We start from the raw sequence: 113,876 nt of genomic DNA on the forward strand, positions 1-113,876 counted from the left end.
GTTTTACCTACATTTGGGATGCACCTTCTCAAAAAGGAATATCGTCGACTTAAACAAAAGAATCACATTCAGATGAACTTCTGCACAGTGCACAGCATAAGAAAAATAGTACATCTCATAATTCCAGCTTTTCTGCCCAAGTATTCTGGAGGAATTAAAAAATTATTAATTGTGGTGCTTTTTGTTATTAGTTTAAACATGGCATGTCAATTTTTAATATACTTTATCAAATAGTTTAGTAGAAAATCAATACTAGGAGTAAAGACCTGGCTAAATCAAAGAGCACTCTCACATTCAAGAGTGTTATTCTTTGCATCATTATGATATCATGGTGAATCTCCACAATGCTTTACCAGAATCATGAGTTAAAGAAAAAGAACAAAAACATTCCTGCCAACATCTACAAAGTGTCCTGGACCAATGTCCATTAACCCTGAAACAGTTCCAGTAGAATTGTATGCCAAGAAATAAGAACAAAAGAAAGGACTGCAACAAGAGTGCCCGACATTTTCCCCTGTTGGAAATGAAATAAAAAGTTAGATTAGCAAACAAAACACCGAGGTATCTGGCAGCTTGTCAGGGTAGCGGCTCTGCCATCTGCACCAAGGCCATGTGTCACTGTCATCCCTGAGGAGCAGGTCTCTTGGAAGAACAGAAGATGGCTATGCAGGACCAAGGAGGACACTGGCATGATTTCCTGTGGAGCTTGAAGATGTTCCTGACAGCTTGCACACACTGACTGGAGGGTGTGTGCCTTGCCAGCCGATGGCACCGACTGAGGCAGCAAGGAGCAAAACCAGGCTCTGTGTGGCAGGTCCTCCTCGATGGTCAGAGAGAAGCTGGTTTGTGAACAAGGAGTGTCTGTGTGCTGAAGCAGTCACAGGGAACAGCAGCTGGACAGTGACCCTTGTATGGTCTCATAAACTTTGCATTTGTCAGTGGAGAGGAGGAACATTTTGATAACATCACCTGTGAAAACCTAAATCTTACAAAATTACTGTGTGATTGGGTGTCCCAAGTAGCTTGTTCTGCTTGATTTTAGCTGATTTTGATAAGTTCAATGCCCTCAATGGAAACCAGTGGCTGCCAAACCCTCTCATGTCACAGACACAGTTGTTCATAACAATGTGCAGATGCAAAGCAAGATCTTGTTTAGGTCTTGTTTTCGCAGTGGACTGAGGTTTTGTAGATAAAGTGATTTTTTTTTTTGCTCTCTTTCAAGCAGTGGAGTTCTTTAAAAGCTTTAACTGTGCCAAATCTGTAACCAACCTGCATAGCACTCCAGCAGCATTATACATCTCAGGTGGCAGATGTGCCTGTAAACCAGCAGTGCTGTGCTGCAAGGTCTGAGAGAGATACAGAACATGAATCCTTTCTTTTACTCAGACCAGATGTTGTACACAGCAGGTACCAAAATAGGTGTTTAGTAGTTTGACAGTCAGGCTTCAGGTTTATCTCCTAATCATTACTCCTGAAAGGGATCATCTCTTTTGCCTGCAAGGGACTGTTTTAAACTAGTGATTTGCCTTATAAGCTGATATGACCAATTGTTCCATTGAAGTGAACATTGAAGTGTTATAAGATGAAACCTTCACTTGCATTTGTCAAAATATTACATGCACTGGCTCATTTTTCCTTACTTTCATTCAGATAGTGCTTAGAAATTAGATTTGCAGCACACTAAGGGATGGCCAAAGCAGGCAGGCTGCTCAGACATTATGAATTTACCAGCTGTAGAGGTTAGAAGTTCTCTGTCCACAGCAGTGGTGAAACATGGAGAGCATGAACAGAGTTTTTGGGCTTCTGGAATGTCTCCAGCCATGTTCAGCAAGATCAGCTCTGCAGAGAAAAGCTCAACGGATCTTGCAAACCTCAGCACGTACTCTGAGACAGAAAACAGAAGAAGCTGTCAGGGCAGTGATGGTTTCCTTAAAAAGAAAAGATAGAATATCATCCCACCAACTCTCCTGTTGGTACCATGGGTTATCAAAATGGAAATGGGAGGTTCCATGACCTACAATCAGCCTCTTTTGAGTTACTACATTTACCTGCTAAATCTGGTGTTAGCAACCACTTTCTCTTGGCCTAACAGATCAGATGAGCAGCTAGACAGTGTTGCTGGCCAGCTTGTTACTGAGACATTTGGCAAAGAGATTCTGCAGGAAGAGATGAGTAACTCTCCCCTCTCAGAACACTGAACAAATAACTCAGAGGGGTGCTAAGACTTCGTATGCATGAGAGGAGTTCCTCCTCTGTCACTGGAACTGTAAAATGAAGTCTGTCCTCACTGCTAAATATTCATTTTTTCCAGGAGGTCCTCTTATAAATCTACTAAAATTTGGCAGTTCCTTTATATTTGCTTTATCTACATTTAGATACTTTTGCTCACAGTTACTTACATATTTTTTTAAAATTTGCCTTGAGAAACTGGGGCAAAAAATTAAAGACCGATCATGAATAAAGGTAAGGAGCTGGACTGTTGTAGCTGTGCCATCCAAGTTAGTATGTAGCTCAGGCAGTGGTTTGGGTCCTAGCAAACCTTATATTCTTTTTCCAGTGATAACTCTGTTTCAGTGACAAGCAAACTTATGTGGAAGAAGTGCTGGTTGGTTTGTAGCTCCCTAAGTAAATTCTCATGCTTGTCTGTGTCGTTAAAATTTGGAGTATGAGAACCAATCTAGAACTGAAATTACATGAGAGGTATTTTCATGCAATTGCTATGGCTTTGGTGAAATAAATGGTTGTGCAAATTTTGTCATTACCAAAGCCTTGGCTATCTCTGTAGGACATGGGGATTCTCATTTCATACACTTTCAAAAAAATAGTGATTCCCAATTATTCCAGGGGTAAGACCACATCTGGGTCAGAGGATGTGGCATAACTGTGGAAAACCTGTACTGTTTGTACTGCTATAGGGAGTGAGGTGAGCAAAGTGCAGCTCAGATGTGCAGGAGACCACAGAGCTGCCCATAAAACCTCTTAACCTCCCTTCAGGACACACACACATGCCTGCAGGGCTGTAGCCAGCGGCTCTGGGTACGCTCAGTTCCAAGCTGTGTGGCACATCCCCCGCAGAGCCTGTGGCCACAGTGGCTCACAAAGAGGCTGGAAGAGGCTGTGGTTGCAGGTGGTGCTGTTCATGCAGCTACTCCTGACCCTCCTGGCAGGATAGCAGGAGCAGAAGCCACTGTGGCTGTGATCACACCCATCTCCTCTTGTCTGCAGAGAGGAGCCCCAGTGGCTCTCACCCTGCTCTTGCTACGACATGCCTATGTGGGAGTAACGAGTGCTTTGGGCTGCAAATATACTTAGCTAATAACCATTACACAAACAAGGAGTAATTATCTCATTAAATGTACTGGCAGCACATGGACTCCTCTGCTGTAAGACCGCACTCCCTCTTCTCTGGAGGGAGAAGCCTTTCCTTCTGAAGGAGATAACAGGTCAAAATAATTTGTCAAAGATACATTTTAAAGAGTTCTTCTGCTTCTCATTTCTGATGGTTTATGAAAGTTCCTTCCCCTGAGCAACTCTTGCATGTTTCTGTCTCGGAACTCCCAGGCCTGCCTCCCCAGCTCAATCTTTGAAGCACCATCAAATGAAAATACGCTGTTTGTTGAAAAGAAGTGGCTTGGTAGGGATAGGGTGAAGCTGCATGGGCTTCTGCTCTGCTCACTTTTGAAAACAAGTTCAGTTTTAACTTCTGTTGGTAAGAGTGTGGTGGGCACATGGAATGGAAGTGAAATGCTCTGGTGCTTGAGTCTCAATGCATGTGTCAGCTTTAGAAAGATTGGGATCAAAAAGAGAAGAGGCAAAATTAGGGCCAGAAATAGTTCCATAGTTATTTTAAATGCACCTTTCAGCATTTAATTTGGAACAATTTTTGTTATTTTTGTTGGTGCAATATTGAGTTGTTCTGTCAGAAATTTTACACTGCAAAAGATTATTGTAATTGGAATAATGATCTCCTTTTCCTCATGTAGGAATCCCAAAGCAGATACTTGTAGTGTATTGGTATTTACTGGTATACAAAATTATATAACAAAAATTTTAAGGCTGAGGAACACAGTTGTGTGTTTCACTACAGTTCATTCTCAACCTTTGCAAAATTAAATAGCTGCTATGATATTTGAAGATGGATCTTCAAAATGCCATAAAAAACCATTATTTTCTTTCTTTGTAAGAAAGAAATCTTAGTAAGATTATGATGGTTTCTATACTGTGTCACAATTATGAGTGACTATACTACTTTTTACTACTAGCTATTCCTAATCTGTTTTTTTTTTTGCTTTTTCACTAGTGCTGACCCTTGTTGTTTGAGTACAATTGAGGGTACAGTGTGCTGGGACTCCTGATGGGAAGGAGTCCTAGAGGGGGACAGGAAATGCCTTAAGGCTTGATATACTAAAAACACAGTGAGTAAAAATACAGTCTGAATTAGGATGTAATTTCTTTTGTTCTCACAAGCACTTCCCATTAGAAATTTGGGGTTTCTCAAGTTGTGTTAACAATTCATTATTGTTATCAAGTCTGATGTGCACTTCTGCTTAGTCACTGCCTGAACTCTCCATCATTCTGTGAGTTTTCCTGCTGTGAAATCCTTCCTGTGAAAACTTTGTAAGGTCCAAGTGCAATAATTCAGCTTTAATCACAAAAAAATTTCCATCCCACATGACTCAATTCATGTTTAGAACAGTGGTGTGATGTGGTTGGTGCCAGCCTTGGAATGGAACAGCCTGGAGACACCAGGAGATCCCCATGGGCCTTTTCTTGCAGCCCTGCCTTGGGACAGGCACACCCACGTGTCATGAGCACAAGAGCATTCAACATGTAGAGGGCTCTACCCATGGGTTCCTCAGGCCTGGAACAAAATCTAATCTTATTAACTCTGAAAGAGCTTCTAAAAGTCAAACCTAATTTTGACTTTTGATTTTGTTCGCTCTGCCGCTTTCTCCTTTTGTTTTATTTGGGGCAGGTGTTACTGTGTCGGGGATCTGTGGGCTCCTGGTGGGAATATTTAAAATTTTAGCAAAGCTGTATCTGTGTTTTCTTTTAATACCTGAAGGCAGTTTTATTAATATTGGGAGTTTAAAGCCTTGTAAAAATGTTTTTCTTTATACAAACAGTAGAAAAATAGCTACTTATTAAATGAAGTTACATTTTAGAATATTTATTTATACTTGCATAATTTAGTTTATGAGATAATACAACTTTTAAATAGTTAGTTGGTTTTGTCACATTTTGTCATCTGCCAAATAACTTGACAAATTTGCCATAAACTCCCTGACATTTTTGCTCAAAAGAGTTAGTTTTCTTCTTTCTTTGCTGCCAGACAGGTCATGTATCTTTTCAGGCCTGAAGAATTTCTATCAGCTATTTAAATGCAAGGCCACAAAGAGAAAGCCAGACTCAGGCTGCAGCAGGCTGAACCAGGGTGATTCAGGACCAAAGGAGCTGCAGCACATAATTAAACAGTAACTGCACCCTGCTCCAGGCTTTATATGTGGTGCTGTAAACTGGCTGCTTTTCCCGTCAGAAAGGGAAACGTGCGCGGTTTCCAGAGACAGTGCGTGAACACGGATGACGAAAATGGTTATTGAGTGGCACTCAAAAAGTTGTTCTTTTTTTCCTCTACTACTTAGGCAGGGAATTTGACTAAAGATGGCTGCTGCCAGTTCCCTGCTGCCGAGGGAAGAGGATGCATCCCAGCTTCCCAGCTCTCGGTGCCGGCAGGAAAAGAAAGGGCAGAGCTGGGCATCGCTCTCCCCTTGGCGCTAATGGCAGCCGCCTTTGCTTTTACTCCCTGCAGCTGGGCTCGGAGCCAAGGGAATTATATACAGCCATGGCTGTGTGCTGAAAGGAGGAGGAGGATGTAGGGTAATCTTTCCCAAGCCTTCTTGCACCTCTCTCTGATGTTGCCCTCGGCAGCAAGTTTCTCTTCACCTGTAAGACAGCTCACAGTACTAAAACGGGGCTAGAGAGATGCTATGAGCTTGTTTTTAGGGCACCAAAAGAAATCTGGCACAAAGCAGGCATATCGTTGTGTTGGCCCTTAGACAAGGAGGTGACACATCCCCACCCCGTGCAGCTGAGCAGCACAAGCAGGGAAAGCCTCCGAGTTGGAGCCGCTGCTGGCTTGTGGGTTTGTAGCTGAGCACGGGCTGATCTCACAGGCCCTGCTAGCAGGTTTTGCATTGTGGTGTCAGCAGCCTTACAGCAGTTTTTAAACAAGGCTGTGTTGAAACTTGATGGGAGAAGAAATATTATTTAAAAATCTATTGACAACAAGTGGTTTTTTTGATGGTTTTCAGAGAAGTACCTCAAAGCAGCAGGCTGTGTGACTGTGATGCTTCCTAGGCACAAGTGTGACGATGGATGAGGAAGATGCACACAGGGACGTGCTTGTATTGATGAAGGCAGCACTGCAGCATGCTCCTGCTGTGTATATGTGGGGAGGGGAATAGCCTGGAGCTGCCACAGCACTGCCTGAAAACAACAAGCACACAAAGCAACAGTACCTGGAGTCTTGTGGCAGGGCCTGGAAATCAGCTCTGAAGGGTTCTCAGCACACCCTCCTGAGGTTCTGCACAGGTGGCATTGTCCTTTTGTTTACCTGGCACTGGAGGGGGTGTGTACAGAGGAATATGCACAAGTTGATGCAAGTACCGGGGTTTAAAAAGCATTTTTTTTTCCTGCAGGATGTAGTTGGCTGAGACTACTGACTTATTTGTCTATTAGCGTCTAGTGCTGAAATGAAGTCATACTAACTTTTATCTCGTATAAACCAGATGGGCAGCTTTCCCAAGACACTGGGCTTCTGCTTTCCCTTCAAGTGTGCTGCTGTGACGGGCTTTTGCTGGCTGGCAGACTACTGCCAGTGCTGTGTAGGTAGCCTGGTGTCTGCTGGGGGGGCTTATGGAAAGGAACCTGGACTGGTTTCCATGTCTTCGAAGGTGTTTCTGGCTCTGGCAGTTTGCTGACAGCGAGGCCTGTTTCCCTTTATTTCTTGTGCATCTCTTCATTCAGTGGGGTTGTTTGCTATCGTAACTTGCAGACTTGCCTTGCAGCTTTCCTATCTATCCCTTCTTTTACTTGCTTTGACCACAGGGAGCTCTCTGAGCATAAACTCATTTCTGCCCATGTTCATGCCCTTGAAAAATAATCTTATGAGGGAGGTCAGTTTATTGTAGCAATACCCAGGGATTTAAGCAAACTGAAGAACTCATATTTCATACTTTGTCCAAGGAAACACATAAGAAGGTGTAACTTTTGCCCTGAAGACCTGTAACAGTATATTCTGCCGAGGCTGATGCATCCTCTGAAGTCACCAAGGGATGTAAGCTATAGCTTCCAGGAAAAACAGCGGATTCAAATCAGTGTAATGCTGTAGGTAACTCATCTGACTGGTGGGAATGAACTGAAAAACAGGGAGGAACAGAAGTGGCTGCATTTGCACTGTGGGTTGACAAAGGTTTGAGCAGCTTGGTGGCTGCTGACTCGCTACACTGGGGTTGTGCCAGTGAGGAAAAGATCTCAGTAGTGCCTGGGACTCCACCAGTGGGACTGGGCTTCACAGAGCTCCGTTTGATCCCTGATTTAACCAAAATTCACATGAATGATTTTATACCGATTAAGATTTCTTCCAAAACCAGAGGGAATACTCGAGACCATAAGCTTTTGCCAGACTAAGACTTGGAAACTAGTGCAATTTCTGTGTTTTACTTGATTTTTCTTTTTTAATGTATCATGTGAATGGGGACAGAATATCCCAAGGACCTTTGTTTTGTGCACAGAAGTGTTTCAGCCTCTGTAGATTAAAAGAAAAAAAAACACAAAAAAACAACAACAACAAAACAAAACCAAAAAATGAAACTAGAAAGCAACAGTTTGAAAACAAGAAAGGTTTTTCTTGCTAAATATTTTCAGATCAAATGTATTTTAATAGAAATGTTAAAGATCACCATCTGTTGAATGCTGGCACTTTATTTAGATATATCTGTTGCAAGTTTATATTTTAGGCATAGACAAACTAATGAACGGTTTTTTGTTTTTGTTTTTTTTTTCAGAGAGTTGGATTGAGCGATGTCTCAATGAAAGTGAAAACAAACGTTATTCCAGTCACACCTCTCTGGGGAATGTTTCTAACGATGAAAGTAAGTAACTTGTCATTCATTTAAAGTGAGTGTGAACATGTCCAAGTGCTCATTTCCTGCTGTATAAGTTGCTACAGCTCAAGTAAATTTTTAGTACTGTGCATTTTAAAGAGTTAACTCACTTGACACGCTCAGTAGTGTTATTAATTTTTCTTTTCTGGAATATTTTAATGTGTAAAAAGGAAATAATACTGTTTATTGGTTAAAACAATCAGAACAATTTGTGTGTCACTGAATAAAGGTTGGATGACCACTAAAATGTGCAGTTAGAATCACCTTAGGAGAATAAACACCTGTTTTGTTTTTCACTGGTGAACACCATGTGATCAAAATACAGGAAAATATGTGCTGTTTTCCAATGCTATTATATCAAAACATCAATAAAAAAACCCTTCCCATTAAGAATTAACAACCATGAGATTAAAAAAATCACTTACTAAAACATGATATTGCTTTCTTTTTAGTCAGAGGGAGAAAACCATAATCAATCTAGCTGATTTTAAAAGATTTATTTTTTCTTTTTTAGTGATAATAATTTTAAGTCTTGATTTTTAACAATAGCAGGTAATCAAAATTACTTCAAAGTAGTTTAAAGTAACCAAAATGTTTATTTTAAAATTGTAAGACAGTTTCTAGCTTACCATTTAGTTTTCCCTGTCTATGAAATTTCTATTCTGCTTAATTTGGCTAAAGCAAAATACTCTTCATGGTACTTTTCTTTTCAGGACTTCATATATTCACATTACAAGATATTAATGCAGATTGAATTCTTTAATTCAATAACTAGTAATTTACATTTCATAAATATGTGTTTAGAAAATATATGTTATATAACTTCATTGCTGCAATTCCCTTTTACATTTTTTTTTGCATTTTAGGAGAATTATTTATCTTGACGTCATGGTAAAATTACATGCCTTGTAGCACAATGTTGTAACAGATCATGAAATTTTCTGTATTGGGAGTCTTACTCTCATTTGTCTAGGGATATCTTTTGAGGGAATATTTCTGAAGAAGAAGGAAGATATTAGTAGAAAAATGGTAGTTATTCATGACTCCCAAGATAAGAACAGTGGACAAGAATCTTTCAAGATAGTGAAACAGAGAGAGGTTTGGGGTTTTCTGTTTTTAAAAATTAAGGAACAGAAATTAGTTTGTCTTTAAAAAATTCTAGTGGATTATAATGAAAATACAAACAGCAGCTTGTTTTGAATTTTATGAGAACCTTTGAGATATACAAAGTTCATTTCACTCTGATGCTACTGAGAAAGTGATGGAAGAAATCTGTAATGAACGAGATGTGTCTTCAGACTCTTAATAAGGTCAGAATACAGGATTGTTAAATGTGCTTTATATTTGAGCATGAGAAACTTCCACAGAGCTGGGGCTAGTAAAACGAGGACCTGTGTGGTTAACAAGAGCAGGTTTATTCCCACAGTGGCACTGAGAAGATGGGATGGTGGCTCATTCTGTTTTCTGGTTCTGGAACTGAGGGGCAAGCAATGATAATGAAAGGCAGTGAATTTAGAACTGATAAAACAAATACATAAATGAATTTGTTCCACTATTTGTGTGCAGAAGACATTGTCACAGCGTATAATGGAAACCCAAATGAGAGGCAGAGTTGATTTTATCTAGCTTCCTTCTTAATAGCCAGTTCTTCCAGATGCTTCCTTTGCACAGATTACCAGCATTTCTGCAGTGCAGATAAGAGAATTAATCCACCTGAAAAGTCATCCTTGTTTTGAGGGGGAGGTGAGGGAGGAGAGAAGGTGAAGAGGAACAAGTAGAAAAGCAAAATAAACCACAGCAATAACCTGTGAAATCCAGAACAAACTAGAAGTTTCACCATAGAAATCATTGTTCTATGTACTCCTTTCTAGCCCTCAAGCTCTAACATTTTTCTAATGCTGCCCAAACACCAGCCAAGACATTTCCAAACCATTGTGTCATCCTTTGTCCAGCTTCTCTCACATATTTACAAACAAATTACAGGAAAAATGTTTTGAGAAAACTCACATAACCCTATTTGAATTCTTCAAAATGGTGGTCAAATTGCTGTTGTCAGTGTAGGTCCAGTTTTCATCTGTGAGAAAAGAAAGCCTAATCCACCTTTGTCTTGCCTAGTTTTTTGTCTCTACATACATGAGGTAGCTGTTGGCTGGACTACTGGAGAAAATGTGGGTTTGATTTTCAGTTCAGGTGGGTGGGTTTTTTTGGGCCTTGGCTGCACTGAAGATCGTGTGAACTTGTGCTGTGAACCCATAATGTTCTTACTGGGCATAATGCTTGCTCTTATGACTGGTTTTTTTCCTGGATGATTTTAGAGTTCATAGGATTTTAGGACAGGAATAATAGTTTTGCTGGTCTCCTTTTCTACAGTTGAAGTATGCTACAGAACCATACTTCAGGCCACAGGGGTCCTTTGCAATCTTCCATTCTTATCCAGAGACCTCCAGGCCTCTTGAACTTGCATTACACTGGGAAAAGAAGCAATGACTCGTGGATTCACATAATCTCTGTGCTTCCTGCAGTGCTTTTTACCCTTTTGGAACATTTAATGACCTCTTCTAAAGCACACTTCTTTACATTCTAATATAAAAATTATCACTACATTTTATTTCACTTTCCAACTTTTAAAACATTTTTCCTGTTGCCACTTCCACATTCCATGTTAGTCAAAAGACTCACAGGAAAAGGGAATGGTACAACCTTGTAGCCAATAATTAAAAAACAAAAACCAAAAAACAACTCCATAATACTTTCTGTGTACTGTGCATTAAATCAGATTATCCAAATTGAAACAGAGATCTGGAAGAACACAAATAAAGGCGTATGAAAGTTTCAACTTGAGTTCCATGGAGAAGGAATCATGATGTTTCTTGATTAAGTAGAAAGGTTGCTTGTCCAAATTTTCTTCCTTATTTGAAAATGTGAATGTGTAGACTTCCTATGAGATAAAAGAAAATATTCAGACTACTTTTTGTACTTCAAAAGTGGTGTTCAAAATCCATGTTCATACTAGCTGTAATGGACTTATCCAGCAGCTGTGTTTTTTGTTTGAATTGAACCTCTCATTCATCCATTTAAAAAAAAATGTTTAAAAAATAGCTACTTATTTTCACTGAAATTTTCCTTGGAGAAAATTCTTTCTTTTTCAGTCATAATTGCTCAGTGAGAACTATGCCCCCGTGTTTCTCAGAGGATTTGAAAAGATCCTACTGTTCTAAAAGCATGAAATACATGTTAATAAGCCTGAATCTCTTATGGCTACATGTAAGTAAGAGACAAGATAGTTTAATATTAATAATATTATAATTTAATTAGATTATTATATTTTATATTAAGATTGTAATTTAATAATAATTTAATAATAATTTAATTTTGGCTAAGGCCAAATCACTTCTGAAAACAGTCAGAATCTGGCCTGCAGGGGACACAGAGGAAGAAGATGTTTCTCTTAAATATGTGCAGTTACCTGAACAAAGGGAAGGATTTTATCTCGATAAGATACTACCAGCATGTTAGCTCCTTAGTGGTTTTGAGACACATGTGTGCAGCACTGAACAGTACAGGGCTTTCCAAATACCTCCACAGTGGAAAGAAGGACTTGGCTCCATTTTAGTTGTGATAAACTAGCATCAACACTTTACAAAAATGGTGTGTCTTTGATTTTGGTTGTTCCACTCTCTGAGTTTAAGGCAACAGGCTCAAAGCTGCTGAGTACAGCTCCTGTTGTCTCCATGTCTTGCACCAAGAAGTAAGAAATCCCTTGGGCTGTACCTAGAATCAGACAGCAAAAGTTAGAGGATACCACTGAGAGCTCTGGGAAAGCCACAAAGATACAAACATGCACAAGATACAAACAGGACTCTACTTGGGTGGCTTTGAAACAGAATTTTTGGAAGTAAAATGGAGCAGTTAGCAAAGAATCTTCCATGGAGTTTGGGACAAAAGGGTTCTTTGATATCTCTGGGAGCCAACAGATACTGTTTTTCTAGGACATCCGTGATTCCTGGATTTATTAGTTTGAAGGCCCCTTCTTTGCTGAGAGTTTTAATTGCAATTATCTAAGCTATTATCTGCATTCAGTTTGGGATGAGTACCAGGTTTTCCACCTAGTCAGGTACCTTGAAGGCACCTTTCCTTGGGATGCTGGTAGTCCTCCTACTGGCAGTGGAATGAGCACACTAGATGGGTTTCTCCCTGACGTGCTGCTACTGTGTATTGAACAAGATTTTCCCTCGTGACTTTGAGCCCTTTTGGATTTGTCACAGAAGAATTGTCATGTCTCTTCTTTGACAGTGCCTCGAAGCAGGACTTCTTTTCAGTGACTTTATTTCCTTTTCCTACAAAATAGATTGGATTTTAAAAGTATTGAATTTTAAAAGGTATGGCTTTATTTTGATCTACAGTGTTGTTTTGATGTGAATTGATAAAATGACAGGCCAAAAAGTAAAAAATGCTGTTTTCCCTTCCCTCCTTCATGCTAGACAAAGTGATCTGGTATCAGACCTGAGTCAAGAGTTAAACATTCTCTACTAGATATGGATACCATTATGTGCCCTGCTGCCAGCTAAAATATAAAGTATAGGGATATTTATTATTTTCTGCTAGTCAATTATCTGATGAGATTATGTTGTTAAACTAGACAAGGTAGAATTAGGAGCTTGTATATGTAATACAGAAAGTTTGTATATCTAGGTCCCATCTATTCCTGTGCCATCTGCAATCCTTTCCATCTTTTTAATAAAAAAGTGAAAGTTTGGCTGGTCCATTGGCAGAAAACAAAGTTGCACTATTTTCTTGTACAGAGAATTGATTTTGGGGTGACAAGAACTAACTCCGTGAAAAACTTGGCTTTGTTGAAATTGCAGTTGTTCAATGAAAATTAAAGCTTAAAGAAATTTTCTGAGTTCCGGTTGAAGTCCATCATTCTCCTTCTGGGTTTTAAGGGACAGTTAGGGACGGATGCTGAGGAGTCTTGAAGAAGAATCCCCAGGAAGCAAACATACCTGAGGAAGGAGCCATAAATTGCAGTTTATACCATGATTGTTAGTCTGTGGTGTTAAAACAAATCCTTACGTGGGAGGAGCTGAGTATGGCTGGCTGAAGTGTGTGAGGGCAGGTTAGGTAAAGCACCTGCTCACAGGAGCTCACTCTTAATGTGAGTGAAACACAGGGGGAATGGAAAGGGTATAGAGATGTTGTGTAACTGAGATATTGACTTGATGTTTGATGCCTGCCACATGCCCAGAGGGGAATTCAGCCACGTTAGCACAGGTGGAAGCCATCCCATGGCAGGTCCTTGGGCGTGCGGGGCGGCAGCCACGGGCACTCGGCCCGGCTTTGCTGCACGCCGAGCGCCCGCCCGGGAAAAACAAACGAAACCCACAATTTAAAAGTGATTTGAGATGTGTATGTTGGTCCTGTGCGCTGAATAAAAGCGGGCCCTGAAAGGCAGGGAGGGAGTGTGCGGTCCAATAATTAGGGGCCCATTGTCATGCAGATGCAGGAGGGGGCTGCGCTGGGGGTCCGCTGCAGAACGGGATCTCCGGCGCTCGGGGGAGCGGCCGCGGGTGAAGGATGTTCGGCCGGCACAGCTTCTTCCCCTGGCTAAGGAAACAAATCCTGGCGGATTTCTCGGCACACAGAGCCCTCCAAGCCGGGCTGCGTTGTTTGTTATGTATTTGTGTGCCTGGTCTCCCGGGACGGCACAAAAGGCCCCCCAAGAGGGTCTGATGTGCAGGGAGATAGCCCGGCTCCCGTAAGGTCCAGCACCCTAAAGGCTCACTAAAATAACTTCTAAAAGTTCATTACGTGAGGAAATGTAGCTTGTAGTGTGGTGTACAGGTTTCTCTCATGGTTTAGGTATCAAAGCCGTCTATGCTGAATGCTTTCATCAAAGCTGTTAAAAATCTCAAAATGTGTTTGATACAACACTTGTTTCCCAAATACCCTTCTGGAGCTGCTCATTGTGCTCCACTCAGCTTCCACCCAGGAATGTTTTATAGGTTTAACAAAACACAATTAATTGGAATTATTATATACATATTTCTAAATTGTTTCAAACGAGAAAATGCAAATTAGGAAGAATCCAATATTTGAAGTTTTCTCTTAATTACCTTTTTCTTTATTCATCTTTTATCCAAAATTTTGAAAAGTCAGCAAATCAGAGTTGCCTCGGAAACAGTTAATGGGAAAAATTATCCGAGAAATCGCCTGAAAAGGAATAAAGTCTATTACAGAATATACATTTCTTCTCATTCACAATTAATCTCTGTAAATTTATAAACATCTAATATTTACCTTATGTTAGGATCAAACAATGGGTGTACCCCATTAGTTTAAATGCCTTATCTAATATAAAATTTGTATAAGGCAACAGTTCCGTTCTAGCAAGTGAAACTGTTTACATGTTCTAACATGCTGGTAGAGACCTAAGAGTTGCTTTTTTTTCCATATAAATTTATCCTTTTCAATGTCAATACTCCTAGGCACCACTCTGCTGCTGTTATCAGTGATATTTGCAGCGTTTACTGCCTTAAGCAGTATCTACAGATGGTCGTTTAGGGATCACCATTGTTTATATTTCCAAAATTTAGCCAAAATTTTGAGAAGGCTTTGGCACTTGAGAACATTTTAAATTTTGTTTTAAATATTTTAATTAGTTTTAAAAAAATTCTTACCATTCAAATTTTTTTCCTTTTAAAAAAGAGTTCATGAATTCCCAGGAAATTCCTGTTGAAATGACATAGATTTTTCTGTTTGTTTCTTAACAGATGAGGAAAAAGAAAATAATAGAGCATCAAAACCGCATTCAACTCCAGCTACACTGCAATGGTAAGATGCCTTTTAAAAAAATAAAGAAAATCTATTAGTGTTTTTTCTTATGTGTTTTCCAGATGAAGGAATAGAGCTCTTGTCCATCTTAGAGTTCTAAAGATACTTTCACTGTAAGTGTTTAATGTGCCTGTTTGTAGCCCGTACAGCATTTCTCAACAAATGTCTTACAGGATTTGTTTGAACAGAGTAAACTTCTGATACAGTTTAGAAAATCTACTTAGCTTATTTGCCACCTTGCCAGCTGATTATTTGTGGTTTGTCATCATTGTTACATTTATTACAAAAAGAAAACTAGTACTAAGGGTTTTTTTCAAGAATCACATTTGTTTCAGTGTCTGATGAAGCCCACCCTTAACAACTGTTTTACTGACATGAGACCTCTGTAATTTAATGTAGAAGACAACAAAAGGAAAGAATTTGAGGTTTGATTAATTTCTCAAAAGCCCCTTGCAAAGTTAGTGAGGAGAAAAAAAGGAAGGGCAATTAGGAAGAGAGAGAGAGAGAGGATAGTTTGTTAGTCTACCGTGCTATAAAAAATAAACAAGTGCTGTTCCCTGTGATTTACAGCAGTATTTTGGTCTGCATGTTCTGTAATGTGTACCTGTAATTCTGACATCCCTTGCTATAGGTCATCTCTTATACTTTGTTGACTTTTGCCTCAATTTAGGTTTTGAATTCTTGTTTAGATTTCTTAATATTGTAAGTGATCAAGTATCTTTCGAGAGGTTCCCTGTATCTGGCAGAACAGAGCTCTGTTGCAGAGAAGCCTCTGAGAATGCTTATATGAAATCCCATAGCCTTTAGCTTGATTTAAACCTTTTTAAAGAAAGGTCTTTACTTTATCCATAAGTATCTGAAGTACTTACTGTACTTTCTGGATGAAAAGATAAGATTATTGGTAAAAAATGTTAGCAAAGTTCTTTCTGTACTTCTGTCAGTCTCTTTGGAGATTTCACTGAAAAAAACCAGCAAAGAATAATTCATTCAGTGTATTTTACTCCATTTTTCTGCCTGTGAAATTGTATGATTCTGTAAAATATGTATAAAGATGATTTGGATTATTTCTTCTATATTTGCTTTTTAAAGTTGATTGGTGAGGTTTTTAGACTAAAAAACCTCAAGACCCATGGGTTGATTTTGAATAGGTTGCTGCCAGTATTCAGAAACTTACAGATATTTTCAGTGCAAATAATGAGATGGGCAAATGTAAATAAAGACATTTAGTTTGTAGCTATTGTTTCTTTGTACCTATTTGTATCACTAAAGTCCTGTTTTTCAGAAGTTCAAGAAAAGTGAGCAACTTTTCTTTAACAAACTCTCAAGGAAGGGAGTAACTACAGACAGAGAGAAAATGATTAAAATAATAATGAAACGTCATAGTGGTATTTTATTATTTTTCATTATTCATTCCCACAGCTTTAACACAGTCAAAGAGGATAATAAAGAACTATCTAGCTAAAATACAATAGCAAGCAGGTCCTACCAGTCCCAGATTCTGAGCAGTGTTTATTTTGCAGTGAAGTCAGTTAAGAGCCTTTTCCACAGGAGCAAATAATGTTGTAGCCAAGAAGCTGGCATTAATTAGAACATCCAACGATACAGTTCCCAACAGAAAACATGCAAATACTGTAAACAGTCTTTTTTGCCAAATACTTTCAAGCTTCATCAGTCATAAAGGTTAGTAAATCCCTAAACTCCTGGGATATTGAGCCCTGCTGGAATACAGTGTACACACTAATGCTCATTCAGCAGTGTTTGCAGTAGAATCCTAGAATTCTGGTTCTGAAAAGGCTGCTTGCAACTTCTTCTCTCTAGCTATTGGCTTACTACCTGTTTGTTGTATTATGTTTCTTACATGTCAAGGTAGGTCAAATATTCTCCCCTTTGAGTCTTCTGGAGCATCTGCAATTTCCTCCATTCAAAAATCACCTTCCACCCAAAATTCCATGAGTTAACAGAAAGCAAGGACGTTTCATGTCGAAAATCTTTAGCTGCTGTCAAACTGAATTATACAATTGGCTGAATTTATTAACAGACATGTAGGTAAAAAGTTTCCCAGTTTCCCAGCCATACCTACAGAACAGTTTTCTGGTAGTTTCCATATGTTTTTCAACATATGTGCTGCAGCTTTGAATTGGTATTTCCTGGAGAAATTGATATTCTAGATAAAATGAGAAGCTCAAAAGTTAGGGTCAAACTGCTAAAGTAGCAAGCTTATTTTGAATGAAGATGTGCAGTTTCCACTGTTCTGAAAAGTCAGACACATTGGTATTGGGTTATTTGTGCTGCAGTAGCACCCAGCAACCCGTGGGCTGGTGAACTGTTGTGATCAGCACTGTAGAATTGCTGCACAGAGCACTTCCTGGAGGTGTAGCTTTACATGTTGGACAGTTTTTTTCGCTCTGGTATGGTGGTTAAACCTCAGCCAACAAGTGAGTACTCACTCTCTCCTTCTTCTTCCCTGCTCTCACTGGGATGGGGAGGAGAGTTGGAAAAAGGTAAAACCCATAGGCTGAGATAAGCACAGATGAATAATTAAAGTAAAATAAGATAATAATAATACTAGTAGTGTTAATGAAAATGAAAAAGCATAATGAAACACAAGAGAAAAACAAGCAATGCACAATGCAGTTGCTGACCAAGGCCCAGCCCATCTCTGAGCAGTGATGGGCACCTCACAGCCAGCTTCCCCCTGATTATTTGCTGGGTATGATGGTCTATGGTATGGAATATTCCTTTGGCCTGTTCAGGTCAGCTGTTCTCATTGTGAGCACCCCCAGCTTCTTGTGCAGCTCCTCTCTGGCACAATGTGGGAGACTGGAGAGTAAGCATAACTTAATAACATGTGAAAGTGTTATCAACATTATTCTCATGCTAATCCTAAAACACAGCACAGTACCAGCCACTGGGAAAACCAAAATAACCCTTTCCCAGCCAAAAGAAGAACATCAGGCCTCACACCAAATATTTGCACACTCACGGAAGACTAAAAAATGTATCTGAGTGTTCCTTCAGCAAGCATGTGTCCTGTCTTCTAACAACTACCTCTCAGCTGGATTCAAGAGGTGGAATTGGTGGGGCAAATCATTGACCAGTTTTCAGGATACAGTACCAAACTGCCCTTGTCCTGGCAAATGGAAACCTCACAATTGTCTGTAGCATCTGGTGTCTGCCAAGTTAAAACTGGTCATGTTTTACTGTTAGACGCTACTACCATGAGAGCTACTGAGGGGGACAAAGTGTCAAAAACCAGAAACTGAGTAAATGTCAAGTGGAACAAAAAAGAAGAGGAAGAAAGCAGTAGGGAAAACATAGTAAAGACATAAGGAAAATATGTACATTTTGTCACATATTGCCATCAGCTTTATTAGTTCTTCCTTGTCTGGAATCTTGCTGTAAAGAGCAAATTATATCAGTCCCATGGGGAGATATCCTTAATGTTTGTGCCTCTCCAAAGGTAAAATATGTTGAACATTTTAAATGTGGAGGATGAAGAAGAGCTGAAGAAGCCAAGAATCGTGTCTGGATGACTGTCAGCCTGGCTAAATAGCCTTTTCCTGGAAACAGGAATGATGCTTTTGTTTTGCGTTGTTGATGACACAAAATGAAGTGAAAGGCCTGGTAAATGTAGCATTACTGCCAAATACATCATAATTGAGGAAACTGCCAAATACATCATAATCTGGGAAACTACACAAGTTTGAATTTAACTGTTAAGGCATGAATATAGCAATACCTGGTATTCTGTGCTTATCCCATGTTCCTGTGCTCGTTATCATCTGTAAAGCTGCAGCTTGGCTCTAAAATGTTCATGTTTATTTCAGTAGTGAACTGGTTGACCAAGGTGTAAGAGTAAAACTTCATTTTACTTCATTTTTGGTGTGTGTGTGTGTGTGTTTGCTTCCCCAAACAGAATTATTCAAAGTACAGACAGCCTAATCCTATGCAGTTTGCTGGCTTACAGTGTAGGTACTGTGAATAATAACAGTATTGTGAAGATAAAGTCAACAAAACTATTCTGTTTTCTGCAACATACATAAAATGAATTTTAAAAGAGCAAGGTGAAACACAGGTAATGGATTCTCCCCAGATTCATACTTCCTTATATGTTGTTACACTCCATCAAAATTAACCAGTTCTACATAATACAGAATCTTCTACATGATTAACAGTGGTTAACATCACAGTGGTTCAGTGGTCTTGAGATAAAAATGAATCTGCAACAACACTACAGATGTGACTCTGATATAGAATAATCTCTTTTAATCTAGAACTATGTAGGTGTATAGGAGGGAAGCAGTAATAGGGACAGATAAAATTGTCATTCCTGTGGAAGGATTAAGGGCTTTATTCCTACACTGCAGTGGTACAAAAGGTCTCATTGTGAACTGCTGGATTTCACGTGGCTTTATTACAACACTATATAAAATGTTTATATATTTATATAGGTATATTTTATAACTGGTAATGATTTGTTAGGTAGGAGATTGCATTCATTATTTTTCTACAATACTGTAGAATGAAGCTGGATTCAAAATACGATAAAGTTGTTAAATAAAAGACAGGAAAATAAAAGAAGTGGAGCAAGATGGGTTTTTGATCATTAAAAAAAAAGTTCAGGTATAATGGGGCATTGTTCAGTGTCAGACTAATGACTCTCTGTGAAAGAGAGGAGAAAAAGAGAAAAATTCATCAGATATGAAGAGAAATAATTAACTGCTTTTCTTTCTGTCCTGTCTTGGTCACGGAAGCTGACATTCCAATTAGCAGCTATAGTATACAAACGAACTCTCCAGGTTTTGAAAGGAGGTTTTGTTAGAGCACTATGAAATTGAGGAAAGATGCCATGATGATATTTCTGTAGAAACCAGGGAAGAATAGATGTTGCCCATACAAACTGATTCCATTCATCCAGCCGGATATCTTATTAAAATAGTTTGCAGTCACAAATTATCACTATAACTGAAATGGAAGGTAGGTAGGTCCTGAAAAAGGCAATGAAGGAGAGAAAGAAGATATTTGGAAGGTGTTCTACAGCTATCAAATGGCGGGGGATTATTTGATGTAAAACTGGAATTTTTTGAGAACATATATTTATTTTTTAATGCAATGAAGAGGAAGTTACACCTAACTTCTTCCCTTACCCAGCGAGGCAGACAAGCACACATGTGACTGTAGATGCCTATGACTGACACCATCAATGACAAGATTAATTATGGCTTAATGTTAAGTATGTATGTAACTGTATCTCTTGAACATTTTTGGGTCAGCAATCATAAAAGTGGCATTTCAAAGGAAAGTTTCTTCTAATCTATAGATTTGTCATGAGACCAGATTCAAGCTTTAGCTTGCTCATATATTTGACATATAATTAAAAATTTTATAGTTGTATATTTGCATGTATGAAAAAATAAGGATAGTTTCTAAAAGGTAGAAGAGGATGTTATTTCACTGGGTTTTTTTCAGCATTGTATTCAATGTGGTTTCTTGTGGTTTCTTTTTGGTTTTTTGCTTTGCCCATAAACAATAGCTAGAAAATATTACACAATAAGATTTTGTGGACACTGTTGAGTATTAGCAAATTATTTGCTTTAGCCACACCTGCTTCCTCAAGGTAAGCAATTTTGCAGCTGGACAGGAGTGAAAAGAGTGTCACGAACCAAAGGTGATGTATTCTGTAAAGAAGGAGAGAATGTTTCCCCTCAGTGAGTATTTATTGTTTCATAGTTATACATATGTTTGTTTACTGCAGGATGCTCTTAGGGTATAACAGATTGTTGGGAACTCACAGCCTGTGCTTTTGATAGCATGTGTGAACCAAATGAAGCAAGTAAGTATTATGGGAATGAATTGGAAGGAGCACTTAGGAACAAAGCAGACAAAATTTAGTAGACAAGAGAAAGTCAGAATGTTTGGTTTTAAGAGGTGAAGCTTTGTATACTGTTTACTATACAGGACATCCAACATACTTGCAGTTCTCTCTGTTTGATATTTGCTTTTTAAGGCTGGAGGAGAACTATGAGATTGCAGAAGGTGTTTGCATTCCTCGAAGTGCTCTCTACATGCATTACCTGGACTTCTGTGAGAAAAACGACACGCAACCTGTTAATGCTGCCAGCTTTGGGAAGGTAAGTCTAAACTGCAGTATGGCACCTAAAAATCTCACCTGGTTCAGGTGAATCTGTATTATTGAAAAGAATGAAATATTTTACTGTTAGAAACAGAGGTATATGAATGCAATCTCTTGTGTGTATTCAAGTTATTGGATGAAGGCTAAGATTATAAGTATTTTGATGGTTGGAATAATTTCTAACCATGGCTAGGCTCCAGAGTATGTCAGCCCCCAGCCTAGCTGATGGTGATCTGTGACAAAAAATTGGCAGTTAAAATTGAACTGGAAGTTGAATAAAAGCCAGTGTAAACACATCTGCATTACGACCTGCACTGCTTAAACGAGTATATAATTTTTTAAAAACAGAAGGGTAAAATTGAATTCTGGAGCATGTCTGTGCTGTTCTTGTAAACATGATATGGTTATCCCCAAATTAATGATATAGAATGTTGTGGTTATTTCACATGGTGGAATACAATGCCTCCAGATGTGAAAGTCCAGAAAGCGACTAGCTGCCTTTGTGTGCACTGCAGGCACAGGCTGCAAAGCTATCCAAGTTATCTTTTCACTGTGATTCCTCATGCTTCCCTTTCCAATCCTGCTCTAGTAAGAGCCACTCTGGTTAACTCCAGATTCACAGTGGAGATGCACTCCTAGCACAGACATAGCTGTGCCTCATCTGGGTGTGAGCAGTAAAGCTCTACACTGGTAGCAGATGTTAGTAGCTGGCTAGAAGGTTATATAAAGTATTTTGGATTTGCTGGTCAGGTGATATTTTTCTCTCAGTGAAAAACAGCATGATATGTAAAACTGAAATTCTACCACAGAATGTATCTCACGCCTTTAAAACCTGTGGGCTGTGAAAAAAGTGTGGAGTTTGCCACCATTTTTGAAATGCTTGCAAGCATGAATCTGAAGCCCATTGTCCCACAGGCTGTTCTCTTTTAGTCTTTGCAACATTTGTTCTATAGAAGTTCTGGGTATTCAAAGAAGGAAAAATGTTTCTAGGGTAAGTGCTTGTGTAAAGAGTAGGTGAAGGATGTATTTAATGAGGTGATTTTCTATAGTGCATCTTTAGACAGGCAGTTTGGCAAGGAAAATAAAGTGTACTGTGTTGTAATGTTACTGTATTTGTTGTGTCTTGAAGACCTGCATAACTCAGTAGATTCTGTGTCAGGTTTCTGTTTAAATACTTAGGAGAATTGTGAATGAAGTTGTTCATTGTACATATTATTGCTACCAAGTGATAAGTATAGTGGCAACATGTAATTTAGGAACAGTGAAAATAAGAAACAGATTTCATGCAGGCTCACACATTTGGAACATAGAACAAATTTGCACAATGCTACTTCTGCTGCTGCTAGAAACTTCTGTAAATTGTAAGGTGTAAATATTCCAGAATTATTCCATCAGAACATAAATTTTCCAGGGATTTCACCATTTATCAGTATGTGGCAGTTTTGTCACACTGTTTAATACTTCATCCCCTTTCTCTCCTGCCTCTCATACATAGACCTGTTCATTGGTAGGAGTATTTTGACCTAGCAGGACAGGTACTACGATTTTCATCCAAAAATCATGGCATTCCAATGTGTTTTCCATGTGCTGTAGTCCAAGTGTTTTCCCCTCTGTTGTAAAAGAGTTCTGAAGCAGTGTTGCATGAAATTTTTTACCTTTTTTATGGAGAGGAAGGAATCCCTACACAATCACCATGGTACTGTTTCACACTAGTGCTTTGGGTGGCCATAACTTCTGCATCTGGGAACTGGCACTTCTGCACTGGTATGTCCAGGAACTCCAGGCAACAGAGGGGTAAATATTGGAGTGAAACCAGCTTCTCCATTTGCAGAACCTGAGCAAACCCCACTGATTCTTTCCAGCCTGCTACTGCTAACAAAATGTACTGCACAGGTATAGAGATCTGCAAGGCACATCTGCATTCTCTCAAGAGCTTGCAGTCAGCTTCTCCTTTGGAGCACGTACATGTATGAAGTTGTAGCCAACATCTGTTATCATATGACTTAAATATCACATTGGCAAGATGAGTTGCACAAATGCCTTGGAGGCAGTTGAAGCAGTGCAGTGAAATAGGTGTTATCTAAGGCATTCTGCACTCAGCTGCTGCAACAGAAACCCTGGACACGTTTGTCTTCATTGGGAAACATCAGGAGCCCTACAGCTGTCTCTCCTCCAGAGAAAGGAGCTAGTTGTTCCCTGAAATTGTAGACAGTTCGCCTTTCTGTAGACCACATTGAATTTATAATTCATCTCTGAACTTCAGCTCTGTGGGCAATGTGAAATATTAAGGCTTTTTCTTCAACAAACTGGCAGTTTTTAAAAAGAGACGTGGAGTTCAGCACATTAAAACAAACTCCAATAAGTAACAGCGGTTTCTGTCAAACTTCTAGGGCATGGACTGGACCTCAGATACTTGGTAATATTGCATTAATGAAACCAAAATTGGTTTGGGGAGTAGAGAGATTAACAGAGAGACAATAGTACAAACTTTTCTGAGGAAACTGAGCTAATAGCAATTAAAGGAACAAGAAGAGCAAAGAACAGAAATACTGTATAAATAAACATCTTTTAAAAAGCAATCCATTCTCCTAAGCCACATAAAGAATATACAAAATCAGGAATACTCTAATATGGTTATTAATGGGATATTAATATCATATTTCTCATATGGCAAAAGGAGTTGTAACTTTGTTAGTCAAGATTTTAGTGTTTTACTTATTTAATATGCAAAAATTACAGACAGTAATCTATACCAGCATTTGCCGATCTGCTATGCTACCTACTCTGTCATTACAGTACTTTTTATTGTCTGTGAAGGACAGGACCCAGCATTCTTTTATATATCTTGAATAAATAGTAATTAGGGAGAGCCCTGTAATTTGGTGGTTACAGCTCAGCATCAAGTGCAGAGTCCAGCATTAAACTCTTACTGTAGACAGCCAAACATATTGTATTTTGATTTTGTGCAAAAGTGAGGCAGAAGAAGCAAAAATGTTCCACAGAACCAGTGAGAAGACAGGGAGGTACAGTGGGGCAGGGCAGGTGTGTCACCAAGTTATTAACAATTAAATGTTGAATATGAGAAAAAGCTCTCTCCCAGTGAACGTGTTTGGACTGTGAATTAGTCTGCAGGCAGAAGGAGTGAAAGCCCTGCTGCTGAGGTCACTTCAAAGGACGGCAGCCCTGTGCCCCTCAGCCCTGTGCTGCGAATGCCTTGGGCTCTGCTCTGGGACCCTGGGGCTCTGCACAGCACTTGGAGGTGTTTCCAGCTGAAAGTTCTGCCAGATGCTGGGAAACTTGTGCAGAGGTGTGTTTGTTTTGGGTTTTATCTGAGCAACATGTTAACACAAAATGCTGGTGATTCTTAACACACTGTGCTAAGAACTATGGTGGATGATGACTGACTTCTCATTCTTTCTGGGTTTAATTGCAAAAACAAAATCATTTTTAATAAGGCCTTCATTGAATAAAAAAAAAATAAATAAAAAAGCAGGAATGTTTTGGGTATTTCCAAAGCCCTCAGTAGCTATTGTGTAGGGTAGAGTGCCATAAGGCTCTCCTGGATTTTTGAGTTTCTCTTTCCTTTTCTTTTATTTCCAACACTGATTTTTTTTCTTGCTTCTTTCGTGATCCTGTATTTACACTGTTTTCTTAGACAGGACCCTCGGAGATAAATCTTCCTTATCTGCAGCGATCTCTCCCATCCTCCGTGTCCTCGGGTGGTTTCTTTAACTTTACTGGGCAGTGCTAATTCCCCTGCCGTGCCCTGCCATAGCTCTCCCCGGGAACACTGAGAGAAACTGAGTGAAATCCCTTTGCAGCCTCACGAACCTGAGCTCTTCCCAACTCCCATGTGCCCCCTGGAGGATAAATACTTTCCTCTTCTGGTTTTGTTTTTTTGGTTTTCTTTTCTTTTCTTCTTCTTCTTTTTTTTTTTTTTTTTTTTTTTTTTTTTTTTTTGTGTGTTTTTTTTTTTTTTCCTTTTATTTTGGAGCTTTTCTGACATGTCTTTCGACAAGCAATAACAAATTAATATTTGAAAAGGAAAACGCAGGAGGTTGGTGACACTTGTTAGGGTGGTTCTCCCTCAGTCTGAGGTCCCTTTACATTATTTTGGCTTCTTAAAGAGGTTTAACATGGATGCAGGCTCACACAAGTTTTGTTGCCCCCTGACTGGCTTCGCAGTAAGTGAAAATTACATTCCAAGGAATGCATTTCACTAGATAAAGGGCAAACTCCACAATAGACTTGTAATACTGGTTAGGAAAGAACCCTTTTTTCCCAATAGTTTACTTTGCTCCAGGGAGGTACAAGCTGTACCAGCCAGATTCCTTTTTCATCATGATGCACTGTCTCCATGCCCAGAAGTTTTGCTTGCAAGACTGTTCCTCCAAACATGACCAGGATAAATAAGATTTACAGTTTCTTGCTGTCATACGATATGATTTTAAAATTTGAAAAGGACAGAAAGGACCTTTATTGAAACCTCTTTGATAATGATGTTGTGATGTGATTGCATTCTGATTTGTCTTTGTATTGAAATGCACTTGTCAGGAAATTGCCTGCTGTTATTCATAAGGAGACACTTCTGCTGAAGATGTGTTTTTTATTTCTTTACTCTCAATTTGCTCTTAAGTAGCTCAATAGTAACTGGTATAGCAAAGCCAAATTTACTTAGTGCTCTCTTCTGATAGTTTAAAACAGCACTTGCTTTATTATGAGCAATTTTTACAACATTGAATGCAAAAATAGAACTGGGGAAAAATCAATGTAAATGTGAGGATGTGGTTTCTCTTATTACACCCAATCAGTCTGTCAGTGCTATCTGAGCAGTCCCTGCTTTTCCTTCATCCCTTTTGAATAGCTGGGATTCCTGACTGAAGAAGTTATCACCAGTATGAGTTTTCTTCCCAATTCTGAATCTTCTAGGCCAAGCTCCTCTGATGAGACCATAATAACACAAGTCCTCTAGAAGCAAGCACTTGTGCTGGTGTGGGGAATGGTGATCCTGCAGTGTAGCTGGAAAGGGTTTTGCTCCCTTGGCTCTACTTTGCTGATCCTTGTATCATTACAGGTTGCTGATCACTGCCCTTTCCTTGAGCTTGGGGGGGGTAAGAAAACCACTGAGGACACCTCAGTTTCTCTGGAGTGACTTTCCTTTCTCAATGCCCTACAGCAATGGGATTTTTAGTGTCTGCCACTTCAAGCATCTGGCTTCCAGTTAGGCCTTAAGCACAGAGTGGCCCCAGGGCTGCTTTACCTCATGCCTCGTCAACACGTCCCAGAGGCTGTGCTTACAGCACAGGGTCTGCCAGAGTGCAGGGATCCTGGCGCCCAGCCTTTTCCCACAGATAGGCTGGGTGATGGCAGGCAGTGTGCTGGCACCAGTACAGAGCAGGGCGAGCTGTGCAGGGGTTTAGTTCTGCTTGGCTTCAGCAAGTCAGCACCAAAAGTGGCTGCAGCTCAGCTAAGGATCTGAGGCAGAGCACTCAGCGTTTGCAGCTTTGTTGGGATGCACTAATCTGTTTGATCATGCCTTAGGCTGAATTCTATCTGGCCAGAGGAACTGCTGAAGGAGGATGTTGTTTTCCATTGATGAATTTGATGAGAGGTCACACAAGCTTCATTGCAGTGTCCAGTTCAGTTGGAGTTCCTCACAGAATCTAATCTCCATAGCAGGTAGAGTTGGGCATGGACATTGAGAAAAGGCCAGCAGGTTTTCCTGCCTTGCTTTGCAGGATGAGTTGAGCTGTATCAGTGCTAGAAACAAGTTCTTATCCTACAGCTAGACGACTTCAAAACTTAGGAAAGTAAGTGGAGAGAAATGGGAAGGTTATTGAATCTTAACAGGCAGCAGATCTGGGGTCAAGAGTACTGAGCCTCTACTCTGCAGCCTTCCCTCCTGGCCATGCAAGTAAAGAAGCAAGGGGTAGAGAATGTATAGACACAGTCATGCCTCTACTCCTTTTGTTTACATAGCTTGGTGGATTTGAGAGACAGAAATGATGTTTTGGACTACTTTGATGATGCTCTTTCCTATCAATAGACATTTCTCAGAACAAATTTTCTTGACCATTTCCTCAAAATGATGTGATGTTGAATTATCCCCAAACCATTTTGAGCTGAATGGAACCTCTTAACACAGGTGTTACTAAAAACACCTGTCTCAGAGCAGGATTCTGAAATGCACAGATGGGGAAATCCTGGAATGATCCAGCTGGAGCAGTATTGGGTCAAAGACAAATGAGCCAAAAACCTTTTCACTTATAAGATTGAGGACATCAGTATTTCTTGAGTTTCACAGCAATGAGAATAAGGAAAGCATAGCTCTAGGAGAGTACAACTATATTTGGTATCACTGACTTCTTTGCTGCTGCCGTGGCAAAAAATGTTAAGACTTGAACGCCATAATAGAAGTTGGTAAATAAACACACATCTTCTATACCTGACTTCATAAAAAATCCCCATGCTGTCTAGATATGGGACCTGAAACCTGAATTGAGAGATACAGAACCAGGCCCTGTTATGAAGAATTGTTATGGGAGGAAAGAGAATTTATTCCATGGTATGTAGAACCTCTCTAGAATCTCATAGCACTAGGGAGTGCAGAGCTTGGAATCCATTTCTCATTCTGGCAGTGTGCAATTGCTGGGTTGCAACTTAATTTGATCTTATTTCTCTACTTTGTGAAGTTCTAGAAGCAAGGCTAGAATTATGTTAAAATCAAAGGAACATGAGTAATGAAGAATAATATCTTTCTAGATCAGGTGTACTAACAAAATTATCATGTCTTTTGAAAAGCAGAAATCTAAATTATTCTAGCAAAAAACTTCTAAAAGTCATCCTCTGCCTGTTGCCCCAGAGTAAAATTTAATATTTTCACAAAGGAGGGAGGAAAAAAGTTAATTCAGAAGTTTCCAGACATCTCTAGTTTCTTCCATCCTTATTTGTTTTGCATGAAGACAGATGCATAAGATGCTTTATAAGATTTGTTTTCCCTGATTTGTTTTGACATATCATAGATGATTTTAGATGAAATAAATGGGAAGCACAGAGCTCACAGTTTGATAGTGAATGCAATGAGGAGTGATGGGTCACAGCATAGTGGTGAAAGCAGAATGTCCATGCCTATGGCAGAGTGTTTGGACCAAGATGATCTTTAAGGTCCCTCCCAGCTCCAGCCATTCTGTGAATCCTCATTTTAACGCCAAGCCTGGGTCTGCTTGTGTTGTAATGTTACAGTACTGGAGATGTGGGGAGAGAGGCAGTGGCAGAAATGACAGCTGGCAGTAATCAGGTTGAAGGAATGCACCCTTGCAGCCATTTGTGGGTAACAACAGCTCCTGCAGTTAGCAGTGCCTAAGGTTAACAGATTGTGCAGACTCCAGTACAGACCCTTACAGAGGAATTTTTCTAGTTGCTCATAAAATTCTCTGTTTTACACAGATGCTCAAGTAACCCATTTAATTTTTATTGCCTTAAGAATGACCAAAAATACAAGTAGCTAAATATTTAATTCAAGTTAATTCAGACACCTCTGCTAGGTTTAAAAAGCTGAAGTGGGATAAAAATCCAGTTATCTCCCCATGCAATCTACCTGCACAGACATTCCAAAAACCATTTGCCAGGATTGTCTGCAACAATGTTAAACAAATGCTGGCCTGGATATACTAGTCCCCTGAAAAAGTGTAAGCTATATATATGATGTTTTATAATGAAATTACTTCTATCTTCATTTTATGTATGCAGTAGGCACTCACCAGAAGATAAAACAGTTCTTAATATAATTGTTTTTAATCAAGAAAGGCATAGAAGATCTTCTGTAGGCAGAAGGCAAGATCATGCCTTAGCAGAGTAAACAGAAAAAAGAGAGACAACACATTGAAGTTCATTGAAGAAAGAAATTGCAGGAACTTTTTTTTTTCTGAGGCTAATGTAGCAGAGACAGAAGCTATTTTCCTGTGAAGTTCCTAGTCTACAACTGTTTTAAAACCAAAAAAACCCAGGTAGCCTAAAATAATGCCCAACAGTCAAAACTGCCAAGTAACTTAGGTGAAATTTTACTTGGAAAATGTAAAACTTGTACCTTTTTACTCAGCAGATCTTAAACGGCAGCTGGAATTATGGTCATTTTGGAGAAGTGCAAGACAAAATTTTAGCTCCACTGAAGGACAATGGTAAAAGATCTGTTCACTCCAAAATTCTTTTGGATATCTCTTATGAGACCTTTTAACCACTGTTTCTGTTGAGAAGCCAGAACTGCTGTGAGAACAGGGACTTCCCATTCAGAAAGCGGCTCAAACTGCGTGGTCTGGTCTGGATTCATTTGCTTGTGCAAACCTCACTGCAGTGATGGGAGGAAAATGATCCAACTTGGTTTTCAGATCCAAACCTAGCTTTTTATGTCTGACAATTAGAATCCGCTTCCCTCCCCCCACAACTGTAAAAGTAACACATTCTGTCTATAGGTATTTAAAAGTTAATAAACATTAAACCAACAATGACATATTTGTGCAGTGATTTTTCAGGTTGACAATGATTTAAATTTTTAAAAAAACACATATTTGGTTCTCTGCTTTTTCCACTGATTTCAGCCCACAGTGAACTCCACTTTGTCCTGCCTGATCTGACTTCCTCTCCCCTTTCAGGGTAATCTTCCTGCCTTTACCAGTATCATTGCACAGAGATTTGTATAAGCATAGCTGAGTAGAAACATTATATGAACAGAGAGTTCTTTTAGTACTTGACATGTTTTATTTTAAACACATTCAGATATTAATATACATATGTGTACAGGCACTTAGGTGTAAATATACCATGTTATATTTTACAAATGCAGCATTAGATAATAAAGTCCTGACTTTTTTCCCAAGGCTTTGCTCGGTTATTATTTTTTATTTTATTTTATTTGTTTGTTTTGTTTTGTAAATTACTGGGAATTAGTGTTTTAAGTGATGCATACTTTTAAGATACATTCTGAGAGGTGTATCTCATTTCAAATGTGTTGGATTTGAAAAAGAAACAAAGAAAAGAAAAAGGGATCATCAGATCAACCGCTTCATTATTATTCTCTTTTCCTGATCACCTCTGCCCTGGTATGTAGAAATTGGCTGATTTATTTAAATCCCAGTAACTCCCACGGCATATGGTTCATAAAGTAGCATTTACAGTGTTCATTGTAACACTTCACTGCTACTAGAAAGATTTGAAAGTAATTTGGTTTGATGCTGTTCCAAAAGGAAAAATAGAGTAAAAGTATCTCTACTATTAAGTCAACTGCTGTAAGAGCAGCTTTTGGAGAGGGATAGTATTTTCTGAATGACAACTGACACAAAAACTCCCCCCAAAAAAACTAACACAACCAACCTTAAAAAAATCCCCTAGTCCAAAAAAACTATCCTCAGAAAGTAGTTCTTCAACACTGCCTTTTTTCCCACAGCCTTGTGGAGCCCCCAACCCTGTCTGCAGAAAATGAAAGAGAGAGGGGTGGGATTAATGTGTAATTAAAGGGAATTTGGAAGGCTGAGATGTTGCGGAATGTTAGATCAGTAGCTGGAACAGCATGTGGTGTTCTTTAGGCAGGCTTCATTGAATCCATACAAAAAAAGAAAGAAGGGCTGCTTGCCTGTCTGCTCATTTATCAAACAGCTAGGCTGAACTTTCACAGCTCCACAAAAGTGTTTTACTGTTTGCTGAAGTTTTGCTCCAGAAATTAAAGCTGAACAACCTAGCGACTCTGAGTCTTTGCTGCATTTTTGACATCAGCCACCTTGTGCAAAGCTCTTGGAAACCAACACAGGTCAATTTCTACATGATACTAAGGGAAGATGGTTGTACCTTTGCTAAAACGTTAGAAGAAATGGTCAAATATGTGACATTGTAATGTCTTTATTTATATAGCACCTTTTGATCTAAATACATGTTCCAAAGCTTTCAGTCATCAATCAGGATTAAATATTTATCATGGTGGCAAAATGGCTAATGGAGAAAAAAAAATCCATATTATTTAATCAATTTAAATTGACTTTGTTCCTAGTTGAACAGTTATATTCCATCTTGTAGGCTTATTTCCCTTTGCTATTAGTTGGTGTTACCCCCCAAAGAGGAAGCATTTAGCAATTTATGTAAAAAAACCACAATTAAAATGGATTACAAATTTTAAAAGGGAGTATCTCCTTCACAAGTAAGTCTTCAAGGCTTACTGCAGTTTTTATTGCATGAGTGTTCTTACAGAAACTTTTCCTCCTCCTGCACACCCCAGTGAGAGTCTGGTTCACTCCTGTGAGGTGCTGAGAGTCTCCTTTCTAGCAACAACAGTAAAGCTTTTTCATCAGGATTAGCCTGGTTGATAGAGGCTCTGATGACTTACGGCAGAGTCTAAATTCATTGATTTATTTCCTGTAATGCAACTGGCAGTGAAAAAGTTTTGGGTTGTGGTAGCAATGTTCTTTTAATGTCTGCTGACACACTAGAGTTTGTATTCTTGATGAATAGACTGCTGTTTCTGAGATCTACTTGTTTTCCATAGAGGATAAAGTGGTTGTGCGGTATCTTTACAAATGCCTGATGAGTTTTCCTTGGTAGAAATGATACCCCTATCAAATACCAAAATCTTTTCAGAGAATCATCTTTTAAAATAAGAAGTGTTTATTTCATGGCTGGTTTGTGAAGGTCTGTAAAGAACTTTGTTGATCCTGCGAAGTGATATAAGTAGTAGGCCAATTCTAATTACAGTGCACCTTAGTTTAGAGGCAGAGCTGTTCTTAGATTTTTAAGGAAATATGTTCTATTCCAGTAACTTCTGAAAGTATTTAAATTAATGGTAGCTAATGAAATAATAGTGAAGTTTAAAGTCTCTTTCGCCCTTTCAGAAATGGAAAAAATCAAGAGCTTTATTTCGGCTTTCTTCTACCATGTGTTTTGTAGACATCACAGTACAGTTTTTCTTCTTTTTTTTGGTCTTTAAAGTTCATATTAAATTAAGTTTCCATTTGTCTTAATATCAGTTCTGTTTATTTGCAGATAATAAGACAACAGTTTCCACAACTAACGACAAGAAGACTTGGAACCAGAGGCCAATCAAAGTAAGCAGTACGGTATTATTGTCATCTTACAGGGCCCCATGTGGCTCTGGCTTTACTGAATGGGGAATGAGAACAGGAAATTATTTGTGCAGTTGGGGCTTTAAAACCAACTTTGATGGAGGTTCTGTTGTAGTCTTTACATTATCTTATAGATTCAGCAGTGATCCTGCAAAGGTGGTTGAATGGAGCCCTTTTACTGATTTGATTAGCAATATTTTCCACATTGTTTTTTCATCTCAACTCCCTTTGCACAACATAAACTACATTCACACTCAGGAGTAATGGAACTACTGTTGGAGGCTGAGAAATATCAGCTGGTTAGCATCATGTTTCAGGCTAGAGAACAAGTGTCAGAACGCTATTTAGAATTTAGGTAGAAACATACATTGACCTAAACTGAAATTGTCCACAAACCAGAATTTAACCACCATTTTTCCCATGTAATAAAATCCAACCTACCTTTAGGTGATTAAAGATTTAGCTTACTGCCTTAACCAAAAGATGATATTTTCTGAAAATAGTTCATCTTAATTCCAGAATGAGAAACTGGTTCAGAATTAAGAATGCACTTCCTGGGATATTTGGCTTTTTCTAATTGTTGATAAGGTGTGATTCTACCAATTAATTTAGAGGATACAGTGATGTTCTTACGCTTTTTTTCTGCTTGTAGACTCCAATAAATTTTTCCAGGGAGCTTTGAATCTTTTTGTGGCAAGCATAAGGCCCCTCACATAATAAAACCTGCTTTTCTTGATTAGCTTTCACAGAATCCTACAGAGTAGCAGAAGTAGAGTGTCTATAGATCACAAGTGAAAAACTGTGGGAGAGAAAATGAAAATGTGAGATGGTGTGCTTGCAGAATTTTGTTGGTAAAAGTTCTCTTTCAAAATAAAGCCTGAAAAACATAATATGGCTAAATGCTGAGAATTAAATATGCTGTTAGGATTGAGTCTACATACTAAAGCTAGAAGGACCTGCTCTTTAAGGAAAAAAATAGACTAAGATACTAAAAGAAATGCCATTAAAGAAAGATTTACTGTGCTCTTCTAATGGGTGATCCATGCTAGGCAGTGTTTCTTTGATGGGACAAAATATTCTTCCCTCCAGCTTGATATTTTCTTAGTTTTTATAGCTAAGCTTTATTTTCCTAGAGCAGACGTATTTAAACAGCCAGTTGAAGATTTGATTTTGGGAATGGTCCCAAATGCAGAATGAGTGTTGCCATAACATCACTGACCAAAGCCACCAGAAATCTCTCAGGTGGAAATTCTGAGCTAGCCCAACAGCATACCAGGAAAGCATGATAGGACCATAGTCAGAGAGTCAGGATTTAGCACTGAATATAAGCTTTGTGGAGGCTCATAAAGATGGAGTGAAAGTGTGTACAAGTTGCTTTGTGGACACATTCATATGAGTAGCCCTTATTGGCCATCAAATCATTCTGGCATCAGCTTTTTTTACTTGTCCTTCCATTTAGAGAAAGGAGAGAGCACTGCTTTATTTCCAAACCGGAGCTCCTCCACTGCTCCAGGAGTCTCTCAGAGGGCAAGACACACTTGATCTGCTGACTAGGAGTGTCTTGCACCTCCAAAAGCTGTCTCTTTACTCTCACTGAGACTTAATATTTGTTGCACAATTTCCCCCTAACCTGCCTGCCTGTCAGAGCAGCTTTCAGGTCACACACTCCTTTCATGCCACTCACAATGGTTCTGCTTCCAACCTAGCAAATAAGGGGTTTCTGTCATACACAGAGAGAATACCTGCATGCTATACTTTAAGATAAATGCTCTCCTTGGTAGACCCAGCACAGCTGTAACTGAGCTCTGGTTTTGTTTTCAGAAACATCTGACTGCATTCCAGTTGAGCGTTACATAAAGAAATTACTTTAGACATTAACACTTCAGTCCCTTTATCACCAACTGTGCTGACCGATTGCCGCCAGTATTATTTTCATTCCACTTCCCTGCCAGTGCCAAAGGAAATTCAGCCGTAGAAGTGGTTAAGATTATCTGACTTCACACTGTTCTGCCTTCAGTCTTTTTTATAGCATGGCTGCCTTGTAACATTACAAAGTTCAGAGCTACAATGGTGCTGTACTCTTGCTCATCAGTTGTGAGCTTTCTGTTTTGCAGCTGGTTTATTGATGTGAGCGTGCAGCTGCTCTCTGTTGCACTGAGCTTAAAAACAGTTCCACCACAGGTGAGCTGTGAGAAGGCAGCTGAACATAAAAGCCAATTTCTTTCTGTACTGTAGTCTGAAACTCTTCAATTTGGTACACAAGATGTGAGTTAAACCAGTGGAAGTTACCTGGTGTGAAGGGAATTTTTCTTCTTTCTTTAAAGGAGTGCTGTATATAACAGATCAATCAGGGTAAAAAGTATTTCACTTTAACACAAAAAAGATTTTGTTGTCTGCATGTAATTCTTCTACATATCAAACTTTCAACTAAGTTGATTTTTTTTTTTCTGATAGAAATACAAAAAAGTAATTGGAAAAGAATCTGTATAAACTACTTCAGTGAGCTTTTGCCCTTTGGGATAGTAAAATTACTGAAAGTAGAACTATGTAGAAAAATTTTGGAGTTAATTTTGCTACTGTTGTCTACATGATCTTGAAACTACACGGAAACCTCTTTTATTTCACCTCTTTAAGTGAAATATACCAGGAATTAAACACCGTGCAGTAAAATTCTACTACATTTTCCAGGCTTGTTTTTTTTTCCTTCTCTGATTTAAGACAAAACTTGATACAAGACTGACGCCTGTGTAAAGGATACAAGCCTTTCAGTTTTGCTCTTTTTCCCCTCTTCCCACCCTTCCCTGAGCAATTTGTGCTGCTGGCTCCCCACAGCATTTCCTTTTGGGTTCCCCTACCCCAGATGGAGCACACAGGCCATGTGTGAGTTTTATGGCTCTTATATGCAATGTTCATCTGGCTGCTGCCAGAAACCAAACTGGGCACTTAAACCAAGAGCTGGAGGTGTTACCATTCAAGCTAAAAAAAAAAAAAAAAGCCAAACTTCTACAGCTGGTGTTGTAACCCCTCGTCATTAGTTACCTGTAACAGGTTAGGAACAGTCTGGAGGCTGGTTTCTTGTATAGAATGCATGTTTTGACCGAAGTTCTGATGGAAATATTTGGAGCCAATGCTGTTGCTTTTTCAGGAAACTCCATAATGTTTTAAGATATGTCACTTGGATTATTCAATGTTGAGTTCAAGATAGCTTTTATTTTTAATGGAAAATATGGAATGTGCTTGGTGGGTGTGGCCAGGAACCACATACTAGAAATTTGCTACAACAGCCCAGGCCTCCTCTCAGCTCTCAGGTGTGCTGATAGAAAAGTTTGGGTGTCCAGCACTTTGCCACTATTTTCTGCTGGGGATTATGATATGCACTGATCTGTGGGTGAATGACTGCGAGGGGAAAAAGGAAAGTCACTGATTAGCTTAAGCTACCATCATTTACATGCTACTCTTCAATTAATTTCATTGCTGACCCTTGTAGAACTGCCTCAAGGGAATTTGTGTATATTTGAATGAACAGATGTGGTGGCAGCACTCTGAATAGTAACTGACTTGAAGAGTCAAAGAAGCTTTCAGAGATAGAAAATTCTTGTGCCATCACAGTGGGGTCCAGAGGACAGAATCTCATGATGATCTTACAGGTTATAAGGAGAGAAGAGGAGGATTATTGGAAAGTCTGTATAGGATTTGGCTGAAGCAGAAGTATACCAGCAATGCAATCTTGTGATGCCTTTTGTAATCACTCCTAATTTAGCTGATGTGTTGGATGCCTGCAGCTGAGAAACTGAAATAAAAGTTAGGAAATTACAGAAGGACTAAGAGAAAATCTCTGCTGCTTTGATGCAAGAGCTGTGCTTGATAACTGGTGCTTCCACCAGCACCTACAATAAAGCTGAGTGGTAGCACAAACTTGTGCCATAAGATCAAGCACAGTAATTCCCAGTGTGGCCTCACAGAGAGTTACTGCTGTGTCCTGTCCCTTGCTGACCAAAGCCCAGTGCTGATGCTAGGGTGTGAAGTAAATAATTGGAATTGTACATTTCCTTCCATTCATTGCTTTCCAGCATAAGCCTTCCCCACCCCTCCCCCCCTTTTTGTTAAAATGTTTTCATTTTCTGGAACATTTCTGGTTAACTTGTTTGCAATAAAGACTTGTGCTTTTCAGGGACCAAACCAGCCCTCAACAACCTGAGAATCAGGGAGCTGAAATAGCAGCAGAAGAGCTGGTCCAGAGGGTCTGTACCTCTGCTTATTGCTGAACTAAAGGAGCAGCTGCACAGCAGAGCTCTGCCAACCAGTAGCTGTAGGATGTTTTTCCTTGTCACTAAGAAGTTAAAAAATGGAAGAACATATTTTTCCTGCCCTACAACAGAGTCACCTTACTTTTACCGCAAGGAATGAAAATTGGAAGCTCAATATATTACCACAGTATTCTGCTGCTGAATCAATGCCTGTTAATAATGTATAAACTATTGCTCATAGCTCTATTTTGCTGCAGAAATCATTTGCTGTAGAAAACATTTGCATTATCAGTTTCCCTTGCCTCCATATATTTTTCTTTAATTTTCAAACAATCTGCTTTATAAAATACATATCTCTATGTATCAGGTACCATTATTATGGAATTGCAGTGAAAGAAAACTCCCAGTATTATGATGTGATGTATTCTAAAAAAGGAGCAGCTTGGGTCAACGAAACAGGAAAAAAAGAAGTAACCAAACAGACAGTGGCGTATTCACCACGATCCAAACTGGGAACATTGCTGCCAGAGTTTCCAAATGTCAAAGATCTAAATCTGCCAGCCAGCCTGCCAGAGGAGAAGGTAACACTTTGGAAATCTTTTCTCAGCTTGTCTTGGTTTCTTTTTTCTCCCTGCTCTGGATGAAAGCTTTGTCTAATATAAAAGACTTTAAACCAGAGTAAGTTTAATAATGCTATGACTTGATTTATGGGGGGCTGAATTACTTCATCTAATAAGAAGAAATAACTTTCCTTAAAAAGGGGAGCTGACACTATCAGTTGTACAATATTTCTAACGCCTGTGCATGTTTTTTTAAAAGTTACATTACATATAGCAGGGAAACTTTATGTGATGTTTGAGGGCAACTTTTAAAATGTTACATCCCTCTAATCTGTGAACACACTTCACTTGATGGCAAACTGACAAACAGTTCTAATGCTTTCTTGAGTAGAGAGGGACTTAGTGCATTTCTTATTCTTCTAGAGTAGAAATTCAGAGAATCCTAAATGCACATATGACAAAAATGCTCTGGCTCCTCTTGGCTGAGCTTGCTAGGTTTCTGGTTCTATTCACATGTGTAGTATCAATGTGAAGTGGACAAAAGAATAGGGTTTTTTAGTTCTTTATGTCCTAATTAGGGCCACATTCTCGTCTTTGATCTCACTGAGGCTTTTTGCTCCTCTTACATTTGAAGAATCCTATTGACAGAAAAATCCATGAATTCAAAGGGAGAATTTACTTTTAAGGAAACTCATCTTACAGCTAATCTAAATACACTTTAACTGATTTCATTATTTTTGTGGCTGCACATAGATAAGGAAAAAACTTGCTTCTTCTATGTTCTATGTTGGATTTCTTAAAGCAGAATGATCTTTTGTGTCTCTCTCATTCTTTTTCAGGTTTCTACCTTTATTATGATGTATAGGACTCACTGTCAGAGGATACTAGACACTGTAATAAGAGCAAACTTTGATGAGGTATGGTTAGAAAGTGCAGCTGCAGTTAATGATACATAAGGTATCCGTGGATTTGAGACCTTATTTTGTATGTTATATTACAGACGTGGGGGTTTGTATTACTCAGTGCTTTTCAGGAACAATATCTGTACTTGAGCATCCAATATGTGACTGATAGCACTAAATCTCACTTACAGTGCTGGGTGAGTTGGAGGAACAAAAACAATGAGAATGTTTTTGCTCTCTGCTGTCCAGCAGGATTAAGGGAGCAATATCCCCTTACAAGATGTTGGGCAATCCAGTACTTACAACTCGAGAAGTGTGTCTACCACAACTTTCTGAAGCTTTTTGTTGGGACTGAGCTGTCTGAAGGAATTCCTCTGAGTGCTTAGCAGAGCCAGAGCAGGTGTCACAGCAACAACAGTGGGCTCTGCTGGTTTGTTCACAATGATGCAGAGTGGTGGGGGGATTACAGCCTCCCAAATATCCCAGAGAGCCATAGCTGGAGTCTCCAGTTGCTCAGCTGTACTGCAGCGCAGCTAGGAACACACACACACACACTGCTCAGCAGTTAATACCATCTCTTAGAGATGGATAAGGCCTGGACCTGTTCATATCTGACTGAATCTGAGAGGTTTCTGGCAGTGCACAAGACAGCTCTGTAATCAGAGCTGAAAAATAAAACTGAAATGCAAGCAGGTTTATATTAATGGCTTCTTATCTAGGATAACAAATCTGGCAATAGAGATACTGAGGACATGATCCAAATATGATATTTGGATCCTGGGGGAAAAAAAAAAATCAAAGGAAATGGGTCTTTTGACTCTGTCTTCTGAACAATGGGGAAAAATCCTTGCTTTTCTTCTTACTGTTTAATTCTTACACTCTTCTGGTTTAAAGCTGGTTTTGCACCATTGTACTGAGCCTAGAAGTTTCCAAGTATGAAAAATACATGACACATTCAGGAAATTTAGCTGGGCAAGTCTCAGAACAGTTTCTTAAGAGCAAGACACTGTATTTTATTAGGTTTATCAGGATCTACGGTAAGGAAGGGGCTGAGCAAAAGCAATATCTAAACGGCAAATACTCTTTGCTACATGTGGTACAGTTGCTTAGTTCACTACAGATTACATGAAGAAAGTTATTGTACATGAGTGTTGGTGTTCTGACCCATGTGGAACTGATCATGTCATTCTCTGAGTAACATCTTTATTTCCTACATTAGAATTTTCGGAGGTATATTTTGCCGTGTCTGAAATCTCTCCCCTATTTTCCATTTTTTTTTTTTTTCCTTGCCTTTTGTCACTTTTTCTCCACTTTCCTTCATAGTGGAGGAAAGATAAAATCCAAAAGTGTAGTGTTTCTTTCCAAAGCAAAGGCAGAAAATGGTATATTGACCCATGTAAGCAATTTACTATCCTCCTCTCCTTCCCTCCCTCCCTCCCTCCCTTCCTCCACCAAAGCCTAGATTGCATTCCTTTGTACACTGAGACAGAGCGCAAAGAGAGATAAAAAGGTTTGACATGTGGAAACCAAAGAGTTAAACTCATCAGCCACTGATGGAAGGTAAAAATACCTTGATTCCCATGGGTGTTTCTTCTGCAGTGACACAAAGACTCCTTGTCACCAGCCCCGAGTGTCTCCTCACCCTTTGGATTATTATCCTGTTGTGTGCTGCATTACAGTATGAGCCTGTCCAGTTGAGGAGCGTGCCCTGCCTGTGTTGCCCAGCTCTGGGACTAAAACAAATGCTGTATAAGCAGGGTCACTTAAAGAGAATTTGTGGCCTTTGATTATTTTAATTTTAACATTCCTGCTTCTTCTCATGATTGCAGGTTCAAAGTTTTCTTCTGCACTTTTGGCAAGGGATGCCTCCTCACATGCTGCCCGTACTGGGCTCTTCAACTGTAGTGAATATAGTGGGAGTTTGTGACTCAATTCTGTACAAGGCGATTTCTGGAGTTTTGATGCCAACAGTGCTACAGGCCTTACCTGACAGGTAACTGACCCCTTCTAGCTCAGCAGTCTTTGTTGCATTTCTTTTCTTCAAGAATGACACCATTTCTGGGAGAGCTGCTTGCTGAAACCCATTTTCTGACTTAAATCACAGTGTCATTTGAAAGGAGTTGAAGAGCTTACATGCTCCTGGAAAGATGTTCTGATTTTAACAAGACTTGTATTATGAAAAACTTGGAGAGTTAGGGGTTTTTATGTGATGAAGGATACCACCTTCTTCTTGTTTTCTTAATGTTCAGCTAAACCCAAACTAAATTCACTATTCCAATTCATGTGGTAGATTTCAGCTGGTCTCTTCCTACCTGGCATTCATGTGAATCCAAGAATTCTTGTTCACAGAGGCAAAGCAGGACAGAGAGCAACAGTCCACAGCAAAAAGTGTAATCACTGAGTGCAGCCAACATGTTTTCCTCTCTATTTACTTGTATGCACATCAGTAAGCCATGTTTTTCTAAATAGTCCTGTACACTTTTAATATTATTTGACTGATGTGCTCTTGACATTGAGTAATTTGGTAAGAATTAAGAAGAAACTGTAGGAGTTTTTTATTGGAACTGTGTGTTTAGTCCTTAAGATTTTAAAGTGTCTCTAATCAAGGAAAATGTTTTCATGATGTTGTCCTGCTCTCCTATGTGCATTTCAAGACTGCTAAAGTGAACGTATTTTACACAAGAAATCTGCTATAATCATGGGCTGTTCTTGATAAAACATGTACATTTTTACAGGCTTTGCCCCTCACCCCCCCAAATCTATTTCATTGGAAGGATTAAACAGAACAGCAGTCCTTTTCTCAAGCTGCTTAGTTCTTTCATAGGAAATAAGGAGAGACTTGAGTGTGAATATAGACTTTTGTAATGCATATAAAGGGCCAGATTGTGGCTATTAAGCCATAGCCTGCACTGGAGGGGGTGAAGAAGGGTCTCATTGCAATGGAAGCTCCCGAAGGAAATCTTGCTGACTCAGCCAGAATCCTCTGAGATACTTCCTGGGAACAAATTCTGGCTATCCAGAAAAGGCACTTTTTAGTGAGCCCAGCAGTTGTCATCCATCCCTGCTCTCTTTGGGTGTTTTTGTGGAGCAGAGCAGGTCGATGGCCATGTTTATTTTACCACCTCTGTTGTCCATGCAGCGCGCTAGGAGTACAAATAGAAACCTTTCCTGGGTTGACAGGGGGAAGTTCCTTGTATCTTTTCTCTCTCATTTGTGCATTTCTAGCATTGCTACGGGCTGTGCAGCTTTGTCTGTCAGAACCAACTCTTAGGATCCTCTGCACAGCACTCCACAACTGTTCCTGGGAACTGACATTTTTTACTGAGGATTCCAACAAGAAGGGCAGAATGAGCTGCCTTCCAAGTTTAACAGGAAATGATGGAACCAGCAGGAAAGGGTAGCAAGAAAGAAGAGAGAAATTTCACTTCTCTGGGAAAGTTCCAGTCCTCTGCAGGGCTAAGCAGGCAGGTCCTGCTCCACCTCCAGTTCCCCACCTGTGTGGCTTGGCCTGAAAATTCCTCCCCCCATCATCATCACTCACTAACTGGCTCTGGCCTGCAGCAGAGTTGGTTGTTGCTCCACTTGAATATGCCCCTGGACATCTGTATAAATGTGGGCACAATCAAGCTGAAATCTGAAGCTTGGGTTATTGTCATCTTTAAACAGTTGTGATTTCATATTTGTAGAGAGTGGGAATGATTTTATTTACAGTAAAAATACTATTTGTAAGTATCAAAGCAATGCTGTACAGAGATGGGAGGTTTTGAACATGGTGATAAATTTTGCTTTTCTTGCAAAAGTTGTCAAAAGTTTTTCCTCATGCCTACAAACCAAAATATGTTAGCAACTCTGCATAATAATGAGTTGTAAATAAATGACTCATGGTCTTCACACCTTCACAGCTTTTACAGTACAATGCACAGAGTAAACATGATGTGATGTTGTGATTCCCTTTTTCAGTTTGACGCAGGTGATCCGAAAGTTTGCAAAGCAACTGGATGAGTGGCTGAAAGTAGCTCTCCATGATTTGCCAGAAAACCTACGAAATATCAAATTTGAGTGTATGTATTGCCCAATCTCTCTCCTGTTAAACTGGGACAGACAATGTTTATTGATTACAAATTAATTGGAAGTGAGACTAGTGTTCTTTGGGAATTAAAACCTGTCATCATTATAAATCTTGCATTCACTTAGAATCTCCACTTGCCAATGAGAACCAATCTCATTTAGTGATATAAGGCACTGCTCAAAATGAGAATTTCTTTTTCTTTCTTGTTGATTCTGATAAGAAATTAATTTTGTTGATAGTAAGCAAACACTAAGGGTGATATTAGGCAAAGAAAATTATTAAACAAACCTTTAAGCTAGCAGAATTTGAATACAGCTTGAGGCCCTTACTCAAAAAAGTGCCAGAGTTAGAAATGAAGGAGATCAAATTACCCTGTCACCACAGGAAAGGGCACTAGTCCTTTTCAGACGTGCTTTGTAGATGCCTGCAGTGCACATCACCTATTGATAAAGCCTGCTTTATTTCACAGCTCTCAATTCTTTGCCTTTCATGAGCACTAAATTCCACACCACAAAGTTAAAGGGGAAAAAAAAAACTAATTTAGGAGAAGGATTAACTATTTTGATCAGCGTGGAAAATTAGGTGTATATGTTACTGAGAACAGTCAGGATGGAAGTTGGAACAACTAATTTCAGGGCGGGTTTGAATTGTTTGCTAATTTATTTTAAAAATTAAACAAAGTCAGAACTGAGAATATGCTTTACCACACCTTTTTCTGTTCAAAAATATTGGGAATCTTCAACAGCAAAATCTTTGCCAATCTTACAGGCAGACAGAGATGGACAGTGCACTCTCTAGGCATTCTCAAGCTATAGTTTTTAAGTGCTTTTATGTACAGCATGGAGGGAAAGCTCGCTCTGTGGCCACATCAAACATGTCTTTGGATAGATCTGCAAACCTGGTCCTTTTGATATAAGGAAAATATTGTGTGCACCCTGCCTTTTACATGAGCCTTTGTTGCTTCTGCAACTATTTTCCCCTCATCAGAATTTGTGATAGGGTACACAGCCAGTGGAAGTACTGACAGGAGGAACTGCAAGATTTTCATCATTTTTGTAGTTCCCAAGTTGCTGATTTCAGACAAAAAAAAAAAAAAAGCTAAATGTAATGTTTTAAAAGCTCATTTTCCAAGAATAGAAAATATCTTCATACAAGCTCTTGCAAAGAGCTGAACTGGGAACAGAGGACTAGCAACTATCTCCTGGACCATTTCAGCGCACAATGTATTAGTATGTCATGCAATTGCTTTCAGAAACTTTGATCAAATTCCACCTGAAACTGGATCAGAATTTAGCCCCTACTAGTCAAGTTAGAAGACTCCTCCAAAACTTGATTGCACAAAGATTTAGCAACCTCTTCTCATCTGCACACATAATGGAAATAGTTTTGTTATTTTATGTGCACTTATTCTTGCACCAACATTTTTCTTTCTATTAAATAGTTTTTTCTGTTCTCCAGTTCCTTTGTGTAGCAAGAGAAAATTTGCTATGCTGAGCAAGAAAAGCTTTCCATTGTCCTCTGTTTCTCTTGTCATCTCATTATTCACAGCATCTATAAATAATTGCTTGTAATATGCCTCTGTAAAATTGATTGAGCATCCAGATTTAAGGGTTTAGGTCAAGGTTTAAATTAAGTTAAAACTGGGCTAGTTGAGCACATTTTATGTAGCCACAATTTTGTATAGGATACTGGATATATTTTTTTGGTTGTTCTTGTTTAATTTAATACTTTCTGAAGTAATTATCCTTATTTAGCACAGTATATTAATATGTATTTCTTCTTTCCTGCAGTGTCCAGAAGATTCTCACAAATATTACGGCGACAGACGTCCCTAAATCATCTCTGCCAAGTAAGTATTTCACTTACCCAAGTTTAATTAATGCCAGTTTTACTGAGTTTTCAAATAATTTTATGAATTGACTGGTTGGATTTTATTCAGAGAAGGAGATCACATTAGCAGTTTGTCTCCAATATTTCTTGTGGCCACCTCTACAAAATCAAAAAGTAATCATTGAAAAAAGTCTTTCTAGATAACTGGCAGCCCCTGATCATTAAATTCGGCAGGGTGCTTTTATGAAAGTTATATTATTTGATTTGAAGAAATGGTTCATTTTCAGGAAATATATGAGACATTCAATTTATTTAATAATAAATGCAGTTTATATTAGGCCAGTTGCAAAGCAAGAAAAATTTCTACATGCCCAACAATACATTCCAAGTATAATTGTATATTATAAATCAAATGCAAATTCGTAAAAGGGAAAACAGCTGAACTGGGTTTTAAATAGACATGTTCCTGTAACCATAGCAAGCGAATATAGAAGCTGCTCCAAAATTTTTGGTGTTCATCAGTTTACATCCAAATTACCTGAAAAAAGTAATGAAGCCAAATTCTGTGTAGTATAAAAAGGGAGAGAATGCATTAAATTAATTACTGTTTCATCCATGTATTGGAGGGGATAGTTTTTTTCCCTGTCACCTGAAAGCTGCACTTTTGGGAGGTGTATCCAAAACTCCAAGTTAGCCTTCTGTGGGTGAAACGCACAGAAAGAAGCTCTAGGGAAATAAAAAACCCCTGCAAGGAATTTTTGGTAGGTTTCTGCCACCATTTTTTTAGTGATGGAGACAGAGATACTCGTGCTGCCTTCCCCCAAGTACCATAGATCATCACTGAAGTCTGGAGGTCCATAGCAATTCAGAGGATACAAAGATAAAGAAATCAAACCTTCTGCATCTAACCTGGGATCAAATCTCCTAGAAGAAGGAATCTTCAAGTGCATCACTCCCTTGGGAAAGCTGATAACCTTGGGGTGTGTTATCATCTCTGCTTAACTTAGAGAGATCTGTGTACATGACCATGGCCTTGTGTCACTTCCTTTACTCTCAGTCCATCCTCCCCATTACCAACAGCACGTCCCTGTCTCAACCAGCCTAGACACGGATCTGATGAGGAGGCCAAGGAGCTTTAACCTTTTCATGTGGCTGAGGGAAGAATGAGAGTCTTCACAGACTGGGAGAGGGGAGGGTGCAAACCTGAGTGGGGTTTGTTTGTTTGGTATTGGTTTGATTTTTCTTGTTGCTTTTTTTGTTCTGAACCGAGGTTTGAAATGAAAACCAGTAGAGCTGTTAGAGATTGAGGGGTCTAGCAAAGTCTAGCAATCAGACTAGTGCTGCTCATTAGGGTTTGTGGTGAATGCAGTCAAAATACTTGCAGCTGATTAAAGTAGGCAAATGTTAGAGGGCCCTGTAATGTCCATAAGACATCAAGCTGGTGGGTGGGGGTCCATGAGGAGAAACAACTTAGTGAGCCCAGCTAAGGAAGCGTAAAAGGGGATAAAGCCTATTTTTTAACCTAATAAAGCATGAACTAATGAATAGATTGGATTGGATTACAGGCATCAAGAACAGTGATCCACAGTGCAGACATCACATTTCAAATGCTGGAGGACTGGAGGAATGTGGATCTGAATAGCATTACCAAACAAACCCTCTATACTATGGAGGACTCACGGGAGGAACACAGAAAGCTCATCATACAATGTAAGAGCAGAATCTTCAAATAAAGCCAGGTGAACTTGGCTTCCTGCTGCAAACAAAGCTCAGAGAAAGTAGTGCTGGTTTTGCAGCCATTGGTTTGCTTGGAGGCTTAAGATAAATATAGACATTTACCAAAACGTAAGGCAAAGCCCTGTCGAGGTCTTATGTTTTGGGGCATAGATCTGGCCACTGCTCCTTGATGCTTTCCTTTCTAGTACCCAGAACAGCCAATGGCACAAAACTAACACCCAAATTCAGCAGGATTTTTAACATGAACCTGAGCAAAGTAGATTTGTGAGTTAACCATTGAATATGTGGAAGTCCAATCTTTCCTGCTGTAGAACTGCTGGAGAATTGTCTTTTGAATGGCTTTGACACTTAAGTAATTGTGTATTTGAGTCCCTTGTAAACTTGTTTATAAAGAGCTCCTTTTTACACAGTGTTTTCATAACCAAGAGCATTTGATGGATAAGTTTTTGCCCTGAACTTCTATGACTAAATAGAAGTCCCATATCGGACAAGCTCATTGGTTAATTTAGCTTCTGTCTAGTACAGTGAAGGGTACGGGCTTGAAATTGACTTTAGAGGTCTTGGCAACTGGTTTTAAAATTCAAGATCTTTTGCAAATACAAAATATTCCTTCCATCATCCAAAAGTGTTGCATAGTTATAAGCTCAGGTGTAACCTGAAGCACACTGAGTTTTGTTGTTTTGAGGCAACAGAACTTTAACATCCTTCACATAACCTCACTTTCTGTGAACCCACCTGTTGTATTCCCATCACCCTCCTGAGGGGGACCAGCCATCTTTTACCCAGAATCTGCCTGAACAGGGCACAACCCAGGCAGCCACTCATGGGAGCCCAGGAAGGGTAGGTTTGCTAGTGAGGCAAGTTTTTCACGGAATGGCTGGGAAGACAAGGGGTGACACCTTCACATGTACCCTGGACTCCACAAGGTTGACTTTGGAAGTCATCCCACCGTGTTAACACTTCAATTCTTCTCCTCGGTTCAGGGATGGGCCTTGCATTCTCTGCTAGTTCTGTTTTCCAGGGAGAAGTTCTTATTCTTTCCTCTCTTTCTTAACCCTTGATTTATCTCATGGCCCTCTTCCCTTTTGAGGAGATAGGAATTCGACATGGCAGCAAAGGAGGTAGCATACAGTGACACCGAAATCCAAAACCTGAGTGAATCCTTCTGTCGTCTTGTTTTATGTTTATGTCGTATGTTTTCAAGACCTATCCAACATCCTACTGCTGGTCAAAAAAGAGTTTTCAAAGTTATACTCACCAGTAGCAGCAACATTTTTGGCTGCCATTCAGAACATCCTTAATGTTTAAGGAATATTCTTGTGTATGTAGTATTAGTGTAATGAAATCAAACTGAATTTTCCTGAATGCTGTTGGATTTGTGCAAGTTTTTTTCACGTTTTAGACCTATATAGTCCAATAAGAAGTTAGTCAGAATAGTAAGCTAATAGCTGCAGGAGATAGGATGCCGATGAGGTGTTCAGATATGTATAGAGAATATTCTAGAACTTAGATTTTTTTCCCCATCTTTGATGTTTATTCTACTTGACCGAAGATTTTTTCACTATGCCTTGTATGACTTATATGGCATCAATTAAAGGCCTGTTTTCAAACTTTTGTTACTAATAATCAAGGAAGTACAATTTCAGCTACTATAATTAAATAAAACCCCCCATGTTTATAAGCCTGTAAACAGAGAGAAACAGAGAAAAATCACTGGGTATGAGAGAACCTCTTTCCTGTTCTGCTGGACTACATATCTCTGACACGATTTCTGCTTTATTCCCTCATTCTCAGATCCTGTTGAGGTATTTTTGACAATCGCTCAAGGCTAAACATCTGATTTTCTCAAATAGGTTGTTGTACACAGTTGCATTGCTCCAGCAGCAAAGCAGGCAACTGATTTGTTTTTCTGCTCTTGCTCCCCTCTTTGCACAGCATATGAATTACTTCATCTGTTGTATCAGGCAGTTTTTGTCCAGCCAAATACTCAGGTAAGGAGAACATTTAGATTTCTCTGTAATCCTGTTCTGAATAAAGGGAAGTTTCCCATTCAGTAAAAGAATGAAAGAAGATAAGGGTGGTCCAAACATCATTTCCCTTCTTCCTCAACTAATGTTTCTGGTAACTCAGCCTTTCCAAGTCTCAGTTAAATAAAGTTGTAGTCAGGTGTCTAGCGAATGCATTCCTGCTCATCCTCCTGATCCAAGAGGATCAGAGAGGTTGTTCTTTGCATTATTTTTGGATATCCTCTCTGTCTCATTTCCCTAGCTATCATCTCTACGCTTTGCCTCCTCCACTCTTTTCACTGTCTTGCCTGTGGAGAGAAATTCCTTCCTCCTGTTATTTATAATTAGTTGTAAATGGAATTGCTTAGCACATTGAAATCATCCTGTAACACAGCAGGCAGAAGGTGTCTTTCTTCTTGACCTACTGAGCCACATATCTTAGCCGAGTTGAAGAATAGTTTGTTGAGGTGTCAAAGCACATGATTCTTTGTCTTCCAGACATTGGTTCTCATATATAAATGAGACTTGAAGTTCTAAGGACTGCAGCTGAGTGACTTCTTTTAACTTTTTGTATTAAAATATTAATATGTGTACTTGGAAAAAATCAAAAAGTACACAGGTTGCTATTTGCGAAATCTTCTTGATAATGAGTATTTCTGCACTGATAGTAATTTATTTTGAAGAAGGAGAAGTTTATGGACATTCTTTGTGTGTGTGTGTGTCTGGCATTGCAAATAGATGATTTGCAGCAGTTAAATCATGATTTTGCAACTAAAGCATTATACAGATGAGCGCCCTATCAACAATACTCATTCACTCGGTGCCTTGAAGATTCTTTATGCATTTCTAAATCAATTTCATGCATGACATTTTTTCATCACTGGGGTCAAGGCCTAGTTTCTCACTCTTCATAGAGAACACCATAAACATTTCACTTCTGGGCACAGCAGACAACATAAATAAAACCACTAATTTTAAAAAACAGCTTCTGATTGGCTCACATTAAAATAACACTTTCAATGACTGCATCAATTTCAGTATAAACAAGATAAGAGACCCAGCAAAGTTTTTGGGTCAGCAGCAAGAAAGATGCATTTGTTTCAGTTAAGCAATCTATTATAAAAAATACACCATAAACTCGTGATTCTTTTGGTAGCCTTTTGTGATTTGTTTTTCTTTTGTTTGAAACAGAATCCAAGTTCTAAGGTGGGCTTTTTTTTTGTTTTGTTTTGCATGCCAGTGTATCAGGAGTTTGATCACCTTTTGGAGGAGCAGTCCCCCATTGAGTCGTACATCGAGTGGCTGGATTCCATGGTGGACAGATGTGTTGTAAAGGTTGGTAAGGAGGAGTGAGTCACTGATGTTCATTATGAGCTCTATTCAGGTAATACATTTTCAGAAAAAAGTAAAAATAATTTAAAAAAAAAAAAAAGGAGTTGGTAATGAGCAGGATTAAAGCAGTAGTGGGAAAAATCTCACCGGTTTTCCTGGAGAATTGCTCACATTCAGGATTTGGCTTTATTCTGCTCTTATTTATTTTATTCCAAAAGATGGTATTCAAAAGTGAATGGGGTTGAGGTTTCCAATCAAGTCAGTATTTCAGGGATATGGAGAGATGAATTCAGTCTTCCTAATGGTACAGTGCAAAGAAAAACGTAACTTGGCCTTTTAAGGTTTTAATGAAAAGGATATTTAAGCTAGCTAATTTATATACAGTCAAATGTAAGGATGAAAGTCTACATTACCATTCAGTAAAGGACACGTTTATGTTCTTTTTGACCTGATATGGAATACCAAGGACTTGTATTTTATTTTAATTAAAGTGCATGCAGAAACCTACTAACAAAACTTTAAAACGTACTTTCAAAAGTGATCTGGCATCACCATATTTCTACACAGAGCATGAAAATACATAAATTACTATTTTAACTTCTTTTACTTTTTAGTAGTAGGATGTTCTGATAGAATTCTTCGTTCCAGTTGTTAGAACTCAAAAGTAAAACCAAAACAAATCAAAATATGCTGCCTCTCTGTCTGCTGCAAAATAGCCATACAGAAAACAGATAATTCTCCAGATTACTTTAAATACTTTGATTGTTTTGAGGAACTTAGTCAGTAGAATGCAATTTGAAATTCAGGCCAGAGTTGTTAATTTTAATGAAGAACTTGACATGAATTTTAATAAATTAATTTTAACAGTTGATTGGGTAACTCACATATGGCTATAATAAATACATTTTTGAAGAGTTAATGCCTAAATTGTGATTTCTGGAAAGTATTTTTCCTAGTAAAATGACTAAGTGAATTCACAAAAATAAAAACGAGAAAGAACAAAAAACTTCATATTCAATATTAAACCTCATTTGAAATAATAATATAAATTTATAGTGTAGATCAAACGTTATTGATTAGAAATTGCTTTCTTGAGTAGGAGGCAAGAAGGAACATGCTAGTAATTAGGCTAAGATGAAGATCAGATCAAATTTCTTTGCAGTCCTTTTATCATGTATAAAGGAGATCCAGTCTTGAATAATACTTTACTGTTTCCTCTTTCTGAAGGTTGTCCACGGTTTTAAGGTGGATTTCTGTCTAAGGCCATTTTGAGTTTGGGCTTTTTAATTTGTAGTGTATATTTTAATGTGGAGGTGGTGGTAAGTAGTTTTTCAGTATAAAAAGAGAAGATGGATATATGCATCATTCAGCTGTCTTGCTGGTAGAAATAAAAGTGTCTCCATGTCAGACACATCTCTCTTCTTGCAGGTAGCTGCCAAGAGACAAGGCTCTTTGAAGAAAGTAGCTCAGCAGTTTCTCCTGATGTGGTCCTGTTTTGGCACTCGAGTGATTCGGGACATGACTTTGCACAGCGCACCCAGCTTTGGTACTTGGATTTTGTTCTAATAATTGCATGCCACAGTCCAAAAAACAAAAAAAATAATCTGTATCCTAGCTGGTGATGTACATCTTAAGGGAAAACATAACCAGTTTTCAGGTGTCCAGTGCTCTATTAAGAAATAGGTTGGGCTTTTGACATTTGGAAATAATGCTCAGACAGATGTCTGTCTGCAGACAGGGGAGATGAAAATGTTGCTGCTTCCTTGTGTTTGCTGTCAGGAGCTGCAGGGATCAGTCACAGGGCAGTTGGGGGAGCCCACTACAGGAGCATTCCCTAATGCACTTCAGTGCAAAGTGAGCCTGCTTACCCAAACCACTCTGGCCACGAGTTGAGCCAAGAAAGATGACTTTGTGCTGAAGTGGATGAAAAGCTCTCCAGTGAAGCACTTTGCCAGCTCTCCTCTTAAAGGACATAGCATTTGAAACCGGTCTTTGCAAAGTGAGTGTGCTTCTGTCACCTGGAAAGTCTCTTCCATTTCTTAAGAAGTCAGTCAGGATTAAAAAATAGATTTTTATTTTTTAAATGAAAAATCATGTTGCTTTTCTACACTGTTTGAAAGGGGGCTTTGTCCACTGATACAAACTGTTCAGATTAAAATCAGCTGAAAGCAAGAATGACTCGACTGGTGTGCCATGAGTGTGAACTTTCAGGCACTTGGGACCAGACTGTGCTTGAGAGATGCTTTTTATAAATGCACATTCATTTGAATATGTTTCTATAAAGATCAATAAAGAATGATTTTATATGGGTATTACATTAAATACCCATATAAATAAATAAATTACTCATTTTTATGGGTATTGCATTGCATAAATATATAATTGTATTATATGGGTATTGAACAACTGCAAGGTTTTCTGCAGGCTGAGCCTTGATGTCCTTTATGCTTTTAGAACCATCTAATAGCATAAATTTGAATACTGTCATTGAGATAAGATATTTTTAATATGTTTTATATATTTATAATACATATAATATTTATTTCTAAAATATGTTTCTATTTTAATCTGAAGTTACTTTTATTTCCATTTTAAAATGGAATCAGGATAGTGAGCATGATCACCCCAAGGTGATTACAATTCTCAGCAAAATACACAAACCTGTTCAGGTGCAATGCTTGTGGAAGCAGGAGGAGCCCTGAAGTTTTGAATATCAGAAGTGTAATAAACTCTATTTAGCCACAGACACAAATTTATAATAATCTACATTAACCATGCTATTCTTTCACTGCAAAGCCACTTGACATATTGTTCATGAATTAGAGTTGTACAAGATCCAAAAGAATAACCCCTGAATGTAAAAAGCTCAGAGCTAGATGGCAGAAACTTTTTTGCTCTTAATTTATACAATTCTTTCTAGCTTTTCAGACTTATATATCAGTTAAGTGAGTTCTATGGAGAGAAACAATGAGTGATTTACTCTTCTAAATATTTACATATATATACACTTTTGTTCTTAACTTAGATAAAATGTTTTGCATTTTTACTGCATTGGGAACTGTTTCAGTGGACTGATTGTTAATTATTTTTTCCACCTCAAACAATATATAGACTCAGATGCTCACAGCGTAATTTTTTTTAAGTGAAATAATGTGTTAGCTAGTGGGATCTTTACTATGTACAGGAAAATATATTTTTACCTTTGAAATAGATGATTCCAAAATCTGATTGAAGGAAGTGGTAGTACCTGGCACTGGAGTGACTGGCACAAAGATTTGATCTGCAGAGCTTTTAAGCATGGTGACACAGGCAGGTTGAAACAATCTCTGGCAGAAAAAAAACCAAAAAACCTGCTTTCTTTCTTGCTCCCTCTCTTTTTCTCTCTGCCTGCCTCCCTCCCTCCCTGCCTCTCTCTTTCCTGCTTATGCATATCAAAGGCACAGTTGGTGGCTATGTTTGGGTAATGCACCCAGTGTATAAAGTAGCTAATTAGTAATAGAAACTCCATGATTTTCTCCAGATCTGGAAATCTCACTGTTGTTTTGCTACTTACACATGATTGCTGTATCTCTTAATAGATGCTGATACTTACTGTGTCTTAGCTAGGCATTGCCATGATTTCCGTTAACCCCTGAAAATTAGAGCCAAATGCTATTTTTTGTTGTAACTACAGTCTCTTGAATGACTTCTTACCTCTTTCTAAAGAAGTGATTGATTTTCTGGCTACAACTGGATCCACATCTGTACTTAAATATAGACTTGAAAAACCCAACCATTTTATGCGAGAAACAGTAGCTTGCAAACACAGAATTAATTATGGTACATTGTGCTGAATTGCCATTCTCTGTGAGGCTGAAATGCATGCCCTGATATCAGTTTCACTCTATAGCTCACATTTCATTTGACTTATTTAAAAATGTAAGAATATTGCATTCATTGCATTCAGTACCAAAACTTTGTTTCTCTGGTGTCTTTCACGCAAATTCTGGGCTCAAAAACTCTATGCAGAGCTTAAAAATACACAGTGGGAGAAATAATAGGAGAGGAAGAGAGAAATTCAAAAGAGTGACAAGGGCACTGGAGTGTTTTTAAATGCTGCATTCAGTATTGCCAACCCCAAGTATTCAAAATAAAGTATTAGACCCCCCAAAAACAAAGACATTTTTAAAAATAGCAGATCTTGGGTTCTTGTTTTTTTGCTTGTTAGCATTTAGTGTTTAGAGTTCACACTTCCAAATATTTTTATGAAACTACAAGCAACTTCACTTTTTTTTTTTTAAATGAGGGCTGAATAAGGAGTTTGATGGAAAATAGTAAATACCCTGAGCTTTATACCACTACATGAAGTTTGCCAGCATTTTAGCCTGTTTTTCTTACCTTGAAGTTACTTATTAGTAGTAAGTACATTAGAGTCAATAGGAATTTTGCACTGAAAACCTGTAGTCAGGAGAAGAGTGAGCATTTTGTGGAGATTCTTGAAAATCTAAGTTTCCACTGGGGAAATCCTAGGTGAGTAACAAGCTGCTCAGCCATGTCTTCTGTCTATTGCACTGTTAAATCAAATAGGACTTTATTTAACAAGACTTTGAGCACAAAGGGTTTTTAAAAACAAGTTCTCTGCCCTAGTTAAGTGAACATCCCCACTTTTTTACCCTTGAAAGTCTGGGGGAACCTGTTACCATTTTGATCTGCTTAGTCACATGAAACAAATGAAGAACTGGACACTTCAGGTTCACCATCAGCCAGAGATTTCCTCCTCATAGCAAAGGTGTTGCAGTCAGGTGTGTCCTGTTTCTGTGCTGCCTTGCCCAAGAGCACAGGGGCACATCTTCACCTCCCAGGGTGTGCACCCAGCTCATATCAGTAACAACAAAACCATGCAAGCGTGGAGGGAGAGAATGAAACACAAAGACCATCGGGGTCACAAAGAAAAGAATGTGCTCAGAGTCATCCTGAAAGCTGAACTGCCAGCTAGAATTGAATAAGAGTATTGGGTCTTTCAAACCACTTCTGCCCTACAGCAGCGTGTTTGAGTACAGAAGTTGGAGTAGGGGTAGTTATGCTTCATTGTGATAAAAGTTAATACATCAAGATAAACCTAACTTTCCTGTGAAGAAACCAGTCATTATGAAATTCGATGGAATTTGAAACTTTTTTGATCTTTTTCCCATGAAAGTATTTCTCCTCAAATGCAATAATGGAATTTCCAATGGAATACCTCCACATGATGTGTTTTTGGGGGGGCTTTTGTCTGGCAGTAGTTGGTCTCTATCTCCAATGCTGGCTTTTCTCTTTAAGCTAGCTGCTGGATGAGCTATTATTTTAACCTCGCAGTACCTGTACTTGTCAGAATTACTTAGTGACTTAAATGAGCATGTGTTAAATACTCTATGCACATCTAAGTGAACAAAAGGGCTTTAAAAAGTCAAACTCATGGTATGGGTCCTGTCTGGAACTATAACAGGTGTTTGATGTCATGGGGTCTATTGCATAAATTGAACAAAATAATCCATCTTGATACTTATCAGTGTTCTCCTGCAGATGGGGGTTTGTTCTTTCAGGAGGGCACTGCAAAATGTCCCATCTCTGATGTTTTTCTCCTCTTACTTTCCCCCCTCCCCCAAAATGCATCTGTGGTCTCTTCTTACACACCTTTCTTTTTTCTTGTGATTTGTGATCTAGGGCAAACATTTCTTCACCATCCCTGATAGGTATTCTTTATAAATCACGGGAAGCAACTCCCTTTCTGTGCAGGCAGTTCAGAAAATTCAAAACAGGATGTGTCACTAAGGCAGCCACTTTGAGTTTCTACTTCTGACAGAAAATGATATGTCTTTTAGACAATAGGGAACAATTCTACTGTAGTGCAGCTGCCCAAACTAACATTCAGTGCTAATATAGGAGGAGAGGAATCCTTCAAGTTCCAGCTCTCAGTTAGGTAGTCTTCTTGCACTCTAAACCACAACTGGTCATAGAAGCCTGTATAAATCCAGGAATGAACAGTTTGCTACTCCCTGGTTTTACTCTGACCTCTCTTACCTTGAGTAGGAGAGATATTTCAGTACATGGAGGCAGCCTTATTCAGGGCTGTTTGTGTGGGTGCCGTAATGATTGGTTTAATGGGTGTATTGAGACAGTCAATGGCTTTTTTGTTTGTTCACTTTATTACCAGGGTCTTTTCACCTTATTCACTTGATGTTCGATGACTACGTATTGTATCTGCTAGAATCACTCCATTGTCAGGAGAAAGCTAATGAGCTAATGAGGGCAATGAAGGGAGAAGGAAGCACAGGTGAGTCTGTTCTTTTATTCATTATTTGTTGTTTTATTCCACTGGTTTCTCTATTTTTATGTTAGGAGATAACCTTATCCTTATCTAACCTGCAGAGGATTATCTGTGAGCAAAGTGGTTTTTACTTCTATTGTCATGTGAAATAAATAATTTGGGAGGTATCCCTGGTTAATACATTCTGAAAGAGAACTGCTTGTTTCACAGCATCACTCTGGATGTCTGAAGCCCCATTCCTAAGCACTTGGTGTTTCAGTAAAAAATTTTTTGTACTGAACCTCTTATCTTGGTTAATCTTTCTAAGCCACCATGAATTTCAGTGGGCTGAGTGTTAATAAGTTCACTGATATCAGCGGATTTGTACCAGTCTAAATAAGAGGAAGAGATAGCAGGAGTGAGAAAAGACAAATGGCAGAGCTGTTGTTTCTGGTACACTTAGATTCTGAGTGCCTGTACTGAGGATATGTTGAGTCCTGCTCCACTCCACACTGCCCTGCCAGAATAGAAGCAAGCAGGAATTGCTTTTAGTTTTTTCCACTCTGGGCAACCCCTTGTAATGAGAGGTTCTCAGTGATCTTCCTTACTTGCATTGCCCGTTAAATTCGGCAAATTAAGCCTCTCTGTCACCTTTGAAAGTTTCATTCTCCATTTTAGCTGCGGTTTAATTTATCACCCTGTAGACTTATGGTAAGAAAAGCATTTCAGTGATTAGGGTGCTATCTTCTGTATGGTGAAAGACTTGAATTTAATTCATTGCCCTGCCATAGCCTCTTGGGTTTTTGACAAACAAGTTGCTTATTCTTGCATATTTTCCACATACCTTTAGCAGCTAAAACTATCCAGAATATCCTCCTTTTGTAGTCAACAAAGAAAGAAAATCATGGCCCAAAGCCACAGGAATGCTCTGGAAATTCCTGTTTCTTTCCAATGTCTCTAGAAGGTGTAGGAATGCCTAGCTCAGACTCAACTCCTAATTTTAGACATGTAATAGTACATTATAGGAGCCTAACACTTGAGCTGCCCATGTACCAGTTTCCTGCCTATGCAACAGAAAAAATAGCACATTCCTTGAAGAGCTCCTCTGAAAATACACTGAAGGTTGTAATGGTGAATATTATAGAAGTACTTCTTTCAAAGATTTGTGGTTCCTGCTCTGTATTTCTTGAAATACACTCTACAGAACCTAACTGCCTGCATTATTTTTTTTCTTAAGTTTCTCAGTGTTCCTTGACTCTACCTTTAGCTATGTTTGATGGGTTTTCTCTCATTCTGCAGCAGAAATACGAGAAGAAATTATTCTGAGTGAACCAGCTGCTCCAACTCCATCCCCAGCGCCGTTCTCCCCAGCTAAATCTGCCACCTCTGTGGAAATGCCCTCTGCCCCATCACCCATCAGCAACCAGTCCCCAGAGTATGGTGGCATAACAGCTACTACAGGTAGGTTGGCTTCAGACAGATAAATCTGCTTGAAGGTGGCTTTTGTGCTAAAAATCTCCTAAAATTTAGCCTTAGAACATGAAGTACTGCATTGCACTATATGAGAAGCCTTCCCAAGACAGAAATCTGTTCTCACTGTATCCACACATGATGTGCAGTCTACCAGGAAGAAGATCTGATGTTTGGATGTTTTATTTGCCTGAAGGAAGTGTGCCAAATGTTTCCATTTTTGTGAGGTTTGCAAAATCCCAAATCACTAGCGGTTCAGGAATTCCTAGCTGGTAAAGTGGGAGACGGATATCTTTCAACATGTTTAACACCCAAATATGTTTAAATAGCTGTGCAATTGGAAATCTTCTACACTTTGCTGATAACTTTCATCAATCAATGTTAGAGATTAGGAATTATATGTTTGAAGCCTGTTTTCAGTGTTATACTCTATTATGGCAACAGATAAGGTTGTTGTATTCTGGTGGGCCCACAAACTAAAAAAAATTGCACTTAAGGGACAAATTAAACTTTTGGGTAGAATTGACAGAAAACAATAAGCATAAAACTAGCTCCTTGTTTGGGCTGTATAAATGGCTGACATCCTCTTTTTGCTCTAGAGCAAAACTCATCCCAGGACAGTCTGTCTGTATGATCAACAGACAGCATTCTCTTAATTCATGGAAAGAAAGGCAGAAAAGTGAGTGACTTTCAGAAGGCATTTCAGGCAGTGAAATTCCAGCTTTGCTGCTCCTCATTGAAAAGGATGTACAATCAGAATGTGGAAACTATCGCTTTTGTGATGTACTAGAAAAGTTACAAAATCTTCTTGAAAGAATGTCATAAAGTGATGATTTACCACACTAGAGAATTTGGCAGTGGCTAAGAACTAATAAATCTTTCTGAAAAATGTTTTTCATGTTTTCAAAGGCGCCACAGGGAAGCACAATGCATGTTGTGCTGGAAAGAGATTTAAAAATATTTGTCCCTACATCACAACTTGAGATTTTTCACTGTTGGAGGCAATACAATAGTTAGGAGGGAAATAAGAAGTTATTACCCCTCAGGACAGATAGACAAGAGACAAATAATTCCTAAACAGGGTAGGTGACCACACAGCTTCAGTCCAGGTGTCAGTGGAGGTGGGGAGGATCTTTGACTCTTGTTGAAACATTGATATTCTGTGGAATTTGACCTGTAGACATTGTGGGATGGTTGTGATGCCAGGAACAGACCTTAGTATGATGCAGGGCTGTACACAGAAATTAAGGACTGAAAAGAAGGGAATTGTGTGTTCTGCAGGGCCATTGACTGGAATGGAGGTCTGAGGGACTTGTATTTGGGCTGCAGATACTGTAACTCCACGTGACTGCCATATAGCAGTTAACCAAAGGCCATTTGCCCTTGTCCTGTCACTAAAGGTCCTTGTAAGAAGTCCCCTTCCCTTCAGGTACTGAAAGACCACAGTTATTCCCATACTAGAAATTTTTAGGCAGGAAACCTATTTCTGATTATTTTAGTTATTTTTCCTCAGCTTTTCATTTTTAGTTTTTTTAAAAGCTTTCATTTAGTTGAATTGGACTTGTCTGGTGCAGTCTTACTTTTGAGACTGTGAAAATCATTTTTGTCTTGCCAAGCCAAATTTGCCAATGCAAGTAATGCTCTGGTTAACATTAAATATGAATATGTTTCTTAATTTGAGCAATTAGTAATTCCTCTGTTTCCCATGTTCATCACGTAGATGGACTAGTTTTAGTTTGCTAACCATTACACCGTGGAATGCAGCGCTTATTCACATAAAGCAACACAAAATAACAAATGTGTCTCAGCTAGAGGAAATTGCTACACTTTAAAATAGGGGTGCTGAAGATGTATTACACATACTCAAACTACTTTACAAACAGATCAGTGGCATTAAATAGATTATTTTGAAGCAGGAACCTCTGTTCTGGAAAGATCACACTATTGATTTTCTTACGTGTTTTTTATGAGGTAAATGTAAAATTCCACAAATGCTTTGCAGATCTTGAGAACTAGTTCCATTGGTCACTATTAGCTCTCAGTTTCCTAATTTAGGGCATCATTAACTCTTTCTTACTTGTGACATTAGCAATAAAAGTTAACTATTAAACTTGTTTTTTAAGCTTTTTGCCTTCAGCCAGTGGTCAGTTCAAAACCAGCAAATTAAACTGTTGCAATGACATGATACTGAGCAAAAGAAAGGTAAATCCTATGTATCACACTCTGTGGCATCTGTCATGGTACCACTAACATTTTATTTAAAACTTTTTGTTAGGTTACTGGACAGTTAAAAGGCTAATTAGCCTCCATCCTTTCTAAATCACAATGGCCAGATTAATGATTGTTCAAACTGCAACAGTATTGTAATAAAAGTGATAGCTATATGGCTGACTATGCTGTTCTCTCTTAAAGCCCCTCTTAAAGCTCTGATTATTCATTTGCCAATGCAGTCATTTTTAGACGACCCAAAATGAACTCTGAATTTTTAGTTTCTAATATCTCAGTAAACTACGGAGTTTGCTGTTCAGTTTTAAGAAATCTATGCATGAAATAAGTCCTCAGGTCAGCAATGGTCATTAAAAGTCACTGTTCTTCCAAGTCTGGGCTCAGTATTAAAGTTCTGGGAATACTGGCATAGATCTAGTACTTCTCATATTTGTGTGTATGAGTAGAACAAATTTTTGGTTCTTTTCCTAAAGCTTCAGCTCCTGGACTCATATGAGTATTTGAGAATATCAGCTCTTGCTCAACAACCAGAGTTTAATTCTCATAGCTGCAGAGTGCAAAACCCAAGGTTTCAATTTCAAAAGGCAATTTTTCCCTTCAAATGGAAAGGCTTGTGTTTTTCTAAGGCTTTATAGGTAAAGTGATCTGTTTGTTGAGTTGGGACAGAATGGGGGTCTGACTCTGGATTTCTGACTGCTTGAGGCTGACAGTGCTGCTGGCTATCAGAAATAATGCACAGTGCTGGGAGTGTCTCACCGTGTCTTGGTGGTCATTTGCCTCCAGCCTAAAGCAGACATAAAATGCAGCATCATGAAGCATCTTCTGGGTTTTTTTCTGCACTTGTGTAGGTGATGGCATCAATGACAATAGGGCTCTTGTAGGACTAATAGCATTTCCATTTATATTTGGCTTCCCTACAGATCAGACGGCCTCTCAGTATCCTCAAAATAACTTTTTTTTTTAAGAGAAAAGAAAAAAAAGAGTGATAATAAATGAATTTCCCTATTTTAATCAAACCCTGCATGTTCAGAACACAAAGCAGAGCAAATTGTTGCTCAATAACTATTGTTTTTGCTTATTTCAAAAAAGCAGTTCAGTTGGGTTCAGACATATCTAAAAGAGACTTCATCTCTTGGAGTTCAATTCTGCAAGCAGCTGAGGAAATTAATCATAAAGGACTGGGACCTAGGCAGGTATTAGAAAGCTAACTATGAAAACCTTTCACACTTCACTCATTCCTCCTTTTCCACCCACCACAACACTGGCAGTATCCTGACTGACCTCATATGTACTTACTCACAGTCTGCAAATCTGTTGTCATCTTCCATCCTTCCTCCCTGTCTCTGTAATTAGAAAATACTGAAAATAATACATCCTTTCCACAAAGGCAAAGAGAAATGAGGCAACTGTTTGTTCCCCAGAACATTCCGTAAAAAATACTTGCACTGCTTTCTGTCATTCTGTAAATCCAGAGTAGAACCCAACATACTTTTGTTCCTAAAACATAACCTGCAAAGAAAGGGAATATTCCCTCAAGCAGCTGTGTGAGGTACTATCTTGTAGTACCTCAGACAGTTCTTGGTCAGAAGAATTAAACAAAGATATTCACAGCTCTCTTGGTGAAAGACCTGTTTTCTACGTTTGTTTCTGTGACATCTGGACAAGCACAAAACCTGTTACCCTCCAACCATGTATTTTAAAGTTTAACTGAGGTGGCTGCCAGTTAGATTTGAATACCAGGAGTGGCATCTCTCATCCAAAGAGTGTGACTTCCCACAGGGAGCACATGAAACAAGTTGCTGTCCTGGACTCACTCATTTTCATCATATGATAAGATCCCCACTATTTTTTGAAAAAAGAAAAGGAGATTGTCACAATGTCTAAGGCCACTCAAATCACTATATTTGATAAAATGCAAAGGATCTCTTGGCTCTGTTATTACAGCTTCTTATTACAGCTAGGAAGGTCATGACATTTTTTGGATCAATGGTCAATTTTCTTCTTGGAAAAAATAAAATCAGATCGAAGTAAAACTTTTTTTTTTTTTTAGTGAAGTGAAAAAGTAGGAAAAAAACCCCAAACAATGTTACCTAAAAATAATTATTTGGGGTTTTTCACCCTCTTTGTTGTCCTTTCTTTTCTCTTTGTTTTTGCCTTTCACACTTAGGCCTGTTTTGAAAGAAAGCTGCAAATTTTCTTTTGGAAGATAACTTTGGGAAAATATGTTGACCTTTTGAAATTGAAATGTTTCATTAAAATATGCTGTAGACAAGTTGTTGATATTTTCAAAACTCTTTTGTTTTCAAATGAAACTATTTGGTAACTGTATAAGTGCTTCTGGTCCCTTCCACCTAAACTGTATTTTTAGCAAAGGCAGATTTCCATAAACATTTTCCCAGTTCAAGGAACCATGAATGTTTATTTGTCCATGGCAACAGGAGCTAGCTTTTCTTCTTGGGGTCTTGGGGATGTCAGTGTCCTTTGCATTGGGAGGAGATGAAGATAGAAATTTCAGGAGTCAGTGGCAGAAAAAGCAGGTGTGTGAAAACAGACCTATCAGAAATACTCTTGGCCATAACACATCCAAGGATTTCTATTGCAAGAGCACCAAATCACACCTTGCTGAAGTATTTCGAGCAGGACTTACCTTGTAAAGCTCAGAATGCCTTCACTCAGTTGCAGAATTAAACATTTACCACCAAAAAAAAAAAATTGCCTGATTTTGCCAAATAAAATCACACACACCTGAAGAAAATTATGCATACTATTTGAAATAGGCTTTCCATTTCCCAAAGCCATGGAGTGGACACAGACCTGAGAATACAATCACTTCCCCCTCTGAATTAAACCCTTTCATGCTACAGGAAGTCCTAGAATCCATATTGAAAAAAAACAAGTCACCTCCTGCAATTCCTTTTAGCCAAAGAAAAGGAGTCACGAGTGCCCAGAGCCCCCCAAACCAGTGTCCTCATTGGGTTAAATTCAGTGTTCTGGTCCTCATTTGCAGGGTAATCTCAGCCAGTATGGTCATGACCTCCAGCAAGAACTATGTTATACTGGAACAATAGATCTGTCAACCTCCTGAGCAAAAGGGGTGTGTGCAAAGGACAAAGGTTTCTCAGCAGCTGGCTCATGAAACTGGAGTTCCTGCCTGGAAGGGATCAGGATGATTAAAAAACTCAGCACCTTCTAAGCAAAATGGAAAACCCACTTCTTTGCTTTGCTCTTCCCACAAATGCTCTACATGACAAGAATAAATTAAGTCCAGTCTCTGTTGCCACTAAAAAAAAGAAAGAAATGTTATTTGCAGGAAGGAAATGACTAGGCTATTTCTGTCTATCTACTTGTCGTAATTTGGGGATCTTTGTAGTGTTCCCACTACAAGGGCTCGTACCTAGTTGAATGGAGCAGGTACAAACTGCAAAAGGATTCAAGATATTTATTTGCATAACATTTATTTTTTTCTAATCCTTCACTGTACTGATCATACTTCCTGTCTCAGTCCAGGCCTCAGAGCTGAGCAGGCCAGCAGCCCTTTCCATGTGAGAGAGAGCTCAGGGTTTGGTGCATCATGCCTGAGAAATCTTAGCACTGGTGTTCTTCCATTTCTAAGTCCTATTCCAATGTATTGGTTTTTTCTGAAAAATTATTTCAACACCACACTGGAAGTCCACAGTGTGAGCCATTCCAGATACGTTTCATTCTTCTGGATCCTTGCACAGTCCAAATGATCTATATGTATTGATGCTCATGCCTCAGATACGACTGGTCTGTTCACTTTGATCCATGCACTTTCCATGATTGTTGCCTGTCCACTTGTTTTCCTGTAATTGTCTCAAGGCACGGCACCTCTGTGGATGACAGCCCGTGTTAATTGTGTTCCTTTGGCTTCTCTCTGTCTGCAGGGGCCATGCAATCCTACACATGGTCACTCACCTACACTGTGACAACAGCTGCTGGGTCACCTGCTGAGAATTCCCAACAGCTGTCCTGCATGAGGAGCCCTCACGTACCTTCATCATCCGTCACACACCGGATACCTGTTTATCCCCACAGAGAAGAACATGGGTAAGGCACTTCCCAGTGGCTTGGGTTTTTTCAGTGTGTTTTTGGTGGGATTTGGATGAACTCCTGCTTAGGTGATTTTTTTTATTATTATTTTTTTTTTTAGTACAGTAAAAGCTGTTTCTTGATGTAGTTAAGTCTGTATTGCAAAGATGCTGGTATCATAATTCTTTGGTTGTTGTTGTTATTCTATAATTATATTATGTCTTAGTTTTATAATCTCATTTAATTCTATTCAAAGCCACAGTAGGCCTGGTGGATATTTTCTAAAAGGGAAGGCTTAAGCAGATTCCTTCTCTGATTTCTATTTTCCTGTGCCATGTTTGAAAAAGCTAGATGTGCCTAGAGAACAACCATGTGTCAGGAGAGGTGATCCTTCTCTTTTCACTCAGCATTGCTGAGACCACATCTGGATCCAATTCTGTGCTTCCCAGTACCAGACAGACCCAGGCATACTGGAGTAAGTCCAGAAAAGGGCCACTTTGATGATGATTGTGGGACTGGACTATCTGTCATACAAAGAGAGGCTGAGAGAGCTGAGGTTACTGAGCATCAAGCAGAGAGGGCTCAGGGAGGGTCTTATCAAAGTGTATAAATACCTGCTGGGGGATGTAAAGAAGACAGAGACAGGTTCTTTTCAGTGGTATTTAATGACAGGACAAGCACAATTAGAAGTACAGGAAATTCTGTTTAAACATAAATGAACAAAAAACTTGTTTTACCGTAAGTGGGACCAAACACTGGGGCAGGTTTCCCAGAAAAGCTATGGAGTCTCCATCCTTGCTGATGTACAGATGCCAGCTGGACACAATCCTGGGCAGGCTGCTCTCGTGGACCCTGCTTTGAGTAGGGGGCTTAGACTAAATAAACTCCACAAGTCCCTTCCAACCTCAGTGATTTAATGACTACTGTTAACCTGCAGATGAAAAAATGTCCACAGTTTGAAGACACAGACACAGTATCACCATAATAATCTAATATTCTCCATCACCAAAATTTGCTCAAGGCTCTCAATTAAAATAATTACCGGTATAAATTTATGTAACACTATTTCATCTGGAAAAGCTTCAGACACTTGCAAAAGCTCTCTGTTTTTTCATTTGATTCAGTGCATAACTCACAGACATACATAACTAAAAAAACAATCATAAACTAATTGATGGAGAAGGAATAAACAATATAGCAAGATTAGCAAATTCCCAGGTGCTACTATGATGCCAGAGGTTCAAGAGATTTTACTGTGTTCCTCAGTCTTGTTGCAAACTCACTAACTTTGCAGAAGTGCCAAAGGATATCAGTTGATATTAATTTGAACTCTGCATCTTCTTCCATCTTAAATGTGATTAGGTTTAGATACCAGTTTGAATGTCACTGCTAAGGCCTTACTGGGAAAACCTGGATAAAGGGAATGTCTCTCTTATCTAGAAATATGACTGTTAGGTGGAGGCAGAAATAGAGCAGCACAGAGGTACAGGAGCTAAGAGTATTCAAGACATAGAACAGACAACAGTAAGGCAGTGTCTATGTTATATATATATATGTGTGTGTGTGTGTGTATATACGAGAATTCATTGTTTCTGCAGGAATGTCTTGCCTCTGGTGTTGGTTTATGGTGATTTGAGGAAACATTTTAATCTAGGTGAATCAACTTTTCTGAAAAGATCAGATGTTCACAAAAATTGGGAAATTGCAGAAAGTGTCCATGCATCTTCTGCTAGTGAATGGTCCAAACAATGATGGCCAGCACTGACCCAGTAGCTAAGGAAACTGCTCCCTCCTTTGCCCAGGGAGGAGGTTGGGATTCAACAAAGAAATTAGACAGGTTCTCTGACTTCGCATCCCACTCCATTACTGATCTGGCTGTTCTAAAGCTGAACATTGATTCAAACTAATTCACTTTTCTCCCTCCCAAAAAAGGAACATCTGACTGCAGTGCAAGGAGATAGCTGAACTCATTGCAGTTCTTCAAGTCAGGGCTTACCATACTTCCTCAGCCTGGATAACAATTTACTGGGAACATGGCATTAGATAACAATAAAAAGGAAAGACACTTTCTCCTCAGAAAGTGCAGAGCTGAGTCTGCAGTTTAAAATTAGCCACAGAAACATGCTGGGTCTCTCTATTTGATGTTGTGCTGGATACACACTTTCACTAGTGGCATCTGCTTCCCATCTGAGCTGGAAAATATATTTGTGAAAAAGATTTAAAATATCATCCTCCTCTTAAAAAAAACCAAACAACCAAAAACAATGTTATGTTTCATAAAAGTTGTGGAATGATTAGTGGAAATAAATTATTGTGCATACTAAAAGTAGTTTTTGATGTATTTTAGATACACAGGAAGTTACAACTATGGTAGCTATAGCAACCAGCATCCCCATCCAATGCAGAGTCAGTATCCATCCTTACCACATGATACTGCTATTTCTGGACCACTTCACTACTCAGCTTACCACAGGAGCTCTTCACAGGTAATCTGCATTTATTACTTGATGATAGTTGTTATAACATTTAAAATAATTCAGTTTGTAAATTTTTCAGCATATTAGCTGTCTGAATCAATAAGATGTCTAGATATTGATGGCTCCTATTTTTTTATTTTCCAATATTGCCTAGGTATTTTTTCATTTTAGTGGAGATCAGAAGTAGCTTTAGATTGCCAATACAAATTATTAACTCTAAAATCCAGCGGTCTGGATCATGGAAAGTGTTTCTGTTTTAAGGAGCAGCTAAAGCGAAAACGAATATAATTAGTTGTATGATTCTTAGGTGTTGGGAGCAGGAAGAGACCCCCTAGAAGAAGTAAAAGTGTTTTCATTTAGCTGAAGATGCAGAGACCCTAATGAATTCTTGTGGGTCTCTGCTTTTGAGGATACTCATGTTTAGGAATTCGCCAAAACAGTAAGTTCTGCATGTAGTTTAAATAACTTCAGGACACCACTGCAGGGGTTGTTTAATCTATATCCTATAGTCTCCTACAGTGCTGAGAAATTATGTCAGTAACCCTTCCACCTCACGAAATTGAGCCAGTAGGAGCCAGCACAGATTAGGTGCGAAGATCAGATCTAGCAAGAGTCCCAAAGCAGTGCCACTGTCAGAGGGCTTTAGTGCCTCATGCAGCTGGTGCTTCCTCAGGGTAGGCAGCTGCTCTCTGGGCTCTCTGCTAGAAGATTAGCAAAGGGCAGATACAGGGAAGAGGTGATGGCATCAGGGTATTCCACCCACATGGCACCACTTACCCTTTACTGGAAATTTGTAAAAGTGTATCAGGGACTGCCATGCTTAATATCATCACTGGACTGCAACTGTTTCATAACAGAGGCAAATATGTGAATTTGGTAGTGCTTTGAAACAAAGCACAGGAAAGCTGTATCTCATTTTGGTCTTTGGCATCAGTCTGCCATGTGATCTTAGAGGAGCTGTTTCTCCTTTTTATGCTTCATTTCCCCTAGCTGTAAGATAAGAATCATGGTATTGATCTCCCTAAAGCTTTTTGAGATCTGTATGCTCATTTGGAGCAGCTCAACAATGACTCCCTGGCTTATGGAAAGGACAAGCTATAATTTCTCACCCATTTGTGTAGTACCTGGTCTGTCAGACTACATGAGGTGTACAGCTTTGTCTGAGGGTTTTTGCAACTGCTCCATCTTCAGCAGAAAAGTGAATGAACATTTAAGTGCAGTGTCCTGGGACGGGTTTGTTTCCCTCCATTTTTCCGTATAGGTCTTACCCTGTTATCTCAAGAAAGAAGTAAAGCAAATCAAGATCAACACATTTTTAGTTTACTTGGATCCTGGCTAACATGCTGTATGCAAACAGTAGCAAACACTGAACACAGGCAAATATCTTTCATACTGTAGTAGGCTGTCACTAGAAGTGCAGATGTCAGATAATTTTTTCCTCTCTTGCTAGTCTTTGAACTGTCCTGAACATATACGAAGAACAGCTATGCTTTAATGATCACAGTTTAAAGGAAAATAATTTCAATGTCTGTGTGGCATGTTCTTTCTCATGCTGCCTATAAACTGAGATGGAATTACACAGCAGGACACAGCCAACAAAACTCTATCAATGTGCCTGTTCTGTATTGAGAGGAGCTACAAACTGGAACCTTACTTTTGAAAAATTATCTAAAAATCTTTAACAGTTTGATATATAATTTGCTGACAGATTTTTAAAGCTAAGTTAGCATCTTTAAAATGCCTCCCCTGATAATAAGTCCTCTCTTAGTGACTTAACAAAAAAAAAAGTTTGTAAGATGTCCCTAATAAGATGTTTGGGAACTGTTCTTTTCCTAGTGGTCTTTGTGAGGGGGACATGTTGCAAGGAGTTGCAGTAGAACTCATGATGTTGCAAAACAAAAATATAGGAAGCCAAATTTACAATGAATATATCAACAGCTGCCACTATACTGAAACCAAAGGGGCTGCAATGTGCAGAGCTGTGGGAGTATAATCAGCTGGGAAAAGGAGGCATTGACCATAACTTTCAAAAGAAGTCTTTGTTATAATCTACATTCTGGCCAAATATAGAACTTTGGCTCAACTTTAGCAACTATTCTACCATGCTCTTTAGGACAGTGTCTAGGGATTAACTCCAATTGAAAAAAAAGATCTGTGTGTGTGGTAAGAGCTCTACAAACATGAATTCAGGGAGAGCCCTTGTCCTAGACAAGGGTCTGAGCCAAAGCAGGTGACATGTAGTTATGGTGGGGTTTAAGCTGATCTATTAATAACTATTTTGGTCTTGAAGAACATCACATCCAACTTCTTTCCATGGAAGACAGAGACACACTCCAGGTTTTATCAGCTACTTTGAGAGTTTTGATTCTGTCTTTGGAATCTTTGGAGTGAGGCTGTGCTGGGGAAGAAATCACATAGATGTAGATACTTTACTATTAACCATTACTTTACACTTTTTACATCAAAAAGTGCAGGTGGGGATCTGTCATTACAGGCTAATTCCCACTGATGGCTAAGACTCTTTTTGATGACAGGAACAGTCTGTTCAAACCTTGATCTTAATCTGAATTTTTTCTTCCCTTACCATCTGTGAATAATTCTCAGAACAGTTCCTTGCTTGTAATTCCAGGCCTGATTGCTCATTTCTTGACTTGGATTACTGGCCAGGAGCCTGGAAGACAAATGAAAAATTATCTACAGATTGATGTGTTACCACCTAATTCCCTAAGCCATAGTGAAGGAGTGCATACAATATTCTGATGCTATTCCACCATCATATAGAAGGAGACTGTTTAGTGTGTATGTACATAAACACATCTATACCGAGCCTCTATTTCATCAGTTCTTCATTTCATCTACTTCTGCAGTTTTAGGTGCCAGTTGCCAGGGTACAAAATAGGCAGCACCTCTATCTAAAAGCCTCTGAGAGGTCTTATCAACCTATGCTGAGTTTATCAGAGAGTTACAACACCTCCACAAAGTCACACCTGATCCACCTCCGCTGTGTAGGCTTGACTGGCTTCTGAGCACAGCTTTTATCTGCAATGTTCACCCCGGCTGGACAGATCTTAATCCTCTTTCAGGCTATCCAAAATATTTCCATTCATGTAATTCTACCTCTTCCTTAGGCACAGACTAGTTCATGCTGCAGCAATTTTTCTTTGTAAATTTCATCGCTTACTCTTTTAGAAGGAGGGATAATCAGAGAAATTGCAGCATATCTGGTAACATACAGAGATGCACATCTTTAACTGTAAGTACCCTAATGTGTTGCTGTAGTGAATCACACTGTAAGTTCAGTTATCAAGGTCTTTCTCTAGCAAGGACCAGAAACAGATGTGTGGAGGAAAAGTCTTAGAAGTAGTTTCACCAGCATAGCTATGATGACTTTGGCAAGAGCTAACCTAGAGATACATTGAGTAGGAAGGAGCAGTTGGAATGATGTCTGTTGTAGCAAACCACTCTCCAGCAACCTGTCTTTGAGCTTTTTTTTACATATAGACTTTGTCAGGGGTTGTGTGAAACACTCATTCTCTTGTTATTTTTAAGTCTGTTATCTCATGATTGCATTGGGTGCCCTGGGGTTTTTTGGGTGATGAATAGTGAATATTCATTCCCTGTTTATCTACTCTCACCATTCAAGATATTATAGATCTGCATCATTCCTTCCTCACCTCCTCCCTGTCATCTCTCTCACAGAATTAACTGTTATCATCTCTTTAGTTTCTGTTGTGACAGGTGCCCTGTGCACAGGAGTTATCCAAGGACTGCAGGGCAGGTGTAGTCTGCAGAGGCTGTGAATGTCCTGTTCTTTCAGTTGTGCTGAGCAGGGAATCTGATGGAGCTGGAGCTCCTCTCCAGCCTTTCTGTGCAAACCTGATCTCACAGCAGGTGGGAGAGATTCAGTCAAGCAGCTGCCAGCTCAATCACCTAGATCTGAGAATCCCTCCTAGATGCCACACTAAACACAGCCTCATTTTACCTTTTCTCCTTTGCCACTTCCAAAGTGAAACAACCATCTCCAAACGGTCGATCTCAGGTGACAGAGAGCCATAGAAGTAGTACAGCAATGTTCCTCCTTTTGTACCATGCAGCTCCTACCTTAAAGACAAAAGTTAATCTATTTATTTATTTATTTATTTTTGTTGCCTTTAAGCTGCATTTATGAAGATCATAGTTTTACTTCCATGGCCTGGACAGAACAAATCACTCTAGAAAATGCTGCAGCAGTACAGTCTGCTGTTCAGCAGTAGATCAGATCTGCACTTCTCAGAGGCCCACAGCACACTGGGCCATAGTCAAAGGAAATTTAAGCAATTGTTTGTACTCTGACTCTCCTGAACTGCTCTGGGGAATACAGTGGTCTCATATAACTTCCCAGGGTGCAGCATGCAGTACTACTCAGTTTTTCTGTAAAATAATGCATGCCACAATTCCACTAAACCATGTCTTCCCTTCATATACCTCTGCAGCAGGATTTGTTAGATGCAGTTCTGGAAGACAGTAGTAACTGTTTTTGGCAGTGGGGGAGCCAAGGAAATCCTCTTTCAGACAGAGCCCATGCTTTACTGTCCATTCTTGTTGTTCTGGCTCATCTACTTTGGGGAAAAAAAAAAGAAGGGGAAAGTTCTTAATCCTCCAGCACATACACATTATAAACCCATGGCTATACCAATGCAGTAAGAATAACACCCTCCTCAGTAACCACTCTGTCATCAAACAGCTGGTAATGACAGAAAGACAAAAATACTGCCCAAATCCCACCCATGCAGCAAGAGTCATTGTTCCCAACTGTATGGCTTAAGAACAGCCTCGAGACTGTTAGCATGTAATTGAAGCAATTATGTATTGAATGCAACAGGAAACAGATGTCTAAACTTCTTTTGAGATAATTACAAATAGCATTTTCTGAAGGCTCCAAATGCCACTCCCAAAAGTACCAAAATCACTTAGATGGGCTTCAAAGTTTCACTCTACTCAATTAACAGATTCAATAAGGCTCAATTTGTGGAGAAAAGGGTCAAATTAAGGGTGATAAAGATGCATTTAATCAATAGTTTTGATTATGCCATTTTATAAGATTTAAGCATATTTTTATGAAGTCAATTTATAGCCAGCTCTCCGCAATTCAGTAGTTTCTGGTATGTGTTACTTGCAAGCCCTAAAGCAGTGGCTAACATGCAACATTAATTTGCAGCATTCAGCAAAAGTGGGAGCTAATACAATGTAAAGTTAGAGCCACGTTCATAAGGAAAATATTTTGCTGTTTGGACATTGAAACCTTTCACTTCCATTTATAATTGGTTGGTGAGTTGAGAATAAGGATAAAAAGATTATTCTCCATCCTTTTCGCTGTAGAACCTCAGCCTTCACTTCATGGCAAGACGTATTTAATGTTGCATTTTCTAAAATAATACTAAAAGAAATTGAATTTATTTTACATTTGTGGGCAAGGCCTTAACAATAATCTGCTCAAAGTCTCACAGGCTTAAAGGGCTTCTTGTCTAGATCTAATGGCAGCAGTAGCAACAAGTGTGAGTCAACCCAGAGAATGGTAATTTCCTGTCAAGAGTCCTCCAACAAATGTCGCTTTTATATCTGGCAAAGATCACTAGGCCCCAGTGTTTTGAGTTCAGCTTAAGCACTCTTCATTAAACCGGATGTAGAGTGTGAAAGGTGATTCAGGCAGCATGGGGAGGCATCCGCCCAGATGGCTCTGCTTTGGACACTCCAACAAGGCTGAATAGATGCTTCATTGGGTGATTTAATAGTCAGGCAGGGGCCAATGAGTACTTTAAAAATATTGTCTTTCAATAGTCTCTTCACTGTTGGGAAAAAGAAGCCACTGAGTCATTTGCGATTAGCTGACCTACCGTTACAAAACTTTCCATCTTGCATTCAGTCATAACAGAATTTATTGTAAAATACTGGATATTTAGAGTCCATGTTATTTTCAAGCAATTATTCTTTTTACATTCATGACACATTCATAAACACAGCTGCATTGGGTGCTCTCGATGAAAAGGAAAAGCAGCACACTGTATCCTGTCCCCTCATGCACAGCCATTCCCCTGCCTTCTCAGTAAGCCTAGGCATGGCCTCTGGGCTGCACATTGGAGGAGGAAGATCTTTCTTTTCCCAGTGCATCCTGAAGTTCATTCTGGGAGCCAAGATTTCATCCACTCAATGGCACAAGTTTTGTGGTTCCAAACCACCAAACAGACAATGTGGCTTCCCCACGTACTGCTGTGTACAACAAGGAGGCCCACCACAATATTCCCAGAGTTCATTCTCTTCTTCTTGATGACAGGTGACAGGTTTTTGCAATCTACAAATTTTCAAACAGCAAATTATCCTGGCTGAAGACAGGGATTTCTCTTGGCATTTGTAAGGGATATGAAAGCTAGCAATTCCCCTGTTAGAAGTCACAACCTTCATTTCTAAACCTCAAAGGAAAATTGCACTGAGTCAGGATGGCAAAGGCTTCTGCCATAGTAAACAACAGAACAGATCGATTATTTCACTTGGGAAGAAGACGAGAGAATCACTGGTGTATTATGGCAGAAGTCTAGGGTAACCCTGTTGTAAGCACACTCCTTAGTACAAGAATCTACAGTGATTTCAAGTATAGACCAATGGGTAATAAAGGCAAAGACCACCATAATTGGTATCAAGGAAAACACTACTGAAGACAAAGAAGAAAGTTTTTAGCTTGGGCCACATATTGCTTCAAAGCTTAAGTTTCATTGTTGCTGGTCATTGGAAGTTCTCATCTTCAATGAAAGCTTTTGTAAAGCCAAAAAGTCTGAAAACTTGATTCTCCTTCAAAGTAATAGAAAGCTTTTTACACTCAGTATGTAAGCTCTGCTGAACTTTCCTACTGAAAAAACTTTCTCTGGGGTGAAGATGGAAATTTAGATGGTGTTGTATAGACCTGTTGTCAGTGTTGGCAGGACAGTGCTGTAATGTCAATGTTCCAGGGTGGTACTGCAGTTCAACACCCCGTTTCAGCAGCTGTGATGGGAAGTTCAGGCTAAATAACACCTTTGATGTCTTCCCTCTCATCTGCCTACTGGCCTGTCTCCCCAGGACACACAGGGATGTGCTAAATCACATAACTACAGTATGTTGGTCAAAAAGTCTTCTTTTTCTCCTCTCTAGTTGGGAGCGGCCAGCATGTGGCTCTGAGCTGCCTGAGGCTTGTGAGCTGTTCAAATACGTTTACCAAGGCTGGGCTGCCTTCCTCAGGCTGTGGTCTGAAGGGAGACAGCACAAACTCCTCATGGAGACACTGCTGCAATTGCCCTGGGCTTACGTAACAGCTGCTTATGCAACTGATTAGCCCCGGGCCCATCCACAGTGGAGTAATGTAATGAGACCCCTAGGGAATCTCTGCTACCTCCCTCCTAGGAGCACCTACTCCAGCCGTCCTCTCCATAAGCCTCCAAAATATGAGGAAGGGGTTTTGCAGCCATAGAAAGCTTTGGCATGCAGCTTGCAAGGTTTGTGAGTGTCAGAAGTGATAGTCTGAGGTGACAGCTTTCTAGTTAAAGAAATACCACAATGCCAAATAATCCAACAAACAGAAATTTGAAATGTGACACTTTTTGCAGAAAAGGTATAAAGATGTAAAATGTAGAAGGTCTGAAGATACATGGCCGGTCAAGCGTAACAGGGATCCTCACCATCTCTGTGATGCACGTGGATAACGGGGACAAAGCAGGGAGAGCAATTTCTCAGACACAGCAGACAGATGATCTGCTCCTGCAGGACAGGCAGAAAGATAAATGCATGCAGAGCAAGCCCTCCCAAGCACAAATTATTTTCTGTTGCTGAGCAGCCTGTGGCTATAGAGGGCAAAAGCTGTTCTGTTTTCCTTCCTATCTTGTCATTCCTTAGTAGAAACCATTCGTCAAATTTCTTTTATTTCTATTTTCCAAGTGTCACTGTGATTAGCTGGGAAGTAGAAGGATCCTTCTCCTGTCTGACTCTTTCCATAAGTCCTCCAATTAGCTGCTGGCTCCGGGGCCAGACCACACCATTTTCTTGATGCCTTGTGAACACTTTAAAGGGAAGGCACTTTCTCAGAAATAAAGATGCTTTTGCTCCTCTCCCTCAAAGCTCACTTGAGTGAGGAAGAGTTGGGACATTTTATTTTCTGATTTTTATTAAATAGCAAGTTTTTGAGTAAAAGTGGGATAAAAAAAAATTAAATTAATTCAATCTATTTTTCTCCTCCCAGACATATCTAGCATTTTGATAAATTAATTCAATATTTAAAATCAGTGTTTCGCAAGACTTTCCCTGAAACTTTGGTTTACAGCAGACACTGGCTATCTGATATTTCACCTTCAGTATGATACCTTGCTGTTGGATAGCTTCTAATTCACATGATTTTGACTTTTTTAAATGCAGAGCTGTGACACTGCCAGCCCTTATTTTAAAAGTAACTATGTGTCAGATGATTCTTCAATTTAAATTTTTTTTTTTTTTTAATTGTAGTACCCTTTCAATGGCCCAACATCAAGAATGGAGCCCTGTTTGATGAGCAGTACTCCCAGGCTGCATCCCACACCAGTGACTCCGCGCTGGCCAGAGGTCCCAGCTGCCAACTCCTGCTACACGAGCTCCTCCATGCACTCCACGAGATACGGGAATTCCAGTGACATGTACACGCCCTTGACAACGCGCAGGAATTCTGAGTACGAGCACATGCAACACTTTCCCGGCTTTGCCTACATCAATGGGGAAGCCACCACAGGCTGGGCTAAGTGAAGATGACTGGTATCAGCTAAGCCCACACGCTTACAAGAGTTAGAGAAGCTTCGTGCCGTGTGGGACTTTTCATGGACGTTCTTCAAGGGAGGTGAAAATGGAAAAGATCCCGGGCAGATAAATGTAGTTCCTAACGTGGGCAGATTGCAGACCAGTACAACTGAATGTTCCTGTAGCCGAAAAATACTTCTGTGCTGTTCTAAACCGTTTTTGGGCCGATCTGTGCCTTCTTTAATTCTGGGCCAACCCTGTGTGCTCTCAGTTTGAGTGAGCCATTTTTACCCCCTCTCTTATTGACAAATGTTAATGAGTCTTAAAAAAAAAAAGGACTGAAATGGGACCTATTTATAATTTGAATTAAGGACAGGAAATTCACCCTCAGCAAAACTCCATCATCTGTTCTTCTTTAAAGCTCTTAATGCATTCCTTAAAAACCATTCTGCCAAGTCATCACTTACTCATATCAATTCCTCTATCTGGTTCCTTAAAGGACATATGTTGCTGTAGGTTTCAGTTTACACCTAATTTTGTATATTGATGCACCTTTCTGTTGATCCAGTAAGTTTGATCTTTACAAAAGAGAAGAAAAGACATGTAGCATTGAATTATACACTGCCTTAAGTTGACTATTGTTCTTATTATATATGTATTTGTGTTGAGTTTGCACAATCTGGAAAAATCTAACTTCTCTGGTCAGTAATGACAAGGTAAGAAGGGACTTGGGGACTGGGAAGATTTTGGATTCAGAGCCACATATGTTAAATATGATGATATGAAGCAATTATATAAGGAAAACGAAAATGCAAACACGATAATTTGCTTAATTATCTATAGACAGGTATGAAACTGTTCTCTCAATTCCTTCATGTGGTGATGATTCTCTATACGTCTACAAAAGCAAAATTCAAAGCTGTGCCTTTGAAGTTATTCTGTACTGTGTATGTGTGGAAAAATGTATTGTATTTTGGGGAGAATTTTTCTTAGACATTTTCTGTCAGATTTGTAGCTATTTGTGAGTTTTTGTTAGTTTTTATTAACATAGCTTTTTTCTTCTGTATTATAAAACGCACCAAGCAATTATGGTGGACCTATTACCCTATGGGTAAGAAATAAATAAATGGAAATATGACAACAGGCATTTTAGTAATTGTTTTGTAAATAAAATCTTTGATAGCACCCAGTGTGATGATAACCACGTTTATGCCTAAAATGGACATAAGTGTTATTTGTACAGTTGTGCAAGATATATGAGGGATTTTCACACCCAAATAAAGTTCTTGAAAGTAAATAGATGGCAGTTAAATTTACTTAAATACAAAAACTTCTACAAGCTGCAGACCTTCAAAAAATGTTAGATGTCATCATGTATGTTTTTATCCAAGGAAGGACTCGAGAACAGGTACAATTTGTGGCAAATGGATGATGCACCTCCACTTGCCTGATGGACTGGTGATCATGACCTGCCATGGTCCCTCCAAGATCCAGATAGCTTGGTGAGACGTCTGTGGGTAGAACTGACCAGTAACTCAAGGCTGGGTCTTTGGAAGGATCAGGATGGAGATGAACCCAAACACCCCACTCAAGGGAAGCCAGAAGCATTTCCTCTCTTTTTTTACAGTAAAATGTTAAACCAAAGGAAGTCTAATCCCCATTGACTGAAAGAGAGGAGAAAATGAGACTATTTTAGCACACAAATATTCCATATCCTTCGACACCTCTGGGAACAGCTCTGCTACCCCGATTTCAAGAGCTCAGGCAGACTGTTTAGGAAGGAGGAGGGATATTGGACCCAGTGTGAGACCCAGAAATAATAAAACCTTTCTGAGTGGAGAACTGCAACATCCTGGGCATCCTGGGAGAGGAAATTCTGATCAACAGCGTCACCACAAAGCTGCTTATAAAAAAGAGACAAGAACATCATCAGTCAGATAGAGCTTGGAAAGTCTTTTGCAAAAAAAAACAAAAAACAAAAAAAAAAAACAGTCTTTTTTTTTTTTCCTTTTTAAAGTTAATTTAGAAGCTTGTGTTGATACCACAAGAGTGTGAATGTGCACTTCCAACTACCTTTGAACTGCTTCCTGATGAGGATTTTAAAAGCAGACATTCATGAGGGGCAGTATATAGATCGGTCAAACAGAGGCCATCAGCTGCATGAGAAGAGCTGTGAGGGAAAGCAGGTCTCATCCTGGGCCACTGCAGCTCAGACCCCAGCACAGCAGCACAAACCTGAGAGCAGCTCTCAGGTCACAGGGTGTGCACCAGGTTGGGGAGTGCAGCAGCTCGGGACAGCACCATAACCTCTGGGTACAATGTCTGGTGAGGGGCAAGGATGTCTTAAATCATCCCAGTACAAACTGCCAAACCTCCTGAGTCAGAGTCTGCAGGCTGTTATTTAATCCCTTCCCTTGACCATGGAAACGAAAAGTTGGAGTTTCTTGCCTAGCTGTGTATTTAAGTGCATATAAAGTAAATATGTGATTATGCAAATATTGCTGAAGAAATTTTTATACCGCATTCTGAAATATTCAGTCTCAATTGCAGTTTCTTTTTCTCTTCTGCTATTTTTTCCTATTTTCTTCTTTCTCTTTCCTCTCTTTTTTTCATGTTTTTCTCTCATTTCCTTTTCCTTTTATTTTTTTTTAATTTCTTGCTTACATTCTCTTTTTTCCTAACAACAAATGCACATTTTTATAAAAGCATGATCTTTTTCATGGGCTAAAACATATAACAAATGATAGATATATACACAGTAGGATAGAAACTCATATATTACAGCATAACTGACACAACACATTTAATATTTTAAATAAATCTACACACACACACAAATATATATATATATATATATATATATATATGTATGCCTATAAAAATCCATTACAATTCTTCAAAATTTTTCATTACCAGGTAGAAAAAAAGACTCAGCGGGGGAAGAGCAGTGAGAACTCCATTCAGTAACATGAATCCTGTTTTTGTCAGGCTACCTCTTGCTGTTAAGGTCAGTACCCTTTGACAAAAATGGCCTCTGACCTCCTCAGCCCCACAATTCTGTTGTGACTGACCCTGAAACCCATGAAATTCAGGGGCAGACATTGCTTTGGAAGGTTTAGATAAAGCTGACTAACTTGGGAAGGGCTCATGGTATGCACCCATCTGAAAAGGTCTGGCAATTCTTTGATAGAGGATGCAATTTATTCTGTCCCTCTCTTTCTCTGAAATCCTAATCCTTCATATGCTACATAAAGTGGAAACTAAAATGCGCTGATGATGAATAACAATGTGCTTTTAAAGGGCAGTAACAGTTTCCTAATCTTTATTTTTCAGGTTTTGTAATTAAAAAAAAAAATTAATTTGATATGTGCAAGTAAAATGAGTGTTTTGCTGTGCTGTGAAGTAAATCTAAGCAGGCTTATACTTTATTATAGTGTTGTAGATCTAACAAGCAAAAGACTTTTTTTTCATTGGGTTTCTCTCCAAAACTGCATTAGTTTACAGAGGGATCTGACTCAGAAGAAATGGCTGTACACTGGATGGCCGGATTTTGTTACTCCTTGCAGTCCAGTGACTGTGCTGTTCTGGATTTATATCTCAGTTCTTGTGGCAAGAAATCCCTAAGGAGGAAATTCAGGTTCTGGTTTGGGTCTGCATCTTAAATACTGCAGACATGCACTGTCACATCTGACCACCTCTGGGCCCTGTCCATCTGCAGGTGCAACTTCCCTAGCGTTTTCCACTGTGGAACCGGTCATTTGTTAGGTAAAAGGTTTCTCTTTAACACGGAAAGGTTCCTCTTTCTCACGGATTCCGGAATTGAAGGAATAAAGATTTCAAGGAGAGACCGGCCACAGCTCCGTATGAACATATTTGGGGTTTTTTTAATTAACTTCAATATATAATTTTCTCCTATCTGGACAATTAATTTCGATTATAGGGCACTTTAAGTATGGAAATATTGTCTATCTGCTCTGTGTGGTTTACTCCCACGGCCTTGCAATACTTTTATAGAGACACGGTTCACCTTTGCTCGACTCTGCCGGTGCAGCCCACCTTCCTCCCTGCCACCTCCTGAACAGAACGGAGACTTTTCGTGTACCTCCATTGCTCTGGTGGGTTAGACTTGAGGAAAAGGGGATTGGCTTTGCTGCCAGGCGCTCTGGCCAAGCCCCGCTTCAGGGGCTTCACAGACCTCGCCCGCGGTGGGAGCCAAATGACCTAAAAGATTTGGAAAAAGCGGCCAGACGTGTCTGCGGCAGCCCTTCGCCCTGGGACAGACAGGGTGTGCACAGGGCAGGTCGCAGAAAGCACACGATCGGACAAGCCAAAGGAGGAGGGAGGGATGTGCCGGGCAGTGCCCTGCGCCGCCGGGCATCCCGAGAGCGCGCTACCGCCGCTCCTCCCGGCGGGAGCGCTCGGCGCTGAGGGCACGGACTGCAGCCCCCATCGTGCCCCGCGGCAACAAAGCCCGGCGCGCCGCGCCCTTCGGCATGCTGGGAGATGGAGTCCTCTCTCCGCAACGGCCGGCCGGCCGGACGGCAGCCAATCGGAGGGCTCGGGGGTGCGCGCCGCCGGCCCCTCCAGCCAATGGCGCGAGGCCGCTGGCTGCCGGTCCGGGCGGCTTCCGCGGGGAGCGTCGGCCGCGTCAGGGGGCGCGGGGCACGGGGCGCGCGGGCGGGGCGGGGCGCGGCCGCTGCTGGCGGCGCCGGACGGGGCGGGACGGGATTGTCGGGCATGGAGCCGGGCGCGGAGCCGGGCTCGGACCCGGGCCCGGACCCGGGCCCGGAGCTGGGCGCGGTGCTGGAGGCCGTGGAGGGGCTCGGCAGCGGCGCCGAGGCGGTGGAGCGAGTCCTGGCGCGGTACAACGAGGAGGTAACGGGTCCCATCCCCCTCCCCTCTGCGCCGCTCCCCCGGCGATGTCGCCGCCCCGCCCCGCCCGCCCTCGGCAGCGCTGCCAGCATCGTCCTGGTCCCCCCCGGGCTGGGCTCTGCAGCGGGTCCCCAGCGCTCGCCGCTTCACCGCCGCGCCCCCTGCCCGGCGCAGCCTCCCGGCCCTTGCCGTGCGCTCCCGGCCTCAGGCCGAGCGGGGCTCCGCGGCACTGCCGGGGCGGGGAGCCAGGACAGCGTCTGGAGCAAAGCAGACTTCCAAGGGAGCACAAAGCACTGCCAGGCTCGGCCCCCGGCACCTTCGGTCTTGCGTTCTGCGTGCCCAGCGGGTAGTGTGGGTTATCGGTGATCGGGCTGTAAAAAGAGTTATTTTATATTTGCCTCTCAAGTATTTTAACCTTGTATACCCAATGTATACCGCTGGGCAGGGGCTGAACGGAAGAACACTGAAGGCTCTTGGTACCTGCCCACCTGCCTGAGGTGCTCCCCTTTGTGGGCAACCCTTTGTCACCGGGAATAGCGAGGGCTTTCCATCGCCCGGACAGTGACCGTGTCAGTGTGCAGGGGCTGTGTGTGATGTGGGCTGGCAGACTTCGCTTCATTTTTCCCTGTTTCTGGCCAAACAAAGCAAAAGGGGAAGACAGCTTTGAGCAGGTTGAGCTTTTAATGCCGGAAGGTATGAAAAAGTAGTAAGGGTCTGCTGCTGTTGTAGTCTGATATGGGTATTTTCAGTCAAGAAGTGGAAGGGTCTCCTGCTAATGTAGGCAGGTGAAAATCAAAGTGAAAATAGATGTTGGGTGGATTTTATATTACCGCCCCCCCCCCTGATGCGGGCATTTTGACACTTAGGTTGTAGTAGAGCAGTGCAGTCCATTCTGAAAGATTATGTCTCAGCCCATCAGGTGGATCTCTGCACTTTGTATAGGTGCTTGTGTGACTGGTACACAAGTCTCTAAAGCTGGTACTGACTCAGAGTTTGGCTTTGGCTGTAATTTAAGTGCAGTCGTGTTGAACTAATTATTGACTGAAATTTAGGGATCTGTTACAGGAATGAACATTCGGATCTTTAGTTAAAGTTTCATAGCTTTGTGATTAGGAGAGAAGTCAAATGAATGTAGATGTGATGTAGGTATTCTTCAGCCTCCAAGAAGTGTCTTGAAATTTGCTATCTTAAGTGCAATATATTTTACATCTAACAATGGCAGTAACTGATTTCTTCACTCAAACTTGGGCTTGTAGAAGAACCTTGAATAACAGTCTTGACATAGGCTGCCTTTGTGCATGTGAAATTCAAAGGTAGAGATTGATGCTGCTGCAGGCACATTTTTTCTGAAGGATTGGTAGATCAGGAGTTCATGCGACACATCTGTTTTAACTTGCTGACCTCTGAGGTACAGAGGAAGGATTCTGATTGAAGGAACCTTCTGTCTCCATCCTTACCCTTCAAGATGAGCCCAAGTTAAATGTGTTCTGTCAAAAAGCATGCACAAGCATAATTTCTTAATTTTCCTGTACTGGATTTTATGCCTTTTCAGCAGCTTTCCCAGATGAATTATTTAGGCTTGAGTTGAATCCTTAAGGACAGAGTGAGAGCTTGTGTAGCTTCTATTCTGACATATCAAGTATTTGCATGAAGTCTTGGAGTTAAATGTGTAGCTAAATACTTTTGGAGTGGGATGAGAAACTTTAGTGCTGTCTCAGTATGACATTGCTCTTACTGCATTTCTTCAAACTTTTTAATAATATTTCCTCCATCTCTTTTTCATACACTTTGTTACTGACACTTTGTCTATGGGCCAGCAAAGACTGGGCAGAGTATTCCAGGTTCCAGAGCTTTAGGTTTCCTTAGTTTTTTCCCAAATCACAAATTAAATATTCTTTAATTGAAAAGAGAGGGATGGATCAAGTGTAGTTCCAAGGTGCAGTTGCCTATAGAATAACCATAATGAGATAAATGAATCGGGCTGTTGGAGTTTCTCTGTGCTAGCCAATTTGCAATGATTATTCCAAATCTCTGTTCTTCTACTGCTTGTTCTCACTACATTGCTTTTGTAAATTTGCAAAAATGTTCATGTGCAAACATAAAGGTTGCTTTCTCTTGGTTAATTTCTCATCATTTAATGCTCACCTGCTTTTGATTGGCATGTTGCTGAACTCCTGTGGTCTGTTTGGGCACCCTGTAGGAGAGAGGAAGGAGATGATGTGCCTACTATTGAGAGAGGAAGGGAATGATTTTCCTACCATCCTCAAGGCTCTAACTGATGTTGGTTACCTTTGGTGGTTGGGTAGATGTCCAAGGCCTTTCTGTGTAATTGTGAGCTTGGCTCACGAAAGGTAAGGCCCATAAATGTGCTATGGAAAGTCACTTTGTTTTCCAGTCACATTCATGATGTAGCAAGTTCCATATTAGAAGTAGAAATTGAGATTTTTTTTTTTTATTTTTTTAGAAGCTGTTTATCATATTTGATAATTTTAATTGGAAGTTTTAAAATGTTAAGAAAACTGTCTGGTATTAGTTCTGTTTTCTTTGTCTGGCAGAATAACTTTTGCCATATGAGTAATATTTCACTAATAGCATTCTTCAGGACTAACATAGTTCTACTAACATAGAACTGGACTAAACTGCTATTTGAAGTGTATAATAAAAAACAAGGACTTGTTGTTAGACCATGTCTATCTTGTGTTTAACTGTACCAGAGAAACAAATTGTTGGTAAGGTGTTTTGGATGCTGCTAGAACACAGAAACTGGTAGTTTTTGTAGCAAGGCTTATTTGATTTCTACTACTTGTTTTCTGGGCAAGATGATGCTGTGGTAGTTCCGGTTTGGAACAGTCAGAGCAGTCAGAAGCTTGTAAGCAAGATCTGCTTGGGGAAGAATCTGGGTAATGAGGTATGTGTAAAACACAAGGCAGTCTCTCATTTTTCACCCTGTCAAGTGCCATGTGTGAGGTGGTTGACTCAGATCCCACAGATAAAAGCTTGCTCTGCACCAGTAGTAATTGTGAAACTTGTCACTGGAGTCACTTACTGAAGCTTTTGCTGTTGGGGAGGATGGGAAAAGTATGACATGGTTGTAGCCTCATTATCTGAGGCTGGGCTTAACCAGACCTCTGAAATTTTGAATAGTTTTGCAGGTATTACATTCTTAGCAGCTGCTGTGCATGTAACAAACACAAACTCTTGTCTTTGCTTACAGAATCGGGCCACTTTCAGATTTGACCCTGCAGATGAAGACAAAAGAAAGGTGAGTCAAATAGGCTCTTGAGCTGCATACCTTAATGTAGAAGTATAAAAGAGTAAAGGCAATCTCTTAACCTAGCTGCTATTGTGAAAGGGTGCAAGCAGTGCAAGGGTGCAAGTTTTTTTTAATTTTTGTTTCTTCAGTCCAAGAGACATGACAGCTACACGTTCCCCTTTTTTTCTGAAAGACACATTCCCCTAGCAAGGCCCCCAGTCTTGAATGAAAGTAGTTACAGAAAAGCCTATAAATGATTTTGCTGGGTACAGATTTGAGATGAGGTGGAGGAATAAAGGTAAATATCTACTGAGGTAAAATTTTGCAATAGATTTTTCTATTTTCTCTCTTCTCAGCAGGTAACAATATGACTGACGTATTTCTTGTCTATGTGAGATGCTTAAAGAACACTAGGGATTAAGATGAAGGGAAAAGTAAAGAAAGCTATTAAGCTGTAAGGAAGACAGGGTTGCAGAAGCCTATTATTCCAAAGGTGGCTGTAATCAGTGAGATGTGGTACTTGCATGTCAGGTGTCAAAGGTGGGAAGTATGAATTGAGCTGTCCAGGTGTGGTAGGGCTTAACAAATCCCTTGGGATCCATCCAAAGCCTCGCATTTAAAGCTTGGACATAGAATTTTTTATTTTTTCCTGTTGTTATTTTTAGGGTATAATATGTAATAACAACCCACTTCCTTTCTGTTGGGTAATTAGCTTTGGGGCTGATTTGCATGTTTATTCAGAAAACCTTCGTTAGTGAATAAGGCTGTATGTTTTTCCTATTTCTGGAATAAACTCAAAGCTTGAAATCAGAATTGCAAGCTTCCTACAAGGATAGCTTGTTCGAATTGGGCACACATTGTTTCATTCTATGATCTTATGCTAAATCTAAATATTTTAAGGTGGGCTTTTTTTTTCTGATAGAAATGGGTGGGATGCTAAGTCTGTCAGTTTTTCGCATTTGCAAACCCATCAGCTGTTTGTACTGTAATCTTCAGTTGCAATTCCTTGTTACACAAAGGATTCAAAGACCTCTTAGCTTTCCTTTATCTATGGCTTTACTCGAAGCTGACCCTCCATGATGTGGTGATGGACTGTGTGTCGTTTCTGATCTGTAGAGGAACTCGGCTGGGATCTGGATTTAGTATTCTTACCTCTGTTCCCTCACCATCCCTCCCATCCCTTTTTATATTGCAAATGAGCAAATGTCTAGTCTGAAAAATTGATTGCCAACTACAGAATGCAGGAAAGGGGAGCAGAAGCCAAATTGACAAAAGCCCAGGGAGTTTTGAGAGGTGAATGTAAGTTATACAGTATAAGGATTTTTTTTTTTTTTTTAAGCTACCCATACACACCAGTGACATGCTGAAAATACAAAATATAGGAAGGCCAAAACTATGGCTTGACAAGAGGCTGGGTCAGTTGGACTGAGTAAATTGTTCTGCAGTGATGTATGACTATCAAAGCACGATGCTTTTAGGCAATAACCTAACCAAATCAGCAGTGAGTTTGTGATACTGAATTCTAGGAGGAAAGTAGGTTGTGTCCTCTAGAAGACAGGAAAAGAGGTAATGGTATCAAGCTTGTATATCTGGACATAGTCACAGGACTGTAATATATCACAGGGGTGATAAAAACACAAGATTGTAATGTGAGCTGTCCTTGGTATTTGTCCTGGTTGTTTGTTTAATGATGTGTGTGTCTGCCTTGGCCTGTCTGAGGTGAGTGTTCTGGATGTAAATCAGATGTCAATCCGTGTTGTACTGTATGATCCTCTCAGATACCAGGCACATCAAGTCAGTGCCAATCCTTCTTAACTTATCTACTAATAAAAAATATGAATTTCTGGAAGCCTGTTTTCAGTTTCTGTGTGTGAACAGTATAGAAATTGCCAACCAGAAGTAAATGTGCTCTGGAATAGCAGCTGAAATTAAGGCAGTGGTGTTGTTTCTGAGGAGCTTAATGAGTTCTTAGAAATCTAAAATATTTGTCTCAAGCAGTCAAGAGGTTGTTGACAGTGTTTTACAGGGAAAAGCTGAGTATTCAGAACTGCAACACTTCACAGCACCATGGCATGGTTGAGACAAACAGTTGGCTCTTTAGGTCTGCTCCTGAAAAGTCATATCTATTAAAATAGATATTAAAGTAATATCTATTATTACTTTTATTTTTATTATAAAAGTAATATCCAGGCAGTCACCTTGGAGAGACTTGTCAGTTGTGGTGCCTCTCTGTGGCACAGCAGGTGCTTCAGCTCAAACTCATGTCCTAATACAAAAAGGAAAGGGGTTTTTGGACCACTTGATCCTTATTTAATAGCATTGCTCTCCATGATTTATACTTTGTCCAGGCCAAATACTGCTTCTGAAGTAGCAACACATTCGTGCTATTTGCAGACTTCAAATGGTAAGAAAATTACAGTACTCTTTGTGCCCTGGAAATCTCTCAGCACTGATTGCCTTGTTGGTCATAGCATTCCACAGCTGGAAGTTACCACAGCACTGTTTGCTGTGATATAACACATGAAATAAATCTGTCCAAGATGGCAAGTAAGGCTTTTTAATTTGGATGAAGGCACTGAGTTTGCAGGATGAAAGGGAAAAAAGGGGAAGCTGTAGCCAAATGTAAGAATATGACTTACAAGCCATATTCTTACCTGACATGATTGAACTATTTCCTCTTGAGCTGCATACCTTTGTGTCTGCTTCACCTTTTGTAGTACTTGCAGCATCTGATTTCTGCTGTATTAGGTCCAGCTTACTGTGTTGGGTCCCTTAACAGAAATCTTCAGAATTTGAGACCAGAATTCTTGAGTTATTGTCCGGGTTAAATTTGAACATGATGGATCTAAAATTGAGTGGGAAGAAAATCACTGGAACAGTCTTTTCCCCTTGTGTCACTGAGTGTTTTCAAGTTGTTGAAATAGGTGGTAAATCATATCAAATGTATTGTGGGGCTTTCTCTACCAGTTAAATTCATGATGGGGGGAGAGTCTCTAAGTCTGTGGGCAGTACCATATTTTAACTCTGGAAGGATGGAAAGAGTGAAGTATGTTGATGGAGCAAGATCACGCTGTCACGCTCTAAATCTTAGGAGAACCTCATTATTAGATAGTGCTGTTAATGCTGTGATGCTTCAGGGAGGTGTGAAGGGTCCTGCAGCCACCAGGGCACAGTTTTTCTCCTCCCAGTAAATTTGGGGCAAGCTTTTAAAGTCTATTAGTGAGTGTCCTGTAAAAATATTAAGCTCATGTTCTCCTGTGGGCACACTGTGTGGTATCTCAGTATTAGTTGCTGTTGTTACTGTTCTGACTTCACCAAAACCCCTTAAGGGAGTACCAGTCTCTAAGAGGAAAAAGTACTAAGTATCCTTTATTAATACTGAGCATTTGTTCGAATTCCCACTGGTCCTGCCCGCTCCTATCCAGCGTTTTTTGGCTTTTACTGAAACCTCTTAAGGTTTGTGAAACCCATCTCTCCTTTTAACATTCTTCTTTCACCATGGGTTTATGAAGGATAAAAAGGTTCTCCCTCTCCTTGTCCAGTGAGGTGAGCAGGGGTTGCTGTGAGTGCAGCTACGCAGGATTTCACCTTTCTGTGACTCTGAAGCAAGTGTTTAATCCACCAGTTCTGACAACAGGGATTGCTCAGTGTGCTCCTCACCTCACCTGCAGAACTGTCATGCTCTCACATGTTCTAACCTCCAGCTTGGAGCTGTGCCATGTCAGAGCTGCCAAACAGCCAACCTCCCGCTGTAGTGTGGGCTCAACAGTGAAGTGCTCAAAATAAAGCAGGCTGAATCCTCAAGGAGTGCAAGTATACACCTTCCCTCCCCACCCACATCTGTCCACAAAGACTAGGCAAAAATTTGGCACAGCCTTCTCTGGTGAGGTTATCTAATTGTCCTGTTATTTAGCACACTTGATGATACGTGTTGTGTAAATGTTGTCTCTACTTCCAGGGAAGTGAAACTTGTAACTAACATTTCAAGCATTCATGGGCTTACTTTTTTATTGCCATGGGTGCTAAGCTCTGAAGCCTAATAGACACTTAAACACAGAAACTGTAGAGCTGTGCTTCCCTTTCATTCCCCTCCCCCCAGCATAAACAGCTGGTGAACAAAGACAGTGGAAGATAATGGAAGTAAAGAAATTATATTGGCCCGAAGCCACAGAGCAGGTCTGTGGGTGAGCAAGGGAGAAAGCACAGGTCTCTTGTATCTCTGGAGAGGTATTTTTCTGCTCGGCTGTGTTGCTTCTTAGCATCAAGACTTTATGCTGTCAAGATAAAGAACTAAAATAGGTTAATACTTTACTTTTCAAAACAAGATGACAAATGGGTTTTTCTGGCCTTCCTGTTTTAACACAAGATTTAACACTACAACATAGACAAAAGTAATGGTGTGCATAGTTCTGTGTTAATCTTAGGATTAGCACAAAAGCTGAGAAATCTTGAATTTCAGAGAAATTAATGGATTTTACAAAAAAAAAAAAAAAAGTTAAAACTGGAAACTGCCTTGAGTCTGTGAAAAAGTATATGAAGAACAATTTTTGCTGTAGCATGATTGATGAAAGTCAAAATGTTATCTGGATGTTGAAAGGATAGAACCCCCAAACAAAGAAATGTTGAAATCTTACAGTGACCTGAAGGGTGGCAACGAAGCCCCTTAAACTGGAACAATCATCATGCATGTTGTGGAAGGGAGAGGTACCTTCCTGTCTGAATTTTCACTTGCTTCCATTTCCAGCCACGTAAATGAAATCCGTGCCCTTTAGTTTATGCCATGCTAATGGCCTACAGGGTGGTGGAAAGAGCACCACCTAAAGAAGATGAAAAGCATAATAATGTTGTTGTGGTCACATCTCTTCCTGTTTTGCTTCTCTCTGTGCATCATTTCATCATTACCCTTGTACCATCAAGGCCAAAACAGATTATGTGAAAATGTGCAGTATGGCATTTGATTTTAGCAGTCTCAAAAGCAATTTCCTAATGGGGTGAATCTTCCCATGGATGCTCTGCAATTAAAATCAGATATTCTAGCTTTTCCTGAGCTGCTGATGGTTCTTGGGATCAGCCAGCAGTGGTTCGCTGTCACAGGTATCCTAACTGATTGCTGATTCCTCTAGAATCACTCTTGATGGCTGCCTGGGTCTTAACTCCAGAGAACTTTGTCAGCAGTTAAGTTTAAGTTGTAAACAGGTGGATAAATCTCAAAAAAAAAAAAAAAAAAAAAAAAAAAAAAAATTCTATTTAATAGCTATCTTTAATACAACTATTCAGAGTTACGACTCTTTAGGGGTTGCCTTTCATTAAAATTTGAAACCAAGAGATGATTATATATTTTTTAACTAAATTGCATGTCATTTACTGTATGGAGGGAAGATTAGACTTCCAACTCTCCTAGCAAGTCAGCAGGAGGTTCATGCCCTTTGGGATCTCTCCTGCAGTACTTTTGACATTTTACAGTGACACTTTCATAGCAGCAGGCAGGTAAAACTTAGGGGGGGAAAAATTAAGTCAGAATTTGAGTGGCTTGGTCTCCTTGTAATCAAATTAGTCAGAATTTGGGCAGATTGTTACAGACCACAGTGTAGCAGCTGTTACCAACAAGGAAGACAATAACTGTAAAGTCTAGTTGAAAAGTGCTTAAACACAGAATAAACTAGCATTTTTCTGAAGTTCTGTGAACTGTCTGTTCAGTTGTGTGTTACTCCTGAAAACCAGACTCCACATTTCAGCTTGCAAAGCAGTGTTAATTGTATGGAAAACTCTCAGCAACATGAGAAAGAAAGGTTAGAGGGAAGTTGAGCTGTGACTGATTTGGCTGTGGATCTACACTGGTCATTTTTTTGTTTTAGGCATTTTTAAAAACACTTCAAAGATGCCACTTACAGAAACATTTAGTATAAGTCTGGCATACCATGCTTAAGTCAGAAAGTTGTGCAGATCTGTGTGAGCAGCGTTAGGTTAGTGGTGAAGAAGTCTGAGAACTCTGTACTTGGGTATCTTTATCTGTAAGTACCTATATGCCTGTACAGGTGGTCACATGTGGGGTTTATAGTGTTGTAGTGTCTCTAATATTCTGATAAATATTCCTCATGTTGTCTACATTATGAGAGCTGGGGCTCATTCCTTGTTTTCAAACTCTTTGCTGGATTAGTCTAGTCAGGGCTGTAGAAATGCAGTCAAGATCTTGGTTGTCTGGGTGGTGCTTTTGGGTGGGCTTAATCCCAGGACAAGCATACTAGAAATCATACTGTGAGTTCCTACTGTTTGACTTCGTTCATACATTTTCTTTTAACTTTGCTGAAGTTAAAAGAAAACAAGTTGTTTTCTTGAAGTCCCATATTCCTGTGGAATGTCTGTTCTAGATGTGCTTTAGACTTAATGTTTGTTGTTGGTTTTGTTTATTTTTTAATTTTGATTTTAATTGTAAGTCATCACAGTAATAATATTGGCTTAGATGTCCTAAGTGGAACCTTTGTTTTGAGCTTTGTGTCAGGGTCATGGGCTTCTGTGCTCCTCACCTTTTCATTGTGGTAGTGATGATGAAAAGTGGAATTCCAGAGACCATTTCCCAAGAACCATTTTACACTTTACTAGTATTCCTATGCTTTTTGTAATCACTTTCTTGGCACAGTATGAATTTTGGGTCCTAAGTAGACTTCTGCGCTAGGGCTCTTCCACTCAGTGGCTGCTCTGGCTTCTTTGGTAATTCGTTCATGTTGATGGTCAAGACACCAAGCTGGGGAGGAGAGGAGCAAGGAGGAACTGCGTCCTAGGAGGTAACAGTGCAATTTCTATGGTATTGGGAACTTTTGTGACTTTGCTTCTGTTTCTAGTATCCATGAGTAGTAGTGCCTTGAACATAATGCATAAAAACCCATTGGAGTCCTCTCACATCAAGCAATCTCTTCTGGCCTCTCTTTTCTTGCCTTTGATTGTCCATTTCTGTCTTATAAAAGGTAATACTTCCGTAATTCAAGTCTTATGGTTTGACCTGTTGATTATTGAGTGTTGCTGCATTTATATGATTATTTACCCCTGCAGTCCTGTTGGTATAAGGAAGCTGTGAACTGTTTTGACATCAAGAACAATCTGTGTTGATAAAGCAACAGCTTTGCTGGTTTGGTAAAACTGCTACAGTTTGCCTTCAAGTGAAACTGCATTGTTTCTGTGTCAGAGATGTTATTTCTGAGAGTTGTACTTAAAATGGGAGAAGTCTGTCAATTAGGTTGAAGTGACCACACAAATTACAGATGTTACTAAACAAGGAGTACTAATCCTTGTATAAGTAGCAATTATTTTGGTTTCTTTTCCTCCCAGCCTCCTGACTGAAACAACCTTAACATAAAATTCTGAAGGTGCTATAGGTATGACTGTTGTACTTTGACATATTTTTAAAAGCTTTCCCTTCTCTCTAGCTTTGTTTTTCTTCTGGAGTTCTTAGTCCTGATTCTGTAACTGGCAGTGGTGGGTCACAGCTACCATTTTGGCTTAATGCTTTTGCAAATGTTGATGTGTTTGGATTGTGTCCATAAGGAAAGCTGCTTTGGTGCTTTTGGTGCTCTCTGGAGGCTTTTGGTAACAGTTCGTATTTTGAAGCTGTAATATGGAACACCTAGTTTCTCAAGTCAGATAAAACCTCAAAAGTTATATGGAAGCTTAGCAAAGTAGTTTCCTATTGCCACCAATATTTTGGCACTAATACTGTTCCCTTTTTCTTTGTTGTGTTTGCCTAGAAACTGTGTGAGGGAATTCTAAACATCCTTGAAAAAGACACAAAAACTTCATGTCAAGTTGCCTGCCTGGAGGCCCTCCGGATTCTCTCCAGGGACAAGAAGGTTTTAGTGCCTGTAACCACAAAGAGGAACATGCAGATCCTTATGAAGCTAGCAAAGCTGGACACTGTGGAAGATCCTCTGGAGAGAGTATCTGAATTTCCTGTGATAGTAGAAGCCTTAAAATGCCTCTGTAACATAATTTTTAATAGTTCAGTTGCACAGAAGCTCAGTTTGGAACTGAATCTTGCAGCGATGCTCTGCAATCTTCTGCAGGAGTGTAAGGACCGGCAGCTGGTTGATGACATTAAATGCTTTGATTTGCGTCTCCTCTTCCTCTTGTCGCTTCTGCACACAGATATTAGAGCACAGTTGCGTCAGGAGCTACAAGGGGTGCAAGTTTTGACTCAGGCTTTGGAGAGTTCCCTGAGTGTAAGATGGACAGAAGAATATAAAGCAGCAGAAGATCGTGACAGGCCTCCTCTATCTTTGCAAGAGACAGATTGTGCCATTGAAGCACTAAAGGCTCTGTTTAATGTAACACTTGACAGTTGGAATGTCCACAGCAAGGTAAGGCTTAGCTGAAGTGCTTTTTTCAATTGATTTTGTTCAGCCTGGAAGAACCAGCGGGTAGATACACAGGAGGCGGTTGTTGTTCCTGTCACTTCTTGGGCAGAAAATCTTTTCCGTACATTTTCTGTGTAATGGGAGAACAGCTTGGCTTGCCTAATACAAGTTAAAACTTGTAGAAGGTTTAGAATACAAAAATGCAAATAATACTATTTCATAAAAGTCTTAGATTTCCAAAAGAAAATAAATGTTGTTCACTAATAATTAGCTGGCTAGGAAAAACTTCTTTATCTAAGCGTACCAGGTGGCTGCATCTCTGGAGGTTGTGGATGATGCCAATAGGGCTATAGATAGAGCTGAGAGTACTCTGTAGTTTTTGCCTGTTGCTTGGTAAGTACATCAACTCTCATTTTTAATAAATAATTTGGATGAAAGAGTGCTAATGTTTTTAATATCTTTGTCCCATCCTCCCAACATCAGCTTTGGACTTGAATGTGATCTTTTAAGATGAGATCAAGTACAAAAACCAAATACACTTCTATTGTTATGTCTTATGAATAAGGTTTATCTTGGTTTGTTTTTATTATTATGTCAGATCTTTTTTTTTTTTTCCGCAGATAAATATGCTTCCTATGTGTTGCATCCTTACATTTATAAACAGAAATTACAGGGGTGACTTTGCTGAATAACCTGAGTCTGTGCTAAAGCAGGAGAGTTATACAGGCAACCTTTCTTTTTAATCCACATCATAGTCTCTAGAACAGTGTCATTTACTTTCCACTGGACATGGTAAATATGCAGCATATAAAGCTGATCAAAATTCTACAGTAGTTAAAACTTGCTAATAATTGTTCTCTTTAGTACATTGAACTAAGCATCAAATCAGACATTAATTAAAATTTTATGCAATGTAAAACTTGAGCAAAGTTGGAAGTTTATTCTTTGCTTTAATGTCTCAAGGATATACTGAATAAGAAGTCCTTAAATTTAAGATTAAGTGTTGGAGGGCTTAGAGAAGCTAATATTTGAGTTTCAAGGAAATATATAAAGAAAGTGAGGTTTCTTTCTTCTGTTTATATTCCTGACTTAGACCCTTATTAAAATTATCTAACTTTGTCAGAGCTCTTTGTATAGACAAATGATTGTTCTGGAGGTAAAAAAGCATGTAACACAGTTGTATGGAAAGTTGGAAAAAGAAACTGTATTACATGTTCACCTCTTGAGAGGTAAGCTCTTGTTATCTGGAAGTTGGTTTGCTCTTACAAATACTGATTCTGGAGACATGTAAAATCCAGCTCACTGTCTTTTCTCCTTAATATCCCAAGCATGCATTCAGCCTTTTGTGCATACAGCTTTTTTTTTGCTTTTTTTTTTTTATGAGGGTTTAAGACATCTCAGGGCAGGAGAAGCTTATTTGCATTTTGGCATGAAGCTTAAATTATAAAACTTTACTAGAAATTCCTCAAAGCAGAAAACTTTTAAATTACAGAACTTTTTAGTGGCTGTTAGCCAGATATGTTAGGTGACATTCTGCTTAGTGAATATTCCAGTGGCAATTTTAATGGTCTGGAAGAAGAGTGAAAGGTGTGTTAAGTGGTCTGATGACACAGAATTTAAAGAGATTCCAAAAAGCAGAACACATGGAAAATAAAAGGTCAGCAGAGATGTTGGGACATGTGGGTGGAAAGCTAAACAAGATCCATCCTAATGTAGAGAGAACCATTTGAAACTCCAGTATTTAATGACTGGAAATGGTTTCAAAGTAGCAAAGACAGACAAGAGCAGGTGGTACAGTTGGCAGATTTGGATGCTGATACTACAAAAGATGTATTGGGTGCTTAGTGCCAGGTCAAACGCTCCAGAACATAATGATAGATGCCAAGAAGAGCTGTTGAAAAAGGGTGAGGACAATGATACACAGTTAAATGGTTGCAGTTACTGTTGTACTTTTGTGTGGTTGCTGTCTGGTGGGAGATTGGAAGTGGGGGTTGCTTGGAGAGAGGAAAAGGTAGGGCAAGGTTTCTGAGAGGTTACTAGTGGAATGGAGGAAAGGTATCAAGGGGGCAGAAGCAAGGGAGTTAGAAAGAGACAGACTGGGTGGAGGGAATGAAACTTGGCAGCAAAAGATCTAAATGAAGAGAAAATAAATTAAGAATATGTATAAGCTAAATGAATGAAGAGGTGGCCTGGTGTAAATACAAGAAGGTAGAGAATGGTATGTTAGGAATATGGTATGGAATTGAGCAAACGCTTGTAACTGGGTTTTGTAGTAATGAAGGCTGATTTAACTGGAAAAACCTCCCCAGTCAGTTTTACAAGGCCTGGTTCAAAATCAGCTTATGAGATTTATGTAGCATTCAGCATTCAGTGAACACTAAGGTACAGTCCTTTTATTCATAGGGATGGATGTTATGATCTAATAGGTATTTTCCGTCTTTAACTTTTATTATTCTAGTGACCTGAAACCCTCACTTGCAATCTTCAAAATGAAAAAATATCTTCATAATTTATATTTATATAGAATGAATCTCATCAATTTCGTTACATGGCTGCCATCCTTCGACACTGCTTATTAACTACGGGCCCTACTGAAGAAAAAACTGAAGAGTTGCACAGGTTGGTAGAATTGCACAACCCATCTATGTTAAAAGGTTTTTGTTTGTTTAGTTTTACTAAATAGAAATTACTTTGCCTAAAATCTAAAGTGGAAATCTGAGAAACAATGAGTTTACTTTGAGTTAATACTGTTAATCTTTTTTTTATGAAAGCTGTTTTCCTCAAACATTGTTTAAACATACCCAGTTTTCCAGAGAGAAGGTGGCTGGCAAGATTGTTATTTTCTATCACTGATAATTAAGCTCACCTTTTTAAAATTTTGTTTTTATGTTCATGTGTGTGTATCTGAGGATGAAAATCCATATGGAAGCTCTAAGTGTAGGTCTAATTGAAGTGGAATGCAACTTCTGTTGTTTTGCACAGAAGCCGATGAAAATACTACATTTTGAGATTTCAGTATGTAAGTTTTGCAATTCTGATGGATTGGGGTGGAAGTAACAAGTTGATATTTTATCCCAATAGTTATAACCTACTTTATTGGAGGTACCAATAATTTTTCTTGGTAATAATATTTTTTTTTGTTTTAATATGAGTGAATCACACAGTTATAGGTGTGTGGTTTGGGTTTTTTTCCTCAGTCATGTACCCAAACTGTTATGTATTGATAGCCAGGAACTCAATCAAAATTCAGATTATTTGTGGTGAGGTGGTGGTTCTTTGTTTAGTGTTACTGTTCTTTCTCTATGACACCCTTATTTTTACCAAGTAGGTCGGCTGTTCACTGGGCCTGACAGTACAGTACCTTCCCTCAGCGCTGAAATGTTGCCATTTTCTTCTTCAGAGATGTCTGCATATCTAACTGTAGGATCTTTTGAAGGTCTTTGAGCCAGTCTCTAGGAAGAAGGATACAGCTTTTCACACTCAGCAATCTTGAAAGCGTTAAATGAGCTTGATTAAAATCTGAGAAAGCTCTTAGAGATCAACAGTCTTTGGAGGTGAACACTAAAATCCTACATCAGAGCCCTTCTCAGTTTGTGCAGACTAGTTTGGAATAATTTAGGATACTGCTGCAGTAGTTGCCATGACTGAAGGTAGTGCTATGTCCTAAAGGGCAGTTACTGTTTTATCTTTGCTGCTGCTTATGGTGGGTGCTTTGTGCTGTCAGCCTCCTTTAAGGGAGGGACTGGCAGGAATAAAATCCCTACTGCTGGGAGAATTTAACAGTTTTGGATAAAATCAATAATTACGAGAGAGCTGCAAGAATTATTATAAGCTGATGCTCTTCCCAAAATCTGTTCCCTTGTCCAAAAATCTGACTAGTCTGATCACCCTGTTAAATGTATTGCCCTGTAAAATATAATTGTCTTGTGCTATTGCAAAAGGATGCAAGTTATGCAGGTCCTTTTTGGTTTTAGCTTTTGCAAACACTTGCAGCTGACATCTAGAAAGGGCTTTACATAAAGAAGTAGGCAGCTGTGAAGATGATATAGTGTTGGTGTGATTTCTGTCCTTGCTTTTTTCAGTTGCAAGGGAGATTTTTTGTAGCAGTGCTGCCTACATGGACCTTATGGAGATACCAAGTAAAAGCAAAGGTTCTCCATAATTCTGAGAAGGGGAAGCAGGAAGGAAAGAGGACACTTGTCACTGCCTTGTATCACTTCAGCTGTTCCCCCTTCTCCAGCAGACTCAGTCTTTCTGCTGTGCTGAGGAAACAACTTTGTCCCTCAGTTAGCAAACTGTAGCTGGTTAAGTTAGCTGAAGAGTAAAGAATGCAAGTATTGCTTTGCTGCTTGTGGCATTTGATCGTGATTTACATGCTGCAAGAGCACTGTGCAGGATTTGACAGCTGCAATTCAAGTATTTCAGTCTTTTTGCTGAACCTGAGTTTTGTCTTTGAATGCTACAAGGATGCAATAAAAGCTATAGAATTGAATACACTTGTCTACCAAGACTGTTCATCACAAGTCAGCTCTGGAACAGAAAAGCTATCCTCAGAAGTAATGCCCCTGCAAATCCTCAAAGGGATTGGGACCTGCATCAGAGGGCCCCATGTCAGTCCACTGATCTATTTGGACAAGCAAAACTTAATTCCTGATAGGAGCTGCACTAACAAACGAGTAAACTGTTGTTAGGAATCTGTAGCTAAAAAAGAGAGGCTGTGTCATCATTTGGGCTGTGTTGAGCATGCTGGACTCTGACCATGCAATCTTTATTGCTAGAGATGAGGTGTGAATCAGAGAGCAGAGCACAACTTCCAGCTCTGCTTTCCTCCTGGAGTCTATCAGTAAGGCAATTATGAAAACTGTTAAAAATAAAATAAATTACGAACAGTGGTGAATGCAAAATAAACTTTATGAAGCATCAGGGAGATATAAATATGTTTCTTAAGATTGCTGATTGCTTGCACTTCCCTAAGTTTGTAAATCTGCAGAACTTAAGATGCTCCAGTGAAAGGTTTAGGCAGCCTGTTAAAGCACATCGTTTGAATGCCTGTGCTCTGAATGTGTAAGCTGAGGATTTATTTTAGGTGAACACTGTGTGTTGGATACATGCCCTGAGCCATGATGTATATTGATTCTCAGTGGGGCTAGTTCTAATAAAAAAGCAGAAGTTAGCCATAAGAAATATTTTAACTACTTTAGTCCCCAGTATTTTGTCATTGTCATTCTGTTGCATCATTACTTAATGTTTGAATATGAACAACTTAAAGTACCACATGTTAGAGTGAGTGCCATTTTTGCCCACTAACAAGGTTTTAATCAAGGCATTCACTGGCTCTAAATAGGCCTTTGATTCTGAATTTGCATATCAGGAGGGGGCTGGGAGTATGAGTGGGTGGATGTCATGTCCCAGTGATTAATGATCTCTAGGAAGCCGAAAAGGGGAGAGTAATATACGCAGTATTTCTACCCCCTGGAGTAGGAATGCAAACACTATTGTGCATATCTGTGCATAGTCACTGACTTCCTGGTAGCTGGAGAATTTCATACACTCCTCTGCCACAAATAAAACTGTCAGTAGAGTGACAAAGATCAGAAAGCCGGGCTTCATTTATTGAAAAGAATAGCTCAGGCACAGTGATCCAGAAAATTAATTTTGTAGGTGTTTGGGAACTTGGTTGTTTAATAAGAAACTGGTAAAAAGAGAACTTTTGATGAAAGGCCTGAAACCACCAAATATTTGTTGAATTTCTTGTGTTTTGTTTCTGACTGTTCCTGAATTATTGGAGAGGAATACTTCCGTGATATAAAAGACATATCTTGAACAGGATTTAGAAACAAAACAAAGAGAACAAGCGTTCCCAAAAGTAACAGTGGTCTGAATTTCAATTACTAAAAGAGCAAAAGGGAGATGGCACAGTGTGGAACAGCCACCCAGTCTGATCAAACCAGAACCAGCACATTTGTTAGAAATCCTGTTATGGTCTGATGGCCATGATTTGCTTTCTCTTTTGCTAATTCTTTGTTAGAATTGTGTTAATAACTTAGAAAAAGAGGGCAACTTCTAAGTAGATATTATTAAAAGTCTTAAATGAAGTTGCTTGAAAAGTTTTCTCCGTTCTTGGAATACTTCACCAGTCCTTGAAACATCAGTGCTCATTGGTTCATTGATCACTTTGAGGACTGCATGGGTAAACCTGAATAGTTTTGTGCTATTTCTAAATACATCCATTTAGAAGTTTAGTTGGACATCAGCAAGTAAATACTGACAGAATTCTAATTTTTGCAGCATGTGCGTAATTTCTCCCAGTGTTCAGGAACAGTACAAGCCCAAGTCTGTACAGTGGGAACAGGGTAGATAGCAAACTCAAGGCATGAGTACCCTGCAAGAGACCCTTGCAAAGTAAGTCCCACCTTACTCCATTAAAGAGGAGGGAGGGACCCTGTGGCCTAATTGAAATCACTTAATGGCTCTTTGGAAACGCTCCTCTTTGTGTTGTAGAATGAGAACACTGCCAGTTACTGAAGGGTAGTGCTTGGTAAATAAACCTGAGTCTTTTTTTAATGTGTTTAAAGCCTTCTGTATTTCATATGTACTGCAAGTGAAATTAAAATATATCAGGGGACCTAAGAAATGGTCTTAGGTCTTTGCCCCCCTGTTACAGCAGGAGGAAATGTTGTCCATACTGTATTTTGCCGCATTAATGTTGGTAATGTAGATGTGTGGTAAAATATTTTAAGCTTCAAGGAGGAAAAAGCCCTGACCACTGCAAATCAATGTGAGAGTTCCCCCTGCTGTCCTGCAAGATCAGCTGCTGTAGCTTGCTGCTGGAAGCTGTGCCTTATCCATGGGATGGGATACTGACTGGGGGCTGGAAGTAATCCTGCACTGCTGCTTTTGGAACTTTTTGTCTTTCTTTTTCCTTGTTTGTTCCAAGAGCCAGCACTCAGGCGATAATGCAGGCCACCTTCTTTAAAACCCAGAGAGGAGAAAATAAAGCATTGTTTGAGTTGTAGAGCCTCTTTTTGATTGCCGTTGTACAAGCAGTTTATGGTGAGTTGTACTCTGTTTTTAATTCTTTCTTCCAAATGAATAATGAATTTTTAAAATCTGTTTCAGCAATGCAATCAACCTCTTAAGCAATGTTCCTGTTTCTTGCTTGGATGTTCTTATTAATTCATCGTCCCAAGAGGAAACAGATATAAAATACAATGGTATGAATATGAGAGCTATTCAGATTTTGCTGGATTTCATGGAGAAGAGAATAGACAAGGTATGGACTACCGGGAATTTTCACAAAAGGGACCTCTTTCACTAAAGCTGAAAGTGCACATATATCAAACTTTATATAAACCTTTCAGCCAGTACTTAGCACAAATATGGATACCCTACTAAACTGTGAAACACCTCAAAATAAAGAACAAATTCCTGTGAATATCTGAAGCTATTTGTTTATTTATGTCTGAGGGTGAACATTTGGCTCTTTATGTAAAGTTCATATTTTGACTGTCATATAGAACTTTACTGAAGTGTTCATAGAATTTGAAAAGGAAAAGTCACTCTTAAAATGTTTTATTTGTATTTGGTTTTATTTTAGGGAAGCAGCTATAGAGAAGGTCTGACTCCAGTTCTCAGTTTATTAACTGAATGCTGCCGAACTCACAGGAATATCAGGAAGTTTATCAAAGCTCAGGTATGTAAAATAGTCTTCAAATTTTGAATATGAAGCTAATGATGAACACTGAGGGTTTGTACATCAGTGCAGGACAGTGTTGTAGAAATAATTTTTCAGTCATGTAAATCAGTATATATTATGGCCAGAGTTCCAGGATACATTCTGTAGAGCTGTTAAATAATAACATCAGGGATATTGTAAAGCTGTGTTAATGTGAGTCACCATGGATTGTGTGAGATGGGTAAAAAGCTCAGTAAGGTCTTACGCTTAGCAAATAACCATTTCAGTGCAGTTAATTAAACTTTGCAGAGCTGTGTGGTGGCCACTGAGAGCAGTGTTTTGATGGGTTCTGCTTGAGGTTTAGTTTTACCTCAGCAGGAAGGAGCTGTTGGGATTAAGATTTGTGTAGCAGTGTGTATCAGCTGTCTTGTCAGAGTAAAAGTGTCCCTGGACAGAAGCACACTTCATCATTTTGTCTCTTAAAAAAGCTTTTTATTACAGTATGGACTGTGGCTTTTAATTGGGAAAAAGATTTCTGTGCCATGATTAAAGAGCTAAAGGATCTGTGTAGCTTGGTGGTTGAGTGTGGTGTTTTCCATTTGTTTTGCTGCTTTTCTTGAGGTCAAGTGGAAAGAGTTTAAAAGATGAGCAAGAGAAAGAAACTGCTCCCCTCATTTCTGCTGTCCTTCTCCCAAGCTGCAGTGACTTTTGAGTTGCATCCTAGATGCTGCTCCCAGATCAAAGCTGTGCCTGAATTCATAAACGGAATTTAACATGAAAAAGAGCACTTTTTTTCTGCCTCTTTCATCTATGCCAGAGAAGTGTTTTTGAGCAATTTAAAGAACTTGGTCTTGTTGTTGATTTTTATTCACAGCAGTTAGTTTTTAGGATACTTTGCTGATCTGTTAACTTAATAAAAAAAAAATAAAAAAAGTTGCAGAGCCAAGTGTTCAGAAGTTAGAAAATGAAGTTGTCTGCATGTTTTTACCACATCTGGGCATCTCGATGTCAGGATATAATTGCATGCTGACTCCTGCCACAGGACCACTGCCTCATATAGTGCAGAGAATGGATGGATGTTGCTAACTGCATGACTGGATGTTTGATATTTTGAATTACCCTCATTGTTAAGTGCTGGCCTTGGGCTTTATTTATTGTGTGCTATTCAAATTGTGATCTGAGGACAGGATGATTGATTTCCTCATGGACTGTCCTATGGCACTCATCACTGTATTAGTATTAGAGTACTCTAAGAACATAATTCATTCTTACAACACACTGGGAGATGGCAGTCATGGTACTATCCCCATTGGGGGGAATAAGCAGGGACAAAGTAAAATGTTTTTTCTAATTGTTTGAATACTTGGTTTGAAAAAGGCAGGGTCTGTTTTATCCAAAACAGTCAATACTACAGCATTCATGTAAGGATCAGTTCCCAGTGAGTCCAATTTCAGTAGTAATTGTGCTGTAATTTTGCACAGGACATGACACTTTATGTTGGACATTTAGAAGATAAAGGACTTGCAATTTCTTATGATAATTAGTGACATACTTTGTTTTATTCCCTAATAAAATATTGAAGATCCATAATTCTTATTTGAGTTTTCAGATCATTAAATATTTCTTAATATGACCCAGATTTGTTTGCAGATCATATCATATATCTTTTGAATGTGAAAAAATTTACATAAATTTTGAGCCTGAAGGCATCCACACAAGGAGGCACAAATTAGTTTGCCAAAAAAGCCATCATTTGTGCACTTTTTGCCTTTCTTGAGGGTTGAAGTTAACAGTCTTAATGACCTCTAATGAGAAAATAGTGTGTTTGAGGAAATGTTAAATAGTGATTTTTCTAAAATACTTCTGAAATTTAGCTTGAGCTTTTAAATTGTTTTCTGGTTGAAATGTGCCTTTCCTCTCTATGTTCAGCGCATTTTTGAAATTTAGTAGTAGAAACTTGTAGCAGAACTTGCAGTATACTTGTTTTCCTGCTTTTTCATTAAATACATCATTGTTCTATATAAACCACACAGCATTTTAAGAGTGTAAGTTTCCTTAAACTGGTATTTCTAATACTTTTACAAGATCTAGGAGCAAAACAGAAGGAACAGAGAACATGAGGCTATGGCTACTTGTTGGCAAACTCTCTTGGGACAGCCATTTGTGCTCATAAACTCCTAATAATTGTATTTTTAAAGTCTGCATTTGAGACTGGGTATTTTTTTGCCCAAAATGACAGACCAGAAAACTTAAATATATTAAGAATATATTAAGAAGCAAGAGTTACTACTAATGCATGTGGGCATAGATGTCTGATTTTATTGCTTTTTTTTTTTTTTTTGAAGGACAGAGTAACTGTTGACTACATTTGTTTTAGCAAATATTGGTTTTGCAAGGTATTTCCCTGCATTTTATGCTGCTCTTCCCTTTGTTTTGTGCTGCCAGGTACTGCCTCCATTAAGAGATGTTTCAAACCGTCCTGAAGTTGGTACAACAGTGAGGAACAAACTTGTGCGCCTTATGACACATGTTGACCTTGGAGTAAAGCAAATTGCAGCGGAATTTCTTTTTGTTCTTTGTAAAGAGAGAGGTAAAAATTACTTTTTCTTCTCCCTTTTATATAAGGTCTTGCTGTAATTGGTGTATTTGCCTCTTGCAGTAACTCTCAATTCTTACAGCATTCTGGAGGGATTTGTTTTGTAGCTGATTACAGCTGAATAATTTTCTGTATCCTCTTTTCAGTCGATAGCTTGTTGAAATACACAGGCTATGGTAACGCAGCAGGATTGCTTGCAGCCAGGGGCCTGCTAGCAGGAGGAAGAGGAGATCATTGGTACTCAGATGATGAAGATACAGACACAGAAGAATACAAATCTGCAAAGCCAAAGTATAGTATTGTTTTCAATTTCACATATCCTGTTGCATTTTTGATTCTTTTGACATAATTTTGGGGTTTTTTTACCTTTGTCAGAGAGGCCAGTTATGGAATGATATGTGCTTATTAACTCCTGTCTTCTGCTAATTTCATGGTCTAATTGTTGAGAAAACCACCTCTAATAGTGACCATCATATAGTCAGATATGGTTGCGGGGGGCAGGAAAAAAGGTACTATGAGAATGATTTAACATCTGAATAACTACTTAAAATTCAACTGTGGAAAGAGATTTTTAAGGAAGTGATAGGAAAACAAAAATTAGCAGCAAACTTAGCAAGGATGGGTTTTGTCCCAGTTTGTTGAGGAGTTCACATGAAGTTTGCCAAGCTGCTATTGTTTGTGGGGTATATCTCTGTAATGGAGAGAGTAATGGTGCCACATATGACTAAAGGTTTTAGCCAGAATTTTGTTAAGGAGAAAGCCAGTAGGTTTAGTTTCAGTTTTGACTGAATTTCAGATTGCCTGGTACTAAAATTTTGCTAAAGAATCAAGCAGGTCACATAGGTAAATATGGAAGAAGCAAAATAACTTCTTCAGAAGTCATGCAGCAGGAATCCAAATATATTTGTTTGAAGGATTCAGTGACCACATAGAAGCTCCTTTGATTTTTATTGTAGTTGATTGGGTGTTAGAGGTTTTAGTTTATTGTGTTATGCCTAAGATTTGATGCCATTTTAAAGATGTTCTGAAATTGTTGAGAGTGGAGATCTGAAATGTTAGCGTTACTCTTCTGTTTTACTCTGTTTTCCTTGAATTACACAGCCATGGTTAGGTATATGGTGGATGTTTATGGTTGATTGAAAGATTCTTATTAAGGTACATGAACAAAGTCAGGATTAAATGTATGAGATTTAGGAGTTACATTGCTTCTATGCTAAGAAATCTACTCTAAACCAGGAGGTTTCTTTTTATTTCTGCACTTCAGAATATTTTTTCTTGCTGTTTTCTCTCTTCTTTTCTTTCAAAAGCCTGACATTCAATTATATGCATAAGTAAAACTATAACATCTATTTGGTTAAAAGCTAACACTTAAATGAAACATTCAGGATAACTGTCTGTTGATTTATGCATCTGATTTTCGGTATTGCTGTTAAATGTTTGTGATTAAAATACTTGAAAGCGTAATGTGCCCTGAAAATTTTCTTTAAAACTACTTGTCTGCTTTTGTTACCATTTCTGTATCACTATTCACTTGTATTAACAGTGAAAATGAAACTGACTTTGTAAATGCTCAAAGTAAAGTAACTTAATCTGGTTTGAGCAAAAATCATCATCATGATTTAATGGCAACAGTTAACTAACTTAATGGAAAATTAACTGCATCCTGTCTATATTTTTAAAATTAGGCCTGTACAGAATTAGTTTTAGACATGGATCTATCATCCAGTTCCCTATTTATTTCATTAGCACTAATGACATTGTCATTGTTACCATCATCATTTGGAACAGGTTTCAAACTGTTCCTCTCTGGCTTCCAACAACAAGAACTACCAGCCTGTGCATTTTTGAGCACTGACAAGACATTAAGTGAATCAACATGAAGATACAGTCACGATTCATGAGAAAATATGGTATAAATATGAACCTTGTCTATTTATAACAAAACCTTTCATGTGTAGTTCAGACAGTTTTAGTCTTGATGGTTTCTGTGAGTTCTTCCTGTTTCCTGCTATTAGGAAAATAGAAAATATACCTATTCTTGCAGAAATGTAAACTGTGTTGTTTTTTCACCTCCAGCATTAACCTTATCACTGGTCATTTAGAAGAACCAATGCCCAATCCAATGGATGAAATGACAGAAGAACAAAAAGAGTATGAAGCTATGAAGCTTGTCAACATGTTTGATAAACTTTCCAGGTATTGTACTATAGCTGCTTTTGAGAGGCAGCTTGTATCCTGGCTCTTTACTAAGGTGTAGTGCTTTAAAATAGTGCTAGAATCAACTTCTTTTAGGATTAGGACCGCTTTAAAAGCAGAGAAAAATCTTTAGGACTTGAAAGGAAATAGTGGTATGTTGCAGGACTTCAGAGGAAACCTCGTTTGTAGACGATTGGACAGAACTGGGAATGTCTGCTGGTGAGAGGACCTGCCTCCTGAATAGATAGGCTGATGGTAATGAAGAGAATTTCTTCTTTTAAAGCATGGGACACAATCCAGGCCCAAGGCAAGCGTGCTTATTTTCCCCAAGTTAATGAGCAGCATCTCATTGTAACTACTTATGTCTGCTGCTTATATGAGGAACAAATACAGTGTGAAAATAGTTGTTGTCAGAAACAATAAATTCTATAATGGAGCAATTAGAAGGGAATTTGCAGTTAAGTGAGGACTGGATTACAAATCAGCCTTTGTAATTTGTTTTATGTGATGAAGGTAGTGCCATAAAAGAAATGTATACTTAGTGTGACATAATGGTGTTACAGTATTGATACAGAGAGTTATCTTCAGTTCATAACAGTCGATGTACGAAAGAACATAGACCTGTGTTGTTATCTCTATATTTTTTTTTCTTTGGCTCAACATGCCTAGAATTTACTGTTTTTTCTTTCCCCATACTTCTGGCCATATTGGAGTGATTGCTTGTAGTTTGTTTTTTTTTAAATTCATAAACAAAGTTACACTCTTGAGAAACACTTATGTGATACTAATTTATCATTGAATTGAGCTGTAAGAGGTATATATGTAAGTTTCAAACATGAAAAAAACTCAGCAGCTATAAATGTGCTTGTTTTGTGAGCGTCTGTAGATAGTCAGTTAAAAAGATCTATTGAGAGAAATTCAGCAAAAAAAGTATTTTTTACATCTCTGCTAAAGATTAGGAATATAGCAAAAGATACAGGAGAATCTGGATTTTACATTAGCTGTCAAAAACTGAATTACAGGCAGGATTGAAAGCAGGGAAGGAACTTAAAACAACTGATCTGAGACTGTCAATGTAGTAATTGGATTTTTTTTTCACATTATTTGCATGGAAAGCAAGTGTAGTATGTCACAGTCTTCTTAGGAAAGAGAAGAAAATGCAATGCACATGTAATCTTAATTGAACTACTCTGTAAAATGGAATCATTGCTATGTTAAGCTAGAGAATTAAGATGCTGAGCATCAAGGCTACCACAATAAAATGGCTAACTGGTCTAAAAAGTTCTTTGAAAGAAAGATTGAGGCTGCAGATAAGCTGAGATGGAAGACAAGTCAGTTGCTGTCACTGCAGCAGTTACACAAAAACTCCCAATAGTTACTGTGGCACAAGAGCCCTTTCAGTTTGGAGGGTTGGAGGCACCTGCTGCAGTGCCTGCCACAGGCTGACAATAACTGAGCAGCTGCTGCCCTGTGTCACCACTTATCCTCTTGGCCAGCAGCACTGCTGTCACCTTGGGCTTTCTGTGCCCCTTACATCCACCTGCAGTTTCTTCTATAGCACTTACACTGCTTCAGGGCTGGCACTCTGTGGGAGGGTTTTTGTTTGTTTAGTACTGTGGTTACTGTAGGACAGTGTTGTTGATGTGACCCCTTTAGGTGCTGTGATAACATTAATAAAATCATTTCACTGTTCTTCCCACACTTCTTGTTTTACTAAAAATTGGGGAGGAGGGAAATGCTGGCAGGAAGAAAAAAGAAACTAAGACTTGGAATGGAGAGGCTGTGTGATGTTTTTCATGAATGTAACTGAGTACAATTATGGGCCCTGCTGATGTTAAACAACATGGGACATTGCCAGTCCTGCATACACGGAGTTAGTACCATGCTGATAGTAGTGGGTGTCCCTCCATGGTTTTGGAATAGGACGCTTGTGCTGCCTCCAGCTTGGGCCCTTCAGTGCTGGGAGTCTGCAGTCTTAAAGCTCTGTGGAATGCACTTCTTACCCTTGCTTTGTACCTTGCAGATGCAAAGCAGAGGTTGCTTGATTGGAGTTTTTAGTTGATTCTGGGGTTTGAGTCTTCCTCTGAGGCAGAGCACTCACGACAGGTTTCCTGCTTCTGCTGCTCTCTCTTGTCATCATAGAGGGGGAACTGTGCCATGAACAGGTTCTGTTTGATGCAGTGCTTTGCTTATAGAGGGGAGGAAGTTGAACAGGAACAAAAAACTGATCTTGAGCAAGTTTATATAACTTAGTGCAACCTGAACAGGAGTTTAGAGTAAACTTGTGTGATGTACAGTAAAACAGGTTTGCTTAGTTCACTGGTGTTGTCCCAGCAGTGGAAGCTAAGCTTTGAAGAGCTGTCACACTTCTACTGGAGAAAAGCATGGGGAAAAAAAAAAAGAAAAAAGTTGAAGGACTTGAAGGACAAGCTTGTCAGCTTCCCTCCCTGACCAATGAGGATGACCAGGCCAGTTTGTCACTGGGGCACTCCAAATTTGGCTTTGACTAGTTGAATATCAGAACTCATAAAACAAATTTGCCAGGCAGTACTACTTCATTGGGAAATTACAGCCTTCATTAACGGCTGCTGAATGCAGCTGTACCCTTTGCAAAGTGCTGAATGCACCATACCCTTTGTAAAGATTTATTGAAGCTATAATTACAAAGGGACATCTTTTTCTTAGTTCTATAATATGCCAGTGGATTTTTGCTTTTCAGGTTTCTCTTTATTTTCAGCATTGGCACTGAAAAATTGATTGATGCTTTTAGTCATTTCAAGTCATACTTCCTAAGCTTTTCTACTCTTTTAGGTTGTTGGTGCTTGGGCCTGTTCATGAGGTAATTGACCATCAACAAGGCTAAATTAAAATTAATCACCCAGTTTTGATTTCTCAAAATACCTGTAGGAAAGCTGAATATTATTGTGAACCCATTTCCCCTGTGCCAATATTTTAACACAGATTCTACAAAAGCTTTTATAGAAATCAGCATTTTGATCAAATTTGGCTGAGATTACTTTTTTTAAATCATGAAATCTATAGAAACTACAGGTGTAAATGAACATGATGAATCTTGATTATTGCATTTCTTGGGAGATGTACATACTACTTAGGGTGATCCTGGACGACTGAACTTGGCCCTGATATAACTCTGTGGGTTTTGTCTGCATTAAGTGTCTTGTTGGTTCTTTAAGAGCTGTTTGGTGACTGTAAGTCAGTGTCCTCTGCACATGATGCACATCTTTGAGCTTTGAAAACTCCCCAGATCTGCAAGGATTTAACTCAGCCTTCCATTTTTTTTTTTTTTTGCAAAACATCCAGTTAGCCACCTTAAGTCAGTGTTGTGTGATATTCTGTCTATATAATAGGTTATTGGAGATACTCCGTGTTAATTAAAATGTCTGGAAAAAATGCTAACATTTTTTCTATTATAAATGGTAGGTAGAATTGTATATTAATTGACTAATTTAGAATGTCAGGATGCTTTTTCCAAGCCAACCTTGTATTAATAGCAAGAATCCTTTTGCTGATAAAATGGTCTCCAATTATCACAGCTTGGGTTTTGTTGTACATTGAACAGAAGTCAACAAAACGAGTAAGAGAACCTGTCTAAATAAGGTACCCTACTCATTAAAAACACAAAATTAATCATAGGATCAATGAAGAAGGCAATGCTACATGGAGTTTGTTTTTTTCTTCCCTTTCTAATCACAGAACAAAATAATGTTCCCTGAAAGGATCGGAACTATTATGTGGCACTCAATTATAAGGAGGTGAATAGGTCCCCAAGACGCTGTTTTATCAAAGGGGCAGGCTGGTGTTTACATGATGGCTGTTTGATTACAGACACCATCATTAATTCTGTGTGGCAGTGCTGCCCTGCAGCACAGACAGCAGGCAGGAGAGAGTCACCCTTCAAAACAAGGCAATGATTTTTGAGTTATCAAGCTAAATGGCAAGCAGGAAGGCAGAACTTGTATGGATATATTTGAAGGGACTCTTGGGAGATCTGGAAGTGGGAGAAGAAAATGCATTTTACCAACTGTTTAATGATGGTGTGCTTCTGAGTACACTTGAATAGAATGCTTTGTTTGCAGTAGAAAAATGAGTGTTGCAAGGTGCATCTGAGTATGTGGAAGGTCATCTAAGGATGTTTGAACATGTATAAATACACACATTGTGTGCTTGTATAGAACTTCATGGATATGGAAGAATTCCCACTGCCATCTACTGGGCTGAGGCCAGTGATGTTCTGTGCTATGCATGTGCTGTAAATATCCAGTTTCTGGACAGTGACCTGTTTTCTGAGGCCTGGCACTTCCCTTCCCACCTTGTATCTCCCCATGGACAGTGAGCACATCCTCCAGTAGTCCAGGGTGTCAAAGCACAGTTGAGGTCTAGATTGTGGTTAGAAACAAAATGGGCTGATCCTTGCTTCTTCTCCTCCTTCCTTTGGCATTATTCTTTCTTTACACAGTTCAATTTTACTGGGTAGCACTTGCCTGGTGAAGGATGTGTGGAATTCAGCCTCTTAATGCAGAGAACAGCAAATCCCTACCAGCACTTCCATCCTGCTCAGGGACTTGCAAAGCAGGAAACTCAGGCAGGAACAGAAAGGTACTTGATAAGCATCCTTGTTATTCTGTTCAATGTGAGTTCAGCATGACTCCCATTGTTAAAGGCTAAAGCTAAAGCAGGATGTGAAAGTGAGGCTGGAAAAGGGAAGCCTCAGAGAAAGAGCTTTGCCTTTATAACTGACAAATGATGAGATGGGACTTCTTGACAATATTTAAAGGCCTAAGAATTGTTGGGAGGAGAGGGAGGTCCCTATATAAAGGGATCTTGGGACCTTGATTTCCTGTTTCTCTTTTCTTTTTCATGAACAAATTCTTTATCCTTTATTAGCCATTACAATTCATTTATTACCAAATATAAATGGCAAATGACTAGAAAATGATGTGATTCTTTGACTTTTGGCTGCAAGTATTAAATGTTGCAATTTAAGTGTACGCTTTGGGATTTTTAAAACAAAAATCTAGGATCCTTTCAGCTTAAAGGGAAAGCAGTGGTGATTTTGTTATTCATGGCTACATTTTTGCATTTTAGAGGATACTTGTTTTGTACCATGTTTAAAGTTTGAAAAACTACAAGACCTCAGATGTATAGGATTTTTTCTGTGTGGAAAAAAAGTCTTTGCTATGAAACACAACTCCAAAGCATTCCAGCTTTGCCTTTGGGGGACCCCAATAGTGGGCAGGTTCTTGTCCTCCTTGGACACCAGATTTGCAGTCTTCATATTTTGAGCCCATTTGAATCTGATTTCGAGGGCTCAGAGGTGTCTTTAACATACATCTCCAAGAGATTCTCTGAGTGCTATCACTTGGGCAGAATCTGCACACTATGGATTGCATTATCAGGAGGGAGGGGACTCACTTGCAGTCCTGAAGTAACGGCGAGCTCTCTCCAGTCTGTTTAAAGATGGATCCTACTCTTCCACCCACGCTGAGGGAGAGCCTGGCCTGTGCTCTTTGATCTGGTCTTGCAAACCTTCTTCCTTGGCATCAGACTTGCCATGATGTCTGGTCAGCCAAGCCACAGCAATTGTTTCTCATGTGGCATTAGTGAGTTTTTCGTTGTAGGATCTGATGTCACATCTGCACAAACAGCTGTATTTATCTTGCTGGTCTCTTTTTGAGATTTAACTGCATCTTGACTGTGCAGTGTCTGGCATATGCATGCTATGTCACTCAGATGTTGCCTTTCTTGCTGTTCCTGTGCATGCATCAAGGTTGGATTGATTGCCAGCTGTGTAGAAGGAATTGTCCCTTTTTTCAGCCAAGGTAGTAGTGCAGACAAGGCAGGGAGCTGGTGAGATGCCTTTGCTTCCCCACAGAGTGATGCAGTTTTATTGTCTGTGGCTTGGGAGGGTGGTAGATGTATCTTGAATTGACAGTTTTACTGGGCTGTCTTTCAACCAAGGGGTAAAATCACAACAAACCTCTGCTCCTTTATTTAAGGTGATTCTTGAATATTTAGAGGTATTTTCCCTTTTTTTTTTCAGCATAAAATCAAAATGTTATCTTTGCCCTTACAGGTTTTGCCATAATCCACATATAAATGAGGTGATAAAAAGTAAGGATTAAATAAATCTTTGCTAATACTTTTTGATTGGCTTAATCAATAATTAATCATCTCTTAGATGAGGCTGTAGCTTGTGGAGTAGATATAATTGGATTAACTGCTGAGCGGCCTTTGGAGCTTTGAAGAGATTAAAATGGCTGTAAATCCTGTAATTAAACTGCCACAAACAAAAGCAATAGTATTAGAATCAGTCAGCTTTTTTTTAAATGAATCAGCAAGTCCTTAACACACCCCTAGTACTGGTGTAGGCAGAGTCTGTTCTCTTAACTGATTTATTTCCTTCAACAAGATGAATATGTATCAAATTATTGTTTTAATTGCTTGGGCATATATTAGCCAGAATGGCAGGTGAAATTTTAGGAAGAGCTGGCTGTCAGAGAGCTCTCAGAAAAAAAGCTAGTTTGTGTATCTAAAACAGTGAACCTGCTCCTTGTCTTGAGCCCATTAGGCACTGACTTTTCATGGTGTCTTTAATTGGCTAAGTAGGCTTGGCCTATATGAATGAAGTCTTTATCTGTCCTGCTCTTCCCCTCCCACCTATTTGGGAAGGTTTTTTGTGCCTTTTTCTTCAAAACAGAGGGCTTTATCAGGAATAACTTCCTTTTAGAGGCTCATTATGTATCGAAGCATGTACTGTATGGGACTATATTATACACATAGGAATTGATATGTGTGCACATGCTAATATGGATGCTTTTCTTCAATCTCTCACAGAGATGAGCTCATAAAGCCAATGGGAGTGCGGCCGGATGGGACAATGGCTCCTTTGGAGGAAGCAGTCAGCCAGTACCATATCAGCAAGCAAGAGAGCTCAGATTCAGACTAAAGCATCACCTGCTTCACTCTCAATTCTCTTCTAATCCACATTTCTCCTTAGAGCCACATCTTTTATCATCGCATTAGCCAGCATCACTTTAACTGTTCTATTATTGGCATATTTAAATGATGGGTCCTGTGCTGTAATGTCTGAATTTTTATTATGTCTGTTTAGAGAACATATCAATTTATTAGTTTATGATCTTTATTAATTTAAAATTAAATGTATTTCAAAAGGATAAAAAGTGAAAGCCTACAGTGTAAAATATAGTCCACTTTCATTTTCCAGAATCCTGTTTTCTGAACTCTGTAGGTTTTCCCATTCTTGATAATCTTTTGTATTGTCTTGCCAGTCTTCCTCTTTATATAATTGTATTAATGAAGCGTGTTTACTTAATGGCATTTAGGAGCAGAGGGTGTTTAGACTTAGAAGTCTGATTGACCTTGTGAGGCTGCTTTAGCTGGCATTGAGCAATGATTTCAAAGCTCCTGTTTTTAAAGTGCCCTGGAGTTTCTTACTGCTACAAACTTCTCCAGTTAAGCTGCTCCTTAAGATTTTAACAATGTCAGTGACAGACTGCTTCTAAAACTGCCTTTAAATTGGGAACAAGATGATGTATGTTGTATGTCTTCCCTCCCTCCGTGGTTAAGACCACACGAATATACCCCCTCCTCCCTTCTTTGGTTAAGTAAAAACATCCCTATTGAAAATGGTGTTCAAGTATTGCACTTAAATGTTGCCATGAATGGGAGGGGACTGGAGTGCATGTGCCAGTGTTTCACTGAATTGGAGCCTACTTTTGGAGATTAACTGCTATGCCTCATTTGAAGGGAAGTCAAACTAATCAACAAAGAAATATTTCCTCTTAGAGACAACTTAGGAAGCAATGGGATAGAGAATGGGTGGGTGGAAAGGAGAAGAAAGTGTCACTTTTGATTCTGTACTCTTTAAAAACAAAGATTAAAGTTTCAGGCGTGCTGCACTGCTGTTGTTGCCTCTTTGCCTGCTTGGTTTCTTTCAGCATGAATTACATGAAGAGTTAATCCATGCCCTAGTTTCTAATTCTATATTTTGTGCAGAAGCTTAAACATGCCATTCACTGGGAAAGTTTCAGAGGTTGGTATGGTTCTCCAGTTTCTCCTTGATGCCTATGACTTGACACTGGTTCTCTGAACTAAGGAAGCTGGTGTTCAAAGACTGTGTAAAGGGGAATTTGGTAAGAAATTGTGCTGTGGTTGCTCATGTGAGGAGCTTCTACAGATGATCCTAGTCTTCCAAAAGAATTGAAAAGAAAAAAATAATGCACTGCTGTCCTCTCAGTGGTTGAGTTTGTGTTTCCAAAAGACACGGCCCAGCCACAGCAATGTCTTTCCTGGTACATATGTAATACGTCATACTTCTACATGACTCGAAAAATGGAAGAGACCAGTTGTTCAAGAGCAAGAAATGTGCTTGGCTGCATCTAAGTTGGGTCTCAAAAATGTAATTCTGGGTTTAGCATCATACACTGACTCCGAGCCCAGCACAGGCAAGTATTGTATTGTGTGCCCTACAGGTGAAAAGAATTTGTGATCCCTCCCCGGGGAGCAAAACTTCCCCAGCCCTGTTAACGAGGAACTGTCTTGGTGTCAGCTGGGGCTGGGCAAGGAGTTGTTTCAGTCATGAGCTTCTATAGGAGCTTCTTGCTGTAGAGCAGTAAAAAGAGCAGGATCTCAATTGTTGCTTTACAAGCTGTAGAATATGCTCCCACAATTAGCTGGCTAAAGAGATTAATAAAACAATAATGGCTCCAGGGACCTTGTTACAAGCAGTCTAGCACAAAGCTCTTGTGCTCTGCCTCCTGTCATTTGCCACAGGGCAGCAACATTTGCAGTAAATAGTTCTGTTTAGTTTATCTTGGAGAACAGATGCTTGTAGAAGGTTCTACAGACATGAGATGCTGCTTCAATTAAAAAGGAAAAAGGAAAGACCAAGCATAGGAGGTTATGCCTGAATCGTGTAGCTCAGGAGTGGCTGTCACATCTGGGTTGTTTGCAGTGCAGGTTAATGTGGATAAATGAACAATTTGCAGTGCCCCAGAGCACCTCTTGTTCCAAGAGGATAGTTTGTGAAAAGGCTGCTGCAGACCTTTTGGTTCATCTTTGCAATGTAACATAGGTCCAACCTTAGCTGCACTGTCTGGAGGTGTGGGAGTATCTTGGGACAAAGGTCCTTCAGCGGTGCCTCTGCTTCCTTTTGTGCTGGCTGGTATTTTCAGAGTCACTGAACATATGGTAAGATTTCTCTTGGATGGGAGTCTGGAGAAAAGTGAGGTTAAAAAAAGGAGCTCCCTTGAATTTTTTGTGTACTGTGAAATTTTGCTCCTGAATTTATTTTCAAAGTTGAACCTCCAAAACTGGAGGCTTGGGCAGCTGAGTCTTGCTTAAACTGGCAAACTGGGCAGTGTCAGGAAGGGTCTCTAAGTGAAATGTCTCATTTTACTCCTTTCTGATTAAAAAGTCAGTAGGTTTTCTAGTGGTGACTATGAAGGTGTTACCCAGTGGTTTTGGGGACATGTACCGTTCACACCCAAAAAGTCAGTCCCAAACCCAAAATCTTGTGTTTCAGTCTTTGGCATCAACAGTCCAAAGCAACACAGTTCTCATTAAAGCTCATCAATGATTTGGAAGCTTTGCTCCTCTTTGTTTCCCATTAGAGTTATGAAACAAAAGATGATGGGAAATGGCTGAAATTTGTCAGAATACTTTGTTCCTTTGCAAAATAATACAGACATGTTTGTTTAAAACTTCCTGGCAGGTATTCCCAAATGCTAGTTGAAACTTCATCTGCCCCAAAAGTGGTTTTCAGGAAAAAGGGTCATTTACAATCTGTTAAAAATGTTGTGAGAAAATTACTAGGACTTTAAAGAAATTTGCCAAAGAGGAAACCACATTAGCTTTGATGTTTTGAATGTACCACATTACTGTATGTGTGTGTGGCCAAAGTGAAGTTTTTACCCTGTATCTTGAGTTTTTCCAAGTACCTGAAAATCTGCAAATGCTTTTTAAAAAAACCAACAGAGCAACTAGGCAATAGCAATTTTTTTTCTTACAGTTCTTCAAATCATAACTTTCCCCTACCTGGGTGAAAAATCAGTTGTCAAAGGTGGCTTTAAGGAAGAGAACATTACAATAAAGCTGTAGCAGTAGTGGGTTGCCAAGCGCCCTAGTCAGAAAGGAAAGTAAACCCCAAAGTACACAAGATCCCAAATCTCCTGAAGGAGCATTCCACAACATTGTACTTCAACTTATTACCACAAAACAGCTAACAAAATCCTGAGCTTTAATAAGGCTGGCTGTAAAAAGACTCTTCCACTGTTCAAACAGTTGAGAGACAGACTTTGCTGGTCTTTGAACAGCAAGTTAAACAGCTGCCCAGGTCAGATTATTTTCTGGTCAAGCACGAAAAAGCAGTGATTTAGTAGTAGTGCAAAGATGTGTCTCACTTTTAGACAGGGAAAAAAAACCTGCTATTTAATCCTAGAAATGAAAATCCTTCTTGAATTAACATCTTAGTTACTTGCGTGGGTCTGGCCCTGATGGAAAGTGTCAGGGAACATTTCTTGTTCTCCATGCAAAAGATACGTGTCACTCTGGTGATGCAATATTTAGACCTGGAATTTTGGGGGGAATTGATGTCCTTTTGGCTTTTCTGTGCATCCTCCAGCTGTGCCTGTAAAGTATCTCCCTCAGGCCTGGAGGAAGAGCATGGCAGGGTGCTCTGGAAGTCCTTCCCGAGCTGGGGTGAGCAGGGTCAGGGAGCCCATCCCACCCT

The 113,876-nt window shown here is 39.4% G+C and overlaps 2 protein-coding genes across 2 annotated transcripts; both read left to right on the top strand.

Moving 5' to 3' along the window:
* Nucleotides 1–20,791: 20,791 nt before the first annotated feature.
* LOC131573196 (transcription factor RFX4-like) lies at nucleotides 20,792–74,451 on the top strand. Its single transcript, XM_058826917.1, has 16 exons — nucleotides 20,792–20,829; nucleotides 21,004–21,127; nucleotides 32,152–32,213; nucleotides 36,846–37,059; nucleotides 37,878–37,955; nucleotides 39,770–39,933; nucleotides 41,901–42,001; nucleotides 43,800–43,858; nucleotides 45,405–45,549; nucleotides 48,823–48,917; nucleotides 50,343–50,460; nucleotides 55,087–55,206; nucleotides 56,479–56,640; nucleotides 62,781–62,943; nucleotides 65,273–65,411; nucleotides 73,905–74,451. Exons 2-16 carry the CDS (start codon nucleotides 21,062–21,064, stop codon nucleotides 74,175–74,177), a joined length of 1,959 nt encoding a protein of 652 aa, XP_058682900.1. The 5' UTR covers nucleotides 20,792–20,829; nucleotides 21,004–21,061; the 3' UTR covers nucleotides 74,178–74,451.
* Nucleotides 74,452–78,860: 4,409 nt separating this feature from the next.
* LOC131573587 (synembryn-B-like) lies at nucleotides 78,861–111,039 on the top strand. The gene is made up of 10 exons (XM_058827678.1): nucleotides 78,861–79,043; nucleotides 82,255–82,302; nucleotides 90,033–90,641; nucleotides 93,163–93,257; nucleotides 97,758–97,911; nucleotides 98,236–98,331; nucleotides 100,759–100,903; nucleotides 101,056–101,200; nucleotides 102,986–103,105; nucleotides 109,961–111,039. The coding sequence occupies exons 1-10, from the start codon at nucleotides 78,906–78,908 to the stop codon at nucleotides 110,070–110,072; spliced, it is 1,662 nt and encodes a 553-aa protein (XP_058683661.1). The 5' UTR covers nucleotides 78,861–78,905; the 3' UTR covers nucleotides 110,073–111,039.
* Nucleotides 111,040–113,876: the final 2,837 nt, after the last annotated feature.

Source organism: Poecile atricapillus, chromosome Z, assembly GCF_030490865.1.
Source record: "Poecile atricapillus isolate bPoeAtr1 chromosome Z, bPoeAtr1.hap1, whole genome shotgun sequence".
Lineage (NCBI taxonomy): Eukaryota > Metazoa > Chordata > Aves > Passeriformes > Paridae > Poecile > Poecile atricapillus.

Excerpts from the sequence above, each read along its gene's own strand:
- LOC131573587 (XM_058827678.1), top strand. The coding sequence starts at position 78,906 with ATGGAGCCGGGCGCGGAGCCGGGCTCGGACCCGGGCCCGGACCCGGGC. Across the intron at positions 82,303-90,032 it reads CAGATGAAGACAAAAGAAAG|AAACTGTGTGAGGGAATTCT; the intron begins GTGAGTCAAATA and ends GTGTTTGCCTAG. Across the intron at positions 103,106-109,960 it reads ATGTTTGATAAACTTTCCAG|AGATGAGCTCATAAAGCCAA; the intron begins GTATTGTACTAT and ends AATCTCTCACAG.
- LOC131573196 (XM_058826917.1), top strand. The coding sequence starts at position 21,062 with ATGCATTACCTGGACTTCTGTGAGAAAAACGACACGCAACCTGTTAAT. Across the intron at positions 37,060-37,877 it reads CCAGCCTGCCAGAGGAGAAG|GTTTCTACCTTTATTATGAT; the intron begins GTAACACTTTGG and ends ATTCTTTTTCAG. Across the intron at positions 43,859-45,404 it reads CCCTAAATCATCTCTGCCAA|GCATCAAGAACAGTGATCCA; the intron begins GTAAGTATTTCA and ends ATTGGATTACAG.